Source organism: Mustela nivalis (genome assembly GCF_964662115.1).
Source record: "Mustela nivalis genome assembly, chromosome: 5".
Classification (NCBI taxonomy): Eukaryota; Metazoa; Chordata; class Mammalia; order Carnivora; family Mustelidae; genus Mustela; species Mustela nivalis.
In genome coordinates this window covers 53,146,776-53,290,954 of record NC_139024.1, presented here as the reverse complement: position 1 = coordinate 53,290,954, position 144,179 = coordinate 53,146,776, and the positions used below count along the sequence as shown (strand labels likewise).

General features: G+C 37.6%; 1 protein-coding gene and 1 long non-coding RNA gene across 10 annotated transcripts; one reads left to right on the top strand and one right to left on the bottom strand.

Moving 5' to 3' along the window:
* Nucleotides 1–43,081: 43,081 nt before the first annotated feature.
* TAB2 (TGF-beta activated kinase 1 (MAP3K7) binding protein 2) lies at nt 43,082–135,524 on the top strand. 9 transcript variants are annotated; one of them, XM_082730314.1, is made up of 9 exons: nt 43,165–43,224; nt 62,733–62,837; nt 69,300–69,448; nt 88,118–88,308; nt 98,956–100,456; nt 121,866–122,026; nt 122,231–122,324; nt 123,688–123,768; nt 133,504–135,524. In XM_082730314.1, the coding sequence occupies exons 4-9, from the start codon at nt 88,207–88,209 to the stop codon at nt 133,644–133,646; spliced, it is 2,082 nt and encodes a 693-aa protein (XP_082586440.1). In that variant the 5' UTR covers nt 43,165–43,224; nt 62,733–62,837; nt 69,300–69,448; nt 88,118–88,206; the 3' UTR covers nt 133,647–135,524. The 9 variants fall into 9 exon arrangements, with proteins under 9 accessions (XP_082586439.1, XP_082586440.1, XP_082586444.1 ...); XM_082730315.1 differs by lacking the exon at nt 43,165–43,224 and adding an exon at nt 56,959–57,117; XM_082730313.1 differs by lacking the exon at nt 62,733–62,837 and having other exon boundaries at nt 43,082–43,224.
* LOC309864643 lies at nt 65,924–68,685 on the bottom strand. Its single transcript, XR_014311660.1, has 2 exons — nt 67,479–68,685; nt 65,924–67,252 (listed from the first exon to the last, which is right to left on the bottom strand). It is a non-coding gene; the product is annotated as an uncharacterized lncRNA (long non-coding RNA).
* Nucleotides 135,525–144,179: the final 8,655 nt, after the last annotated feature.

Genomic DNA, 144,179 nt, shown 5'->3' with positions numbered 1-144,179 from the left:
AACCACAGGGCATGCATATCCCGTAATAAGCTTGGTATTAGTAAGAACTTAATGGTCATCAGGTTCTTACTCTGCACTTTGATCTCCTTTCAGTTTGCTTTACAAAGACCCACCACCAAGAACCTAACCAACTCAAGCCTCGCTGACAAAACAGAGTTTGTGAACGTCGCAAGCTAAGAGCCAAAGCATGAATGTGGTGATTCTTGGAGGCAACGCCTCTCGAAACCCTGTGTGGGAGGCCAGCCCGATTCCTTGGGACATCGCCCTACTATCTCTATAATTGCCACACAGTCTTGCCTCGCACTAGTCAGGGCTGTGTGAGAGGGAGAACCCACCCGCACCAGTTATTCTAATGCTGAAAACCTACTGTAAAGAACTGAGCACTAGGTACAGAAAAACCAAAAATACAAAAAAGGAACACAAGGTTTCATGGCTTTAACAATTGAAGGCCAAGTAGCTCCCACCCCTGGGACTAGGAAGCAAAGGAAAGAGGTTGGAATTATCAAAATTTAGAAGGTTGGAATAGCATTATGGTCTAAGTTGGGTCCCTGCCAAAATTCACAAGTTGAAGTCCTAACTCCCTGTACCTCAGAATGTGTATTTGTAAATTTGTAAAAAAAGAAGTAAAGTTAAAAGACCCTAGTCCAGTATGCCACTGTCTTTTAAAAAGAGGAGATCTGGGTACAGAGGGTACAGATGGGTCGGAAGGAAAACCATTGAGAGAAAACAGGCCACCTGCAAGCCAAGCCGAGAAGCCTCAGTAGAAACCAATCCTGACAAACACCTGAGTCTCAGGCTTCTAGACTCCACAACTGTGAGACAATAAATTTCTATTATTTCTGCCACCCAGTCTCTAGTCCTTTGATATGGAAGGCCTAGCAAATTAACATAATATGGAAGAGGGGATTCCTGCAAAGCCAGAGCACAGACAACTAGGAAGGAAGCACCTGCCAGTGGTACCGACACTTCTGGAGGAAAGCAAAGTGGCTGGCACTTCATGGCGAGCAAGAAACATGCATATGTCCCTTCTGCCTCTTCCGGCAGTCCAGATGCTCTCTGATGCCCCAAAAGGATCCAACAGGCGGGCGTCTGGGTGGCTCAGTGGGTTAAGCCGCTGCCTTCGGCTCAGGTCATGATCTTGGGGTCCCGGGATCGAGTCCCACATCGGGCTCTCTGCTCAGCAGGGAGCCTACTTCCTCCTCTCTCTTTCTCTGCCTGCCTCTCTGCCTGCTTGAGATCTCTGTCTATCAAATAAACAAATAAAATATTTAAAAAAAAGAAAGAAAGAAAGAAAGAAAGAAAGGAAGGAAGGAAGGAAGGAAGGAAGGAAGGAAGAAAGGAAGGAAGGAAGGAAGGATCCAACAGGCTAAGCAGAAGCATAATTCACTGAGTCTCAGCTCCAGCATTGTAAAGCAGAAGAAGGATAGTTTGGAACAGTGCTAGCTTAATAACTGGTACTATGTTGTGTATATAAATATTCATTCATTATCTCTCTCCTCCACTCAAAAGTAAGTTCCATGAGCGCAGGGATTTTGTTTTGCTCACTGCTGTGCCATCAATGTCTAGAATATTCTGTGATGAATACTAAGAACTCACCAAATTTATGTTGAATGAGTAAATGAGTTGCTATCATCCCCCAAAAAAGAAGGTGAAAACAAAGGCTATAATGAAATATGCTCTACAAAGCATATCATAATCAATGTATTCAAACTAAGCTGGCTTTAACTACCAGAAAAATCAAAATGGTAGTGGCTTAAATAAGAAGGCACTCACTCACACAAAGGTCATCAGTCCAGGGCTGATGTAGCCCCCCAGTGTTAAGGACTCAGGCTCCCTCTTTGTTATTGTTCTACCATCCCCAGGTCCATGTCATGGTTCAAGAGAGCTGCTCCAGCTCCAGCCATCATGTCAGTATCCCAGCCAGAAAGAAGAAAGGCAAGAAGTGCTAGCCTTTCTCTTTTAAGCACTTCTCAGAAATTGTTCATCCGGCTTTTTCTTACATTTAATCATGTTGCCACATATAAGTGGGGAAAATGATATGGTGGTCATGAACCCACCCAAAAATCATTTACTAATTATTTACTAAAGAAGATGAAAATGGATGTGGAAGATAACTGTCATTCTCTGCCACAGTGACACTGAGAAATTCCATCACATATATAAAAGGAGAAAAATTAGTCTGATTTGCTAAGCAGCGGTTCTCCATGCGTGCTATGACACCTTCATGTTCTTATTTTAGAATGTTATAGTAATTCCAGTTGCTCCCAGGATTTGCTCAATACAGGACATCTGGGAATCAACATAGACATCACCCTCTTATTTCACATCCAGTTGTTCTTTGAGTCTCTGTCTTGAATTTCCTCTGTAAATATAGTTGTTGAAAATGCTAGGAGTTTGCCTAGCACGGAATCAGAAGTCAGAAAACCTGGGTTCACTACTAGTCCCCAGCACTTGCTAACTCTATAACCTTGAGCAATTTACTTAACAGCTCTGCTTCCTCATTTGGATTTCTTAAATTATTTTTCAAATTCCAGTTAGTTAACATAGAGTGTAATATTAGTTTCAGGGATACAATATAATGATTCAACAATTCTGTACATTACTCAGTGCCCACGATAGGTATACTCTTAATCCCCAACACCTGCTTTACCCATCCCCCCACCCCTGCACTCACCTCCCCTCTGGTAACCACCAGTTTGTTCTCTGTAGTTAAGAGTCTGTTCCTTGGTGAGAATGTGGAGAAAGGGGAACCCTTTTACACTGTCAGGGGCAATGCAAACTTGTACAGCCTCTATGGAGTATACAGTAGTATGTAAGTATAAATGTACTTATATACTTATAAAATTCCTCAAAAAGGTGAAAATAGAACTACCCTATGATCCAGCCATTGCACTACTAGGTTTTTACAAGAACCCTTTATACAAGAACCCTTCAAAGAGATGTTTATCCTGATGTTTATACCAGCATTATCTACAATAGCCAAATTCTGGAAACAGCCCACGTGTCCATCGACTGATGAATGGATAAAGAAGCTGTGGAATATGTATACGGTGGAGCCATCAGAAGAATGAAATCTTGCCATTTGCAATGATGTGGATGGAGTAGAGTGTAGAATGCTAAGGGAAATAAGTCAGTCAGAGAAAGACAAATACCGTATGATTTCACCCATGGTGGAATTTAAGAAACAAAACAAATGAGCAAAGGGGAAAAGGGAAAGAAGGTTTCCTCATCTGTAAAATGGGACTAATGACAGGGCCTACCTGTAAGACTGTGGGGGAGATTGATGAACACTGCTAAGTGCTCAGTAAACGTTTCCTATTGTTGTTATAATTATTCCCTGACCATTCTAACCCCTGGACATCTCTCCTTCCCCTTCTTCACTCCCAGATGCACTGCCTTTCATTCGGGTCCTTATCAATTTTCAACTGGACCAATTCTCACATGTCTTTCTTACCGGTCTCCCTGCCTTCACGTTTATTCTCCTACAAGCTACCCTCCACATAAAGCCAGAAAGATCTTTATAATATACTTATCAAATTATGCCATGCAGTTCCTTAAAATCCTTCATGATGCCCCTGCTTGACCCGACCTTTCCGCCCTCAGTTGTTGTTAATTCCCCACTGAAAAAGCTCCCTACGCTCCCACGTTCTCAGAGTGCCCTCTTTCTGGTTGTTCATCTGCCTGGGATACATTTGCGTCACCTTCATCTCCAATAAGTGACTCCTCACCTTTTCACGATTCAACTCAAATGTCGCTTCCTCCAGGAAAGCTTCCTTGACTTCCCCAGGCACAAATGAATTAATACACTTCATGAGCTTGGAATAGCACCTGACCTGGTGACTTCTCAATTGGTGTAAATTGTTGTTACTGCCATTTTACCTCCACATTTAGAGAGTACCTTATATTTTGCTATTAAATTTCTGTAATTGTTTTCAACTGTCTGTTTTTTTGCACCAGGCTTTCTTTCTTTTACCATTTACCAGAAACTATTTATCCCAAGCACCTAGCACAATGGCTAGGACACAGTAACCACTGAACAGATGTACAGGTGATGGATAGATGGATGGAAGATGACTCTCTACCCTAAAAGGGCCCAACATGCATTTGAGAGGAATGAGGAAAAAAGATAGAAAAAACATTTCCCATGATGCCTTATCACTGAACAGGACTTCGAAATGAATTTAGAGGCACGAAATAAAGTGCCTGCCTCCCTCTATGATTAGGCAGCTAGAAAGATATCTGAAGTAAAGTTTATCTAATGATGGGAACTTTGGGTGATCTTTTTCTACTTAGTCTACTTTTTCTACTTAGTCTACCTCTGCATTATTTGAGTTATCTTATTGAAAGCATGTGATTTTTTTTTCAAAAATCCTAAAAAAACAAACACGGTACATGATTAATTCTGAGTGGTATAAATATGAATGATTCTTAACCTCTCCTTGTACTTTTTGTGGTTTTTAAGTTCCTGCTCCCACACCCCAAATTCTTGTTTAATGAATCCAAGAATTTTGTCTTTTCAGATAGTACTGCATTAAGGTTGCAGGCTCTGGAGTCTGACCGTCTGGGTTCAAATTCTGTCCATGTAATTCACTAGCTGTGGTTCCTTAGGCAAGTTACATAACCTCTCAAAATCCTCAGCGTCCTCATAAATAAAACAGAATAGTCCTTCCACTTAGTATTATTATAATAGCAAGTATCTGGCATACGGGCAGGCTGTCATTTATTCCCTAGCATACAGTACATTGAATCTTGAATACATGTGTTGAACTGAGTTGGCTCTTGTGGGGGTTTTTTGTTTTTGTTTTCAAACATAAAGTACATTTTTCATGGTACTTGCTCCAGGCCTCCTCTGGACTTGAGCCGGGGTTTTGCTTTATCTCCATGAAGAAGACATTGGAAAGCTCTTACACCGGAAGCATGTTGGCAGCCACTAGCAAAAGTGTGATTCTCCCTCTCTGAAGGGCCAACAAGGGAGCTGTAATGTGGGAAGAGGAGGAAAACGTTCACTTCTTCAACCCTCAAAAAAGAAGTTGCTGGTGTTGTTCCGAATATGGAGAGGCTGACCTGCCACAGTGATTAAAAAAACAAATCCTCCCTTTTGTATTTAAAATATCTCTGTCTGCAATTTTTTCTGCCTGGCTTGCCAAAATTTCTAATTTCTTTATAATGAACATGTATTGCTTGTGTAATAAAAACTTTAAAAAAAAAAAAAGCACAGTACAGTAGTTGTTTCCAATTCTCATGGTTACAGAATGAGTCAATCTTTTTAATGTCAAAAATTTTTTTTCAAAGAGTGACCTAGTAGACGGAGCATGAGTCTGGGAGCTAGAAACTTCCAAGTCCTTATCAAAGCACTGAGAATCCCTTGCTGTGTAGCCTTTGCAGTTTCTTTAACTTCTCTGAATCCTAGGTTCCTAGTGTAATAAATAAGGATACTCAGGGACATTGGAAAGTTTGATTTGTTAGCATTTCACTAGCTCTATGAAGACATAACACATTATTTTTGTTTAAGATAGGTCGAGAATTGAGCCAGAGGCATAACACCTAAATAAAAGCTGCTTTCATTAGTCTCTGTGCTATGAAAAATGGTACATCCTTTGAGTATATGGTAAACATCAGAGTTTCAGTAGGCCAAAGTCTCACAATTCAGGACCTGTTTTCATCGACACAGAGAGAGAAGATTGGAAACATTCCTGGGTTTACTTTACTCATTTGCCAAGCATTTACTAAGAGCAGTCTATGAACACAACTCATTTGTAGTAAAGGTACCAGTCATTGCTTTCCACACCCGTTCTTCAATATTCTGATGCATGCCCACAGCCCCAGGCTCTCAGTTCTTCATAACCCAATGCTCTCTGTCCACAGCTGCCTTCTCTGAAGTGAAGAGTTGACCCATGATTAGCTGAGCTGGTCAGGTTCTGTCTCTTGTGAATCGGGACTAGGTCAGATATCACTTATAACTTGGGATGGCTGCCATATTGGGCCATGAACAAGAAGAAGAATCCCAGATGCAGCCAGGGTAAAGGAGTATGATGGAAAGAACAGCAGAGGAGACAACTTGTAACAAAGGAAAGAGAAAATGGGGGGTGGAGGAGGGAAGAAGCTGCCCAAGGCTTTCTTGTTTCCACAGGCCAGGAAGAGGCCTTGCATCTGGGTTCCACAGAAGTCCTCTGTATCTCCCTAGTAAACACCTTCCTTGATATGATTTGAGTGGTTCCATTTTATTGCACTAATGATCCCTGATTCGATCTACAGAGTTTGGACTTCTAAGGCAGTGAATCCCAAGCTGAGATTACATCTACCAGGAAGATGTCTGCCAAAACTCTGGGATTCCAATATAAAGTTGCCAACTTTTTATCCTGCCAAATAAAAAATAAGAAATGTTATACTGTACTATCAAAACAGTGCCACAAATTATAATACATATAGCATCTTTAATTAGTTTGATTAAAAATTCATGGCATTATTCTTTTTTTCCATTTTTAATTATAGTTTACATATAGTACATTTCACCCTTTTAGTGTGCAGTGCCTCGAGTTTTGACAAATGCATAGAGTTGTGTAACCCTACCATGACAAAATGGTTCAATAGAATAGCTGCATTACCCTAAAAAAGTTCCTTTGTGCTCCTTTGCAATTCATCCCACCACCACCGCCAGCCCCTGGCAACCACTGACCCATTTTCTGTCATTGCAGTTTGGTCTTTGTAAGATTATCATACAAGTGAAATCATACAGTGGGTAGACTATTGAGTCTGACTTCTCTTACTTATCATAATATATTTGAGATTTAGACATATTGTCACATGTATCAATAGTTCATTCCATTTATTGCTGGTAGTATTCCATTATATGAATGTATCACATTCTGTTTACCTGTTACCTAGTTGAGAGACATTTGATTTGTTTCTAGTTTGGATCAAACATGGAGCCTGCTTAAGATTCTCTCTCCCTCTCCCTCTGCCCTTTCCCCCACCAAAGAAGAACTAAGGAGAACTTCAAATATAGACTGAAGCTTCTCCAACCTTAACACACTGTTTTGTTTCCAGTTTGGGGTGATAATGAATAAAGCCACTATAAATGTTTAAATACAGATTTTTGTATGAACATGGGTTTTTATTTCACTTGGGTAAACACCTAGGAGAGGAACTGCTAAATCATATAGTAAGTGTGTATTTTGACTTTACAAGGAACTGCCAAACTGTATTCCCAAGTGGCCATCCCATTTTGATTCACACCAGCAATAGATGAGGGCTCCTGTCTTAGCCTATGCTTAACAATGTTGATTTTTAGCTATTCTAATGTTTGGTGGTATTTGCAGCTTTTGATTTGTATTTCCCTAATGATTAATGATGTTAAACCTCTTTCTACATGCTTATTTGCCACCCATATATCTTGTTCAATGAAATGTCAGCTTAATTTTTTTCCCATTTTTTAATTGGCCTATTTGGTTTTCCTACTATTGATTCTTGAGAGTTCTTTATATATTATGGAAACAAGTCATTTATCAGATATATGCAAATATAATCTACCTGTCTATGGCTTTTCTTTTCATTTCCTTAACCACTACATTATTCTTATTTTTTCATTTAGACTTGGACAGTTGAGCATACTGTCAGAAACATCATCAGTATTACAGTATTTGGGAATCCCTACTATGTATAACACAGATATGGAAAGAATGTGAATAATTTTTTGATAGGTTTGTATATACACAATTTACTTAATTAAGGGTAGGTAGGTAGCTCTATGCCCTGGGGTCATCCAGTGACCCAGGTTCTTTCTATTTTGTGGCTCCATTATGCTCTGGCATATGGTCCTCATCTGGCTGAAGGTAATTCACCATCATTTTATCTGCATTTCTACCCTAGGAAAAAGGGGAAGCAGAGGGCAAGCTACTTCCTTTTTAGGACATGACCCAGAAGTTACTAACATCCTTTTGGCCAGATCTTAGTCCTTATCCACAGCCAGCTGATAGGAAGGCTTGAAAGTATACTCAGGCAAGCAGTCAAGTGCTTTCCTTAAAACTATGTTACTATGGAAGAACATATATTGGGAGACAAGTAAGTAGCCCACCAGAGGTAGGAAATGGAACTGTTGTACTTGAAATCAGATCTTCTTACTCATACTCATAGACAACCAGAAAGCAGAAGTTGCTTCTTATAAGCTACAAACGCTTTGCCCAAGGAACTTTTGAGGCTAATAGAAAGTTGAATGAGAGTTTTCTTTTGCCTTGGAATTAGCAAAAGGATTGGCAAAAGCTGGGAACAAAAAACCAACCATCAGATGTGTGTTGTGTCAGATGCTCCCACAAAACCAACACCATGCACATGCAGCCCCACACCCCAACTCCCAAAGACTGAGTTAGTAGAGTGGTAAGAGGAAGTTGTTGCACAATTTCCCTGTGGGGGATGTAATATTCTGTGGTAAGAGATAATTCCTTCCTCATCTTATGAGAAAGGAAAAGGAGACGTACATCTTTTCTCAAAGCTAAGTGAGCAAGGCTCAAGAAAAAGCACTTCTAAAACTAGAGCAGTGTGTCTCATCCAGGGGTAATCTTGTCCCCCATACAGGATGACCAACATTCCTGGTTTGGGTTAGGGCAGAGGAATTTTCAAGCATTTTAGTTTCTTATTGCTGCTATAATAAATAAGCATAAATACAGTGGCTTAAAAGCCGCAAGCTTATTATCTTACAGTTCTGGAGGTCGAAAGTCTCTCTAGAATAAAGTCAAGGGGTTGACAGGATTGCATTCCTTCCAGAGGCTCTCAGGGAGAATCTATTTCTTGCCTTTCCCAACTACTAGCTGCTGATTGCATTACTTGGCTCCCAGCCCCTTCCATCTTCAAAGCCAGCAACTGCATCGCTCTGATCTCAGTTCTTGTTGTCATATGTCCCTTATTACCAGGGGACATATAACAATACCTGGGAACATTTTTTTTTTTTACTGTAACAATTGTCATCTATTAGATACAGGCCAGGGACACTGCTAAACATCCTATAATACACGAGACAGACAGTCCTTCACCACAAAGAATTCTCCAGCCCTAAATGTCAGTAGTGCCAAGATTCAAAAATTGTGGATTAAGGGTACCTTAAAAAAGTCAAGAATGGCATCTTAAGGGGATAAAATTGATGATTTTCTCTCTACTTCCTTGAGCAGGGAAATGGTAGGTCTTAGAGAAGAGATGGCGGTGAGCAGCATGAGTGTCTCCTCTTGGCACAAAATGGATGCTTGAGTGTCTTGTGGGTGAGTGGCGCTTGCAGAAGGTGGTGAGAGGAATCTGCTCTGCAGAGCCACGCTCTGAAGCTCTGTCTCCCTGGTGGGTGAGCTCCACCAGCGATGGCGGACTGCTGGGGGCCGGTACTGAGGGAGGCTGGAAGAGGTCAGGTCAGAGCCAGACCTTCAAAAAAGGAAATTGTGTGGTGGGGAAGCCCCATGTGGTCTCTTAAGAACTGATGATATATTCCATGAGAGAATCAGACTCTGGGCACCTGGCACAAAGACAGCAACCACAATCCACCCAAGTTAGCAAAAAGGCATCAATAATCAACACGAGGAAATGGTAGTTGTGCTTTCACCCTCCCTCTCTGTCCCTATTTCCTCAAAATGAAATGAGGAAAGGGAACAGAAAGGCAAACCCCACAGCTTCCTTGCTGAAGTTCTTGTAAGCCAGAAGTCTGACCTGTGACAGGGGAGAAGGAAGGTTTTGAACGAGACCTGTGATTAGAATAGACAGTGGACAAAGTTCAATAAATTGGATGTGATTAGAAAGTAAGTGGACCAGTAGTAGAGCTCTTAAAAACCTGCTGCCTCTTAGAACAAGAAGAATAGACAGAAGGGAATCAAAGGCAGTGGTTGGAGAAAATAAAATTTTATGCTTGAATTTCACAGTTATATCTCCTTTAACAAATTAGTTTCATGTCTTCAAAGTGTAATATTTCTATTGGCCATTATCATTATTCAAATTGTAAGAAGGGCTCCGTCTAAAACTCAAAAGAGTGCCGGAATCTTGCACCCAGGACCCCAAACCAACCACTCTCCATCTGGCATAAATAGCAGTTCATTTCAATTGCTATGGGTGGGTTGTCTTGCCTTCAGTCATCCAGAGGTCTTATGGAATAAGTGACTTAATTAAGGGATTCCACTGCTGAAGAATTTTACCAGAGACTTTTTAAAAAGGCATTTCGTAATGACAAAGGTGTCAATTCATCAGGAGAACATAATAATCCTAAATGTATATATAGCTTATAACAAAGCTTCAAATTATAGGAAGCAAAAACTGACAGAATTGCAAGGAAAAATAGACAAATTCATAATTATATTTGAAGAATTCAATAACCCCTCTCAATAAGTGATTTAACAAGTAGAAAATCAGTAAGAATACAGAACACTCAAACAAACTATCCACTAACTTGACCTAATCGACATTGTTACCACAGTCCTTCTAACAAAAAAATAGACACTCTTTGAGGAACCTATGGAACATCTACCAAATTAAATTATAATCTGAGCCATTAAGCAAATCTCAAAAAAATTTAAAGGGCTCAAGTCATACAGGTCTATTCTCTGACTACAATGAATGAAGTTAGAAATTAAGGAAACGGGGCACAAAAAAGTGTTATTATTAAATATGAGATTTAAAATGTTAATGCATTTTCAGCTCGAATTTTAGGATAATAATCAAAACAGATACATATTCAGCAGGAATTGACTCTCTTTCCACAACAAAGCCCAAGACTGTGGCTGAGTCACGTGAATTAGTCACACACTGAAGGAGCTCTGGTTGCCACTGCCCTTAGAGGAATCAGCTTTTGCCATGCACAGACAAAAAAAAAAAAAAAATTATTATTGCCTGCATCTAAAAAAAAAAATCTCTTCCCACCCACATAAGGCCATAATACATCACCAAAAAAGCATTCTTGACTGTTGGTTCATAGTAAGTTATAACTGACTGGGACAGCATAGGGGATATGGGGAATGGAGAGGCAAAAGAGGAAAAAAAAAGGTATGTGAAGATTTTTGTTTTCTACCTTAATAAACAAAGTCTGACAAGTGGCCACATAGAGTGATCCAGCTCTTAATAAATTAAACATGTTGATAAATTAAACATTTCTCCAATGAATAGTCTTGAGTGGCTGTATTGTGGGAGGCCTCCTGGCTGGGTTGTTTTGCCAGCTCCCCTCTCCTCTCTTACTGGGATCTGTTTACTCCACTCAGTTGATGTTAAGTTGGTGTAGGTAGTAGAAGCCATGGATTTCAGTTCATGACCTTGCAAACGAATTGGTAGCCAATAGAGGAGCTAAAAACGTGCTACAAGTATAAATGTGAACTGGCAGGAGGGGAGATAGCATGTTATAACATTGTGTAATAGGATGAGAAGTTTACTGATGATATTTGGAGTTGATAAGTCACAGTGCAGGGACAGAAGAACCCATTCCGTGGTAAAGAAGTCACCACAAGGAGAAATAATTAGAAGACAAGTGGTGGATTTTGCACAAGAGAAACAGAGTTGAATAAGGAACAACAGGGGGCTGGCTAATAACTATGTGTCTCTTTGATTTTTAAAAACATATTCAAAGTATAACAAAAATCCTTAAAATTAATGGGGCAAATAATTCCTGATTTCAGAACACAAATAATAACAATCTTGTAGGTGCGTGGTCACTAGGATCTACAACAATTAACTGCAACTTCTTTCCCTCTCATTTGGCTTCCTCAAATTTAACCCTCATTTGCCAGATCATACATATGAAATGCAAATCAACCTATGTCATTTCTCACCTTAGAGCATTTAAAAACCTCCTATGGTCTACAGCAGAAAGGCAGTGCTCCTAAACAGTGTTTAAGAACTTCATACCTCTCCTGTGTAGTCTTTTTTTTACCACTTGCTGAATCCTCAGTTACCAATTACTTTATGCTGAAACAATACCAAAATGCTTTATCTCCCCACAAACCTAGGCTGGGTGCCTCTAGCCAAGTCCTCTGCTCTGACTTGTATCCATCCCTTCTTTAAGAATAAGCAACGGGTTACTTGCACCAGCTCTAACACTTCTCTGACTTCCTCCAAGCTGGCTTGGGTGTCTCTTTCCATAATTCTGTTCCACAGTTCTTTGGCAACATATCCATCACTCTTCCATCAACAATGCTTTATCTCTGGTTCCCCCACTAGACTGTTTCCTGAACTTGGTTTTTAAACCCCAATGTCAGGGGCGCCTGGGTGGCTCAGTGGGTTAAGCCACTGCCTTCGGCTCAGGTCATGATCCCAGGGTCATGGGATCTAGTCCCACGATGGGCTCTCTGCTCAGCAGGGAGCCTGCTTCCTCCTCTCTCTCTGCCTGCCTCTCCGCCTACTTTTGATCTCTCTCTGTCAAATAAATAAATAAAATCTTTAAAAAATAAAAATAAAAAATAAACCCCAATGTCTATCACTGAGTATATAGTAAATGTTCAACAAGTATTTTTTTAAGTTAGTTCTGAGAATGCTAATCTCACTAGACTAAGAAAAGGAACCACTGAACAAAAAATTAGGTCCAAGTTTTATTTTAGATTAATCTGCATCTGCCACAGAATGATCCCTTTACATATACATACATGCACGTGCGCACGTGCACACATACACACACACACACACACACACACACACACCCCAAAGCATATGTACATCTCTCCTTACTCATGATCAGAGTAGACAGCTGGCTGAAAAGCTTGATTTGGAAAGTTCTCTTTAAACTACTCCAAAATACCTTATCCATTAGCTATGTGCGGGGAGCAAAATTTGTCACTCTAAAATGTGTCTCGGGCATGTAGATTACTTTAAGATGATTTTTTTTAAGATTTTTATTTATTTACTTGACAGACAGAGATCACAAGTAGGCAGAGAGGCAGGCAGAGAGAGAGAGAGGAGGAAGCAGGCTCCCCGCTGAACAGAAAGCCCGATGCTGGCCTCGATCCCAGGACCCTGAGATCATGACCTGAGCCGAAGGCAGAGGCTTTAACCCACTGAGCCACCCAGGCACCCTAAGATGATTATTTTTAAGAACAGAAGGCTCAAGAAGAAACTAGGACCTTCTTCCTAACTGCCTTAAAGAATTTAGATAGAGGACCTACACCTGGAAGAGAGTTATCACCATAGATAACTACATTATGATATGAACCTTAGAGGTAGACAGGGAGGAACTTAGCAAAGTTTGTCTGTTAAAATTCCTCCCTGGAAAGATTTGTTTACTAAACATTTCCTCTTTCTACTCTTTCTGTGAATTACCTTCCTTCCCTTTGAAGCCCCCAACCTCTATTCCCTTCTTCAGAATGATATATATGCTTCATTTGACCTAATTGTCTTTGGAATCTCTCATGTTTATCTGGATTCCCCATATGTGTGTAATTAAATTATATTTTCTCCTGTTAATCTGTCTCATGCCAATTTAATTCTTAGACCAGCCAAAAGAACCTTAAGGGTAGAAGACCATTTTTCCCCCAACAGCTGCTATACTGCTAGAGTGGTCACCCCAAACTGTTAACATTGAAAAGGTTACTTCTCTGAGCATTCTCTTTTTAGACACAAACAATCCTGAAAGAGGTTGCTGAATTACGACTGCTACCCCATTTAGATAGCCACTTCCCCACACAACTGTCCCCACAGAGCTAGGAACATCCAAGATCACAATTTGAGTAAAGGGAGGAGGAAGGCACTGTTCTGGAATCTGGGGCTCTGCTCAGAGACACTGTCGCACAGAGATAAAAAGCATGACCTTTGGAAACAGGCAAGTCTAGTCTGAGTTTTCTCTGACTCTTCTATCTCTGATTTGGACAGATTATTTTACCTCTGTAGGTCTTGTTGTTTTTAAGAGGCCACATTCTTCTGGGATAGTTATGAAGTTAAGTGTTACAATGCTCATTGAGCTTTTCAAGAAGGTGCAAGAAAGGCTTTCAGTAAATGTGATTAGTCACCTACACAACCACAGTGGGTAAACCAAGAGAACAAGACCCCTGGGAGAGAAAGCCAGAAGGCACTGTTGACAACTTTCAAATATTTCTCAGTTGTGCCTGGAGTCTTGTCTTGTACAGTTCCCAGAATCTCTTTACAGAGGACTAGCTTCCCATGCCTCCCATGCGTAGCCTCAGCCTATGTCAAACAAAGTGATCCACCTTCTTTCCTTTCTTTTCTTTTTTAAGATGTTATTTATTTATTTGAGAGAGAGAGAGAAAGAGCACACATGGGAGAAGAGCAGAAGGAGATGGAGAAGCAGGTTCCCACTGAGCAGGGAGCCCCATGTGGGGCTTGATCCCGGGAACTGGGATCACGATCTGAGCTGAAGGTAGACGCCTAACTGACTGAGCCACTCTGGTGCCCCTACACTTCCTCTTCCTAACTTTTTCTGCATTTCCACCTGTTATTCCTATTAATCATATGAAATCCAGAAGGAACAAAGAATCTTTTCTTCCATAAGGTAAGAAATGGGGAAAAGTTTCTAAAACCAGTATTTTAATATATTTACATACCCTCTTAATCACACGCACTCATGTAATAGACATATTGCGTGACCTCTTCAAACATGTGTAGATAAAACACAATTTGTAAGGCGGAAATGTCCTTTATGCATGTCTAACTCACTGCTCTACAGCCTCACATGGAAGTGGTTGGGGAGGTGGGCAAACTGATTTGCTTTTAAATACTAAACAGTGACTCTCAAACTTGGGAATGAATCAGAATCATCTGAAGAACTTTTAAAACATACTGCCAACCCACCAAGCACAGGGCCGCTCAGCCTGTTACCAAACTTGTTTTCGTTGTGGTAGTATGTCTGGTTTTATTTTCTATATGGGTTAAAATAAAGATATTATGCTTGCTTGAACTGCCAGGTAACACTATTCCCTGTAGACAGAAATTCAGGTAAAGGTAGGTTAGTGCTGAGCACTTTATAAAGTGGGAGAATAAATAAAAGACCCAAAAACCTATGTATTGGGTATATTATTTACAGGGAGGTCATAAGCACTAATCACAATTGAACCAATCTCCATAAATTAGTTCCTTACTAGATAACGTTTGGAAGCTCGATGTGATCATAGAAGTGTGTGCCATGTTTAAGATCAATCATCAAATTATGTTAAGCCAAAGAATAAAATATAGTTATGATGAACTACATTAAATATTTGTGTTTGAACATGTAATCAACAAACCAAGAGTATAACAGTAATTTTTTTTAAGTCCTTACTATGTGCCTGGTACTGTGCAAAGTGCCTTGTGTGGATTATCTCACTTGTCCCAAACTCACTTCTTATGGTGGATACCTTTATCGCCAGATGAGGAACCTGAGGGATAAAGATTCCAACGAAGCGGTGCCTGTGTCATTTCCATCTCACACCAGTGGCCGCTCAGTAGAGTGGATATTTTTCTTATTCCCTCTTCTTTTTGTCCTACCTCTCAGCAAAATAGCAGAGAAGGGACCATCACAAATTCAGAAACTACTATGAGCTCCTCCGCCAGAGCCTACATTCTGCACACCTTAAGGTAAGCCCACAAACAAACACGAACCACATCCCTATCTGCATCAAAGCCCACCAATGCCTTTCCTCTGGTCCTGCTCCTCTGCAGAGCCCCTGAGACATGAGTCATGCGGGAGTGGGATGTGACACCATAACCAGAGAGAGAAAAGGGCCTTCTCCTCCGAGCCCAGCAAAACCTCTCTTGCCCAAACCATTGCAGAAAAGGCTAATTACACATGATTTCCAGCATTCTTTTAGAATGATGCAATTTTTATTATGCATGAAGGGACCCGCCATATAGGTTGTTTATTTGTACCAAGCGATCCTATCACAATGCTTGATAATGTTCCATTAGAGTATCTTGAACTCACCGCAGTTCTTTTTAAGACTGCACGCCAAATAGCTTTCCTTAAGTCAATTGTTTCCCTGTTTCTGCCCTTGCACCTCAACACAGGAACCAAAATGATTCTTCTAAGAAGATAGGTCATGCCATCTCACTCTAAATAAAAGCCAAAGATGGAAACAAGTGTCCCTCCAGGAATGAATGGTTAAAGAAAATACAGTGTGTGTGATATATAGAAATACTATTCAGTCACAGGAAAGAAGGAAACCCTGCTATTTGTGACAGCAGGAATGGACCTTGACAGGAATGTGCTAGGTGAAATGAGTCAGACAAAGAGAAATACTGTACCATCTCACTTGTATATAGAACTTTAGAAAACCGAACTCACAGGAACAGAACAGATTGGTATTGCCAGAGGAGGGGGTGAGCAGGAAGGGCAATGGGTGAAGGTGGCCACAAAGTTCAAACTCCCATTTATAAGATAAGATTGGGGATGTTAATGCACAGCATAGTAAGTATAGCTAACAATACTGTATTGTAGATTTCAAAGTTGGTACGACAGTAGATCTTAAAAGTTCTCATCACAAGAAAATAATGTATAACTATACGAGGTAGTGGATGTTAAGTAAATTTCTGTGATCATTTCACAATACGTACGTATATGAATCAAATCGTTATGCTGCACATCTTAAACCAGTGAGGTATTACATGTCAATTACATCTCAAGAAGACTGGGAAAAATTAAAAAAAAAAAAAAAAGCCAAAATCTTCACCGTGGTCTTCAGTGGATCGCCTGGCCAGCCTTTGAAAACCAGAGTCTTTGGGGTGGGGCTTAAGCTTGAATCTTTCAAATCCTGATTCATGTCCACGCTGCCAATCTGAGATTTTTCTAAGTAGCCAGTGTGGAGAAGCACAGTCCTACAGGATCTGACCTCATGTTCCACCACTCACCTCCTCACCCAGCCCGCTCCAGGCTATGGGGCTGCTCGCTGGTTCCTGCACGGGGCAGGTGCACACTTCACTGCCCGTTTGCCCAAGGCTCAGCCATCGCAGCTGGAAGTCGTTGTTCAAACATCACCTTCGCAGAGCGCCCTTACCTAACCACCCTCTCTATGCTTCCCTCTCATCTTCTCTATCCTCCCTCCTGGCTTGATTTTCCTGTATAGGAACTGGCACTACCCAATATGTCTACTAATTCTTTTAAAGATTTATTTCTTCATTTAAGAGAGAGACAGAGAGGGATGGGGAGAGGGGAAGAAGGAAAGAATCTTCAGGTAGACTCCTTACTGAGCATGGAGTTTAATGTGGGCCTCAGTCCCACAGTCCTGAGATCAAGACCTGTGCCAAAACCAAGGGTCAGACACTCAACTAACTGAGTCACCCAGACACCCCCATTTACTAACTTTTAATTGTGTTTCTGCTGTACTCCTCTCCACTAGAATGTGAACTCCATTTGAGCTGGAATACTTGCATATTTTGCTTTCTTATATATCCCAAGATCCTAGAAGAGTATATGGTACACAGTAGGTGCTAAGTAAACCTACTTTATGCAAATAATTTAGTAGATAAACCCCATTTTCATAGCTTCAGCCTGGGCCTTGTTTGATGATTTATCACAAAATCTAAAATAATGGGAAACAAACGTAAAAGATGTTCTTCTTTTGGGGGAGGTTCATTCCATTTTGTTAAAATCAAACACAATCCCTAAGTTCCTGCTCTATGCAGAACATCACATAGTAAACTTCCATTCACTTGGAATGATTGTGATAGTGTGCTCTGTGTGTTGAATGTTGACTGCATACATTCATCATTCAGACACTCTAATTTCAAAAAATCAGATACAGTGTGAAACTCAGTTTAAACTTTCCTTGATAATTCAGAGACCACTTCAGAATGTTAGTGTGACTTGAAATCATCATTAGGAATATTGTTTGAGCTTTCTAGGTGAATGAGGGCTTGTCTCAGAGATTTTCTGGTCATATGAGCAATGGAAGACAGTGTCTATCATCAAAGGTCCAACTATGAAGATAGACCATAAGAACTAAATCATCAGAAAACAAGTTATAAGGCAATATATCAATAAATGTTCCTTAAAAATCACATAAACTCAGAACATAAATGAGTAATCTTAGCAGAATTCCCAGAGGAAGTGATTAGTAATCGGATTTTTCAGATTCAAGAGTAGAGATGGGGGGCGCCTGGGTGGCTCAGTGGGTTAGGCGTCTGCCTTTGGCTCAGGTCATGATCTCAGAGTCCTAGGATCAAGCCTCACATCAGGCTTCCTCCTTAGTGGTGGGTCTGCTTAGCTCATTGCCCCTCCCCCCCAGCTCATGTGCCCACACATGCACTTTTTTTCTCTCACTCTCTCAAAGAAGTAAATAAAATCTTTGAAAAAATAAAAGGAGAGAGAGGAGATGGCAAATAGATTTATTCACTTGACAGAAGCATGGTGCTTCTCCATAAAACAATGTCCTGTAAAGAGGGAGGGTTTTAATAAATTTTTGACAGCACAGACAAATGAAGCTCATTTCCTAGTACCATATACTACAGATTAAACTCTATCAATGGTGGCATCAGGAACTTTCTTAACCAGAAGTCCATGAGTACTGGACAAGTCAAGATAAAGAGCAAAATTTTAGAATGAGTGATGTAATTAAAGTTATTAAGGGTTTGGCTATAAAGTAGCAAGTTTAAACAATGAGACTATGCCCAGTAGCATTTCTAGAATTTTTGCTTACTTTAAGAAAAAACATAAAATAAACCAAGTAGATTCCTTTTAAATAGAGGAAGAACGAATTATTAAATTTATTTTTGAAAGAACACTAAACTGTTACTGACAGTGTTCCAACAGGTAAATTAAGAAGGACAAAAGTTACATAGTAAGAAATCCAGCATATTTCTGATTTGGAACAAGAACTCTTCTGAAGTTTCTACAAATCAATATACCTTAATTAAGCAACAATGAGCTTATTCAAAAGTTAAAGTTAATTCAGAGCTAATCATATGACCTATTTCCTTAACATTCTTAACCTTAATTAAATTCCTTTGTTTTTCTTTAATAAAAATATTATTTAACTCGAGCTAATTACAAAAGTTTTCATTGTTACTCAATATATGAGAATTAAATTATAATTTTTGAGCAGATGAATAAATTAATTTTTCCAGGCACATATCTTTATTAGTTTCCCTGATTGAAAAGTTGGCATGTTGGGAGTTTCCAACCAAGTTTCCCAATGAAAACAACCATGCGAACTCTAGAAATTGCCTTCTCAGGCTAGGCTTCCTGACCACGGGGCCTTCTTTTGGGGGCTTACTAATGACAACACAGCATTAGAAAACTTCTGAATTGCCCTTCTTTCTCTTAGTTTAGAATTGGAGACATGAAGGAAGGTGGATGGGGAGGAAAAATTTGTAGTGAAAAGTAAATGGAATTGTTTTATTTAGAAAAAAATCATTGACTATAAAATGTTCTGAAACATTTTCTCATATGTAATGTAGAATAAATTTGTTTTGTATAAATCTACCATCTCATTCTGGATGAAGAGTTAACCCACCTCTTTTAATCCTAGAAGAAGTCTGGAAAATGCAATTGGATTTTTTTCTTTTTGAGTCATCTCCAGTAAGCTGTCATTAATTCACTTCTTATGTGTGTTGCTGTTGTTTATTTGCATGGGTTTTCTGGTGTTTCAAAATAAAACTTGTCTCAGATGCAGCTGTCCTGGCTTGTTGTCTGAATCTTTGCACATTCCAAGAGCATTTTCCACTGGAATGTTGAATTTAATGAATGAAAGACCAGATGTTCCAGGTACATTCAGCCTGAATTGAGAAAGGCATATGTGGCAAGACCCCAATACCTTCTCAGATAGTTAATAAATTAATATTCATGTCAACTCTTCAAAATTACCATCCTTTAAATATAAGTTTAACATGTTCTCTTTCAGAAAAATTTATGATATCTTTCAAAATGCTATCAGATCACTTCACAGACAATATGAGACTTCATTTATATCATTTAATAATAGAAAAAGACATCATAAGAGTATTCTACTGTAGAGGTGCCTGTATGGCTCCATTAGTTAAGTGTCTGACTCTTGGTTTTGGCTCAGATCATGACCTCGGGTTTGTGAGACCAAGTGGATTGCTTTATAGACAATTGTTAATAAAATGTATACCATAATAAAAATGCCTACAAACTGGAAATACTCTTAAAGAGTTGGTAGACTTGAGTTCTCATGCAGATTCTATTACCAACCAGCTTTGTGACCTGACCTCTTCGAACCTTAGCTTCCTCACAAAATTAGGATGATTAAATATGACCATTAATATAAGACAGCATTGAAAATCTTGAAGTGCTGTTCAAATACTGTATATGATATTTTTAACCTTTCAGATTAAACTGTAACATAGGGGCAGCTGGGTGACTCAGTGGTTTAAGCCTCTGTCTTCGGCTCTGGTCATGATCTCAGGGTCTTGGGATTGAGCCCCACATTGGGCTCTCCGCTCAACAGAAGCCTGCTTCCCCCTTTCTCTCTGCCTGCCTCTCTGCCTACTTCTGATTTCTCTCTGTCAGATAAATAAATAAAGTCTTAAGAAGAAAAAAAAATACTTTAAAAAATACTTTAGCTGCAACATAGATACACAACTGCATAATCATATTTTCTAAGTTTCAGTTTAGTTTCTTCCTTTCTAGTCATTATACTTTTGCTTTTCCTTCTCACTTTTTGTGCTGCCAAAACCTCCAGTACAATGTTGAATAGAATTTTCATCAGGAGTGAGTGTTGTGGTAGACTCTTAAAATAGACTCAAGATTCTCTAGATGAATTTATGAAAGACCTGATTTATCTCTTTCATAAATGTTTAGTAGAGCTGCCAGTCAAGCCATCTAAGACATTAGTTAACCCAACTATTTCTCCTTTGAAGATCATCTTTTTTTTTTTTTTTTCCTGTGCTTGCCTTTAAGACTTAGTTTATGTCACTGGCTCCCTGTTATTTCTCTATAATGACTTTAAGTGAAGGTTTGGTTTGGTTTGGCTTACCTGGCTAAGGAATCTATAATCTGTGGATTGTATCTTTCATCAGCTCTGGGAACTTCTAACCATTATTTCTTTAAATATTAGTCTTTCCTGACGTCTTTTCCCTCTCCTTCTGGAACTGCAATTAAATATAAGTTAGATCTTCTCTCAGTATCCTCTGTGTTTCTAGATCTCTTTCTTCTTATTTCTCCATGTTGGTCTCAGGATGAATTCTTTTGACCTGTTATATAGTTTACCCATTCTATCTTTAGCTGCTTTTGATTGAGTGTTAAAACCATCCACTATATTTAAATTTTCACTTATGTAATTCATCTACTTCTGGTGATTATATTTGATAGTTTCAGATCTGCCATCATTGCTCTTCTGTTATCTCTGTGCCTGGTTATCTTTGAACATGTACTGCACTTATATTTACAGAAATAATTTGGAGCTTAAAGTGAAGGCACTTTTCTCCAGCGAGGATCTGTGCTTGCTTCTAATAACAGTGACATGCTACCAACCCAAAACCACCTTATACCAAATTCAAGGTTTAACATTCTTAAAGATCATATGGAATTCAAGCCGACCAGAAGATTTCAACAGAGATGGTCATCTCACTTGGGGTTTGCTCCAAGTTTGAGATCTCAGCTTCTTGCGGGTACCATCACTGATCTGGCTGCCCATCTTGAGCAAGCTCTGGACCTTGACATTTGTCTTTCAGGTCCTCAAGTCTGTTAAAATAAGTCTGTTCTAATTTTCCAGGATCACGAAATGACTTCAGGCAAAATTGACATATTCCTTGCTTTCTTTTCATTGTCCTTTCATGTTTGACCTGACCAGTTCTTACTGTCCTGTCATCTCATCAGTGTTTCCAGTAGATTTTTAAATTATTGTATCCCCTTTTAATTGTTTTCAGCAAAGAGGTTGATGGTGGACATCTTGACAGTTCACACCTAACACCACCACATATCTCCTAAAAACAAAGACTTTCTTCCACACCCAGTGCAATTATCACTCTGAAGATGTTAATATTGATATAATACCATTATCAATAGAGAATCAATTTTAAATTCCTAATCATCCCAGTAACATCCTTTATAGCTTTTTAAAATAGATTTGTTATCCTTTTCTCGTATTCAGAATTGAATCAAGGATCATGCATTATATTTGGTTGTTATGTCTGTTCCTTTTTATTTTAAAAATCAATGACTGGGAAATGTATCTGGTCAGCTACAGACATACAAATAATGATTTGGAGTGTGTATACAAAAGTAAATTTTTCAGTTCGTATTCTGCTGCAGCATTGTTTTAATTTTTTTTCAATGAGCACATACACTTACATAATTTTTAAGCCAAGGTATTTTTTAACAAAGGACTACACTTTTAACTAATTAATGATGATCATGAAATTAATGATATTTATGCCTAACATTTTTCTTATTACACTACATATTCCCTATTTAGTTTAAAGTATGTGGCTTTTTATGACCATACACTGGACTATGGAAATTCTGAAAACAATTATTTTATCTTCACAGTATGATCATCAGTTTACTTTGTTTTGCCTAAAAACTAGGGAAAAAAAAATCCTGGAAGCACCCAAAGAAAACATTGTTACTAAATCACAATTTAGTTGAAAGACAAAATTAAAATAATTTTAGGGGGGCCTTAGGGGATTATGTTCATAACTACGCTAATATTTGGCACTAAAGTAGCTACTGTTCTAGATATCTCTGAGAATATGCATGTGATTCCTTGGAAATGTTTTTTTCTTTAGGGGTAAGACATGTAACTACATGTCTTAATCAAAAGACATCATTTTAAATCAAGATTCTACTACTTACTACATGTACAAACTTGAAACAGTTATTTAAGCTCTTTGGACTTCATTTTTCTCATGCATCAATTGGAGATTATGGTATTTACTCTTCAGGGTTATTTCAAGGAGGAATTCAAGTGTGGAAGACATTTTACAAAGTCTAGGACACACACAAACACACAGGAAAGTACTAATTTTTCTCATTTCAGGAGCAAATCCCATATAATAATATCATATTCTCCCTCCTGACAGAAACTGTTTGAGAATTTTGAAAATAATCTCAGCTAGAGGGATTAATTTCATAACTGGCTAAGTACATTCCTTCTACTTAATTTGTTTTGAATTTTTTTTAAAAAATGCTTAGCTCCTTTGTTACTAACAATCTTAACTTCTTAGGGATTTGCTTGAAGAATCTTTTTTCATGCTAAATGAATATAGGGATTTTATTTTTCCTTGACTGGAAAGCAAACTAAACATTTTTATGTACATCACACAAAACAGAAAATGGAAAGTATCACAATGGAAGGAAGAAACTATGTTAAGACTGTCTGATTTTAGTGGAAATTCTCATCTATGAATATAGCATTGATTTGAAATATTTAATTCTGGTCAAGAGGCTAGAGTAATCACACTGGTATCTATTCTTAGCTGCCAGTATAATTCACATCTGAAAGGAAGTTAATAAACCTGATGATGCAGTATAAATTAAGGATAAATTATTTCTCCTATACCCAGGTTTTTGCTAGATAAAAATGAAGCTGGATAAACTAGATAATGTTTTTGTTAGATAAAGATAAAACTTCTGGATGAAGACAGGAATTTTTTTTTTTTTACTGTTGAAAAATGTTGTTCTCTATATATTAACATTATAGGAATACTATCTTGTACAGAAATAGGAAGAGAATGAATTGAATATAGATCCTGTAATCGTGATAATTTGTGAGTGAATCAAGAAAGAAGAATCCATTCTAATATGTCTATGTGTTAATATATGTTTGATTTAAGAGAACTAAAGTGTCCTATTTCCATCACATGTTATGAAAAATCAGACAGACAGCTTTGATCAGTAAACCATGTTGGCTGAATCATGGACACAAGATTGACTAGTGTCAGATAATCTTGACTGTAGAACTGGTTTTACCAATAACTCTGATCTTGAGCAAATTGCTTAGTTTCCACACAGGTAAAATGAGGAAGTTGCATAAAATGGTTATTAAAATCCTTTCCAGTTATAAAATTTTGCAGTTCCGTGGATTATTCTAAAATTCAACACAGGACTGAATGTGACTCTTTTTAGGATCCTTTTTTTTCTTCAACCTTTTCCTGACTGAATGTTAGATCTTAAGAATAGTTTTGTGTTATACAACAGAACAGTTTGTCAGTCTCAAGTCTTAAACTATGTCTCTCCCAACTACCACATCCACCCCATGTCACCCCCCTCCCACTCCACACTCCAGTCACAATCCATCACAGTTCAAAGTCAGATCCAATGTCAGACCAGGGACTCTGGCAAGGAATTAGGGAGACAATGACAGGGAGAAGTTGGTGGAAGGCTGAAAGAGGGTGGAAGGAATCAAGATCCAGGATCCTTAGCTTCAAGGTCTACATCATTTGGTATGGACGTGGAATGTTCCAGACTTTGCAACCTTCTTCATGAAAAGGAAAGATCCTGCCTTAGTCACCCAAGTACACTGGATGCACCTTGGCAAAATTGAACCCAGGCTTGGGGAGTTTTGCTATGACCTAACCAAGGTAGAGACTGAATAAGGACAAGAGACCACCCTCCCCTCACTCCCGAATTCATCATGAACAGGGTTAATTGGCAAGGGTCCAGAGCACCTCTCTGTGGGACAATGGGGACTCTTGACAGGGTGGTCAGCAGCCATAGAAAATTACCAAAAACACCGGTGAAAAAAATCTCTGGCACTTGAGACAACCAAAACCGGAAGGCATGGCAAGAAGCCAGCAGTTACAGTTTAACTCCACAGGGCAACTGAGTTTTCTCTCTGCTAGTGGACAGTAACAGGGAAACTACAGTAATCTGGGGGTGGGGGGTGTGCAGTGGGAGAAGGCTGCTAATGGAGTTACAGGCTCTTAGGACCATTATAATTTAGAGTATTAAGGTAATTGTAATCTTACTTATACATTGAGGTCGTTGAAGTCTGCGCTATATAGATTATGTTTTTAGCTTTTGAAATATCTTATAATGAAGGCCAGCAGGAAGTTAATAAGAGGACAAAATGGTTATCTCTGCATATTACCCTTAAATATTTATCAAGAAAACATAGAAGAAATAAGAAGCCATGTTCTTATAAGAATCCTAACTCCGTGAACGCCAGTCCACACTTTAAATTTAATCTCCTTTTATTTATGTGCTTTACCACCTGAAATTTGTTCTGTGTCCTAAAAACTATATCTTTTTTTTTTTAAGATTTTATTTATTTATTTGAGAGAGAATGAGTGAGAAAGAGCATGAAAGAGGAGAAGGTCAGAGGGAGAAACAGACTCCCCAAGGAGCTGCGTGACCGATGTGAGACTGGATCCTGGAAGTCCGGGATCATGACCTGAGCTGAAGGCAGTCACTCAACCAACTGAGCCACCCAGGCGCCCCTAAGAACTCTATCTTTATCTGAATATTTCCAAGTAATATTCCATCTTCACTCATGCATATAGTGACTAAAAAGAGTCACTATTTGAGGGATACTTGTCAACAAACACTCTACTGAACATGTTAACATTCTTTAAAATCTTATTTTTACGATTTCAAACCAAATCACTTTTATAAAGCTATTATATGAAGTAGTCACTGAGTCACTTTTTGGAAAAATGGAAAGAAGTCTTCAAGGATTAAGGGGTATTTTCCCATTATATTTATATATAACTTAATACAAAGCTGTAAGTGCCAGTTGTAAAACAGTTTTGAGAGGTGTAAAAGGGAATTTTTTTTCAAATCCAAGAAGGAAATCATTCTGGCTAACGCCTCAATCAGTGTCTCTGAATTTGCAGACTATTCTATGTCACACAGCCGCTCAAAGATTTTCCCAAGACAGGCTCGGGAACAAATATCATCATTAATGCTAGAAAATTATGATCATATGTGTAAATGCATATTTTGTTGGTGTGTGTGTATATATATATATTATACACACAAACATATAAACACATATTATGTATATAAACATATAAACATGAACACAGATTTTTTAATCTGAAAAGACATATATCAAAATGCTCATAGTGGCTAATTCTAGGTTTAGAAGTATTTAGTAAATTTTAGGTTCTTTCAGCTTATTTTCCAGTTTTCCAAAAGAGCCAGGTACTACTTGTGAAATAGAAATATTTATTAAAGCACTCTAGATGAATATGTTGTGGTTTGGAAACATGTTCATAATAAAGAGTGACTGTTCTGACAGCCAACTTTCAACTTCAGGAAGTATAATTGATGAAGGGTCTCACCACCTGTGCTCTGAAAGAGCATAACATTTGTGCCAAGGCCACTCTCCCCATGTCTGTTCCCAGCCAACCTGACAGGGGCACTAAGACAGGCCCCATCCTGAGCAACGTGGGACTCCTCTGATGGCCAATTTTTATGCAAGGACTCCCCCAGATACTGGCTGAACTTTCCCTAGACTACATGACAGTCTGCATGACACTGTCCCTCTCTCCTTCACTGGGGCCAGACTCTGCTCATGGTCGGATGCCTTGCCCAGCTCCTCCCAGCTCTCTCCCCATTTCCTCTCAGAGGTGTTTTCCAATGAAATTCAGGTGTATTAAATCCTATCTTGGTGTCTGGGGTGCCGGGGTGACTCAGTGGGTTAAGCATCTGCCTTCAGGTCAGGTCATGATCTCAGGGTCCTGGGATCAAGTCCCACACTGGGCTCCCTGCTCAGCAGGGATTCTGCTTTTCCTTCTGCCTTTCCTCCTACTTATGCTTGCTCTCTCTCGCTCTCAAATAAATAAATAAAATCTTTTTTAAAAAATCCTATCTTGGTGTCTACTTCCAGAAGAACCTGAAATAACACAGGCTACAAAGGGATATAACACATTGTTATATTTTGGAGAAAAAAATACACATGTGCATATATGTTTATGTGCGTGCATATATGTTTATGTGCGTGCATATGTATATACACTACGTAGATACACATATATCTAGGTGTATTTACAAATAGAAAAAAGTAGGATGAGGGGCTATGTTGGAATAAAAAGGGTATATATAGGCCATTTTTTACTTATCTGGATATTCTTAAATTTCTACAATAAGTAGCTATTACTGTGTAATATAAAAAAGTAAACTGCTACATGTTAGTAATTTAGTTGAATCTGTGACAGAGTCATTTATATCTAATTTTACACTTTACCAGATTGCTTAAAGAATCTATCCATTCATTCATTTCTTCACAGAAACCTGCGCTAGGCTAGCTCTGTGCGAGAGAAATCCATGAGGAGCGTCTGGGTGGCACAGTGGGTTAAGGCCTCTGCCTTCGGCTCAGGTAATGGTCCCAGGGTCCTGGGACCCTGGATCGAGCCCTGCATTGGGCTCTCTGCTCAGCGGGGAGCCTGCTTCCTCCTCTCTCTTTGCCTGTCTGTCAAATAAATAAATAAAATCTTTAAAAAAAAAAAACAAAAACAAAAAAAGAGAGGAATCTGTGAAGTGCAGGAAGGGGGAATCTGAAAGCAGACAGGTGGATCTTGGGAAGTGCCTGGAGAGCGACACAAAGCAAGTGTTAGGAAGGTGAAAAAAGGACCCCTGTCCAGAGTACCAGATTGGTGTGAGGTGGCATTTCATCTTAGCCCTGGAGGGGAAAAAAAGATAACTTTTTTCCTTTTACTTCGGAATTTTATTAAAAGAGCCTCAAGCGTTGGGATCATGCTTCGGGAGTGCTTCAAAGTTTGAGTCCTAGTGTTTTACGTTCTCTCATATATCCTGGTGCAGGTAACATTGTTCATGGTGCTTCCCACCCCCATTTTCTTATCCACCAACTTTCTCCTCCTAGGGGGTCTCCTCGCCAGCCCAGGCCTGCCCCGGAATCAAAGAGTCATTATCCAAGGCTACTATACTCTTGGTTTTCTGGCCAGCTAGTATGGTTTCTTCAAATTCATCTCTCAGCTTAAAGAAGATCTTATTAATTTAATTTAATCTAATTTAATTTAATCTAATTTTTTTAAGTAGGCTCCACGCCCAGAGTGGAGCAAAACATGGGGCTTGAACTCATGACCCTGAGATCAAGACCCGAGCTGAGATCAAGAGTCAGATGCTTTACCCACTGAGCCATCCAGGTGCTCCAAGATCTCATTAATTCTAAAGCTGCTTTTGTTTTTTATAAAAAAGGGACCACTTTTCCATTTATACCAATGGGCCCAGTGGGTTTCACCAGACAGCCTAGTTTCTTGCCGGTTTCTCCTATTCCTTCAGTAACAGAAGTCGGGGCATCCAATCTTCAAGAGTCTGTTTCAGTTGGATGAACTCTCTTTTTGGAACTTCAGTAGTTAGTTGGGCATGTCCTCGCACACCAGAGGCAGATGGTATAAGACAGGTCACATTTGGTAAGTAAAGCTGGGGGGGAAATGATGGGCACAACAGTAAATGGCTAGGTCCCGATGCTCTGCCTTCAATTCATGGGAGCAGTCGACTTTACAAATTAATAACGCGCACCTGGTTTCTCTATGGAAAACTTTAATATGATCCGGAGCTCCGCAGACGTCTCAGCATTTCACGTAAAGCCCTAGACTCATTTGTTTAGAAGTGGCTTAGTACAGCAGTCTTTCCAGCTTCGGAAACATGCCTTAAAAATGTCAAAAATTATTTTGTCATGAACAGGACATCTTTCTTTCTGATCAAATGTAGCTCTGCAATGTTGATGATTAGTATAAGTGGGGTGGAGTTTGGGCAGGAATGTGCATTACTAACACCATCCAGCATCAACTTCTGCTACCTGAGCCTATAATGTCCCTTTGGCTCACCGCAAGTTTGCAATTCACATAGTGCAATCGCTTGTCCCTTTGAATGTGTTTCCTTTTTTTAAGGCTCGTATCCAAATCTCACTAGACTGTTCAGACTCGGAACCAGTAAACCCCATAAAAGCACCTCCTAATCACTTCCTTATCTCCAGTGTCCCGTCTGTTCTCTGTTGTTAATAGATGAGCTGTTAGGAACAAAGAATCCTGACACCATCATGTGGAAAGGAAAGTAGTTCGAAGAAAAAACAATAGAACACAAAGTTCTTCGGTGAAATGCTGACTTTGAGTGTAACATAGACAAAGCAGTTATTCATAAATCTGAGGTAACATTCTTTTAGATTTTATTTAAAGAACTGCTGTAGTAGCTGAAACTGAAGTCTACAAGTATTTCCTTAACATGTCATTTTTTCCTCCAATTCCGATATATAGGCTTATTATTATAAAAGTTCTTCAGCATTCATAAGGTTTTCCATTTTATAATAGCAAGCATTTCAACGTTTATTTTGGAAAAAAAAAATGCTTAGAAAATGTCATGGATTTTTCTAGTAAGTAAACCAACCCTTAGGTCTAGGAACAGGCAGCGTTCCCCTTTAGTGCCTCCCCTTGTCCAACCCCCCTCCGAAATGTCCAAGTTAGTTTTCTTTCTTCTTCTGAATTTATATAGGCATTTTGCTCAATGAGAAGGTAAGCGGAAGGGAAAGAAGAGGGGGTACTCTTCTATAGGTCTATAAAATCTGGACGAAATCATCTTACTGAAAACTTACTGTGTGCTCAGTATCACGTTTCTGCCGGGCTCACCAGGACAAGGAAGCAGAAAGGAAATGTCCACCCTGCACGTACACGGACGTAGGAAGCCTGGAGAGACCACACCAAGTTTATGATCTGAATTTTTTCATTTCTAAACTTTTTGAGAATAGGAACTCCTTTTTAATCAAAGTGTCTTAAAAGGTGGCTCCCTACACAGTAGCAATTACAGTTTTGTCTGTCTTGTTTTCAGACTACTTGGGACCTGTGTGAAATCACTGACTGTACCATCACCCCACAGTCCCCAGAGGCAGGAGGTCCCTCCTCCTGCTCCAAGCTCTGAAGCCCAGACAGAGTTCTTTTCTGTTCCTTGATGAAAAGCATTGTGAGTCACAGTGCAATTCTGTTGCAAATACGGTAAGCATTAGGGCCCTGAGTCTCCCAAAAGTTAAAGTCTCCTTTAACTTTAAAAGGGTTAAATTAAGGATTTTCAGTCACCTTCGTGCAAGAATGGCAGCAAAGTGGAGAGGACTTAATGTCCAGACATTAGGGCAAATAAGATCAGGTTCAGCAAGGATGGGAGGAGTGACAGGGGCAAGGAAGGAACTCTATGGCACCCTAACGCCTGGTTGACGTAAAAATTTACACACAGTTGGGCAAGATTGAGGCAGGAGGGCAAACGCAGGAGGAGGCAACTCCCCACCTCTCTCCTATTCCACTACCACCCCAGGCCAGCCAAAGAACCTACTGGAAACGGCAGGCCATTGCTGCTCAGACTTTTTGTCTGATGCCCTGTCAAGGTTCCTTTTTCTTCAATTCTTTTTCACCATCGTGGAATGAGGTCAGTACTCTGCGATCGTCATTTTGTTCCAAATTCTTGAAATATTTTATTATTTACAAAAGATTTCCCTACTGACTTAGGACAGGAAAAAATATGAATGTGCAAACCCTGAGAGTCCCATCATAAAAACTTCAATTGTCACGGCTTTAGTTAAACAAAGATTATTCCTGAAGGACTTTTGAAAGAAAATACTTAAGAAACAAAGTTTAATTTGTTTATTTTTATTGAAAAGCTTTGTTTTGTTTGTATGTATATAAGTAACATATTCATTGTTAAAAATTCAGAAAAATACCACCAAAAAATGTGAAGAATAAAATGAAGATTATGTCTAATATCACCACCCAATGTTACTTTTGAAGTCTATCTTTCCAGATTTTTTTCTACATTCTACATTTTCTACATCTACATTATCCTTTTTAATCATCCCATTATATTCGATTGTATCAAAGCACCATAATTTAGCTCCTTACTTATTAACATGTACTTGGGTTGTTTTCCATTTTTTTATTATCATAAGGAAGGTTGAAGTAAATATCTTTGAACACACACTTTCAAATATATGTCCAATTATTTCTTCCTATGAGCAGAATTGCTAGGTCAAACAGTTTGCATATTTAAAATTCCAATACACGTTGTTAAACAGAGTTGGGAAACGCTTACACTGATTCAACTCATACTCCCAGTATATAAGAATTCCTCTGTCTCTACTGTGCCAAGGCTGAGGTGCCTCTTTCTCTAAACTTCAGGATTAGTTCACAAAAAAAAGAAATAAATCTCATGGGTTTTGAGTGAAATTGACTCTTGAGAATGAATTTATTTTCTTGCACTTATCGACTATTAGCAATACTTCTAAAAGTAATCTGTTTATGACCTTTGTCCATTTCCTGTGGGGTTTTAACCTTACAATTTTTAATAACCTTCTATATGTTAGAGGTAGTAATATTAGTCTGTAGAAACTGAACTCTGTTCAGTTCAGAGGGCCAAGACCATCTTCTTCAGGACCACACAGCCAGCCTGTAGTGTGACCCCTGACATAGGACAGACCCTGCCCATCGTATATGTTGTAAGTAAATTCTCCCGCTTTATGTTTCTTGTCATATTTTCTTTAAAAATGTCTCTTCTACCCAAAAGTCTTTAAGCTTCATATAGTAAAAATCTATTGATATATTCCTTATGATAGATAAACATTGAGTCCTATATTTCTCATATGAAGATTATAAAAATAACAACAAACATTATTATACACACTACATGTGTCAACAACTGTTGCAAGTATTTTACATATACTCATTCATTTAATCCTTAGAACAAGTCTTTTGTCAGGAAAGTATGTCCCAGTCTGCCCCCCAATTACTCCTCCTTGCAAAAACTATTCTAGCTATTCTTCTCAATTGATCTCATTAATCTTAACAAGCAATGCTTTCACATTTTCTAAATCAAAAGAAGGAGGAGGGACAAAAGTAGATTTCTTACTCTCTCCCCTTTACCTCAGCTGCCCTCATTCTCCTTCCCATTGTGTGTGTGTGACTTTCTCTTTCCTTTACACAAATTGTAGCATGATACACACACCATTCTGCATCCTGGTTATTTGATTCCTAAAACAAATAAATTAATAATAATTTAATAAAATTAACAAATTCATTAATTTGTTCAAATATTCAAATTCATTAATAAAATGTCAAAATGCTCTTTAAAGTCATTTTGTCAGGGCGCCTGGGTGGCTCAGTGGGTTAAGCCTCTGCCTTCAGCTCAGGTCATGATCTCAGGGTCCTGGATCAAGCCCCACATTGGGCTTTCTGCTCAGTAGGGAGCCTGCTTCCCCCTCTCTCTCTACCTACCTCTCTGCCTACTTGTGATCTTTGTCAAGTAAGTAAATAAAATCTTTTATAAATAAATAAATAAATAAATAAAATCACTTTGTCAGGCACCTGACTGGCTGTGTCGGAAGAACATGGAACTCTTGATCTTGGGGTCATGAGTTTGAGCCCCATGTTGGGTATAGAGATTACTAAAAATGATAAATAAAAAAAGTAAAATAAAACCACTTTTTCAACTTTCGATTGTGATTGAGTTAAATTTATGAGCTTAGGGACAATTTTCATCTTTAAAATATTGTTTTCTGGGGCGCCTGGGTGGCTCAGTGGGTTAGGCCTCTGCCTTCGGCTCAGGTCATGATCTCAGGGTCCTGGGATCAAGCCCCGCATCGGGCTCTCTTCTCAGCAGAGAGCCTGCTTCCTCCTCTCTCTCTGCTTGCCTCTCTGCCTACTTGTGATCTCTCTCTCTCTGTCAATAAATAAAATTAAAAAAAAATATATATATATATATTGTTTTCTCCCTCAAGAATTTATTATTTGTTTTTTTCTTTCTTTTGTGTCCTTCAGTATTTTTAAATTTTCTTATAAATCCTATATATTTCTTAAGTTTGTTTCTGAATAGTTGGTCTTTTCAATTTTTATCTGCTAGGCTAGGAAAAAGGTGTCTCCTTTGTTTCTTTAACTTGTGCTTATATTATTACCAATGAAGTAATACATTTTCATACATTTATTGATCATTATAGTCCCTGTAAATTGCACTTCTCATCCTTATCCATCTGAATGATGGAGAAGGCTTGAGAGGGTCTCCAGGACAAATAAGATCATTGTTCAACACATTAAAATTTTAATGCACCATTCCCACAAGAGCAATTTCTCCACCTTTCTTTTGTTTCTGTTAGTATGGGGATAACAATTCTGTTAGAAGGGAAAACAATTCCCCATTACTCGGGCTCAGAATCACATTGCCTTCTTTGATAACTTTGTTTCCTTCACCCCCTACTTTATCTCATTTGCCTAAAGTGATTTTTAATAATCTTCTATTGCAATTTCTCTTGTTCTGACTCTGCCTTTTCATCACAAGTTTGTTCAGGCTGTCCATCCCTTTGCCCAGAAATAGTCAGTTTTCTGGTCTCCCCACCTCTGTCTCTTCCTTCTGCACCTGAGAGAGGAGAGATGGACGGCAGACCCATTTATATTACATTCTTCATAAAATTTAAACGGTACACCACTGCCTCCTAAGTTTGTCTCCTACCACTATCTTACTTTTTTCCTACAGCTTAGCAAAACCAAACTAGGTTATAGTCCCAAAATATTCTCTATGATTATCTGACTTTATTTATTCTTCCTCTATCATATGTCATATGTGTCTGGAAAGCTCTCCTTTTCCTTCTTTCTTTCTTTTTTTTTTTTTTTTTTTGGTTTTGTTGTTGTTGTTTATTTGTTTGTTTCCTTTTGCAAACCTGTGGTTTCCTCAAGGCTCATCTGAAGCATCATCTCCAAGAAAACTTTCCTGTGATCTCCAGCTCTTCTGAACTCCCAGAGTAACTTTGTTTCTCTTAAACCTCTCACCCTATTATTATCACCACTATAAATTGCTTAAGTAAAGAGAATATGTCTTATATGATGGTATGATGAAAAAATTCTGGGATATGTGGTCAGAGGATCTGTTGAAAGCCCCACTGCTCACTTACTAATTGTTTTAGACTGGGTATGTCATTTAACCTCTTACCTTAAGATCTTTAGTAGTGAGTTGTTAAGGATAGTAATAATATGTATAACAAAAGAAGCTGTGGAGAACAAAGAAGATAATAACATATGTGAAAAAAAAACTGAGAATTGTAAAGCACTGTATAATAAATATTGGCTTAGAATTGATACATTTAGTGCACCTTGAGTTCCTACCTGTTTGTTTGCACATTCACCATTGTATTAAGGTGCCATATTCCATATAAGGCAGTAGCAATCATTTTTAATAAGATTTTGCATCACAGGGCTGCTGGGTGGCTCAGTCGTCAAAGGTCTGCCTTCAGCTCGGTGATAATCCTGAGACCTTGGGATAGAGCCCCACATTGGGCTCCCTGCTCAGCAGGAATCCTGCTTCTTCCTCTCCCTCTCTCCCTGCTTCTGTTTCCTCTCTCTCTATGTCTCTCTCTGTCAAATAAATAAATAAAATCTTTTTTAAAAAACAAGATTTTGCATCACAATCTATTCTCAGAAATGGAATCTGTCATTAGTTGGTTGAGAAAATAGCAGGTTTTTAAAAAACTTTTTTATTAGGGGCACCTGGGTGGCTCAGTGGGTTAAAGCCTCTGCCTTCAGCTCAGGTCATGATCTCGGGGTCTTGGGATCGAGCCCCACATCGGGCTCTCTGCTCAGCAGGGAATCTGCTTCCTCCTCTCTCTCTGCCTGCCTCTCTGCCTACTTGTCATCTCTGTTTGTCAAATGAATAGGTAAAATCTTAAAAAAAAAAAAAAAAACTTTTTTATTAAAGGCAAAGAAGAGCCTTAAAAATACTGAACACCCATGCCCATGTTAAAAACAGGTGACGTTGTTACAGACTGTAGACAATTGTTAATCATGCTTACAGAAATCGTTCTGAATGAAACACATTTCTATTGAAGAGTCTATGATATATGGTGACAGGGAGAGATAAAGATGAGATTAGCTGCTCTAACTCCTGTTTTCACGTCTAGTTCTGAGGCAAAGGGTAGCTGAGCAAATGAAGAAGACTATTGATATCCCATGAACTTCATTGTTATTATTGTCCTGAAAGAAGTTTTTAAATTATTCATAATAACAACGTCTGGTGCTTCTCCTCACAATGGCATCACACAACACATACACGCCACATTTCCTACACCTAAGAGCATGTGCACGTAAACCACCTTCCCTATCCTAAAAGAGACAAGACAAAAATGGATGAGTGACTCTCTCCCTTCATATCACTATCTTCTTTCCATGAATTTGTAATCCCTTATCCAACATCCTTATTCTGAGTAAAAGACCTTGCTTTCCACATATCTGAAAGGTTGGAGGACCCCACAACCTTTCTACCATCCCTCTCTCTCTCTCTTTTTAAGATTTATTTATTTATTTTAGAAAGAGAGAGACTGTGAATGGGAGGGGTAGAGGGAAAAGGAATCCAAAGTGAACTTCACACTGAGCATAGAGGCCAACATAGGGCTTGATCTCAGGCCCCTGAGAGCATGATCTGAGCAGAAAACAAGAATCGGACACTTAACCAACTGCACCACCCAGGCGCCTCTGTCTCTCTCTCTGAGCTTAAGTTCTCTACATTGTCATCCATATATCTTCATTTTTGTAAATCTTTTAATTGAAGTAAAAAACATTTTCAGTAAAGTGACAAACTCATACTTAATTTTAGTTGTATAGCTCAATAGATTTTTACATATTTTTGAATCCAAACAACCATCACCTAGATCAAGATGTGGAACATTTCTTATATCCCGATAGGCTTCTTCATGACTCTCCATAATCAAATTCCTTACCCAATATTCTCTAGAGGTAACCACTGTTCTGATTTATATTGCCATCAGTTACTTTCGCCTTTTCTTAAACTTCACGTGTACAGAATCATACAATGTATACTCTTTTTTTTAATAGTTTTTTTTAAAGATTTTATTTATTTATTTGACAGACAGAGATCACAAGTAGGCAGAGAGTAAGGCAGAGAGAGAGGAGGAAGCAGGCTCCCTGCTGAGCAGAGAGCCTGATGTGGGGCTCGATCCCAGGACCCTGGGATCACGACCTGAGCCGAAGGCAGAGGCTTTAACCCACTGAGCCACCCAGGCGCCCCCTACAATGTATACTCTTGTGTCTAGCTCTTTTCTCTTCTCAGAATATCTATGATATTCATCTATTTTGTTAATCAGTAATTCATTCTTTTTACAGCTCTGTAACAGCTCTATTAAATATAATTCATATGCCATAAAATTCACCCTTTCAAAGTACAAAATCCAGTGGGTTTTGGCATATTCACAATTATGAGACCTTCACAATATATAATTTTAGAACATCTTTATCATCCCCAAAAGAAATCTTATACCAATTAAGTCACTCCAGATTCCTCCACTTTCTCTAGCCCCAGGCAACCATTAATCTGCTTTCTATGTATTTGCCTATAGTGGACTATTCATATAAACAGGATCGTACGGTATAGAATCTTTTGTGAATGGCTTCTGTCAGTTAGCATAACACATTCAAGGTTAATCCACACAGCAGCATGTATCAGTACTTCATCCCTTTTCATTGCCAAATGCTATTCCACTGACAGAAATACCACATCTTTTTTATCCATTTACAGACTTTAGAGTTGTTTCCACTTTTTGGCTATTATAAATAATCCTGCTATAAATATTTATGTACATGTTTTTGTGTGGACATAAGTTTTCATTTCTCTTGAATATAATCTTAAGTTTCTGTTTTTTACGAAGCCCAATTTACCTGTTGTTTATAAGTGACAAAAGAAATAACAGTGACTATGAGGGCTGTCAAGTTCAAAATCTATAGGATGAGCTGGCAGGCTGAAGACCCAGGAAGAGCCAATGCCACAGTTTCAGTTCAAACGCCATTAGGCTGGAGAACCAGGAAGAGCGGATGTTCCAGTTCAAGTCAGAAAGCCATCTGCTGGAGGATTTCTCCCACTTGGCAGGGGTGAGTATGTTGGTCTTTCATTCTGTTCAGGAGTTAGTGATTGAATGAGGCCCATCCACATAATGTAGGACAATCTGAGAAACACTCAGAATAATGTTTGACTCAAGACAAGTTGACACAAAAAGTACACTAACCAAGTTGGGTCATAGAGTGGGCATATGCTTAGCGTTAGCAGTTCCTGCCAAATAATTTTCTGACAAGGATAAACCAATTTACACTCTCATCTGTAGCACATGAGAGTTCAGGCTGCTCTCTGTCTTTCTTGGTCAACATTTGGGCACTGACAGTTTTTTAAATGCTAGCCATTCTGGTAGGTAGGTAATGATTTGTCATTGTGTTTATAATTTGCATTTCCCCAATAAGAAATTATGTAAAACACTTCCCTATGAACCTCTTGGCCATTTGGAGGTCATTTTTATAGTATACTCCTTCAAGAGATTTTCCTCCTTTAAAAAACAGTATTGTTTGGTTTTTCTTAATGATTTACAGAAGATTTTGTTTTTCTTTTACACAGTCTAAATGTGAATCCTTTGTCAATATATGAACTGAAATATATTCTCTCTTCCTTACCACACTCTTGATAGTTTCCTTTGATTAACAGATGCTTTTTGTTTGTTTGTTTTTATTTCTCATTTAGGTCTGTGATCCATCTTGAATTAATTTTTATATATGGTGTGAGGTAGGACTTGAGTCGCCAGTTGCTCCAGCACCATTTGTTGAAAACATTACCCTTTCCTCACTGAATTGCAGCAGTGCCTTTGTCATAAATCAAGTTCTATTTCTGGATTTTCTATTATGTTCCTTTGGTGTATTCATGTATCCTGGTGCCAATACCACACTGTCTTAATTACTGAGTCTTTTAATAAGTCTTTAAATTTGGTAGTATAAGTCTTTTAACTTTGTTCCTCCTTGAAATTTATCTTGGTTATTCAAGGCCCTTATATTTCTATATAAATATTAGAATTAACTCAATTTGCATGCACATGCACATACACACACACTTTGGGGGAAATTTTCTTCCCTTCTTATTTATCTTTGTCTCAGAAAATATCCCTTCTCCTAAAAAGTTCAAACTCTCCTCTTGTGCCTTCAGTGTTAATCCCCGAGGCTTCTCTTGCATGCTCAAGCATCATCACCTCATTCTTGCACCTTTCGTCTTTTACTGTCCTTTGACTTGTTCCCCTCAGCAGATAAACACAGCTAAATGTCTCTTATTTCCTGCTAAAGCAAACAAACAAGCAAAAACAAATGTTTTTCAGCCTTACCTTTCCCCCAGTTATGTACTCTGTCCTTTATTTTTTAAATACATACATATACATTTTTAATTATAAAGTTGTTATAACATTACACAAAATTTGGAAAACTCATTGTTCAGCCACTCCAAGACAATTATGGTTATTCCATAGTATCTTTGTATACACATGCATGTATACTTTTTGGTGTTGTAATCTATGTGTGTTTTTTAAAAGTTTTCTATCTTCTTCCTCCACTTAATATATTACAAAATTTTTTTCCATACTGCTCCATAATCTTAATAATTATTTTAAATAACTGTGTCACACACAATTGATTACACAAATCCTAATTCTTAAAATAGCAGTATGTTCAGAAATCTTTGTTCCTTCCAATTTTTAGTCATGGAAGTAAATATTGCTATAAACATCCTCATTCATGTAGTTTTCCCTTTCATGACTACCAAACCTTTGGAAAGAATAGTCTGTATTTCATACTTCTTCCTACCCTACCTATCTGCTCATTCCTTAACTCCTAAAATTTACCTGATCCTACATTACTATTAAAAAACAAACAAACAAAAAACAAAACAAAAAAATTCTATTAAAGGTCACAATGACCTTCCAGTCAGCAACCCAATGCCTCTAAGGCTACATCATCCTGAATCTCTTCATAGCACTAAACACTGTTTGCCTTTTTGAAACTCCATCCCTTCTCCTTCATTTCTGTCCTATATATAGCCCAACTTTGCCTACTTCTCTTGCTTTCCCTATTTCTACTTCATCCTCCAGGGTTGTGTTATAGGTCCTCTCTACTCCTCTTTTCCTTTGACAATCACATGGTTTCATTTATTCTCTCTCTGCAGATGACATCCAGTGTATATCCCCAACTTTGATCTTCTTTCTGGACTCCAGTCTCATGTTTTCAGATGCTAATCATCTCCATCTAGATATCTCTTTGACATCTCAAATTAGAAGGACTATTACAACAATCATCCTCTTTCCTTCCACAACTTTTCCTCTTCCTATGTACTGTAGTCATTTAGGCTTAAACCCTGAGTCGTCTTTGACTCGCATCTCTCTGTCTTTGACTCCTCAATGCTTGTTCCATGATATAAATCAGGAACTGTTTCATTAATGGGCATGTGATTCAATTATGGCCTAGAAGATGGGGTCTGGGTTCTGGGATGGGGAAGTGGTTGTGGGAAACATTTTCCCTCTTTTAAGAAGACCCTTCTACTTCCTCTGGACATTATGACTTGGAGATACAATCATTGGAACCACCATTACCATCTTGCTATTAGCCAGACAATGATGCCTACACCTAAGACATCAGAACAGAGAAGGAAAGAACTTGGTGCTTGATGATATTATCAGCCTTCAGGATCTTTTAAATCTGAAGTCCACTGTAGTTTACAATATCCAAATTTATGACATCAAAATTTCATTATTGCTTAATCTATTTGAAATTGAGGTTTGTTACATGCCTGTGAGAACATCCTTACTGAAAGACTACTTTATATCAGTTCTTCATGATCTCTCATTTGGGCAATTGCAGGGCTATGTGATCTGTATGCCTTCAAACCTAATCTATTTCATATACTTGCTGCTGGATTATCCTTCCTATGAACTATTTGATCATGTCTTTGGTTTCATCCAAAGATCTTTGGTAACTTCCTATTGCCTAGAGAATAGTTCAGACTCAGCCACTCAGCATTTGTGGGTTTTATGCTTTTCATACCTCATGTAACAGTTACACAAAGTTAAGTGCTATCCCTCAAATGCACCTCTCCCTTTCCTGATTTTTTTCAGGTTTTCTCTCCCGAGAGTATTCTTGCTCTACCTACTCCTGTCCATATACAATTTTCTTCTTGAAGCTATCCCTTCCCTACTGCCACACCCTGCAAAGTAAACTCTTCTACCAAGTCAACTCTTCCCCTAAACGTCTTTGGTCTTTATTACTACCCTGAATAAATAATAATAATAAAATATATTATTTATATAGCATGATCTCTTCTACTACCAGTGCTATGCCATGGAATTTTCTGTGAAGATGGTTAATGAGCACTTGAAATGTGGTTAGTGCAACTGGTGGCCTGAATTTTTCATTTTGTTTCAGTTAATTAATTTGAATATAAATAACGACAAGTAGGTAGTGGCCACTGTATCAGACAGCACAGTCCTAGACTAAAAGGCTCTTGAATGTAGCAGAGGGATTTTATCTCTTTTATGTCTGTAATCACTACAAAGAGCACTGGAAAGGCACGGTATGTTTTATTCTCTCTTATTTTCTCCACAGAGTCTTGTGGCCAATAGACACTGAATATTTATTAGATCATTAAATTTGGAAATCACATTTACCAAATACAGTGTATAAGTAAGGGCTCCAAGATATTTTTGTTCCAAATTCAAGTAGATTAAATGGGGGAGAAGGGTAAGCTGAATGGACAAAACTCCCCTGTTACTGAGACACAATGGCTAGTCCATATTAAAAGGATCTTTCTATTGACCTGTCTACCTTACAACTATATTCTCTTAGTCAAGCAGAATTCTGCAGTTTAAAATTCTTTGTTTTTTAAAACTTCTAATTTTGCAATAATTTCAAACTTACTGAGAAATTGTAAGAACAGCACAGAAATTTCCATGTTTATCAGGTTTTTAAAATACTTAAACATATCTTAGAATTTAAAAATAATACTGTAGTTGCCAAGGATTGGGGGAGGGGAGAGGGAATTAGTGTTGAGCTGGGTATAGAGTTTCAATGTTGCAAGGCAAAAAAGTTTACAACTCTATTTTACAATAATGTGAATATACTTAACACTATTGAACTGCACACTTAAAAATGGTTAAGATGGTAAGTTTTATGTTACTTTTTTTTAACACACACACACAAAATGCATACCACCTTCCAGCACCAGAACAGTTAAACCATTTTTGAAAAACAAGTTATAATTCTATTATAGACTCCAAAAAAGAAAATATCTTTTCTTTTATCCTCTGAATTATTCTTCCAGAAATCAATCTGTTCTTGTATTTGCAAATCCTTGCATTTTAAAAGTTCTTCCTTATGGCTAATTTTAAATTCCATATTTTAAAAGGGAACCCCTTTTTCATCCATATTCCACCCTCAATAGAAATAAAATTGGTTCTTTAATAAAAATAATAATAACTTAGATTCACCAATTTTTAAATTTTATCAATCACTGTCTACATGTGTATGAGAGACATGAGAGATGTGTATGTGTGCATGTATATGTTTGTGTGTGTATGCAATTTATTTTTTCTGAACCATCTGGGAGAAAATCCCATACTTAATGTCCACTTACCCTTTAATATTTCAGTGTTGTTTTCTTATGAATAAGGATATTCTTGGACATATCCTATTCAGGAAATTTAACATTGATAACAGTAGTTTTATCTACTCAGCAGTCCATATTCCAATTGCATCAGTTATCCTCATAATGTCCTTGATAGCGATTTTCTGCTCCAGTAAAAGATTCAGTTCAGGGTCACATTTTGCATTTAATTGTCATGTTTATTTAGTTTCATTTAATCTGTGACTTTGTTTTGTCTTTTATGATACTGTTTTAAGAATACAGGTCAGTGGGGCACCTGGGCTGGTGAAAGCCTCCACCTTAGGCTCAGGCCATGCATGATCTCAGGGTTCTGGGATCAAGCCCCACATTGGGGCTCTCTGCTCAGTGGGGAGCCTGCTTCCCTTTCTCTCTCTCTGCCTGCCTCTCTGCCTACTTGTGATCTCTGTCAAATAAATAAAATCTTTTAAAAAAAGAAAAAAAAAGAATACAGGTCAGTTATTTTATAAAACTTTTCTTCTTTTTGGGTTTGTCTGATTCTTCTTCATAATTAGATCCAGGTTAAAGCTCTTCAATGTATGTTCGCACCTATCATACTCATAAGTTTATAAGGATTCTGTTTCTATTAAAATACACATTTATTTCATTAAATAAGTTTCTAAAAATATTTTTGTATAAAATAGACACTTCTACCATTTCAAGACATTGTTGGTTTTGTGCTTTTTAGTGGTTTCAAAGACCAGTTGCAATTTACTTAATAATAGATCCAATTCCTCTAAACTCATTTATTCAATTATTTGAAGTATGGAAATAATTCATCAAACAGAGCTACTAAAAGTATCAAGGTTTTTTATTGATTTTTTATTACTCACCAGTGAAGAAATTAAGACTATAACATTTCCATTTTTTAACTTATGTCTACATCTGTTAATGATATCAGTAGGAGAGAAAATACTTAAATTCTGATGTTGTAAATAACAAGTACTTTTGGCTTTTGAAATGGTAAAGGTTTTGAGTTGGTTCTTTATTCCAAGATTACAGCTATTTTTAAATGATGAGTGCGGAAAAAGGAACTGCGAAAAGTCCCTTAACTGTATAGAAACCTGTAATTCTTAAAAGATATTTTTTTAAAAATTCAGTATAGCTATAGCGCTCATTCTGGGAACAAATATAAAAATGGTCCTTCAGGATTTTTCTGGGGAATAAGAATGGTTTCAAGGAAGAAACTGGCAGCGATGTGGACATTTTGGACGGGGACAGAAAAATGCCGGAGTGTTTTGGACACCATAAAAGCACTAGAATCTTTACATAAATATTTTACATTGTGAGAAATGTCTGAGTGTTAAACTCGTATTCCTCCCCCCCAGGGGAAATTAAACAAATATTTCTTTAAGATGATAGAAACAAGTCTCCCCTTCTCCCCCCCCCCCCAAGTTAAAGTGTCTTTGGCTCTGCTTCTAGGACTTCTAGGAACGTGCAATTAAAATAAAATCGGAACAACAAAACTCTTGAAGCATTTAATTTTTTTTCTTTTTTCTCCCAAGCAACTAGAAAACTCAAAGTCCGATTCTTTTCAAGTCTCATCGGTGGGAGCGTGGTGGCTTCCAGGACTTCTCCCACATACATTCTTGAGACTCCGGGCTTCGGCCCCGTCGCTCCGGGCTCCAAGGGGGTGTGTCCCGGCCCCACCGCTGCCAGACACAGCCTCCGCCGCGTGCCCACCTGCTGCCCCCTGCGGCCCCGGCCCGCGGCGGGGCCGCCCCCAGCCCCGAGCACTAGGCCCCCACCCGCGGGCTCGGTCGATCCGGGGCAGGTCCCGCCGCCCGCTTCCGGACAGATTTCAGCGCGAACTGCTACCGGCCCCCGTGGGGTGGGGGAACTTGCACTTTCTCCGCACACACCCGCGCACGCGCGCGCGCGCACACACACACACACACACACACACACACAGCCCTCCAAAGTATGAGAGGTCGGGATTTGAAAACGTAGACTCCCGGGCCCTCCCCGAGCTCTTTGCGCCGGCTGCCCCTCTGGCACGGCCCCGGCGGCGGCCAGCGCCAGTTCGCGTCGCGGAGCCGGGCTCTCGCTCCGGCTTTCGCTAAGCGGGCGTGGAGGCTGCGAGTGTCGGGGGAGGGGTGCAGGGCGGAGAAAGAGCATCCCCACGCCGCCGCTGCAGCCGCCGCCGCCGCCGGCCGGCTGGGGGAGGCCTCGTCACAGCCGCCGCCTCAGCAGCGGCCGCAGATCTCGCGGTGTTTGCCGGCGGCGCAGCCGCCATATTGTGTGACAGTATTTTGATTTGCACTGGGCTGGCGGAGCCGCGGCGAGAGCTAGCGAGAGCTGGGGGGGTGGGGGGAGGGCAGGCGAGCGCGAGGGGGGTGGGGGCAGAGGGAGGTGGGGAGGCCGAGCGAGCCGGAGCCGAGGAGCGGGGAGCGGCGACGCCACCCAGCCAGCGTTTTTGATCTGCAGCAGCCGCCGGCGGGGCGACCCAGCCCGACCCCCTCTCCTCCCCTCCCCCTCAGCCACGAGCAGCGGCGGCAGCGGCCGGAGGGAGTTGGCGGCGGCGGCCGATCGGAGGGGCTGAGCGGGGAGGGAGGGAGGGCTGAGGTGTCCCCCCTGCCGGGTGGAATCGGAGGCGGCGGCGGCGGCGGCGCTGGCGGCAGCCGTGGTGGTGGAGGCGGCAGCGGCGACGGTGGAGACGGCTGCCCTAGTGGGAGAGGCGGCGGCGGCGGCCGAGGAGGAGGAGGGGGAAGCGGCGGCGGCGAAGGGTAAACGGACAGCACTGCCGGGCCTCGGCGGGATCCCCAGTCCCGGCTCTCCCCTCAACTCCCCGCACCCCCCCTTCGTTTGGAAGGGGCTCTGCTGACTCGCTGGGCCCTTGCGGGGCGCCCGCTTCTTCCTCTCACTCTTCCTCCCTCCGCCTCCTTCCTCCCCCAGTGGCGAGGCAGAGTGGGAGGCCCCCCAAAGTCCTCCCGACCGAGTGGGGGTGGGGAGCCTCGGGCCGGGCCTGGGCTCCGGGGAGTATGTGTGTAGGGGGAGGGGGGCATTCATTGGAGTCGGGAGCGGGGGAGAGTCCCGGGTAGGGGAGGGTGCCAGGGGGTGGGGAGGGCCCCTGCCTGCACCGCTGCCCCCGGCCCGCCCCTCAGGCATGTGTGAGATGGGGGTGGGGGAAAGGAAAACTCCTTTTTGGGGAGCCATGGTCCGGATAAAGATGACTTAGCGAGGGTGGTGGGGGGAGAGAGTGAAAGAGATGTGTGGGGACGGGGGTGGGGGAGAACTTCGCTCCCTTTGCAGCGTTGGTTTTCTGCAGCCTTCTTGAAGTGGGGAGCAAGCCCCGCTGTGAATATGTGGCCCCCTGATTTCACTGGGTAATTCTAGTGTTCTGTCCATACGAACTCCAACCCTAAGATTGTGGTTGTAGCTGGGAGGCTGAAAGGACCTGGGTATTGCTGAACAGGTGACAGGTGTATCTTTCTGTTGGTGATGCTGTCGAATTGCTCCGGCAGAGTTGTATATCAAGGTTTCAGAGAACGTGTGTTTGTATTTATGTGTTTGGCTACGTTTCATTCCATATATAGTATATTTGAGATGTTAGGTTTCCATTCTTCAAGTCCGCTTAATTGTTGTGGAGAAATTCTTCAAATGTTTCTGATAAGAGGGGTTTCCAGGAGAGCGGAGGGAGTTTGCAGCTTCACAGGGGTTTCTCAGTAGTTCATGAAATTCAGGTCCCCAGTTCGAGGCTGTTTTCAAGAGCATTTTATTCACTGGAAAGTTCTTGAACACTAAGGCAGTATAATTTTGCATCCATTTTGTCTGTTTTAGGTAAGATTTCAAAGTGTCAAATTTTAGGGTCAGGTTGATTCACTTTTTTATAAAAGGAACTGGTCTGTGCTTTAGCTCACTCAGAAAATCTTGCTCATTATGCAATATCAGAGTTGGCTGGGAATTTTGGTGGGCATGGAATAGAATTTTTGCTTTCAGTTTTTACACTGTTAACTGGTTGCCACACTTAACTGGTTGCCACAAGTAGCAAAGTATTGGCCCCCTTTTTGCGTGACAGTGAAATCGTGATTGGTTTTAATAAACCCTGCAGTTTGGAACTTTAGTTTTGAAACCATTGCATTTTCTAATAAAAGAGGGCATGCTTTTCATCTTAGTGTATGTTTTGGCTGAGCACTTAAATTAGAAACAATGGAAGGAATTGTCAGATAAATGAGCTACAAATTAAATTAGGGCCAAGTTAGTTTAAAAGGGATCCTTAAGCATTTAAAAACATATATGGAACAAATATATTGAGTGATGGTACCATCAGTGTGTTAACAGGAAATAGAACAAAAATTCCAGTGATTCAGAACTTCTGTTGGGGTTTTTTTGGTTTTTTCTTTTGTTTTGGGTTTTTTTTTCCCTCCTTTTTATCTAATCAGTTTCTAATATAAGGTCTTACGATTTAAATCTTTAAAGGATCAACTGAAAGTTGAATGTGTTAATTAGATAAGTCATCCACTGAATATACTCCATTATTTCATTTTTTTCTTTTGGGTACGTGGTAATGACTTTCTGAGTTTAAAAGTATTCTCACAGGACACTGATGAACTGTAGTTATTCACCCCTCTTTGGTGAACTGATTAAATAGTAGAGCCTGTGCTCTTTTAACTCATTAAGAACTCGGTAAATGATGGGCATCTCATCTGATACCAGTTTCCTGAAAAATATATTTTGACTTAAACCAGTCCTGTTTGATTGAAATAACATCTATATTTGGTCCTCTCTTTAGTGGGAAGAAGTACTTGGCTTCAACTAAGGATTGTTTTAAGACTTGCATACAGTTATTATATCTAATGAAATGAGGTTTTTAAACTTCAGTTCGGTAGACACTACCCAGATCCCCAATTATGTTAATGAGTATTCCTTCTTTAGTATTAGTAACGTGGGTAATTATCTTAATATTATACAAGTAAAAGTTTATTCTATTTCTGTCATTTTCTCTGTAAGGAAAATTCTTTTCTCAATACTGTTCAGGATGAAATGTACACATATATCTGAACACACCACATTTTGAAAAATAGGTGTAATGTAGATCATTTACATGAAACTATACATTTCATGCCACAAATTCCTTGAGGGATGTCTGAATTTTCTGAACATTTTTTAAGAAACATGAATTGATGAAGACTAAAAGTTTATTTTTTTTTAACAATCATCAACATACTTGAAGTGGGAATTTTTGTCGTTTAGAAAAAAGTGTCTGATAATCTTTCCAACATGTAAAGTTTGTAAATTAAACTGTAAATCAGAAAGGCTTCAATTCCATTATATCTCTACCTGGCCAGGCTCCTATGACCCAGAGAACAGTAGTAGCACTTTTCCTTTGTTTCACTTATGCCATCTTTATTTGATCCATCTGAATTGGGACTGTCTGTAATAGAAAGCTTATGAGGTAATTACAGAAGCAAATGCGAAGACTGGGGCAAAATAGTAATGAGGAGAAGATAAGGGATTATTAGATGAACAGTTTTGGGTAGCTATAAATATGTAGATGTGGGTGGTGGTGGCTACCAAGCATAGGAAAATGATCATGCTGAACTGTACTAAGGATATTTGCTCTGAATCTTTTGATAGACTCTGACCATATGTATGTCATCTTATTTTAAACCTTCAGTTGATTAAGCTTATGCCTTCAGCTCGGGTAGCAATCCCAGGGTGCTGGGATCAAATCTGTTTTGGACTCCTTGCTCAGGTTGTAGCCTGCTTCTCCCTCTGCCTGCCACTCCCCCTGCTTGTACTCTTCTCTGACAAATAAATAAATAAAATCTTTATAAAAAATGAAATAAAACTGTATCAAAGTGGTAAGAATTTGGAGACATTTAAATTATGGGAATTTATTTATATTACTTACCTCTGGCTCATATTTTGAAAACACAGTAGTTTGACATTTCATTTCTTGTGATTCTGGTCCTATAAAATCAAGGACACTTGATTAATCAGAAAGTTAAAAAACCTGAGGAAGTACTCTTATGTGGTAGCTAGTATTGTACTTTCAGCATTCTCTTTTGTTGACCACTAAACCTGACTGTGATCTTGATAAAGTCATAGATAAGAATGGCTTTTTCTTTGTTTTCTAAGTATTCATTCCATCCCTAAAAACACAATGTTTAGTACCAGGTAACCTTCTGGCATTAAAGTTAAGCATTTCATTTAGCCTTTCACTCTGATTTCTATATAGTCACTTTATAGAATATGCTTAGTTTCTCATTTCTTAATCCTCAGAAGAGGAATGAGCTACTGTTAAAAGCACAGTAAAAAGTGTCAGGTGACAAGTTGGTATTTTAGGAGATCCAAGCCAGAATTGCCACAAACTAAAATCATAGATACTAATGTCACAAAACATACCTATGAAAATCAATTAAAGTTTGGCACTTAAAAGAGCATTTTTTCAAAATACAATTTATGTAGACTCCCCCTTCTCTCTTAATGTGTGGTAAATTGCTGAATGTCTTTTTGATTTGCTTTGTAATATTTTTAATGTTAAATTTTAATAAATCTGTTGCATTTCTAATCTGTTCCAGTTCAAAATTTGGTTATCAAGGGAATCATGAAATTTTTTTGACCTTTAAAAATTTAATATCTTTTTAGTGTTTCTTTCATAGTAAAGGAAAGAAAAAGACAGTAATATTTACTAAATGCCTACTGGGTGCCAAACTTTCATTTGCTTCACAAATATTTATTGAGCACTTACTATGTGCCAGGAACCTTTGCGATGTTGGAGGTAGCAGCAGTGACTGACATAGAATTTCTGTTCTCACATAGTTTACATTTTGGTAGTGAAAAACAAATGAGTAAAATTAATATGTCTTGGGTGAAAAAGTCCTGTGGAGAAAATAAAACAGAAAAATTTGTTGAGAATGGGCATTGTTTATTGGCTGTTTTCAGAACTGTATGCTCAATTATTATCCTTGATTTCAAAAACAAAAACTCGCAGTTTTTTTCTTTAGGAATATACTTTATAACTTTTGAAACACAATTATGTCTGTACTTTATAGTTTCCATTGATAGCAGTTTCCTATTGTTCATACTTCAGAAAACTGCTTTGTTGCTCAATAGAAAATCTAGAGTCTGCTGTCCTCGTTTTGCCACTGATTAGCTTTGTGATTCAGAGAGGATTACAATTTTGTAGCCTCTCTGAACTTGTTCTCTTCTGTCTAAAAGTAGTGTATATCACTAAGGTTGATGTGATTATAAATTATACATTTTGTGTCAATTATCTGCTATATAGAAGGGGCTAGGTAAGTTGTAACATTTTTGTTTGCTGCTTAACAGAAAGTTCTGTCAAACAAATATAGTTGAAGTTGGTGACCCTTCCAAGAAGCTCTGGTAACACTGTGGGGCACTGTTTAATATATATTTCATTTGAGCAACTAAAGCATTCTTGTCTGATAGCAAAGATTAATTAAAATGCACCTATAACTTACAGTCACTAGCACTGTCTGGGAAATTGGTACAGTTGCCTAGTCAATGTGATATAAGGTATACAGTGTTTTTCTGGTGACAGAACATTGTGACATAGCTTATTAAGATTGACAAGCTGGATCTCAGCATTTTGACAAATACAAATAGTGTGTTAAGGTTCCAATTTATGCAATAGTTTTGAAACATTTAGTATAGCGTGGCATATAGTAAAGCATTTGATAAATGTTTGCTCTTTTCATTATTTATTACTTCTTTATTGTGTGAAGGGGTTAATCCAAAGAATTCACAAAATATTAAGGAAAACTTTTACAGAGATAAAAAAAGTACGAATTATTGATGAGTTTTTTTGAGGGGAAAGTGGAATAGCCAGTTAAATTGAAGTATTTGTTTTTCATTTTTATTCTGGAAGATCACTAACTGAGCTTCTTAGGGACAGACCATGGTTTATTTTCATTTCAGTTTTGACTTCACCTTATCTTCAGTGGTTGGCCTCTGCTTAAGAGCTCAAGAAATACTATGTGTTAAATGTTGAATGGTTCTTAGTTTTTCTGTGTATCACAACTCATTTTGGTGGTAAGCCACTTTTGAGTTTGAAAAGTGACTACTTTGAATCTCTAGTTTAAGCACAGACTGAGGTGTCAGGCAAGGTCTCCTGAAAGTCATTTTTTAAAAATCTAGCCGAAAATTTGAAATATACCACAGAAATTGAAAGGAAGAAATCAGTAATTTGCAGCTAGATTGGCATTTATTAACCTATTCCTATGAAGTTGTTGACATTCAAGTGAAAAAGTGAATAGCAGTGTTTATAAGAATAGAAAAAATAGTTCACACATACTTACATGCTCTTAACTGTTAAAAGATAAGTTTATCTTTCTTTTTAAAGAACTTTCAATGAAACTATAGATTTATACTGGCTTTATGAATTAACTGGGTTCAGTCACGTTGTTACAATCTTATGTGGGGAATATTCGTGTTTTCACAGAAAATCATCCCACCCCACCCTACTTCAACAGTAACCGTTTTTCTTGTGTTTAAATCTTAACATCAGCCAACTTTTTCCTGTTCTGTGGCAAGTTATCCTCTGCCTAATGTATAGTAATTTTAGTTTTCTTTCTTTTTTTAAGATTTTATTTATTTGACAGAGAGAAAGTAGGCAGAGAGGCAAGCAGAGAGAGAGGGGGAAGCAGGCTCCCTGCTGAGCAGAGAGCCCAATGCGGGGGCTCGATCTCAGGACCCTGGAATCATGACTTGAGCTGAAGGCAGAGGCTTTAACCCACTGAGCCACCCAGGCACCCGTAATTTTAGCTTTCTTAAAACCCAAGATTTCCTCAACTTCTAAGATATTTAGTCGTTTATACAAAATATTTCTTAGGTTTTAAGAAAATGTTCTTCAAAGGTATATAGGAGCAAATTGTTTTATATTCAAATTTGATGTATTCCCATACTGTTTTAGAAATGAGATAGGAATACAATTTAATATTTCGATATTCTTACGGTCTTTTGTTGACTTGTTTTGAACTGTAACAACCTACCACTAAAAAGGAATATTCCCACAGTTTGGCTTCAGAAGGAAAGTCTGATTTATCCACAAACAGGTAGGACATAGATGAGAGCATGGTAAGAATTTGTAATATTTTAATTGCATTGTTAAAGAAAATGGCATTCTTGTTTCACTTAAGAAAAACAAAAACAGTCCTAGCAAAAGTCAAAGAAGTCAAATAATAGAAGTTGGGAAGGTCCTGCAGAGAAAGAGACAGGAGAGAAGCAAGAGTAGTGTAAAATTTAACGAAGATTTTGGTGGAAATAAATGAATGTTGGTTGTTACTAAAATATTATTCAAAAGAATTAATTTATCAAACCGTGTGATCCCTGCATCCGATCCCTCCACCCAACCTTGCCAAAACAGTAAGTCAAAGCAATGCCACATTCCTAGATATATTAGAGAGATTAGTGCTACCAGCAAAGTTGTGAACATTTCTGGGGGGTAATTCTGACCGTTTAACTTGCCTGTTTGGCTGGTGCAGAAGACGTGTTCTGGGAGAATGACAGCAAATTATTGCCCCTTCCCAAAAAGTGTGTAAAAGAGTCCTTTTAATTACTAAAATCTACTTACTCCCTGGTTTATTAACCATACTTCTATTTGAATTAATAGATAATACTATTATTTTGAGTTTTAGTTTGAAGTTTTACTCTTAACATTTATATTAAGGAAAATTTCTTTGGGCCTATCTTAATGTTAACTGTTTTGGTGTCAGCAAAACTGAGCACATCACAGGTTTGCTGCTTGTCATCTTGCCAGCTGGGCAGGCTTGTTTCATCAATATAGAGCCAATGACTGTTCAGTGGAATGATTTTCCATTCCCTATCAATGAGAGAAAATACTTGCCAATACAAACGAAAACTTGAAATCAACAACTTGACCTTGTAGAAGAGGATTCTCACACCAGGCAAGTTTTGCTTAGTTAGACAAATCAACAAAAACAGTAATTCTGATATAAACTGGAGAGATAAGAGATGAGGGGAGTTTACTGAGTTTTGGTTCTGTCAACAACTGAAGAGAATATTACTTTTGATTTTGAGTTGGTCTCTCTTGTCAACTTGTCAGTCTCTACCCCTTTAACTAAATATCTTAAGTTTATCATGGGGGGTTCACTCAGGGTTAATAAGAAAAGACCTGGGCTTTGAAGTCAATGAGCACAAGTTCAACTCCTGGGTTGTATTGCTGGCTCTAAGTATGTGACCTTAGATTGACCACTCAAACTCTTTGAGCCTAGGACTTCTCTTCAGAAAAATAATGCATACTAATACTTACCTTGAATGGTAGTTTTAACTACATTATCTGTATTTCTTATGTTACTTAGTACTGTACTGACTTTGAACCTAATAGGCATCAATAAATAGTCAAAATGCAGAATATATCCTATGATAATCTTGTGCTTTTCAAGGCATCTTTTCTTCCCTGTAACTTTTTCATGTCAGCTTCATATTGAGTGCCTTCTATTTAGTCAAGTTTAATTTTTTAAAGTATTAATCTTTCAAATAGAACAAGGCAAATTCTTGTAGTTACATAAGACATATAGCTTAAATAATTAGAAGTAATTTTACATTTGGAATTTTGTTAGGTTTTTCCTTCAGGGTACCTTATTTTTCCTCAAAAAATAGAATGAAAAGAAAATAATTTCTCTACTAATTTACTCTTACTCTTTGGACCAAGGATGAAATAAACAAAGCATCATGATTATTTTTTAATCAACAAAATAAACGTGTGACTTCTTTGTATTTTCCTTACCCTTTCCTGTGAAGAAGCCTTTATTTTCAATTTGAAAGTAGTCCATGCTCATAATTAAGTTCTTTCTAATTAGAAAATTGCCACGGATCATATTTGAAAACACCTTAAATATGAGGTTAAATATAATACCATAAAACTTGTGCTACTTTATATAAAATGATTTGTACCTTTTCTGTTTTAAGTTCCTAGTTAATATTTTGTAAGTTATTTCAGTAATACTCTTCTGTGTCTATTTCACATTTAAAAGGAATATAGTGCTGATTTTCCCAATGTTTATTACTGGATTAACTATGATTTTGTGCTTTGATCTTTCCTAAGTTTTTTAATCTTAATCTATTGAGTGAATTAATGTGATTGTTGTAGGATATTTTACTCTACTAATTAGTATAAGTGCTATCTGCATAAATAGTATTTTAATATATTAACAGATACCATTAGTTTATCATCCAGTAAATTTCAGAACTTTCCCTGCATTATAAGTAATACAAGTAATTTATTACTAAAATATAAATCCAATTACTGTGGTTACTGCTAAACAGTATAAATGAATGAATGAATGAATAAAAAGTATGTTTAGAACATTTTGTAGTGTGTATATGAAATCTCTAACCCTAGAGGTAATAAATACACTTTACTCTTAACACGTGTGGTTTGTGTACAGTCTGTAAAATAAAGCCATGAGGCATTGGAAGTTTAGTCATTAATCATTAGATAAATAATAATATTACAGAGAGGATTATGAAATCTACATTGGTCTTTTCAGTGTTGTTTCTATAGCTGAATAGTTTTTCTTTTAGCAAAGTCAGTATGTAGTTTGTAGGATTATTTATGTAATTTTTGTTTTCCTCAAATGCCATTATTTTAAAAACTTAACGTATTTTCAGAACCTTTCAGATGGGTCACTTAATGCCAATAATAATTAAGTCAGCAAATTTTTGCTTTTTTGTCCTTTGCAGCAGAGTTCATCTTATATGTAACAGATCAGTAATCAATTACATAAGGATTTAAATTGAGGAAGTCTGCTTTAAAAATTAATTACATTCAGGTGCACCTGGGTGGCTCAGAGGGTTAATGCCTCTGCCTTCCGCTCAGGTCATGATCCTGGGGTCCTAGGATTGAGCCCCGCATCGGGCACTCTGCTCAGTGGAGAGCCTGCTTCCCCCTCTCTCTCTGCCTGCTTCTCTGCCTACTTGTGATCGCTCTCTCTTTCTCTGTATCAGATAAATTTAAAAAAATAAAAAATTAATTACATTCAAATCTATGGTATAAAAATAAGATAGATACTTGCTTCCATATTCTTAACTTTCTGTAGGCTGTCCTGTCTTTTATACTAGCATTTCCTGATCATAGGTTTTTATTGGTGCTAAGTCATCCCTAGAAAATAGTTCTAGTGAAGATAGTAATATAGGCAGAAGCAAACAAAAAAACCTCGGTGGTTTTTTGAAAGGAATTCGACATACAATGTATGTTCCATTTTAATCTATTAAGCACAGCTTGTATAGTTGCAATTAGTGACCTCATAAACATGGACATTTACTCTTTGGAACTGAAGCAGTTGTATGTAGGCATCACAGTTAAGTAGCTGCTAGAATTGAAAAGAAAAAGTACTTAACAGATATCTAAGATACCATTGTCAAACAAAAGTTGGTGGAGATACAGGTACTGTGTATTTGCATTGAGAGCAACTTGCTATTTACCTTGTAGCTAACATTTACCTGAATGGTACTTAAGTAAGTACTGTTTGCCATTTATGATGATTTTCTAAGGAAATGGAAAAATAAATTTCCATTTCCACATGGACAGTTCTGCTTCTTTACATAGGAAAATGTATTGACCTGTGTGGTTGAGCTTGCCAGCCTGCCTTTTTTTTCCTTCCTCCCTTCCTCCCTTCCTCCCTTCCTTCCTTCCTTACTTGGAGGTTTCGTTTTTTTGTTTTTCGTTTTCTTTTTCAGGGCTTTTGTAGATGAAGTAGTTGGTCAGCCTGAGTGAGACATCTTCATTCTCTTCAGGAGATTTTCCCCTTGTGAACAATGGCATGAATTTACAGGATTACTGTTCAGAGCCATTCCCATATATCAGCAAATGGAACAGGAAGTACTTTGGGGGGAAGGTAGCTGGTTCATGGGAAAATTGAACTGGTGATCTTAGCCAAACCAAGCTACAGGATTAGTACTTCAACTTTCATGGACTGTCACGTGATCAAAAGAGTAGACAGAAACTCCACAGAATTTGTTTCAGATGCCTTCTGTGACACACCTGTGTGAAATAGTTGGCTAACCCAGGGAATCTTGCCTGACTCAATCTTCCACTGTGTCTTATTTCTACATTCTTTATTAGTCAACCTAATTCACTTACCTAATAGTTTTGAGTTGTTTTTGAGTTTTTGCTGTGTGCTAGGTACTTTGCTGGTGACAGAGATGGAAAGATGAATAAGATCTAGGTCTTGCCTTCAGCAGACATGTATAAAAACTGGTGTGCTATTCTGTAACAAATGCTGTGGTAGTGGTAAAACGTAAAACCCTTAAGGACTCTATAGAAGGAGTGTCTGACTCAGTGAGGGATGAAGGGATACGACAGAAATCTTCATAGGAGAGATGATGCTTAATCTGAGCGTATGTCAGACCAGGAGTACAAGCTGGGAGAAGAGAGGCCATTTCTGTCCGAGAAAACAATATGTGTGAAGGATGGAAAAAGGAAAGTCCACACACCTTAAGTAACTGTAGTTTCATCATGCATAGGCACTAGTGAGGGGTTAGTAGGAAATGAGGTGGAAAATTAGAAGACAGAGCATGAAAATACCTCTATGCTCTGTAAGGTAGATTTGCCTTAGTCTATAAATGATGAAAGGCAAGTGCTTAAATTAACATTCTAAAAAGATTTCTGGGGGCACCTGGGTGGCTCAGTGGGTTAAAGCCTCTGCCTTTGGCTCAGGTCGTGATCTCAGTGTTCTGGGATGGAACCACACATCAAGCTCTCTGCTCACCGGAGAGCCTGCTTCCTCTTCCCCCTCTGCTTGCCTCTCTGCCTACTTATGATATCTTGGTCTGTCAAATAAATAAATTAAGGTCTTAAAAAAAAAAAAGATCTTTCTGGCTGTAGTGTACAGAATATTTAGAAAAGAGCCAGGGTTGGAAGGAATGGGCAGGCCTTACAGCCATGTATTTGGATAAGGAACTGGATTAATGAATTAAGGCAATGATTAAAGAGAAGAGTACGTAATGAATTTGAGAAGAGAATACTGAGTGTGAAATAAAACAAGGTAATGGTCCACATGCCCTGGCTTGAGTACCAGAGTGCCTAGTGTAATGCCTGCCATTTACCAGCATAAGAACATACCAGGGCAATAACGTGTGAGGAATATATTTGAGTTCTTTCTGTTCATTTCAAGGTTCCTAAAGAGAGAGTAGGAAGATACCGCTTTATTGGGGAAAGACTGGGAAGCCTTCTCTGATTAGATGACATTTGAATACGTACCTGATGAAGTGATAAAGGAAACGAGCTTTCCAAATAGAGGCAATAACACGTCCAGAGGCCTTTAGGTGGGAGTCTGCTAGCCATGTTCTAAGAGCAAGAAGGCCACTGTAGTTGGAGCTGAGAGAGGGGGGAAAGGTGATGAGATCCAAGTATGTATTTCATGTAGTGTCTTTAGATCGTAGTAAAGACTTTAGATTTTATTCAGGATGTGATAAGAAGCCCTGAAGGGTTTTAAGACATGATCTATTTGCCTTTTTTCCCCTCGTTTTTTAGAACATGTTTGTTCACTTTATGTGTGTATGGCTATATATCATTCATCATACATATATAAGATTCTTGTAACCATCACAGTCAGGATATAGAACTAGAACTGTTTCATCACCACAAAGAAACTCCTTTGTGTTTTTTCCCCAACCTTAACCCCTGACAACCACAGATCTGTTCTCTGTCACTATAATTTTGGTGCTTCAAGAGTATTGTCTGAATGGAATCACCCATTATGTTACTTTTTGAGATTGGTTTATTTTACTCAGCATTATGCTCTTGATTCATCCAAGTTAATGCCTCTATCAGTAGTTGATTCTATTTTAATGTCAAAGAAGTATACCATTGTATGGATCTACCACAGTTTGTTTAACCATTGACTGACAGAAGGACTTTTGAGTTTCTAGTCTTCTATAAAAATAAAACTCTACAGGTTTTTGTGAAAATACATTTTCATTTCTACAGTAAGTCCCCAGGAGTACATTTGCTGTGTTGTATGATAAATACATGTTTATAAAAATTACCACTTTTCCACAGTGGCTATACCATTTTACATTCCCACCAGCAATATATGAAAGATCCAGTTTCTCCACATCCTTAACCAGCCTTTGGTGTTGTCAGTATTTTTTATTTCAGAAATTCTGCTAGGTTTGTAGTGGCATCTTATCAAAGTATCCATTTGCATCTCCTTAATGGTTAATGATTTTGAGTATATTTTCATGTGCTTTGCTCTCTGTATATCCTATATAGTAAAGTGTCTGTTAAGTCTTTTGCTCATATTTTAATGGGATTTTTTTTTTCTTCTTGTTTAGTCTAGTGAGTTCTTTAAATATACTGGATACAAATGCTTTGTCAAGTATGTGATTTGTAAATATTTTCTCCTGGTCTGTGGCTTATCTGTCTCTTTTTTTGATTGTCCTTTGCAGAGCAAAAAAATTTAATCTTGATGAAGTTGAACTTACCCATTTTTCCTTTTGTGGATTGTGCCTTTGTTGTCAAGTCTAAGAACTCACTATATAACCTTAGATCCCAAATTTTCTTCTGTAAGTTTTCCGAAACCTTTACATTTTGGATATATAGAGATATGATCCTTTTGACTTAATTTTTATTTAAGATGTGGTTTGTTTCTTTAAGATTTTATTTTATTTTTTTAAGTTGGGTGTTTTGTTTTTTTTTTTAAGATTTAAAAAAAATAAATTTTAAATAAATTTTATTTATTTACCTGACAGAGATCACAAGCAGGCAGAGAGGCAGGCAGAGAGAGAGAGAGGAGGAAGCAGGCTCCCTGCTGTGCAGAGGGCCCGATGTGGAACTCCATCCCAGGCTCCTGGGATCATGACCTGAGCCGAAGGCAGAGGCCTCAACCCACTGAGCCACCCAGGCGCCCGTAAGATTTTATTTTTTAAAAAAGATTTTATTAGCGAGAGCTCACACAAGCTGGGGGAGAGGTAAGGGCAGAGGGAGAAGCAGACTTCCTGCTAAGCAGGAAGCCCATTGTGGTACTTGATCCCAGGACCCAGGATCATGACCTGAGCCAAAGACAGACACTTAACCAACTGTGCCTTCCAGGCACCCCTGAGATGTAAAGTTTAGATTCAGGATCATTTTTGTCTGTGGATGTCTAGATTGTTTGAACACAATTTGTTGAAAATTATATCCTTCCTCCATTGAATTGCTTTTGTACCTGTGTCACAGATCAAATGGTTGTATTTGTAAGGGTCTGTTTCTGGGTTCTCTGTTAAGTTCCACTGATCTTTGTGTCTTTCCCTCCATTAGTAACTGTCTTGATTATTGTCACTATATATAGTTAAGTCTTAAAACCAGATGGTAAAATTCCTCCAGTTTAATTTGCCTTTTTTCAGATTTTTTTCTTAGCTATTCCAGTTCTTTTCCATGTAAAATTTATAAAATTTTATAAAAATCATGGATTTTGGTAGGAACTCCATTAAATCTATAGATCAATTTGAAGAAAATCTGTATTTTTACCTTGCTGAGTCTTTCAGTCTGTGAACACTGTATCTCTTCTTACATCTAGGTGGTCTTTGATTTCTTTCATCAGCATTGTTTAGTTTCCAGTATACAAACCTTGTACATGTTTTGTTAGACTTATACCAAACACTTGTAAATGATACTGTGTTTTAAATTTTGGTTTCTAGTTGTTCATTGCTAGTTTAGGATTGATTTCTGTTAACTGACCTTGTTTCCTTAGTCCTTGGTAAGCTGAACAATTTTTAGGAGTTTTTTTGTAGATCCTGTGAGTTTTCTAATATGTCTGTGAATAGAGATAGTTTTGTTTCTTCTTTCCAATCTGTGTGCCTTTTATTTGTTTTTCTTGTCTTACTGCACTGGCTAGTACTTCCAGTACTGTGTTTAATAGGAGTGGTGAGATCAAACAAGCTTGTCTTGTGCCTGATCTTAGGAGTAAGCATTCAGTCTTTCAGCATTAAGTATATGTTAGCTGTAGGTTTTTTGTAGATGCTGTTTATCAGATTAAGAAAGTTCCCTTTCAATTTCAAGAATTTTTATCATGATTAAATTTTATAAAGTACTCTTTCTACATCAATTAATAGGATCATATTTTTCTTCATTAAACTGTTAAACTGACGGTAACTTTTCTTTTTAAGATTCACTGAGGCTGCTATGTGGAATAAACTGTGGGAGTGGGGCAAAGTTATAAGCAGGAAAATCATATTGGAAATTATTACAGTAGTCCAAATGAAAGATGATAGTGGCTTGGACCAGGGTAGTAACAGGAAAGGGTGAGAAGAGGTCAGATTTTGGATATGTGTCAAACCTTGTGTGGGCAGGAATTGCTGATGAATTGGATCTGAGGCATAAAAGAGAAGTCGTAGATGACTCCTAAGATTTTTGGCCCAAGCAGTTGGAACTGTGGAGTCGCTGTTTACTGAATTGGAGGAGACATTGAAGTAGCAGGCTTCGGCTGGGCAGTCAAGATTTGTTTTTGGACATGTTAACTTTGAAAGGCCCATTAGATTTATAAATATCAAGTAGGTGATTTGGTATACAAAATAGAATTCCAGCAAGAGATCCAGGCTAGAAATGGAAATTTGAGAGTTAACAATTGAGTTGATATATGAGAAATTTATAGTCTAGCAATATTTATTAAAAACTATACCCTGTAACCTTTTTCTTTTTACTGTATCTTATCTAAGGTTTATTAGCAAAATGCCATATTTTCCTACCACATAAAGAACTTTACCAAGTTCCAGTTTGGATTGGTTCTATTTATCAACCTACTGTTGTGTATCTGATGTTAAAAGTGCACCAGAGGGGCGCCTGGGTGGCTCAGTGGATTAAGCCGCTGCCTTCGGCTCAGGTCATGATCTCAGTGTCCTGGGATCGAGCCCCACATCGGGCTCTCTGCTCAGCAGGGAGCCTGTTTCCCAGTCTGTCTCTGCCTGCCTCTCTACCTACTTGTGATCTCTCTCTCTGTCAAATAAAATAAATAAAATCTTTAAAAAAAATAAAATAAAAGTGCACCAGAAATTATGTGATTGGGGGATATGTATTTCCTGTAATAATGTATTTAACCATGCTAATTTGACAGGAAGATGACTATAATAGTAGTATAGACACATGTGTCTATATTTTCAGAGGTTTCTCCTGAACCTTTATTAAAAGGAAGTACTTCTATGTGTATTGTGAAAAAGGTTTGGCACTATTATTTAAATGCCTTATAGGCTTTCTGTGGCAATATTTCTCTTGTAGGAAAAAACAGAACAGCCAGAGAGACAGATCAAAAACAAAAATTGAAAATACGTATGCAAAATATCTAGCAAGGAAGAGACCTCAATTTCTGACTTAGACCCCAAAATAAATTGGTGAAGGGAGAGGGTGAGCCTCAATTTACAGAACTGGTAAAAAGACAGATCTTCTGAGTTCCATTAAGATATGTTTACTTCATATAAAGGTATTTCAGAAAATACTTTTTAAATACCACAGTCTTTTCTGTTGTAACTAATTAACTCTAGTAATATTTTCTGATTGATAATTTCTATATTTCTAGCACTTTGTTTTAGTTCTTCTGTTGTAGGATTTACTTTATTGTGTTATAATAGTCTGTTTACTTTGCAGTTTCTCCCATTAAATGTAAGTTTTCACAGCATTTGTACTATGCCTTGGCACTTAAGCTCTCTGTAAGTATTTGTGAGTAAATGAGTGAACACACATATATACACTGCTAAAGTTTAAAGCTAGTAACCTTGCTTGCTTTTGAAAGTAAATGAATTTTTGAGATTCCAGAGTATGGGTTATGGCCATATGTCTCTTCTGAGTACCACATTTTGAGTTGATGCTTTCAGACAAACATTATATTCCTACAGAATGCACATAGCAACAATACTAACCAAAGTTAGTGAGGCACACATTTTGCCTATTGTTATTTGTTCTTTTTTTCCTTGTGGTAATGGATTTATGCAAAAATCATCACAACTTTAGCCCAGACTCTTGTAGTGAAAGGGGCATACATTGCAAATAGTAGGCTGAGCTTAGAATTTAGCCCGTAGTAGCATGTCTCATAAGAAATTTCCTGCGCACATTTTAAAAATCTTTTACTCGTCCTTCCCATATCCAGGTAGATGGTAGAGTTATAGGCCAACTTTCTCTTTCGTAATAATTATACTTTCAAAAGCATTTTCATAAACCTTTATTCCTTTGAGCTTTACAAAACAAAAATACCCTGAGCCTTTATTGTTCCAGTGCAGATTTAAGTACCTGAGAACATTTATTTTTGCAGCCATGTATTTTATTTCCAGATCCATATAGTTTGTTTGTACACGTATGTGTATATGTGTGTGTATGTATATATCTGTATACACATATTTATGTCATGTGATTCTATAACAGATTAATAAGGTTTATTGGAAGAAGCTTTCTCTGATATTGTTGATGCAGTAATAAAATCTTAAAAATGTTAGTTTATAGAAAATTATTATATTCTAAATTAGCTATAAAATTATTACCAAAATAATAAAACTCTATAATCATTATTGTTATGCTTATTTTCATTTGGCTTTCTTGACCCCACTCCTTCCTGAATTTTATCTAATTCTTCTGACTCTTTTGCTCTAAGTTCTTGGTCTTCAAGTCTCTTTTCCTGCTTAGCACCTTTTCCATAATTCCCTAGATGAGTGTTACTACCTTCTACGGATACTCAGTACTGTATAATTCTACAAAACCTGTTAACCTCTGTTGGGGAGGAATGTGAGTGATCCAGTTACGTTTTAAGAGCTAGGAGGTTCGGGGCACCTGGGTGGCTCTGTGGGTTAAAACCTCTGCCTTCAGCTCAGGTCATGATCCCATGGTCCTGGGATCAAGCCCCACATCAGGCTCTCTGCTCAGCAGGAAGCCTGCTTCCTCCTCTCTGCCTGCCTCTCTGCCTACTTGTGATCTCTGTCTGTCAAATAAATAAATAAAATCTTTAAAAAAAAAAAAAAAAAGGAGCTAAGAGGTTTGTTACCACTCCAAAATACAGCTTAGGAAGGTCTAAGGTTAGAATAAACCATCAGATAAGAGACTTGTGTTACTGTGTTTGTCCAGGTATCAGATACCTGATCAAGGACATTGTGGATATAAAGAGGGGGGTGAATGCAAGAAATATTGGTGGGGAATAATCAGTGGAACTTTGCTGTTGATTGTGTGTAGCAAGGAAAACAGTTGAAGACCCTGAAATTGCCAGCTTCAGAATCATGCTGTTATTAATAATTGACATAGAGGTACATTTTTGGGTGGGAGGTAGTGAGATAAGTTTTGGACAGGGTAACTTTGGGTCCCTAGCATGGCATTGTCAGGCTATTAGTTTTACTCGTCCCTCCACACCTGGCCCTTGCCTCCCTCACTCACTGTATTCCATTACTATTGGTCTAAGAACTTCCTTTTAGGAAAATTAATTTCTTTGTGGTTATGATCAACAGTAGAAATTGTAATATGTGAAAAGCAATTCCTTGTTTCCTACCCACATTCCCATTATCCTCATCTTTTGACCCTTCCCTCCAACAAGAAAGATTACTTAGAAAAAAAAAAAAAAGAAAGACAGATTACTTAGAATGGTATTTACCACCATCACTCTTACCACCTCATGCCACACCCACCCAACCTCTGAGATATGGTACGTAAGTTTTTTGTATTTTTTGAAATAAGTGAGTCAACTGGATAGAGATCTTTGAAGAAAAAACTTTATGAAGTGTTTGTGATTAAAACATCAGTCAATGAATAGAGTAACCCCTCATTCATCTGGTTTCATTAGGTAATAAATAATGCTGCATAAGATAATTGAAACTTATCCCAAAATCGTTTTTTTAATAGATTTTATGTATAGAGGTTTTTATATGATGTTTAATAATAACACTATGTAGGTTTTACTTAATGTGTATATGTGTATATATACCTTTAATAGCTCCAAATAGTTTTTTTATAATGTTTTATATGATTTACTACCTTCTAGTAAATAGTAATAAGTAGTCGGGAACATTCCCCTTGCTCCACACTTAACCCGTCCTGAAGGATAGAAATAGCTTTTTGTTTCAGAGCTTCAGAATGAGCGTCAGGAGCCCTAGGTTCTAGTCCAAGGTCTAACAGTAAATTCCTATGTGAGATACTTTGGTTTTTTTTAATCATTGAATCTGTGGAATCTAGTATAGTGCCTGGCATGTAGTAGGTGCTTAGCAAATATTTTTTGAAACAAATCATTGTTTTATGCCTACTTTACCACTCCTTTCCTGATTTATTACTTGGACTTCATTACTACCTAGTAAATAAGCTTCTGAATTTTTAATATAATAGGAATATCTAGGTTTTAATTGAAGTGAACTGTTAAAATTTATGCTGCCTTTTAGGTGCTTTGTGGAATTTTTGGCCTTCTTGATGTTTTATTGTTTTTAAAGTTGTCAAAAAAATGATCTTCTAATTTATTGAGAGTAGTTTGCTTACTGTGAGTATATTCTGTATGCCTTTATTATATGTAAGCAGTGTCTTATTTACAAGGATGCAGCCCATGTCCTCAAGGATTTTATAACCTAGATGAAGAGACACAGAAGTGGAACTAGAAGAGAAAAATTAAATGTTGGATCTTGAAGCATTGACCCACAGGTACAGTGGGAGTTTTGGGAATAGATCCATGTGGACTGAAGCAGTAAGAAAAGAATTCAAGAAGGAGATGAATCTTGAATTGGTTTGGGGGAGTAGTTAAGATTTTGATAAGCATCAAGATGGAGAAATGACATTTTAAGTCCGGGCAGTAGCGTACAGGAAAGAAAGCTGGGTTAAACATGTTCAGACAAGCCTGACTGGATTCCTATGGGTAAAAGGACTAGTGTGAAATGAAAGTAGGTGGACTTAGTGTGAGTTTTACTCTAGCTCCATTAACCGGAAGGGGTCTGAGGATAGACTTTAGAGGAATCCCTGTGTTTAGATGAGGAAAAAACCCTACATCTTTATGTTTTCACTAATAGGAACCTATAAATGAAATTCAGTATTTCCTTCTATGGACAGTCCCCATTTACAGTGGTTCAACTTAAAATTTTTCAACTTTCTGATGATGCAAACGAGATATGTGTTCAGCAGAAATGATACTTCAAATTTTGAATTTCCATCTTTTCCTTGGCTAGCAGTATGTACTGCCGGATTCTTTTGTGTGCTGGGCAGCACAGCAACCCACAGCCTCCAGTCAGCCATGAAACTGTGAGGGTGAACAACCAATGTTTGCTTACAGAACCTTTCTGCTCCCAAACAGCCATTGTGTTTTTCACATTCAGTACACTGTTCAATAAATTACATGAGATAGTTAACACTTTATTATAAAATCGGCTTTGTTTAGATGATTTTGCCCTTATGTAAGTGTTCTGAGCACATTTAAGGTAGCTAAGCTAACCTGTGATGTTCTGTAGGTTAGGTGTATCCAATGCATTTTTGACTTACAGTGTTTTCAGGTTACAATGGGGTTATGATGGGTGGAACCCCATCATAACTCAAGAAAGATCTGTATTAGGATTTTAAACAGTAAAGCACAGTAGTATTAGCAGTGGCCATGACTTTATTACTAATGGTAAAGCACAGATATTTCCATATTACTTTATAATTATTGATATTTCTTAATATAATTTATGCAGATTACTTCAAAATTATGGTTATTAGACTTCTGCTAGATTTTATTTTATTGAGTATTAGTAAAGAAGCATATATATTAACATATCACAAATACAGGTTTAAAAGAAACTTGGTAACTTTCAGTATTTTTTTTAATTTCTTTGTAATCATTTTGCATTTGTATTCATTATACATTCTTTGTAATCATTTATGCATTTAAATCCATTTTTTTAAATTATATTTTTAGTAAAACTGACTCTTTGTAATCCTACATACTGTATTTAATGCATTTAAAAATATTATGAGAGGATATCTGTAGCCTTCAGACTGCCGAAGGGGTCAGTGACACCAGATATAGTGAAACCAGGTGGGAAAAGGCCTTGAAAGCCATACCAAAGAGTTCTAGTTGAAATGATAAGTAGAGGAGGAGTCTAATAAATTTTTTGTTTCTTTTAATTATAGAATAAATGAAAGTTAACTTAGAAAACATTTTTAATTTCGTTAAGTTTAAAAAAGAGGGAGTTCTTTATTTCACAGCTATAAAGTTTACAAGGTAACAAAAACTTGTCTGTCATCCCACATTCATTATCCTTATACTCTTCATGTATCTGTTCCAGTTTATTAAATTCTTCTGCAAAGGAGTGAAATATTTATTAAAGTGATTATATAGGAGCATTTTTAATCTGCTGTACTGGGCTTCATAGGTCAAATAGGAAAACTTTGGTGGCAGGGAGGTAAGCTGTGGGTCTGGTCATTGAAATGTGGGATGACTGGGGTAGTGTGGTGGCGGTAGGGGTGGAGTAGAATTGGCGATTCTAACTAAGAGCTATTAAGAACTTAAAGGGCTTGGTGGTAAACATGGGAGCTAAAATGCATGGAGTGGCGTAAGGGAAAAGAATAGTCCCTAATTGGGATTCCTGGAATAATACTGTACAGGTTCATAGTACTTTATCTGTAACCCAAGGCCAACTGTTTCGGAATTCAAATGTTTTTGAATTTTAGAAAGAAAACATGGTATTTTTATTGTATACTATGTAATATCCCCAGTAAGGTCTGAGGCATCGCCCAGAGGGAACTCTGAACCAGGAGTTAGAAAGCCACAAATACATTTCTGGCCCTCAATCTACCACGGATTGAAGTTTTTGATAATTAATATATTACTTAATTTTCTGAATCTTGCAAAATGAGAGTAATGACTTCCAAGCCTTCTCAGTGGTTTTTCATGAAGATCAAATGATATGATGAATTAGAAAGTAGCCAGTAAAAGCCTCTGCCTTCGGCTCAGGTCATGATCCCAAGGTCCTAGGATCGAGCCCCGCATGGGGCTCTCTGCTTCTCGGGGAGCCTGCTTCCTCCTCTCTCTCTGCCTTCTCTCTCTGCCTGCCTCTCTGCCTACTTGTGATCTCTGTCTGTCAAATAAATAAATAAAATCTTAAAAAAAAAAAAGAAATTAACCAGTAAAACTCAAAATATTCTAAGAAGTTTAGTTATTGCAATATGGTAGATGAGGATCCTGAAAAGGTTATTGTATTTGATCTGAATAAAACTCTTACCAAGGGGGGAAATTTCGAGGTCGGTTAAGACAAAATCAAAGCCACAGTATTACTACTCAATAGAGAAGTTTGGCACGGCATGAATGGTAAGAGACAGATGGCCTAGCATAGCATATCCATTCCTTACATTGCTATGGCAGGTTTTTTTTTAATGTTTGTGTTTCTCACGTGATGAGGAGGAGGCAAAGGGCAGGAACTACGCCCATTCTCTTTGCTTAGTGCCTTGAATAAAGTAGCTATTTTCATAAATAGTTTTATGAATAAATACTTGCTGGACAAGACTTAACTGATAAGGAAATACTTTCTGGTATGAGTATATACATGGATTATGTTTAAGATGATTAAGACTTAAACATGTTCAAAGGTTGAAGGGAAAGATGAGAAGAAAGGTAGGTGGCTGGTTTCCTCAAGATGGGGGTGGGGGATAGCATCTGGAGCCATGGATGAAAATGCTGGTCTTCCTAGTAAGAGACTGTTTGCTGCAAAATGCACCAAACCCAGGAGGTTGTACTATTAAATTCTTAAAACTTCAAGCCCTTTTTTTTTTTTTAAAAGCTTTTATTTATTAATTTGACAGAGAGAAATCACAAGTAGACGGAGAGGCAGCCAGAGAGAGAGAGATAGGGAAGCAGGCTCCCTGCTGAGCAGAGAGCCTGATGTGGGACTCAGTCTCAGGACCCTGAGATCATGACCTGAGCCGAAGGCAGCGGCTTAACCCACTGAACCACGCAGGCGCCCCAAAACTTCAAGCCCTTGATAACAATTACAGAGTGTAGAAGGAAAAAGGTAAACTCCCCAGTTCTTTTTACAAAGCCAGTGTAACATGATAATAAAATATGAGCGTAAAAGATTGCACACCAATCTCACAACAGTTGGTGCAAAAAATGATTAATAAAACTATCAAATGGAAACTACCATTATGTTAACAGAATAATACTGTAATGAAGTAGAATGCAATGTAGAATGTAGAAATGATACATTCATTCATATGTTAGTAGGTGAGAGAGGGTTATGAATATCTTGAAGCGTAAAAAAAAGGGAGATCAACATTTATTTCTAATATTCCTTCATAAAACAGGAATAAATGAGTATACCTAAGATTTGACATATCTCAGACCAGAAGTCTGCATTTTGTTATTAGAAATAAATATTAAATTCCTTTTTAAAAGTCATGAATCAAGAAAAGTCTGGCCAGCATTAACTATTCTATAATATTGTCTTTGGAATACTGCCCAATGTAATCAGACTAAAAAACAAAAAAATTATTGAAAGGGAGAAGGCAAATTTATCTATAGATGACATTGTATGTCTGGAAAAGACGAAAAGAATCTACTTTACTGTGAGTAATGAGATTTCATTATAGCTAGTTATAAAATTTTAAAAATCATTTAAAGTATTTTTTTTTGATCTTTGGAAGTCCATCTATATGGATTAATAAATGGGAATCTTCCTTCTTAAATACTTTTTTTTTTTTTTTTTTTTTGCCTTCTAGGGAATACACAGACTGACTTTAATCTTATCATCTCTAAGTAAATTGCGTGTGTTTTGAATGAGACACTTTCCACGTTAACTTTTTTTTTTTAAGATTTTATTTATTTGAAACAGACAGAACAAGCAGGGAGGAGGGACAGAGGGAGAGAGAGAGAGACACAGACTTCCCCCACTGAGCAGGGAGCCCAATGTGGGGCTCAATCCCAGGACCCAGAGATCGTGACCTGGCTGAAGGCAGATGCTTAACCGCTGAAGGCAGATGCTTAACCGCCTGGGCCACTCAGATGCTCCTCTGTGTTAACTTTTAAACACTGTTTTGAAATAAATTTGTAGCAGTGGATAGTTATTTTTAAGATCTTTTTAAAATTCTTGTTACTTTTGGGGCGCCTGGGTGGCTCAGTGGGTTAAGCCGCTGCCTTCGGCTCAGGTCATGATCTCAGGGTCCTGGGATCGAGTCCCACATCGGGCTCTCTGCTCAGCAGGGAGTCTGCTTCCTCCTCTCTCTCTCTCTGCCTGCCTCTCTGCCTACTTGTGATCTCTCTCTGTCAAATAAATAAATAAAATCTTTAAATAAAAAAAAATAAAATAAAATTCTTGTTACTTTTGATACTTGCTGTGTTACTTGGTAATGCTAGGGAAGGTGTAATCTGATCTTTGAGCCATATTTGGTAAATAATAATTTTGTATAGAACCCACAGTTCTATCAGTGAGAGGAAAATTATTGCCCAAATGTAAGGCTTTTCTTTTCCCTTAAAGCATTTCCTGACTCAAAGACCAAGTTATATCTTGCATGGAAATAGTTTTGTTTTTTAAAAGTATAGCATCTTCCAGATCTATAACTTTTTAACAAAAGTATATGGACAAAGGTATTTTCTCCTTTATTTGTAGGGAAAAGAATTCATGTCTCCTTCTTTACCACTGATTTTGTTTATATCCTTAAAGTAAATTGTTTTATTTTTATTCATCATTAGCTCCTGACTTAGGCTCTCACACATTCCCTTTATAGCTAGCTGTTCTGAAATCAGTTTGATAAGTCAGTTATATCTCTTTTGATGTGATGCGGTTGAGATATTTAAACCTAAAGCTTATCATATAGCTGTTGCTTTAGCTTATATAAAAATGAAACTTAAGTATACCCATATGTTTAGAATAAAAAAATGTTTCATTCTGTAGTAATACAGAAAAATGTATTGAATACTCACTGTATGCCATGTTCTTCTACACTTCAGTTAATCCTCTTGACAGCCCAGTGAGGTAGGGTGTGGTATCCCACTTAATAGAAAAGAAACTTGTTCAGAGTTTTAGTGTGATTCCATCCTGAAACCAGATTTGAACCTGGATCTGTCTCTATAGAATTTTTTCACCAACAACATACCGTCACAAAAGATGGGAAATTTACATTTTCTTAAAAACTGCTTTGATTCTGTTTCACTTTGCTGTGTTGCTGGTCACAAGAAATGCAAGGAGTTCTTTGAATCTTCCTCTTCACTGTGTGTGTGTGTGTGTGTGTGTGTGTGTGTGTGTGTGTGTTTTGTTGTTGTTGGTTTTTTTGCTGTTACAGTTCTCACAGTCTGCCATCATTTGACAGTTGCAGAGCATTCAGTTTATTTTGACTGCTATGACATTTGTTCCTTAGAGAAACTCCTGCAGGTGCCAATTCATCAAGCATAAGGACATTGTTTCCAGGCCCTTGTACAACAGTCTACCATTTTTAGTATCCTACATTTCTGTAACCTTTGTAGTTACAGGGTTTGTTTTTTTTTTCCTATGGACCTAACAAATTTATACCAAAAAAAAAAAAAAAAAAATCAGTCTATTTTGGTAATGGAAAAAAGAGTTTCCAGTGTGGTTACGAACCACATCTTATGAGCTGTTCTTTGCCTCCTACTTTAAGGATTACCAAGTATTTTTAAAAAATTGGAACCTGAAATTCAGTTCATTGCTTGGATGCATTTCTTAAGAAACCTCTGAGAATTGATTGTAGGAAATTAGGGGAGAAGTTAGAAGATGACTGGAAATGAGATAGTGAGAGAAGAGCAAAATGACTGGAAGATGAGGACTTTACGATTTTAATTCTACCACTGAAAGTAGATTTGTTGTTTTTCTCTTTCTGCTATACTCTGTGGTCCCATATTGGACAGTCTGTTGCAAAAAGCCTGTATAGATTTCATATAGGCCACTGTTTGAATATCTGGAACTGGGAGTCTGTAGAGTAGAATTGGGTAAAGTAAGACAATGACTTAACTAATGTAAATAGCATCTTTTGGTAACTTGGAACTTAAGAGATCCTTTTTCCATCTCAGTATTTTATGTGAGACTCACTGGGGACTAACTCACTGCTTTTAGATCTCATAATGTTATCTGGTCACGTTTCTTATTCTGCCTACCCCTAGTTTACTCCAGTTTCTCTTCTGCTTTCAAGGCTCCAGACCCAGTTCCTGGACCTGCCCTGGAAAAGAAGTATCCAGTAGAGATGAGCTCACTGCAGTTACTTAATTAAAAATTTGTAAGCTACAAAAATGGCAATGGGCCAATCAAGAACAGCTACAATTTGAATTTTTCTATTTCCAGGTATGCTAAAGTCCATGGCACCAGTTAAGCTTAGCTTGCGTAACTGCCTTACTATGACAATTATAATAACCAAAACTTTACTTTCAACATCTGTAGTCCTCTTGCTTTCAAGTTTAGTAACATTCCTAACATCTAGATAACATGCAGCTACTCTTGACTTTAACATACCCTTTGCCTGAAGATTTCTAATTTAACTTGTTTGCTAGTAGTAGCAAACTAATACAAAAACAGTTAAAAATAAATTAGAAATGCTATTGAGTTAGGCCCTGTACATGTACAAAAGATACTCTGGTCTTCATTGAAAAGTAAACACAACAAAACTCTTCCATTAAGAGGTTCACATATAGTATAAGTAGCACAGGGAATTAAATAAGTGATCTTAGTTCTCACAACTATTCTATACTACAAACGTCTTCACATAGAATTAATATATTCTTCAGTAATTGGAAATCATAGGATTTCTGAATTGAACCAGATAATGTATTATATAGTACTTTTTAACCTGAAGAATTTTAAATGTAAGTATATAATATTGCTATATTTTTACTTAGTTGTTCAAAATAAATCAGATAAGAAAGTCATAGTAGTTGGAATTGTCCTGGAATATAACAACACAACCAAAAACTGAGGTTTCCTGTTGCCTTAGATATTAATGGAGTAAAAACTACTTATGGTTGGTTAGAGGGCAGAGGGCAATTAGCTTTTTAGGACTTTTATTACTTTTACCCATTTGTATAGATTTAGAAACAGGATTAATCCATAAAAGGTAACTTTATTTACTAAGTGGGCAGATAGCCATACATATCTTTTGTTTTATTTCTTTATTTTTTTCTAAAGATTTATTGGAGGTGGGGAGCCGAAGGACAGAATCTCCAAGCAGACTCCCCACCATGCGTGGACCCAAACAGGGGCTCAGTCCTATGACATTTGAGATTATGACCTAGCCAAAACCAAGAGTTGGACACTTAACCAACTGAGCCACCCAGGCGACCCTCCATATCTTTTGCTTTTAAAGTTCAAGTCAGAGGAATTGAACAGAGGAATTTTATATCCCAACTGTGATTTTGCAAGATGATTCTAATATCCTTAACTTGTGCTTTAAAAATTCTCTCCTCCATTGTTAATGTATAATGAATTTAATGTCAGCCGGTGTATTCAGCATTGGGTCACTGATTATGTCCCACATGATTTGTTTGGTATTGAAAGGATTGTATCTCATGGAATGTTAGGACATTATAAAATTAGGACTGGAAAGGGATCTGCTGTCAGAGTTACTATAGGATCATTACTGCTGTCAGAGGAATTGGAGGGGAGAAAGTGCATTTGAATTTCAAGTCTTACTAGTTATCACTGGGGCTATTGGTAATGATGAGATTTTTCTACATTACCTAAAATGCAATTTTTGTATAAAACACTGTAATAGGCACAGTAGGTATGTGGAAATGAATAAACCTTGCTTTCAGTGATCTTACAGACAAGTAATACCAAAAAATAGGGGTGTGAATTGTGTACTGGAGAGTACCAGAAAGAATCAGCTTTGTGGGGAAGGTAACATTTCTACTGCGCCTTGAAGAACAGATAAAATTCTTTTGAGAGAATGGCAAGAATATTTCTAAGTTGTGGAAATGAAAGTATATAACATGTCCTAGAAATTGTGAGCATTCCAGTGTGCCTAGACAACAGTGTATGGGATAAGATAGAAGATGGATCTATGTCGTGCGTGCTTTCAAATGTCATGTGAAAGAGTTGGGACTTCAGTAGTAGGTAATGGGAATTATTGGAGATTTCTTAGCATTGGCGTACTTAAGTAGGTGAGTCTTTTGAAAAGCTGACTGAGGTAGAATAAGGGTTGACTTGATGAAGTCGGAGTAGGTGGTAGTAATACCTAATTAAAGACAACATTTATTGTTGTATGTACCACACGCTATGTGTGAAGAGTTTTACCTGAAATTTCTCATTTAATCCTCAACACGGGAATGTGAGAGGTAACTGAAATAATACATACTAGGCATTTAGCACAGGACCTGGCCCAAAGTAATGATGAATCATTAATGCTGAATCATGGCGATTATACTGTAAACTCAGAGAAAAGTGTTCTTGTCCACCTTTATGTGTGATAACTTTCTATAAGAATATTGTGTTTATTGAAGAAGTAACATAAACCTCTTTTTCTAATACCCCTTGCCTCTTTCTTTTAAGTTAAACTATCCCATTAGTGAATGAATACTTCAGTTGGACAGCTGCACATTAGTTCACACTGAGTTAGCCTTTCGTTGAAAAAAAGGCGGGTGGGGGGGTACCTGGCTTTTTGTTTTAACAGGACTGAGCATAGAGATAGTCATGCACCTAAACATAAAGCCCATACATAAGATTTAAATCAAAATGTGACTGTAGATCTCCACTGTCAAGCATCCGGAAAAGTGGTAATTGTTGCAGCTTAACTATAGCAGTAACATTTTTAATATAGATAAATTAGCTTTAAGTTATTTGGAAGTATATATAGTTGGCTAAATACAGGTACTTTGAAATTATTCTACTCTTACTCTCCCATCCATGTTCCAGAATGTATTCTGATGGGTCGTCTTCCATCCATGTGTCCCTTTACCTAGCTCCCTCTCCAAAATCATTAGCATGTGTTCTTTTTCTTTTTTAATTAGTTAATTTATTTGGGAAGGCAAGAGAAAGCATGAGTGGGGAGAAGGGGCAGAGGGAGATGGAGAAGCAGGCTCCCTGATGAGCAGGGAGCCTGAGGTTTCGGGACTTAATCCCAGGACCCTGGCATCAGGACCTGAGCCGAAGGCAGACGCTGAATCGACTGAGCCATCAGGCGCCCCAGTTAGTGTGTGTTCTTTCAGAACCTTTCCTATGCATTCATATAACAATAATTTTTAAAATCTATTTTTATGTCTTTTTTTTTCTAACAACAAAGTATACTCTTATAATAGATTCTTTTTTCATTCATTAAAGTCATAAAGGTCTTTCCATTTAATTGTTTGGATGTCTTATTCCACTTTAAAAAAAAACACAAACAGCTGCAGGGTATTATTCCCTCATATTACTATATAATGTACTTATTCATGCCTCGATAGAGGTTGTTTTTAGTAGTACACACTGAGGTGCCTTCCCTCTTGAAATACCTGTGTTTCTCTCTAGATTAGGCGCTTTAATTTATGTAGACAAAGAGCTAGACCACTCATGCTTTATTATTCATGACAGATTGCATTCAGCCCACCTCACAGCTGACGGCAGTAGCACTGGGTGGCGACACCACCATTGGGAGCCGCTGGCACAGAACACTGTTCTGTGTGTCTGTCCATGATTCTCTTCCATTCAGAGGAGCGGTATTAGCAGTTGTCCTCTCTGCTTCATAAGTGGGGAGGATAAAGAGAGGTCATGGATATGTGCTTGTAGAAGTCCAGTATAAATCTGAATTCTACTGGATTGTAATCTTCGCAAAAGCAGGAGCTGTATTTTATTCACCTTTAAATGGTTAGAGCGCATTGTCTGGCATATGGTGGGCAGTATTTGTAGAGTGGGTCCCACACAGGAAGGTGACCAGAAGGTGGTTCAGGCCTATAGAATTTTCTTAGATGTATTTTCTACATTATTAGGAATCTATACAGTTTTCACTGCCACCTTTTCAACCTTATCTTACTTCTCTGCCCCACTCAGCCATAATTCTTAAAATTTATCATGTTTTTTTATGGCCTTTCCCCCAATACAAACAGTTGTCAGGGATATCCCATAAGACCTTTATTATTCCTAATGACTAAATTGAAGCACAGCATTCTTTGTGACGTTTCACCTGCCTTTTCCTTAGTTTCTACATTTTAGGTACTTTTTCCTCTTAACCTTCACTACAGTTTATACACCTGTAAATGGCACAGTGTTTGCTGCTGTCTGAAGGCATGCCCACCACTGGGGCATGGCAGGGCCTGGAACTTCAGAGAGAAATCCTCTGTATTGCGAAAATGAGAGGCCTGTTGTTTTTGCTGACTTGTGGGATGCAGCTCGTATGATGCAGAGGAGGACCCTTCACATCTTGCGTAGTGTGCCTTGCCCTGCTGCTTCAGCCTCATCTTTCATCACACGGTCTCCCTGTGAATCTTTCTCCCTGCACCTCAGTGTTAGTTAGCGACTCTGGCTTCCTGAACTCACCACACTGTTTCACTCCTTTTAACTCTTTCCCTAGGCGACTACCCATGCCTGAAATACTCTTTCCTTCTCACTTACCTGGTGAACACGTCTGATCTTCCAAGGCCCGGCTTAGGTATCCCCTTGTTTAATGAATCCTTTCCTTAAATCCTCCCCTTCCCTCAAAACTGACTGGCCCCTCTTTTGTCTCCCCTGTTCACTGCACTTTATATCTGTAACAACTCAGTTATTACATTTATTTATTGAATGTTTATCTTCCCCTACTAAAATGTGAATTTCTTGAACCTAGGCAAATGTGCTTTTATTAATTTTAATATTTTTGGCACCTACTATAGTGTAGAGTAGTAGCAGGCACTCAACAAAGTTTGAGTAAGCAATATATAGAGAGAGTACATGTGAAAAAATATAAAAATAGATTAGAAAATGGGTTATCATAAATAAAAATATTAGGTAGATATAGTCACTTCTATGTATTTTTACAGTTCAGATTTCCTGTTAGGAAAGTCTGTAGGTTTATGGGTACTTGTAGGATGAGATTTCTGGTTCTTTATTCAATTACATTATACAATTAAAAATATTGAATATTTTCTAAGAGTATTTAAATTGGAGAATTGTGGAATAGATTTATATATAATAAATGTGCTGTTGAAAGTTTCCATACAGTTCTGAGATTTTTTTTGTTTTGTTTTTTTAAAGATTTTATTTATTTGAGAGAGAGAGGCATGAGGGGCTGGGAGAGGAGAGGGGGAAGCAGGCTTCCCACTGAGCAGGGGACCCAATGCAGGACTTGATCCCAGGACCCTGAGACTATGACCTGAGCCAAATGCAGATGCTCAACCGACTGACCCCTGTAGGCACCCCCTGAGATTATTCTTGACCATCTAATAAAAAAATTCATTCACCATAACTATAACAAGACTAATAGCCAACTATATACAACAGTTTCACACTATAATATTTGAAAGATGGGCACATACTAAACAAAATTATTGCATTGTGTTGTATTTTAGAGACTTGATTCAATTTAATATGTTTTACAAATTTCACCTTTGCTCATTTTGAATTCTCTGTAATTTCTTTTTAAGGTTCTGAGTGCTATTACAGTAATGACATGTTTTATTTAAATGCTGTTCTTTACAAATAATTTTTTATATGGTTTCTTCATTAGCAGGCATAGCTGTCTCCATTCACCACAGTTGTATTACCAATCAAGTATAGGTGTATAATTTTAAAATTGCCAGTTTAATTTTTTGTTAGTTATTAAAGCTTTTTGTTAATAAGAGAGCAATAACACCTACCTATTTAAACTATGTGTAACTCATGAACATAATTAACACACAGTCAGTGCTGTAACACACATATACACACACACTCACACACTACATCTAGCATGTGGCCAGAAGTCCACTCTGGGGAAAAGTCAGTTGAGGACCATGACATTTGAAGGAATATGGACAAAGTTATGTGAGATGTACCATAAAAACATGGGACCAAGTAAGTGTTTGGAACTGCGTGGGGATTAGTTGATGAAGCTTCTCCTAACTTTATGTGCGCCTTCATATTAAGATGCCATTTTAGATTAATATTTTAACCAGATTGTTACAATTTTCACATGCCATTGAGTTCATTGGTTCATTACAAATGTTTGTGGTTGATAGAAGATGCTAACTCGTCCTTCCGAGTGCTCTCATTTTCTTTTATCCTCTCTTTTTCCCCTCCTATCCATAATAGGAACTTACTGTCATATCATTTATTTATATCATGTTTTCTTTTAAGGATATTTATACACAGGATGGATTATCCAAAAAGTACAGTAAAAGGGGGCACTGAAAGATAACTTTGTGTATCCCATCTTAGAGCCCTAATATATTGGAAAAAAAATAGTGAGATACGAATTGGAAAATACACCCAAGGTAGTTAGTTATATAATATGTTTTGATGAATTATAACCATTCTGTCTTAGATTTGTTGCGCTTTTCTTGATCCTTAGAAAATGGTAGCACTCACCACAAAACCACAGTACATAAATTGCTAAGTGTGGCTGACTTGCACATTCCTTTAGAAAAGCTTCTAACTGGTAAGCCTTTTAACCATAAGAAATGGCCAGTATTCATGGACTTGAGGCAATGTGTTAAGTGAAAAAATTGGGACATTTTCTTTTTAGGAGGAGGTAGTATGGATCATTACATACTTCAGCCTTTGATGTTTATTTTTTTCCTTTACAAAGTAAATTATTGCAGGGTTATAAAGTTGAGGAATTGATTTTCTGCTAACATAATCCTTTGCTCCTTTCAAGCTTTTAAAATGCTTGAACATGATAGCTAATTTAAAATAGTAACATTTAGATGACTGATTTGGTATGTTTCCGTTACTTTATTTTTGTAAATAACTGGTTGTGTAAAGTGATTCAATATTACAACTGTTTCATGCTAAAATTTATGCTAAAGTTGAATTATAATTATCTTGTTTTGAGGCTTCACTGGTGATAGTATTTGAATTTTAGATTTTCTAATTACATAGCTATAATTCCCACATTTTAACTCTTAGGAAAATGACTTGATATTGTAAATTTGGTGGGGGTAGGGTTTGTTTTGCCTTAGTAAAGTTGTAACATCATGTTCCAAGAATTAAAATTCTAATAATTTGCTGTTAAAATTTTTTTAAATTTTTCATGTTCAGTTAGTGGCATTTGCAAATTCTTTTGAGGTTAAGCAGATGTTAAGTGCACCAACTATTACCTAATTAGCATTTGATGAGATGCTTAGATAATGTATCAGTAAAGTAAAAGGTATTTAAAACAGTGTATGTAATTAGACAGGGAATATATTTCTTTTTTTTTTTTAAGGTTTAATTCTGAAATCATACTGAGGCTGAAAGGTTTCAAAGTTTGCTTTAATTTTAAAAATTATAGCATCTTAAGCAAAATAAGTCAATCAGAGAAAGACAATTATCTGATCTCTCTGATACAAAGAATTTGAGAGACAGGGTCGGGGTCGTTGGTGGGTAGAGAGGGAAAAAATTAAACAAGATGGGGTCGGAAGGGAGACAAACCATAAGAGCCTCTTAATCTCAGGAAACAAACAGGGTTGCTCGGGGGTGGCAAGGGATAGGGTGAGTGGGTTATGGACATTGGGGAGGGTATGTGCTATGGTGAGTGCTGTGAATTGTGTAAGACTGATGATTCACAGACCTATACCCCTGAAACAAATAATACATTATATGTTAATAAAATTAAAAACAATTATAGCATTTTTCAGCTATTCTTCCTGCATATCAATGCTTCTTTCTCTGATGAGGATACTCTTTAAGAATAACTCACTGCATGGTCTGATAATGTCAGCCAATTCACAGAAGACACATAAATTGTAATTAGTTATGAGAAACTACTAACATGATTTTGACAACAAAGAGATAAGTTGAAACATTCTGTCTTCCTAGTAGTCACCCTGGGGAAGTTAGTATTCACAGTTGCTGACGTCAGAGGGGCTTTGCAGCACAGATAGTTCCGTTAAAATTTAACATAGTGTTTCTAAAAATCAAGCAAAAAAATCGTGCTATGCAAATCATGAAAAAAAGCCACAGGGCTTATGGAAAAAGCAGAATTTGGGATGAAACACTCAAAAACTTTATCAGAGAACAATAAAAAAAGATAGGAACCTTAAAAAATGACAGTATAGTTTTACACATGTTAAATGATTATATGTACTCATACACAATATACAAGCAAATATTGTACTTTGAAAAAGTTCTGAAGTTTGCTTGTGGAAGTGAGCATAGATGCGGCAGCTTGTTAATGAAGTGGTCCAAAGAAGGGTTTTCTGAAATCAGAACGAAAGTTGTAACACAAGATGTAGAAAGGTGGGACCATGCGCAGATATGGTGAACTGAGGTGGCTAGCAGATGTTTGAGGTGTGTTCATATTTACATTTTGTGTATTCATACAACTTGTTTCAGCTGAGTGTGGTTTTGTGTTCAGCTAGTGTTTCCTGCTGGCAAAATCACAGCAAAATTCACTTAATGCTCAAATTGTTCCCTGTTGTGTCAGTTGCATTAGAACAAACTTAACAGTTTCAAAACAAGTACTCTAGCAGCACTGACTTAACAGCTCAGGGTAAGGGAAACACTTGTTTGGATAGATAGATTCCACTTTTTATAGTAGTCTTCAGAATCTAGGCATTTTCTGATGCATGGAGTTTACTGGAGCACATATTTACTGAGCGTCTAATATTTGGCATACTCTGTTTAAGTATTTAGATACTCTGTTTAAGTATTTAGGATACAGCAGTGATCAAGATAGTCTTTACATTTGGGACTAAGAGGACTTGCATAAAGAATTTTGTTTGTCATCAGGGGGTGGTTTTATGAAATAAAATCAGATAGATGGAAGAGAAGTCTCACAATGGAGTATACTGGGCAACAGGCTTTTCTCTAACCTTTTAAATTATATACTTTCACAAGATAATTACCTAGGATCCTGTCCCACTCAAGATTCCATTGTTTACAGGAAAAAAAAATCATCTCTTGAGGTTATTAGCCGGAATTAAATTTTGGGATGACGGGACACTAGGATAGTTCATTCACTTAAGTGTCTGCCTTCAGCTCAGATCATGATCCCAGGGTTCTGGGATCAAGTCCCATGTCAGGCTCTCTGCTCAGTGGGGAATCTGCTTCTCCCTCTGCCTGCTGCTCCCCCTGCTTGTACTCTCTCTGTCTGTCTCTTGGAAATTAATTAATGTATTTATTAATTTAATTTTGAGATGGTATATATGTTAAAATGGGAAGATTTCACCTTCTGGTCCATAAGCTAAAGGAGAACCCTAGTGCTAATTGAGAAGTGAATTATAGTTGTATATATTTCATTGTTTCTTTTTGATATTCAACTTGAACTGTATATTCCTTTGTTAGAATAATTACATTTATTCCAATAAAAATCATGTAAGAATGGGGCAAAGATAAAATATGTATATAGTTTTACATAATAATATTAAAACTTTATAGTGTTATTGTATCTCAAGGAAGGTTTTCTGTAATAATGGCCTTTCTCATCTTCTCCTGTAACTACTCCCCACCCCAAACTCCTGCTTCATAATCCCCTTCCTTCCTTCTGTCCCTCCTTTTTTCTAGCCAGACAGATGACTGATTCACTGTCTCCAGAATCTGCCTCTTATTTGGTCGTCTTGCCTCATACTTAAACCTTTATTTTTAATGTGAGTTTAAGTTTAGTTAATATTACAGTTGCATTGGTTTCAGGTGTACAATGTAGTGATTGAGCAGTTCTGTACATTACTCAGTGCTCATCACAGTGCACTCGCTCCCTTCACCTATTTCACCCCACCCCAGCCACTGCCCTTCTGGTAATTACCAGTTTGTTCTGTATCGGTAAGTCTGTTTTTTGGTTTCTCTCCTTTTTTTCTTTGTTCTTTTGTTTCTTAATGAACACATACGAGAGAAATCATTTGGTTTGTCTTTCTCTGACTGACTTATTTCACTTAGTATTATACCGTCCAGATCCGTCCATGTTGTTGCCAATGGCAAGATTTCATTCTTTTTTATATTCTTAAACTTGCTAAGTACCCATGATTCAGAGCCTCCCAGTCTCTCCCTCAGCCCAGAGGGCCCTTTAAACACATACAGCACAGTTTATACCACTCATCTGGCCCTCACGGATGGCCTGGGACTGACTGACTGCTTTCACAGGGAGCCCGAGTTTCCTCGTTACTTGGGTTATTTGTCCATATACCTGGAAAGCAAAGGCTACAGAATTTCAGTCAGCTGTCTCTGTATTCTACAGTTAGGGTAGCCTGCAGCCCTGTTTTCTGCTAAGGTTTTGCTCCTTTGTACTTTGTGAGAATTCATGGTATTTAGAATAAATAATATTACTACCAGTGTATATGTTTTGCTACAGGGCAGGCAGACGCAATGCAATTCACTTTTACTATGTTATCACTAATCCTTGAAGTTCCTTGAGCTCTTCTCTCCATTTTACAACGAATGGTAGTTTAGTGACTTGCACTTACATAAGCTACCTTATTTGTGTACTTACTCTGTGCTCTTTTTAAATATTTTGTATGTATTACTCATTTAATTTCATAATAATATATGAGATAGCTATTCCATCATCACCATTTTATAGACTGAGGCACAGAGAAGTTAAATGATTTGCCCAAGAAGATACTGCAAGTAAGAGGCAGAGTCAATTTCATAAGTAAGTGAGAAAATTATAGAATCCTGGAATTTATACTTAAGCAGCCACCACTATGTGTCAAATACTGTATACTTTATATACATTATCTCATTTATTTATCTCATTAAATGAGACAATGCCCACTAATACAGAATTGAGGTTGAAATATTTAGCAGTGTTATCTCTGCTTTTAACCATTGACATGCTCTTTCACCAGAAAACTTTAGAAACAAATGGCTAAAGCGTAGATTGCTGTTTCTTGAAATTCTGTTCTTTGGGAAATTTTTAAGCCTATCTCAGAGTGGCATTTAATTTATTCACTGATTTCTTTTTTTGGTAAGACTTTAATAGTAAAAGCCAATACTTTGATTGTCAAGCTTAAATTATACAAAGTACATAACTAGCTACTCCTTTTATTTTAAAAGTTGGATCTTGCCATTTTTTCCTTTCATATTAAAAGTTTGCTCCTTGGGCGCCTGGGTGGCTCAGTGGGTTAAGCCGCTGCCTTCGACTCAGGTCATGATCTCAGGGTCCTGGGATCGAGTCCCACATCGGGCTCTCTGCTCAGCAGGGAGCCTGCTTCCCTCTCTCTCTCTCTCTCTCTCTGCCTGCCTCTCCATCTACTTGTGATTTCTCTCTGTCAATAAATAAATAAAATCTTAAAAAAAAAAAAAAGTTTGCTCCTTCATTTACTTTGTATGGTACCTTCTGGTCAGCAGCAGTCTTTGATATACTTTTACATATCTCCATACTCATTGTTTTAGGGTTTTTTTGTTTTGTTTTGTTTTTTATCTTATCTAGGCAGTTTGCTTGCGAAAGTAACATGTCTCATCTAAATCTGTAACTTAGTAGAATGGTAGTGTCTCCCCTTTACAACCCTTCACGTATTTCATGCCTCTTTTCCTCATGTCCTGTAGAGTGAGAATTGCAAAGGCTTTGTTCATTGTACTTGATGGAAAACTAGCTTTTGATCAGATATGATTAATATTCTACAGTTTTTTAATTAAGAACATTCAAACTTTTCTTCCCCAAATGCTAGTATAGGAAAGCACTTTGGAGATAGATCTCATCCCCCATAACAGACCAAGTGACTAGGCTAACAGTATTTACCAAAAAAAAAAAAAAAAAAAAAAAAAAAGGAAATATAAGCACTGAATACAGGTTTAAGCAAAAATTCTGAAATGAGTAATTGGGCCGATGGGCATAGGAATTGAGAAGCATGGTGTATGTGTATATTCGGGAACTGAATTACAATGCTAAATCTTCATTTTCCACAGTAGGAAATCCATAGATAATGTGTGAAGTTGGGAAAATCAAGAAATAACCCCATAATCACTTTGTGTAAGAATGTGGAGAAAAAGCCCAGTGTTGACAGTGGTTACTCGATAGAATAAGAGTAGAAAGACATGAGGTAGGGAAGTTGCTGGTTTCCCTGGTAAGTTTTGTAGTACTCTTTTGGCTCTTAAACTGTGTACATGGTTTTGTTTTTACAATTTTATTTAAAATTTTCAATATAAGATATGTCTTATATATATATATATGTTAAAATATTTCCTGGACAAATAAATAGTAAGATTTTTTAAAATCATTTTTTTGTATCTACTGTTCAGGTTTTTATGCTGGAAGGAATGTTGGCCTTTAAGGAAAAATTAATAATGATTGTATAATGTTTTATACATAATATAACCAAGAATCTTTTTCTTCAGGTGTTCTTAAGTTATATGTTAGGATTATCTACACTCAGGTTTTAATTTAATGCCAGCACCGGAGATACCTCTCTCGTGTTTCTCTGTAGCCCAGACTTGCTCTCTGAGCCCTAGACCCATCGATCTCTACTCGTTCTGTGTTATATCTCTTTGGGTATTTTAAGTTGCCCGAGACTTAACATGTTCAACACCAAACCTGTAATCTACCCTTTGTTTTCTTGGTCCTCTTCTATCATTCATAGATCAGAAACTGACCTTGACACCTACTTCTTCACCCCAATGTTTAATTCATCAACAAGTTCTATTAATTTTATTTCCTAAATATCCCTTCAGTTTTTCCTTCTCAGCCTCCACTGCTGTTTCTGCAGGGACAAGCTATTAGCATTTCCTGGCTAGCCTCCAGCAGTGGTTTGCCAATGGGGCTTCTATATTTTACCCTTTTCTCTATTCTATAGCCATTCTTCATACATACATGATTTCTTGATCAGGTCTCCCTCCCTGTCTCTGAGCTTAAATCTTCAGTGGCTTCCCATTACTCTGAAGATAATAAGACTTCCAAATTTTAATGGCCTCTAAGGCACATCAGGACTAGGGCCATACATTTTTCTTGCTCTCCGCTCTCTGTAGTTTTTCCTCATGTACATTGCTCCTTTTCAGTCTCTTTTTGAATATGAAAGAGGTGGAACAAATATGGTAGCAACAACCTAGACTGATAACAGGAGGCAGATAGAAGGTAAAATAGTGCACCAGTTCAAATAACTATCTGAATTATAAACCTGTGTCTGTGTGCCTATAATCCAGGAATTTCTTTGACCTGGAGAGCCAGGGCACAGACTACTACTTGTATCTTCAGCACAGTATCTGCTTCATTCTGGGCACTCCTTAAGTGTAATTAAGATAATTAGAGAATGATTGCCCAGTTTTAAACATTCTTTGGATCTCATTCCCTCATAAATGCCCGAATTTTGATCAGATCTGTAAGTCCTGTTGCTTTTCTCTTTGTTGTTTTTTTAATTGGGGACCATGGTCTCTTCTTGTGGGTACAGTTAAAAAGTTAGCCATGCTGCCTACTCTTAGAGTCCTGGAAAAAATCACTGTGACAAGTGATGGTGAATGTGAAGACTTGCTAACTATCATGGCTTGAGGTGTCGGTGAGCCCTGTTCTCATACTTGGCTCTCTGCACACTCGTGATAATAATTGAGGGGTCAGAAATAAATTGTTCACATATTCTTTAAGAAAGGAAAGAATAAGGCACATTTTATAAGGCTTTCCAGTATATTTACTGTTAGATTCTGTAGTACTGTATATTTTCTGTTACAATATAGAATCCTTAAGAAATTAATCATCCTAGATCATTTGAGGTGGTGACAGTTTGGTGCCAAATTTTTGCACTAGAAACATTTCTAGAAAGTATGGTTTCTTTATTTTCTCAAAAGACAGTCATGTTGCATCTTAACCATGGAAAATATATTTCCATTTATTATTAGAAATAATTTTCCAGATTGTTATATTGCATGACTTTCCTTTTAAAATTAAATACCACCTGTTGTTTGTTTCAGTAATGAATTTAGTTTTTAAATTTATTTACTCACCACAAAGACTACATTAAAAACCGTTAATCTTGCCTTGTCCTTAAAGTTTACTCTTGCTGGATATAGAATGTGGGTTGGTGTTTTTTCTTTCAGCACTTATATGACGTCATTTGACTGTCTCCTGGCCTCCAAGTTTCTGATGACAAGTCGACATCACCGGAATTACTCTTCCCCTCTCTGTCATTTCTTTTGCCGCTTTCAACATTTTTCCTTGATTTTCAGCAGTTGGACAGTTATGCCTTTGTGTGGTTTTTTTGGGCTTTTCCTGTTTAAGGTTTGAGTCTAACCTGTTCAGGCTTTGATATTCTTGAGTAGGATCTTCTTTTTGTTTGTTTTTGTGTTGTTGTTGTTGTTGATTCAAACAGGCTCTGGTCGGTTTTATAAAACATTTTGCATGATTTACTTTTCACCAGTGTGTTCTAACATGCTTCTAGTGATATCAGAATCCCCTGGATCAGTGGTAACCAGTCCATACTTGGCAAAATTTTCCAAATGCTAGGCCCAATACAGTACTGTTTCCACTGTAGTGACAGACACCGTTTTTGGCCTGTGTGGCATAATACTGTTTCAGATTTCCTCAAAGCTGGGCAGTTGTTGGAGAGGGTGACCAGTTTTTCTTGGCCTTGTCTGATCATCTTTACAGTCTGCTCCTGCCCCCGCAAGCACTTTCCACTTTTCATGAGGAGTTAGAGCCTAGAGTTGATCTGGAGCCTAGAATTGATGGACTCCGGCAACTTTTTTTTGTTGTCTTTGTAGCCACCATCTTCTGCCTTATGTGTGAGATGACCCCCCAACCAAAAACAGCCACCAGGGTGTCTGGGGAGGTGATTAAGATCTTCCTGATCTGTAAGTTTATATCTTTTACTAACTTGGGGAAATTTTTAGCCAGTATTTCTTCAAATAGTTCTTTTCTACCCCATTATCTCTCCCCTATCCTTCTGGATATCCGGTTACATGTACCTTACACTTTGTGATGTTTTCCCATAGGTCCCTGAGATTCTCTTCTTCCCCTACCCACCCTACCGCCAGCCCTTTTTTTCCCCCCACAATCCTTCAGTTTGGGACAATTTCTTTTGCTTTGTCTTGAAGTTCACTGACTATTCTGTCATTTCCAGTATGTGGTTAAATCCATCCAGTGAATTTTTTATCTCAGACATTGAGTTTGGTTCTCTCTCTCTCTCTCTTTTTTTTTTTTTAAATACAGTTTCTGATTTGGGGGTTGTGTTTTTGTGTGTGTGTGTGTGTTTTTTTTTCCTTTAACTGAGATCCAAGCATATTTGCCCTCATATCTTTAAGCATAGTAAGAGCAGCTGCTTTAGAATCCTTATGTGCTAATAATTCTAGTGTCTTGGTTGTTTTGGGCTTGGTCTCCCTGGGTTGCCTACTTTCTTAAGTATGGGTCAGTTTTTCCTGTTCTTTACGTGTTTTTATGAAAATGATGTATAAAGACGCTAGGTTCTATTGTGTTCGTCCAGTTGTGAGTATTGATGTTTGGTTGGTTTGCTTGCTTGCTTGCATTAGTAGGCAATTAACTTTGCTGAACTCCCAACTAGAGACTCTGAAATCTCAGTTATTTTAGCTTTGGCCAGGCTGCTTGGATCCCACATGTGTGTAGTTTGTGGATCAGAGATGTGTGCAGAATTTATACACAGGATTGGGTGCTCCTCTCTTTCTGTGATTTACTTACTAGGTTTTCAGCTGTTGTGGTTATGCCAGAGTCTATCCTTTGGTTCATTAAACAAGTAGGCCTGTAGGTTTTCTGTCTAGGTTTCAGCTACCCAAACAAGCTGGGACCAGTTCTCTGGCTCAATTCCTTTAAAAAAGGGAAAATCACCCCATGCTGTTACCTTCAAAATACTGACTTCCTTCTCCCCACCATCCTTCTATAGTTATTGATGCTTTTTGCCTTCAAGTAGTAGTTTTTATACTTTGTTTAGTGTTTATAGTTGTTTATGAAAGAGTTGATCTAGTAGGAGCTACTGACCATTACAGGAAGTGGAATCACTAAAATACAGTTGTACATTTGAACAATTTTCCTGTTTGTGCACTTGATGGTTTTTATAAGAAAAGCAGGTTTGATTAAGAGTTTTTCAAAGAATCTTGGAAATGTATATTTTAATAATGGAATCAGTCAAAAGTTATATTCATGATTCATCCTCTTTTAATAAAGGTGGTCTAACTCAATTAGAATAAAAATTTATTTGCCTCTCCTCAAATTGTGTAAAAATTTCCAAATCTAGATCATTTTAAATGTGTTTAATCTTTTAAATGTGTTTTAAAAGAAGTAAAATAATATGAAAAAACTATACAGTAAAACCTTCTTTCATTCAACGAATGTTGCATTTGATCTGCATCCTGAGGATGTAGCAGTGAACTTGAAAGTTCTTAATCCTGTGGAGTTAACGTTGTGGGAACAGATAGGTAATGAATAAATACATATCAGGTATTGACAAATGCTATGAAGAAAAGCAGGGTGTGAGGATGTGATGGGGCAGGGTGGGAGACAGTTGTGGCATTATTTTGGAGAGGTGGGTCAAAGAAACGGTTTCTGAGAAAAGTGACATTTGATCAGAGATGGTAATGAAGTAGTAGAGGGACCGTGCTAGTGTCTCTGAGGGTAAAATGTTCCAGGTAGAGGGCGCAGCAAGTACAAAATTCCTGAGGGAAGAAAGAATGGCTTTTTTGAGAACTAACCAGAATTGAGGGAACCGGGAGATTGATAGAAGTGAAGTCTGAGTGGTGGGAGTTAGCTGGGGGCCTTGTGTTGGAGGATCTCGAGCAAGGGATTTTGCCCTGATTTACTTTTCACAGAGATCACTTCGCTCAATAGAGTGAGGGGCAGGGGTAGAGCAGAAAGTGAAGGCAGGGAGGAAACCAGTTAAGGGACCTTTGCTGTGGCAGTCTAGGCGGTCTCGGTGACTTATAGGGGGCTCAGACGAGAGCAGACGGAAAGTGGTCCCATTCGAAATACTGTTTACAGATAAAACCAACAAGACTTGATACGAGATTAGATATGGGATATGAAAGAAGGATCACCTGGATATATTATGGCACCATTTACTGGGATGAAAAAGACTGGAAGGATTGGTTGGATGGGGAGAGTTAAGAGTTTAGTTTTGGGCTTACTCAGAAAAGTGAGTTTTAGATGTCCAGTAAGAGACATGAGGCAGGTATCTAACTGGCTCTATTAGTGTGGAACTCAAGGGAGAGCAAAAATAAATAAATTTTTTAATTTATTATTTATTTATTTATTAAATCAGAAATAAATTAGCTAAGCCTCTGTGTAAAGCAGTGTATTTGGATGAGATTACCCTGCAGAGGAATATCAGTATCGTTGAAAAGAAACCCTAGATCTGAATTCCATTGTCTGCCAACATTAGATGTCCAGAAAAGGAAGAAGATCTGACAAAACTGAGAAGGAGCTGGCAGTGGGTAGGAGAAACACCAGAAGAGTATAACTCTCGCAAGCCAAGTGAAGCCCTTGTTTAAAGAGGGATTGGTTGACTGAGTCCTAAGCTGGATGAGGAGGACTGCTGGTTCGGTCTGATAGCTGAAGTTCTCCCCCAGCTTTGATAAGTATAGTTTTGGTGGCGAAAAAACTGGGAAAGCCTGTTTGGGGTTCAAAGGTTTCAAAGAGATTAGAAGGGAGGAAAGGAAGATACACGTATAAACATTCCTTTCAAGTAGTTTTCCCCTAGAAGAAGGAAAGGGCAGAGAAATGAGCTGATAGCTGAAGGGAAGTCCAGGATGGCCTTTTCAGGTTGAGCAATACTGTTCATCACACTTTAATTTACTTCTAAGTATCATTTACTAATTTTCAGTATTTCTCTTTTCTTCTGTAACCCACTATAGCTTTTACTTATGAAACGTCACATAGACAAAAGAATTAAGGAATTTAATTAAATAATAAAAAGCTGAAAGGCTTTTTACTATGTATATCTAAATGAGCTTATATTCTATTGAGGACTCAGGAGTTCTTCCATAACTAAATTTAATAAAAAATACTTTAATATCTACTGTTCCACTGAACGCTGAACACCTACACAGTGCTAGCTACGCAAAAAGGGACAAAAGAGACCTGATGCCTATATTCGTGGGGCTTAAGGGTCTGTATTTTTTTTTAAGCTTATGTTAAAAGAGAAAATTAAAAGAGAAATACTACAGATAAGAAATCTGTTTTAGAGAGATGGTCTTGTTTGTTAAGTTTATCATAAACTGAAATGATTAAGAAAATAGCATGATATTTAAATATTTTAATATGTTATTTAGGTTAAATATACTTACATATTATTTATATCCCAAAGAGTTTTTCAAGATTAAGCATGATTTGCATTAAGAATAAAAACAAGGTAGGTAGGTCTTGGCTTTGGCCACACATGAGAATTACTTGGGGAAGTTTTAAAAATCCCTATGCCCAGGCTACTCCCCACCAGTTAAATCAGGACCTTTGGGGTTGAGGCTCAAGCATTAGTATTTTTTAAATACTAATTTTATTAGAAATGGAGTAAAATTCTACTAACTCATTGCACATTTAAGGATTAAATATATCTGAAAATTAAGATATCAAACATACTGGGTTATAGATCATTTTTAGACAAAGCATGCAAAGTCGTTTGTAGAATCAGACTTTATCAGGATCCAAACTTTAAAAATAATAGGTAGAGTAAATAAGATTATGCACCTTAGGCTGTCCTCAGATTATTAAGAAAAATGCTAGGGAAGTTACTCATTTTCCCCTTTTAGAAGAATGAGGGAAGACATCCTTGACAATAGTTTCTTAAAAGCTTTTGGAACAGCCATCATAAAGCATACAAATAGATAGGAATTAGTCTAAAAGTTTTCCAGCAAGAGTTACAAATTGAAAAGACAATACAACTATATGGAAAGCATTATAGGACTGAATAATATTTTGATAACTTATATTAAATGTTCGGTACTAAAGCACGTACCCTATGTATCGAAATTTTAAATCCACAACAGTATTCATTCTCTAATCAGTTGTCATTAAAATTTTTTTTCTTTCTTTCACAGAAAATGCTTGGACAGAAGAGATGAGTACTATTTCCACTAAGGCCTAGAATTGCCTACTGTACAAATAGTCCTGATCAGGCAATATACGAATGGCCCAAGGAAGCCACCAAATTGATTTTCAGGTTTTAAATGACCTGCGACAAAAATTCCCTGAAGTACCTGAAGTTGTTGTATCCAGGTGCATGTTACAGGTCAGTGTGCATTGATTTCTGAACTCATTCATACAAACCTGGGTGGTTGTTTTTTTAACATTAGAAGAAAGCTCTTACCTCTTGTTGGCATTAGTGTGCTGTGATGAAAAGAAACAAACTTTGGTATCTGATCGTCAGGTGGTCTTTAATAGGTGTTTCAGCTCTGGCATACAGATGATACCTACCTTGTAAAGTAGGCGTGAGGACTAAACTGGAGCCCCGTAGAAAGCATTGGTATGTGGTCCGTACTTACTGTGAGCTTGCTTCACTCTCCCCCTGCCCCCAACACCCCACCTGTTTTGGCAAATGTTTTTAATTCCACATCTCCATATAAAAGTGAGAAAGTCATTAAATAAGGAGTCAGGAAACATGGGTTCTAATCCCAGATGAGCACCCCAAGCCAATCTTGTAAGTAATATGCCTTCTTTATCCTCTAGTTTGCTTGTCTGTAAAGCAAAGGAATTGGACTTCAACAATGCCTCAGGTCAAAAATATATAAAAACAAAACAAGCTTTTATATATTTTTAATTTGAACTGTAGGCTTTCTAATTAATATCACTAACCATGTAATAAATTTTACATTTTTCTTGTATGTACAATTTTAGAAATCCATAATTCTAAATATTTAGTGATAGTTGTGTCTTCTCATTTGATAAACTAGAAATCTTTCAGCTTGTTAAAAATAGAGCTATAAAAAATAATTTTGGCTCAGATGTATTTACTTGACAAATTATTTTTAAAGGTTGATGTTGCATGAAATTTTTAAAGGCTCAACATCTGTATTTGATGCCAAGTGACTACATTTTGTTCATACCCTCATCAGCTTTTATCTGTACATTTAATTATTTGCCTTTAGTCTGATCCAGTTTTGGTCTCTCCAGTCCATCCACCTCACTTCTGACAAAGTGTCTTTCTAAATGCAGGTTTTGTCATGTATTTATCTGCTTAAAAACCTCATGATTGTTTCCCATACCTTTCAGAATAAAGTTCATATGTCGTGACTAGGGTGTACTAGGTCTGTGATCTGGAATCCTACCTTTTTCTGCAGCCTGCTGTCTTGCCTCGTCCTTCCTCTTCACACCCCATGCTGCAGACATCTTCAACTGATTGGAATTCTCTGAACACGCCTGGCTTTTTCTATAGTATAGTGTTTAAGAGCATATGTTTTGATAATATATAATAATACTGTATTGTGTCCTTGAAATTCACAAAAAGTGGATCTTAAGTATTCTCACCATCACTGAAAAAACACATGGGGGTGGGGGAAGACTGAAGTGGTGGGTGCTTTGAGTAACTTGATTGTGGTGATCATTTCACACTGTAGAAGTATATTAAATCATATTATATTTACTTGTAAAAAAATCACATGTACAGCCTAAATATGTACCATTTTTATTTCTCAATCATACCTAGTAAAATTGGGGAGAAATAAATAAGTAAAAATAAAATTTAAAAGTAAATAGTAAGTAAATAGTGTATGTTTTGGTGATAAGCAGACTTGTGTTCAAGTTTTAACAGTTACTAACAGTAATTTAATTACCCTCTCTACCCTCATTTTCCTCACCTGTGTAGTTGGAATAAAAAAACTCCATAGTGAATTAAATATGATGATGGCAGGTAAAACAACTGGTAGGATACCTGATTCATGAGTGCTCAATAAATGTTAGCAGCCATTACTAGTAATAATAATAGTAGTAGAAGACCTATAGTAATATTTGGTGAATGAATCAGTAGTCCACATTAGTTGATATAGTTAGTATGTAAAAGAAAAAAATGAAAAGTTTGGGAAAAAAAGTAGTAAGAGTAGAGTCAGAAGTTAAAGTATGCAGAGGAGCAGAGATGATGTGGGAGGAGGGTTGGGGGAAGAGGTGTTTCCCTGTAGAACCCAGGTACCTCTTTCTAACCTTTCTAACTTTTAATGTTATAATAAAATAACATTATACCGAGAGAGTTCAGTGAGTCATTGAAAAATAGAAAAATAATATAGGTTCTTCAATAAAATGTTATGACTTGATACGAAAGAACTGCCCAGAACACAGCTGTAGAGATTTTGAAGAACCTTAACTGGGAGCATTTTGTAGAATTATTGAAAATATTTTCAAAAAAATAGAGAATGCTACGGTATGGCTTTCAGGGTGTATTAAAACAGAATGCAGGATAGTATAAAGGAGGATGGGGTGTGCCTGGGTGACTCAGTCAGTTAAGGGTCTACGTTCGCCTCAGGTCCCGATCCCAGGGTCCTGGGATCAAGACTCACAAGGGGCTCCCTGCTCAGTGAGGAGTCTGCTTCTCCCTCTCCCTCTGCACAGCCCCTTGCGTGTGCACACGCACACAGGCTCTCTCTCTCTCTCTTTGAAATAAAATCTTTTAAAAATAAAAATAAATGAGAATAGGGGAATATATAGACACACATATATTTGCCCTTGTTTCCATAAAGAAATACTGGAAGGATTAAAAACAGAATTAATAAAAGATAGTCACCCATAGTGAGCAAGAGGGAACAGGCCAGATGGGGATGGAAGTAGAAGTGAGACATCTCAACATATATCTCTCTCTATTGTTTTGATCTGTATACATGAATTACCTGTTTTTTTAAATGTAATAAGTAAGTATGTATTCAATTTTACCAAAAAAGAAAAGAAATGATTTTTTATTTCTTTTGGTCACCCGGTAATAACACTTTTACTGTGTTTAGCTGGTTTTACAAGGACAAACTTCCTTAGGGCATGCTTCCCAGTATCTAATGATAACCAAAATGAAATCTGTTTTGCAAATTACCTGTGAGACCACATTCTTTTAAATTGAGTTGGTAATCATTCTGGGCATCCAAGTAATGTGGGTTTCAGCTGATATAACAAGAAATGTTAAAGAAAGGAATGGGGAACATGGCTAGGACATACACCTTTCCAAATTTGGGGAGATATTTTTAAAGTAAAGGTACATTTAGGTACCTGTAAATGTATTTCTAAACATCTCTTATTTGGTGACAGCCTTTTCTTTTGGGAGCTGCTATCCCTTTCTCAATTGGGTGGGCTTCTGTCTTTTTTCTTGGGAGAGCCGCCCTATAAATACTGGTTCAGAACTTAACTAGATGAAAAAAACATGGTGAAGAAGATATAAGAAATTAGTCATCAAAGGATCATGCTATGCTGCCACTTTGTATATTTGCGCTTAAATACTTGCTTCTTAAGAGAACAGAAGTGTCTATCCTCTTTTCTCTTCTTGACTTTATTTACTGCTCAGATCCGTCTGTTTGGAGCTACTTATAGCATTTCCTTGTGCTGTGGATTCTCTAAGATGGCAATAATATTAGCAGGTGTTACTCATATCTTTAAATGTTGTTTCTATTTGATAATTAAATCTTAGAGTAGTGTAAAAATATTGCATAGTTGACACTGATTTTTTTCCTTTTTTTAACTGAATTTTTCAATTCTTTTAAAGTGACAATTGAATTTATAAGTTTAAAATATGCTGTTTCTCTTCAAAGCAATGCAATAGTTGTGTTCATTCAGTATTTGTAATACTTAGTATTTAAGTACCATATCCTTAGTTGAAGACTTTTCAGATGACCTCCACCCATAGTCCTTATACAAATTCTTATTAAAATACTTGTCATTCTATATTATATTTATTTGTGAACACATTAATATCCTCTACTAGACCATGATATCCTCCGCAGTCGTCGTATTCCTTTCTACTCGCCTAATGGAAGTTAGGTAAATTGGTTGAAGGAGTGAATGAATCAGAGTTAGAGAAGGACGTTCATAGATATCTTGATACTATCTGTAATCTTCGTCTCTGTTCAAGAAGCTTAGGGAAAATGAAAGAGGAACTGGAAATAATGAGTCAGACCTTTTGTAGCTTTGAAGAAAATAAATGCAGGTTTGCATATATACAAAAGAGCAATGATTTTCAGCCTTTGGAAACTCATCCCATGCCTTTTGTTATGCTTAAAGGAAGTCTCACTGAAAGTAACTGGGGTGTATACAAGATGATTTTGGACTTCTTGTCATATCAGAAAGAAGCTATGAAAGACTAGTAGGTTCATGCCGTATACACATGAGCCAACATGATATCATTCCCACTAGCCTAAAGGTAGGATACAATGACCGCAATCAGTTGATATACATCGGAGCACCTGGATGTCTGACTCGGTTAAGTATCTGCCTGTGACTCAGTTCACCGAGCCGCACATCAGGCTCCTTGCTCAGTGGGCAATCTGCTTCTCCTTCTGCCCCTCTCCCTACTTGTGTGTGCTCTCTCTCACTCACTCCCTCAAATAAATAAAATCGTAAAAAAAATTGATGCACATCAGAACATTAAACATACTGAAGTTTTTTTGTTTCTTTTAAAAATATACTGAAGTTTATGACAATACTGAAAATAAATCTTAGTAACCTTCAGACGTTGCTGAGGATATCAATTCATTATTCTAAAAACCAGTAGACAGAGAATTTACTTATCCTGTTTCTTCTGTGCAAAGAGTACTAAATAGTTGAAGAGAACAAGTTCTCTGAGGAAGAACTGCAGCTAATACATAAAGAACAATCTTATAATTGGCATATCACCAGTATCACCATTTTGCAACCCTGAATGAGATAAAGATTCTAAACAGGGATTGTCAGTAACTGCTAGAAATCATTAGCTGGATTAGGCTAATAAAATCCGTATCTGCCAGGCAGCTTTAAGATCACAAAAGGACAGATGGACATTATTTTATCTCTGTGTGATGCAGTAAGAAACAGACCCAATAAAGAGTCTTGCCAAAAATTTGCACATGCACCTGCTTATACATGGAGTTACAACTACTAGTTCACAATGAAATATAGGTTTTGACACCATAGAGTGCACCCATTCAGTCTAGATGGAAAATTCTCCTGCAGAAATGATCAAGTTTTTCAACAAACAAATGACTGGAAAGTTTTTAGAAGAGAAGAAAATTAATTATTAGAAATTTAGGAAGCATATCAGCCAAATTAAATATGTGGATCTCCCTTAGATCCTCATTCAGACTAACTAAAAAGACGTTTATGACACAAATCGGGATTTTGACACTATTTAGATATTAAGTTTTTTAAATGATATTAAGTATTGAATATTTTATGATATTGTCATTGTGGTTTTGTTTTTATAGGTCCCTATTTTTAAAAGATACATACTGGGGACGCCTGGGTTGCTCAGTCATTAAGCGTCTGCCTTCATCTCAGGTCATGATCCCCGGGGTCTAGGATCGAGACCTGCATTGGGCTCCCTGCTCAGCAGGAAGGTTGCTTCTCCCTCTCCCACTGCCCTGCTTGTGTTCCCTTTCGCTGTCTCTCTCTCTCTCTCTTTCTCTCTGTCAAATAAATAAAATCTTAAAAAAAAAAAAAAGATACTGAAGTATTTACAGATAAAAGTGAAATAATGTCAGAGACTTGATCTAGCTTGGTCGGGGGAGAAGCTGGAGCACATCTATTAGATGAAAAAATATTTGCCATATGTTGATATTGTTAAAGCTGGATGAATATAGATGAGTTTATCATATTTACCCTTTATTTTTTAATATGTTTTAAATTTTTAAAATGAATTTAGTTAAAAGTACATTTTCTTTTATCCTATTGTGGCTTTATAAAATCCCTGTACGTATACTACTTACCAGTATTATGCTAATAAGAAAGTGATGTCTTTCTTAAGAAACCTAAGGGTGTCTGAGTTACTGGCATATTACTGGGACTAGAACATGTTGAATAATCAGATTTAATAAAGGATTGAAGGGATTTTTGAGAACTCAAGAGAATTAAGGAGGAAGACTTTGTAAATAATGAGTATCCACTTTCAAAAAGGAAGTGTGGGATTGGATTAAGTAGACAATACTCATTTTACTTTGGGGATGTAGGTAGAGAAGAGATGAGAAGATGGGGTCTTTGTAAGCTTTGGTTTAGTGGGGAGAATTTACAGGAATAGCAATAAAGTTAGCTTGAAGCAAAAAGCACCAATTAGGTTTGGCAAAAGATGCGATCTAACTATAATGACAGTAATTGGTTGATAAAGATGAAGTTTTAAATTTTATTTGAAAAACTAATGTCTATCTACTCAGAGTTAGGAATAGGGTAAAAGAATTTTTGTAGAATGAGAGATTTGAACTGTTAAGTTGGGAGGAAAAAAAGTCAAACCTTGCTCACTAACTTTGTTTTGGCATTACCCATTCAAACTGTGGACCATCCTTTCTTAACAGTACCTCAGGATGCCTTTTGTAGTTCAGTTTCCTTTCATTAGATTTTATCTTCTATCAAACCACCTATAGACATTTTAACTTGGTTATTCATCTTTTTTATGTCTAAAACTGACCTCTTTCTGTCAGGCTTCTAATCTTCCAATCCTCTTTGAAGTCATTTTCTCTCTTATAGCCAAATTGTTATTGACTGCTTATTTGTAGTCTTTCATAATTTGTGTCCACTGTCAAACAGTCATTATTTCACATCTTCCAGTAGTGGTCTTGTCGAGAAATTTTTCCTCTCCTATTCATGTCGATTATCAACAGACTACCTACCCAAACTACTCTTGTGTCTTTACTTCTCCATTCATTCATATTCAGTGGCTCTCCCCATTACCTATATCAGAGTCCAGACTTTAGTGTCTTTAGACTCATTTTTCAAAATTCTTAATTATAGCATACCTTGAAAATATTGTGGGTTTGGTTCCAGACCACCACAACAAAGCAAATGTCGTAACAAAGCAAGTCAAGCAAATTTTTTGTTGGTTTCCTGATACATACAAAAATTATATTTACACTAAACTATAGTCTGTTTACTGTGCAGTAGCATTATGTCTAAAAAGACAGTGAACATACCTTAATTAAAACAGACTTTATTGTTAAAAAATGCTAACCATCATGGAGCTTTCAATGAGTAGCACTCTTCTTGCTGGTGGAGGGTCTTGCCTCCTTGTTGATGGCTGCTGACTGATGAGGGTGATAGTTGCTGTCGGGGTGGCTGTGGCAGTTTCTTAAGACAACAATGAAATTTGCTAAATCAATTGCCTCTTTCACAAACAGTTCTCTATAGCATGCTGTGCTGTTTGATGGCATTTTACCCATAGGAGAAAGAACTTCTTTCTAGATGGGAATCAGTCAAATCCTGCCACTGCTTTCTCAACTAAGTTTATGTAATATTCTGAATCCTTTGTTGTCATGCCAACAATCTTCACAGCATCTTCAGAAGTAGATTCCATCTCCAAAGGACCACTTTTTTTCATTCATTATAAGTAACTCCTCACTTGTTGAACTTTTATCATAAGATTATACAACTCAGTCCTGTCTTAAGGCTCCACTTCTAATTCTCTTGCTCTTTCCACCACATCTGCAGTTACTTCCTGCACTAAAGTCTTGAACCCCTCAAAGTGATGCATGAGGGTTGGGATCAGCTTCTTCCTCACTTCTGTTAATGTTGCTACTTTGACCTCTTCCCATGAATCAAATGCTCTCAAGGTTTTCAGTTTACTTTGCTTGGATCTATCACAGGAATCACTGTCCATGGCAGCTATAATCTTACAAAGGTATAGTTCTTAAATAATAAAGCCTGAAAGCCTAATTACCCCTTGATCCATGGACTGTAGAATGGAAATTGTGTTAGCAGGCGTAAAAATGACATAAATCTCATAGTACATCTCCATCAGAGCTCCTTGGGTAACCAGGTGCATTGTCAGTAAGCAATAATATTTTGAAAGGAATCTTTTTTCTGAGTAGTAGTTCTTAACAGTGGGCTTAAAATATTCAGTGGATCATGTTGCAAACAGATGTGCTGTCATCCAGCCTTTGTTGTTCCCTTTATAGAGCAAAAACAGTGGATTCAGCATTATCGTTAAGGGCCCTATGGTCTTTGGAATAGTAAATGAGCATTGGCTTCAACTTAGTCTCCAGCTGCATTACCTTCTAGCAAGAGAGTGAGCCTGTCCTTTGAAGCCAGGCATTGACTTCTCCTCTATAGTTAAGAAAGTCATAGAATCTTCTTCCAGTATAAGGCTGTTTCATCTATATTGAAGATTTGTTGTTTAGTGTAGCCCCTGTCATTAATTCTCTTAGCTGGATCTCATGGAGAACTTGCTGCTGCTTCCATATCAGCCCCCGCTGCTTCACCCTGCACTTGATGTTATGGAAACAGCTTCTCTCTTTAAACCTCATGAACCAACCTCTGCTAGCTTTAGCCTTCTCTTCTGCAGCTCCCTCACCTATCTCAGCCTTCACAGCATTGAAGAGAGGTTAGAGCCTTTCTCTGGATTAGGTTCTGGCTCAAGGGAATGGGGAAACTATTTTGCTGTCCTATCCAGACCACTAAAACTTTCTCATATCAGTGATAAGACAGTTTTGGTTTCTTATCATTAATGTGCTCACTGGAGTAGCACTTTTAATTTCTTTCAAGAACTTAAAATCCTTTGCATTTACAACTTTGCTGTTTGGCACCATGCTTACTAAGCTTAGTCCTAGCGTTTGATTGAAAATTGAGATATATGCAGCTCTTCCTTTTCACTTGAACACTTAGAAGCCATTGTAGGGTTATTATTACTATTAATTAGGGTAATTTCAGTATTGTTGTGTCACAGAGAATAGGGAAATCCAAGGAGAGGGAAAGAGGGAAACAGTCAGTGGAATAGTCAGAACACACACACATTTATCAGTGAACTTCACCATGTCACATGGGTATGATTCATAGCACTCCAAAACAATTAGAGTAGTAACATCAAAAATCACTGGATTCAACGCCTAGATTCCTCAGTCTGTTGAGCATCCAGCTTTTCGGTTTCAGCTCAGATTATGATCCCAGGAGTTGTGGGATCAAGTCCTGGGTGGAGCTCTGCGCTCAGCACAGAGCCTGCTTGAGATTCTCTTTCTCACCCTCTGCCCCTCCCCCACTCCACATGCTCCCACATGCACTCTCTCTCTCTAATATAAACAAGTAAATCTTAAAAAAAAAAAAAAAATCAGTGGATCAGGGATTGCCCTAACAAATATAATAGTAATGATAGTTTGAAATATTCTAACAGTTACTAAAATGTGGCAGAGACATGAAGTTAGCAAATGCTCTTGAAAAAATGGTGCCGATAAATTCGCTTAATACAGGGTTGTCACAGATTTTAAATTTGTAAAAAACAACAGTATCTGCAAAGCACAATAAAAGGACGTATGCCTGCATTTAATCCCAATCTGTTTTTCTTAATATTTGTTCCACCAAATCTCCAGTACAAATCTTTAACTCTAAGTCTCTTGTAGTTAACCTTGTTTAGAATATGCTTTTAGTTATTATCACACTAATGTCTGTCTTCACTCATGCCTTTTCCTTCCCCAGGAATTCGTTTTTTCCTATGCAAGTCCTGCATATACTACATATGAAGCCCATCAGACTAAGCGTCCGTTACTAACACATTTCTCTGTACAGTTGTCTACAATACCAATTCTCTGTTGAACTTAAAAACCACTTACTGTTGGCACATTGTCTTGTTTTAATAATGTTACTTTTTCATAAATCCATGGTTTGTCTCTCTAATTGAGTTGCAAGCTTCTAGGGAAAATTTTGGTTTTGTATGTCATTATTGAGTTTTCTACGGTCTCGGAGTACTGTGTATATTTTAGGTGTTCAGTAAATATTTTTATGGATGAGTTATGAGTAGTGATTGGTCAGTCTCTTGAGGATTCTTTAGAAATAATCTGGTTGCTTTTTTGGTTTTGTTTTCATTTCTGTGGAGTAGATTTGTATAGTGATCTCTAGAGCTCAGTTGCTCTAGGTGCTACCTTGAGTTTCTATTTCATAGGTGTGGGAGATTTTTTTACACAAGTTAAAAGGAAGCGTATAAGGAATTGAGATGACTTTGTTGTGTTATTTTAGGACTTTTTCTATTGAAATACTGCATAATATAATTTTTGAAAGAGCTTATTTATTCATTTGGAGAGAGCGTTTGCAAACAGGTGGAAGAGCAGGAGAGGGAGAGAGAATCCTAAGCAGATGCTGTGCTGAGCATGGAGCCTGACACAGGGCCTGATCTCATGATCCTGAGATTATGACCTGAGGTGAAATCAAGAGTCAGAGGCTTAACTGACTGAGCCACCCAGGCACCATGTATAATTTTTTAGACAGTCATTAGTTTAGAACAACTCCATGTATAATTTTTTAGACAGTCATTAGTTTAGAACAACTCATATAGCACTTGAATGTGCAAAACATTTAATTATATAGTATTATATGCCTAATGAATATGATACTTGAATGGTTTTATTTTGTTCAGCATTCAAATCGTGTTTTTAATTATGTTATAATTTTACTATATTTGCATGAATCCATTTTACTGTAAAAAAGCTCCTAAAACATTAGGAACAATGACTTGGTTTGCTGTCAGCTATTGCTAGTTAGAGCTTTTCCATCATGTTAGTAGTGAGGATTTGTAATTCAAGCATTTACACAGAAAAATAGTTCTTCTCAAATAAAAGGTTCAAAGGTCTGTTAGAATTGTATTAACTAATCACTTGTTAATCACAGTATTTTAGTAGTGGTGAGAGTGTAAGGTCTGTTAGAATTGTATTAACTAATCACTTGTTAATCACGTAATATTTTAGTAGTGGTGAGCGTGTAGGCATTATCTTCTGGTTCTTAACGTAAAACTTTTTATTTTGTTTTATAGAATAATAATAACCTGGATGCTTGCTGTGCCGTTCTCTCTCAGGAGAGTACAAGGTATCTTTATGGTGAAGGAGACTTGAATTTCTCGGATGACTCTGGAATTTCTGGCCTACGAAATCACATGACTTCTCTCAACTTGGACTTGCAGTCACAGAATGTTTACCACCATGGAAGAGAAGGAACTAGAATGAATGGAAGCAGGACTCTAACGCACAGCATTAGTGATGGACAACTTCAAGGTGGTCAGTCCAATAATGAACTCTTTCAACAGGAGCCACAGACAGCACCAGCTCAAGTTCCGCAAGGCTTTAATGTTTTTGGAATGTCTAGTACATCTGGTGCTTCAAATTCAGCACCACATCTTGGATTTCAGTTAGGCAGCAAAGGAACATCTAACCTTTCTCAACAAACTCCCAGATTTAATCCCATTATGGTAACTTTAGCCCCAAATATCCAGACTGGTCGTAACACTCCCACATCTTTGCACATACATGGTGTACCTCCACCTGTACTTAACAGTCCACAGGGAAATTCTATCTATATTAGGCCTTATATTACAACTCCTAGTGGTACAACTCGACAGACGCAACAGCATTCTGGCTGGGTATCTCAGTTTAATCCTCTGAACCCTCAACAAGCCTATCAGCCTTCACAACCTGGTCCCTGGACTACTTACCCTGCATCGAATCCTATGTCACATACCTCAGCCCAGCAGCCAAACCAGCAAGGCCACCAGACCTCTCATGTCTACATGCCTATCAGCTCACCTACTACTCCACAGCCACCAACAATTCATTCATCTGGTACCTCCCAGTCTTCTGCCCATAGCCAATATAACATTCAGAATATTTCAACAGGACCTCGAAAAAACCAGATTGAAATCAAACTTGAACCCCCACAAAGAAACAGCTCTTCAAAATTGCGTTCTTCTGGACCTCGAACCTCCAGCAGTTCGTCTTCAGTCAACAGCCAGACCTTAAATAGAAATCAGCCCACTGTTTACATAGCTGCCAGTCCCCCAAATACTGATGAGGTGATGTCCCGTAGTCAACCCAAGGTCTATATTTCAGCTAATGCTGCCCCAGGAGATGAACAGATCATGCGGAATCAGCCCACTCTCTTCATATCCACAAACTCTGGAGCATCTGCTGCCTCCAGGAATATGTCTGGGCAAGTGAGCATGGGTCCTGCCTTTATTCATCACCACCCTCCCAAAAGTCGAGCAATAGGCAGTAACTCTGCAACTTCTCCTCGAGTCGTGGTCACTCAACCCAATACAAAATATACTTTCAAAATTACAGTTTCTCCTAATAAACCCCCTGCAGTTTCACCGGGGGTGGTGTCCCCTACCTTTGAACTTACAAATCTTCTAAACCATCCTGATCATTATGTAGAAACAGAGAATATGCAGCACCTCACGGACCCTGCATTAGCACATGTGGATAGAATAAATGAAGCACGGAAGTTGAGTATGGGATCTGATGATGCTGCCTACACTCAAGGTAATGACACTGAAGGTGGGGTCACGTTCCATGCTGGGCTTTTTGGTATCCATTTGATTTCACATGTAGAAATGACTATCAGTGTTATTAGTTGATCTTTTGTAAGTGTCAAATCATACTACTTATAAAACCTCTGAAAGTATTCGGACCAATTGTGAATTTCATTTTTACTGCCATATAACTTAAAGTTTGAAGGATAAGGTTGCTTACTTTCTTAATATCTTAAGACTTGCTTTTCAGTGAATTCTCTTCTCTGTGGTGTTGTTGACTTGCCTTGAAAATTTCTACAGATAAAAATACATAAAAACACATTTAGTAAGAGATTTAGGGGCCTTGGATAGTCAGTAAATCTGCCTGCTTTGACCAGGCAATTTCTCTGTTATTCCAGTATTTTCATTTTTCTAATATAACATTGTTAGTCTTATTTTATATCAAAATCTAACTTCTTGAAAGTCCTAGAATAATTTACCTTTAAGAGAGATTTTGAATTCTGTTTGCAGTATGTGTTTCTTTCAGCCTCCCTTAAACATCAACTAAAGCAGCCTTTCTTTTTATTTGGAACCATGGATAAAAACATGGGTTAGTCTATCTCACTTGATAATCCTTTTCTGAAATAAGCTAGTTGATATTGGCATAATACTAAATTATATCACTTAATTCAAGTAGAGACAATTTTTGTCATATATTTTATATGACTCTAAGTTACTTCATCTTCGGTAGGAAACCATTAAACTCCTTCAGATAAGAAAGTGGTGGTTCATTGTGTGTTTTCTTGACTATTGATGCGGTTTTGTAGATTAGCTGGGAGTCCTTTAGAGCAACAACATATCGTGGTCATTTTTGGATCCCAAAATATAAGAAAAAGTATTGTAGGTTGGAAAATACTAGGTTATCACCCCTTTGCAACATGCAGCCCCATACGACCACTAGTATCACTTGTCCTTTTAAAATCTTTTGAAAATAGTGGTTTTACTGCTGAGCTTCTCAGAGGAGCCTAATTGTTTGGCCTTATTTTGTGTTTTAAACTACTATATTCTTGTGATTCTCAACTCAAGCTGGGCTGTGATGCTTTCAGATTTCATAAACACCTGTGGAGCTTTTCAATAAGGATGCCCAAGGCTCATCCCAGACTTGCTCAGTTAGAATCTCTGAAAAATGAAGTCTAGGTGTGCAGGTGTGTTTTAAAGGTCCATGGGTGATTCTTCTTTTTTTTTTTTTTAAAGAATTTATTTATTTGACAGAGAGAGAGATAACAAGTAGGCAGAGAGAGGAAGGGAAGTAGGCTCCCTGCCTAGCAGAGAGCCCGATGTGGGGCTCGATCCGAGGACCCTGGGATCATGACCTGAGCTGAAAGCAGAGGCTTCCACTGAGCCACCTAGGTGCCCCTCCATGGGTGATTCTGATTGCACTAGAAATAGTGCTAAAACTGGACGCATTTTTGTTTAGTTTCAGTCAGTACATGAATTTTAATACACCATTATTAATTTTCCTGATATTTAATTCCTGTTCTCCCACAGTACTCTTCTCTTTCTCTCCTTCCATCAAAATAGCAGCTTTCCTGTATTTAGATACTTGCTGTTTCTTAAATGGAGAATAAATTGGTGTGTGAAGAGAACTTGATAAAAGGAATTTTCCACTGAAATGGACATAATCACATTTAACTAGAGTGTGAATATAAAGTGTTGCTTAAACTTGTTACCTCCAGTTTCTCTCATTGTCTTTTGAATCTACTCCAGGCAGGATTTTACCCACTATAGTCACCCAGAATGCTGTCAAGGTCATGAGTGACAGCATTGTTACAAAACCCATGGTCTCCTTTGAGCCCTCAACTTCCTTGATGTATGTATCAGCAGCATTTACCAGTCAAGCACCCTCTTCACTGTGAAACATTTTGTTCATTCAGCTTCCAGGATACTACTCTAGAATTTCCTCCGCTCTTTTTATTCTTCGATGATTCTCCCTCCCTCATCTCTTATCTCTCCTTCCACTTCTCAAAGAAACGAGATCAAAACCTCAAAGCTTAATCCTTAGGCCTCTTTTCTGTCTGTACCATTCCCTAGGTGATCTCATTCAGTATCATGATTCTAAATATTATGTGCTAATGCTGGAGCGCCCGGGTGGCTCAGTTAAGCGTCCCACTCTTGATTTCTGCTCGGGTTGTGATCTCAAGGTCATGGGGTCAAACCCCACATTGGACTCCGTGCTCAGCCCAGTCTACCTAGGATTCTCTTTCTTCCTCTATCCCTCCCCTGTTGGCATGTGCACACACTCCCTCTCTCTCCAGATAAATAAAATCTTTTTAAAATAATAAAAATAAATAAATATCATGTGCTAGTGATTCCCAAATTTGTAACTCTAACCTGAACTTATTCCCCGAATTTCAAGCCAGTTGATTGAACTAGTTATTTAGTGTCTCCATTTGAATGTTTACTAGGCATCTCAAAATTTCTGTATCTGCAATACCTTCTGACATTTCCCCCAGCGTACTCTTCCTGTGATCAGTCCTCCCATCTCAGTTAGTGGCAACTTAAATTTTTTAGTGCTTAGGCCAGATACTTCAAAAACACCCTTGACTCCTTCTTTCTTTCGTATTTCACATTTAATTTGACAGTAAAATATGTCAACTCTAACCTTTAAAGTGTATCAGAAGTTTTCTCTCTGCTTACTACCCCATGTCACCATTATGATCTGAGCTACCATCATCTCTCAAGTGGATTATTGCAGTAGCCTACCTGCTTTCACTCTTGCTTCCTTGTGGTCTTTTTTCAGCTCAGCAGCCAGAGAGACTCTGTTAAAAAACATGAATGAGATTATCTCACTCCTCTGCAGATGATGGCTGTTTCATTCAGAGTAAAAGCTATGAAGCCTCACATGATCCACTACCCATCCCTCATCTCTTTTCCTTCTGCTTACCACTTCACTCACTGTTCCAGCCCTGTTGGCATTCCTTAAGCATGGTAGGCATGCCTTAGGCTCTTCATATTTGTCTGTTTTCTCTGTCTCAGATTCTCTTCTCTCAGAATCCATGCTTATCTCCCTTCATATCTTTACTCAAATGTCACCTTCACCCTTTCCATGAGATTATCTTTGATCTTCCTATCTTAATCTCCACCCAGCATTTCCTGTCTCCTTCCTTGCTTATATTTACTTGGGGGGGCGGGGTGAATGAAGAATATTAAGACACAATAGCTAATACCTGCTGAAAGTTTACTATGTGCTAGGCAGTTTTCTGAATGCCCATTCATTTCTCACAACCAAGTATAAAGTAGACACTAGTACTATTCCTATTTTCAGATTAAAACACTTAGGAACAGGGGCCACCTGCATGACTCAGTCAGTTAAGCGTCCAGATTTTGATTTTGACTCCGGTCATGATCTCAGGGTCACAAGATCGAGCCCCACATTGACCTCCATACTGAACATGGAGCCCACTCTGAATTATCTTCTCTCTTATTTATTTAATTTATGAACATACTGGATAAGTAAGAACCTTGCCAAAGGACAAGTAACAGAATCAATGGCATTGTAATATCTTTCCACATTTTCAAAATAAACCCTTTGGAAAGATGCTTCAAGTTTGTCTTGTAGCATCACGTAACCCCTGGTACGTCATTGTGGGGACCACATGTGCCCCGGTTTAAGAAGTGTGAAGCTAAAAGATCACTCAATGAGAAGTAAAACAAAAACAGGCAGCTGTAGGGAAAGAAATCACAACATACAGTTGTAATTAGGAAAACAATTTGAAAAATAAATACCCTGGAGTTGTATAGGGAACACCTTCAAAAGGCACCTAAAGGTTTAAAAAAAAAAAAAGATTTAAAAAATTGCTGATGAGTGCAGGCTCTGGTCTGAGAGCTCAAAATCTACCCAAGTAGCAAATAGCAGGGTTCCTTAGACTCTGCCACTCAGATTACTTCTCTTCACTAACAGCCTTCAGAACATTTAAACAACCATGCTCACTTTCTTTAAACATATCTACATGTGAAATTCTGAATTTCATAACATCTGTGTGGCCACGCACCCTTGTATTTTCTCTGTGCGTGCACACCGTATTGGGGAGATACTGTTCTGCAGCCTTCCATCTCGTTTCCTTTTGTTTCATATGGAACTGCTGTTCTTGACCCAGATTTATGCATATCCACTGACAAAGTTTTGATTGAGTGTTTTTTTTCTGACTCTGTTCTATTAGTATCAAAGGATTGTTCTTTTCTGAAAATACATCTTTTTTTTTTTTTTAAAGATTTTATTTATTTGCTAACAAGAGAGATCACAAGTAGACAGAGGCAGACGGCTGGGGGGGGGGGGGACCAGGCTCCCCACTGAGCAGAGAGCTCGATATGGGGCTCAATCCCAGGACCCTGAGATCACGACCCGAGCCAAAGGCAGAGGCTTCACCCACTCAGCCACCCAGGTGCCCCAAAAATGCATCTTTTATGATGGTACCTTACATGTGCATGATGCTCTGCCGTTCCTGCAGCGCTCACTACCATACTACCAGATAATACTGATCTTAAGCAAGCATCTTCCCTCAACTCTGATTTTTGTGGGGTTGGCAATACAGAGAAAAGCAATCTCTCTCCCTCCTGCAGTGAAATTGATCTTTCTATAGTTCCTGGAACATGACTGTTTCCAAGTAGGAAAAGAAGCTGAGCCAGGTACTAGAGTCATAGGAAAATATTTTTCTCAGACTGAGGAGGGAATGTACACATAAATATATTTGGTAAACAAAATGCATTATTTTTTTCATTTGTATTTCATATAACGTTTTAAATCTACAATAAAACATTTCAAAAAAGAGAATTTATGTTTTAAAAAGATACTTTGTTGGATATGCCCTCTGCTATAGAATGAGCAGAAGAAAAAGATGTAAATTAATGAAACTTCTATCACAATCCTACTTATTTCTCCACCAAATCTCCCACTGCTACTGCTAAAGGAAATAAATTGCACTGGAGTCTTTAAACTACCACAGGAACCAGGGACACAAATGACTGCCCAATAGTAAAGACAAATTCAGGTTTGAGAGAAGTTCCATTTCATAGTCTATGGATGTGAAGAAGACTCTTATTTTACCTGCTAAGAAGAACAAAGATTGCAGCGAAAATTGCTCAGCAGCAGTAAGATTACTGTGTGGCCAAATGGTTACATTTACCCCCCTTCAGTTATACTACCTGACTCTACCTGACTTCTGAAAGTACCAGAAATACCTGATTATTCACTGTATTCTGAGGCTTTCTCGTGTTTTCTGTTCATAGAAGTATGCTCTTAGTAACACTGGCAACTGCTATGATGTGGAGAACAAATGCTTCACTCATTCAAGCCAGTTTTCATGGCCAGGGGAAGAAGGGCTGCTTTCTATGCTAGAAGCTCTTACAAACTACCACTGCTGCCAAAAAATAATTTCTTCTCTGTTATTTCTACAGAAATCCATCTGTGCGGTGTTAAAAGTTACATATATAAGGTCATAAACATTTTTAATGATACTTCAGTACTTTCCTTCCAGTTATATTTATAGTCCTGTCATATTGTTAAGCAGTAGCCTTGACTTTGAACCTAAAATAGAAAAACAAATAAGAAAACTTACAACATGAAAATGAGCTTCTTGGACTTTGTATTTCTTATTCCTTGTCATTTTCTTTTTTATCAATGCTTCTCTCCAAATCACAACACCTTTCTGTTTAATAAGATTTCATAAAAATACTTAATCATGACAAAAATTGAGAGAGCTAAGTATTCTTTCCAAGAGGAGATATAACTTCAATTAGTTCAGATTTTTTTATTTTGCCTTTTGCCTTTATTTTATGCACCTACCGATTAGAAATGCCTTTTTTGACTTACTATGTTGACCTTGAGATTATGTTAGGTAATTAAATCAAAGTGAAGCTTAATTGACATCAACCTGTACAGAATTTTCATAGTTTCTTCCCAATCTTGAGACTAAGTACCTTTTTAAATTTGAAATAAATCTCAGGGTTGGAAGAGACTTTAAAATTCATCTCACATTCTTCAAAGGTTATCTAATCCATTTGCTTATCCAACACCTTAATCCTACAAAGTCCCCAGTAAGTATGAATCCATTCTGTACATGCTTGCATAGCTAAAGAACACTGCACTCTTCTAGCAAGCTATTTCCTATATTAAACTGATCTTTTTAAAAAGTATTATGCAACGTACACATATGATAAAAGAAATTTCAACCCCCCAAAAAAGAAAGGTAGAATAAAAATGGGTCTTCTTTCAGCCCCTGCCTTAATCCTTCCACCAGCCCTCCCAGCACTTAACTCTCAGAGGTAACCTCCGTTAGCCATCTTTATCCTCCTTGGCTTCATAATCACAGGTGCACACACACCCCATCTGTAATGGGGATACACTATCCATATGGGGTGTGTATACATGAATACACATATGCAGGATTTTATCATCTGTACATACCCTATGGTATATATAACAAACATTGTAGAGAGAGACAACACGGTTTTTGCTTAACACCTTAAGATCATTGCATTTTGGCATGTACAAATTTATCTCATTCTTCCTTAAAATCAGTCCTGGGGCACCTCGGCAGCTCAGTCAGTTAAAAGGTTTAGTTATTATTTTAATAGCTTTATTAAAATAGAGTTAATCCCATGAAGTTCACTTACTTACAGTGTACAAATCAATGATTTTTGGTATAGTCACTTATATGCCACCAGAAACAACAACCAATGTTAAACATTCTTCTCCCCTCTGGAAGAAACTCCACACCCTTTAGCCATCACCCGCCTGTCCCATTACCTCCAGCCCTAGTCCTAAGCAACCAGTCATCTACTTCTAGATTTACATCTTCTGGATACTTCATATAAATGAAATTATATAATACATAGTTTTCTGTGACTGGCTTTTTTCACCTAGCATAATGTTTTAGAAGTTCATCCATGCTGTAGCATGTGTTAGTACTTCATTCCTTTTTATAGCCAAATAATGCACTAGTGTAGAGAGATACACTACACTTTTGTTTGTTCGTTCATCAGTTGATGGACATTTGGTTGTTTCCATCTTTCAGCTATTACAAATAATGCTGCTGTAAACATTCATGTACACTTTTTTGTGGACATTTGTTTTTATATCTCTTGGACATATACTGGGAGTGGAATTCCTCATCCACATGGTAATTCTCTGTTTAACCACTGAGGAACTGCCAGACTGCTTTCCAAAGTGACTGCACCATTTGGCAGATTCCACCAGCTGATTAAGAGGATTTTGATTTCTCTACATCGTCAACAATATTTGCCATTGTTTGACTTTGAAGCTTGCCATCCCAATAACTGTAAAGTCGTATCTCCTTGTGGTTTTGAGTTGCATTTCTCTGATGGCTAATGACATTGAAGGTTACTACAGGTGTTTATTGGCCATTTGTCTATTTTCTTTGGAGAAATGCCTATTTATATCCTGTGTCCCCATTTAAATTGGGTAATTTGTCTTTTTCTACTGAGTTATGTGAATTCTTTGTGCTTTCTAAATGTAAGTCTCTTACATGATTTGTAATTATTTTTTCCTATTCTGTGAATTTTCTTTTTTCCTTTTTTTTAAGTAAGCTCTACACCCAACATGGGGCTTGAACTTATGACCCCCGCAATCAAGAGTTGCATGCTCTGGGGCACCTGGGTGGCTCAGTGTGTTAAAGCCTCTGCCTTCTGCTCAGGTCATGACTCCCAGAGTTCTGGGATCGAGCCCCATATTGGGCTCTTTGCTCAGTGGGGAGCCTGCTTCCCTCTATCTCTCTGCCTACTTGTGATCTCTGTCTGTCAAATAAATAAAATCTTTAAAAAAAAAAAAAAAAGAATTGCATGCTCTACCAACTAAGCCAGCCAGGCATCCCGTCTTTCTATTTTTCTCTGCAGCACAGAAGTTTTTAATTTAGCTACAATCCAACTTATTTATTTTGCTGTTTCTCCTTTCATTGCACATGTTTTTGGTGTCATATCTAAGAATCAGTTGCCAAATCAGAGGTCATGAGAATTACTCCTATGTTTTCTCCCAACAGTTTTATAGTTTTAATGCTCATATTTTGATCTTTAATGTATTTTGAGTTAATTTCTATATACTAGTATGAGGTAAGGGCCTAACTTCATTCTTTCACATGGGGCTTATCCAGATATCCCTGCACCCATCTGTTGAAAAGACTTTTCTTTCCTCACTGAATGGTCTTGGCACCCTCATAGAAAATCAGTTGACCTTAAGCACATGGGTTTTATTTCTAGACTCTTAATTATTTTTTATTGATCTATCTGTCTATCTTTATGTCAGTACTATACTGATTAATTATTGTTACTTTGTGGTAAGTTTTGAAATTGAGACATGTAAATTCTGCATTGTTCTTTTTCTGGATTATTTTGGTTATTTGTGGCCTCTTGTTCCATATAAATTTTAGAATCAACTTGTCAATTTCTACAGATAAGTCAGCTGGGATTCTTATAGGAATTGCACTGAAATATTTTTCTACATATACTTGATTTAAAAATAAATACAATCAAAATAAAAGGGTATGTACTGAAAAGTTCCCCTCACCAGAGACAACCAATTCACAAATATTTCATTTTGTATTTTTCTAAAAATTGAAACTGTCTACCAAGCATATATATGTATATAAACATATTTATATACATATATACACACATATTTACACCTCTTTTGTACAAATACAGCATGTTGCTTTTTGTCTTTGTCATTTTTTTGTCTCTGTCTCTTTGAAATTATTCCATGTCAGCAGGTGCAGATCTCTTTTCTTAAAAAACGGCTGCGTAGTATTTTGTACCATAATCCATAACCAGGCCTTTCTTGATAGATAGACCTTAAGGTCTTGTTTTTACAAACTGCTGCAGTAAAAATCCTGTACATACATATTTATGCCCGTGTCCAAGTATGTTGGCAGAAGAGATTAGATTACCAGGAGTGGAACTGCTGTGTCAAAGGATATGTGTATTTTTAATTTTGATAGATATATCATTTAGCCTTGGTTATGCTTCAGTAACAAACTGGCTTTAACAACCAAGGTTTATCTCTAGCTCACTTGCCACCATAGATTAGCTGGTGGGCTCTGTTCTGTATCATCCTCACTTAAGGACCCAGGTTGAGGGAAGCTCCATTCCATGCCTCCATGAGTGGTCAGGCAAGACAAAAGGAATACAACAAATCGGTACTGATTCCTTAAGCTTCTACCCAGACATATTACTCTTTAGTAAAGCAAGTTACTGAGCCACATCTAATCACATCTGATTGCTAGAGAATGGAGAGGCATAATTCTACTATACATACCCAGAAGGCAGAGAGCCAGAAATACTTGGTGAAGGACACCAATGACTACCACAGAACATGTTGCCAATTTCAAGACTCTATCTACCAATTTATACTCTCATATTTGTAATTATGGCAACAATTTTTGGGGGGCAACTTTTTTTTTAAATTTTTATTTATTTATTTGACAGATCACAAGAAGGCAGAGAGGCAGGCAGAGAGAAAGAAAAGGAAGCAGGCTCCCTGCTGAGCAGAGAGCCTGATGCGGGGCTCAATCCCAGGACCCTGGGATCATGACCTGAGCCGAAGGCAGAGCCTTTAACCCACTGAGCCACCCAGGTGCCCCTTTTGGCAACATTTATAAGGATGTTCCTTTCTTCCCTCCCCTACCCATCACTATGTAGGTGATTGAAAAGTATGTATATATCTTTGTCAATCTAGCAAGCTAAAATGTATTGTTTGGGATTTTTAAAAATTGCATCTTTTAAATATGAGTGAGTTTGAGCATCTTTTCCTGTATTAATTTTTAAGCCATTTATATTTTGTGAACTTGCCTGTTTTTGTTGGATACCTGGTCTGTTTTTTTCTAATACATGATTACTTTTAACTTGATCAATAAATTCTTTTGTTTTATAATTTTCTTTAATTTTGTATGTTCAAATTTGCCAATCTTTTTTTCCTTTCTGGTTTCTGGGGTTTATGTCTTATTTAGAAACTAGCCCTTCGGGGCACCTGGGTGGCTCAGTGGGTTAAAGCCTCTGCCTTCAGCTCAGGTCATGGTCTCAGGGTCCTGGGATCGGGCCATGGGGCTCTCTGCTCAGCAGGGAGTCTGCTTCCTCCCTCTCTCTCTGCCTGCCTCTCTCTCTGCCTACTTGTGATCTCTGTCAAATAAATAAATAAAATCTTGAAAAAAAAAAAAAAGAAAGAAACTAGCCCTTCACAACATTCCAGTATTTCAAAAGATCAGAAATCTTGCACATACCTTCTCATAAATTATAGTGATAGTCTTTGAAACTATATAGAATTGGCCTCATTTCTCTTACCTGTGGCAACCTTTCAAAAACTTGAAAATAGTTATTTTCATATTTCATATTCCCCTTTAAAAGGGTAAGCCTTTTTAAACTATAAATGTCCCCAGTTTCTTTAATGGTTCATCCATTTGTATTTCTTGGAGGCTCTTTTGGCTTCTCTAAGGCCTGGTTTTATTTTTCTCTAAAACAAAAATTTTAGATAGTATCTGTATCTTAATGCTGTAAGATTGCATTAGAATCTTACTTATGTACAAATTAGGCCAAAAAAGTGTTATCAAGCAGAAATCTCATACTCCTCTATTATTAATATGAAGTATAAGTAATTTAAGATTCTTAAAAATAATTACAGGAGTTAAGCATCATTCCTCATAGTTTTGTTATTTCTGTTACCCAGATTACAGGCCTAGTTGCAGCACTGTTGAAAGATCTGATTTCAGAGTCTCCTTAAAAATGGGAAAGTAGATGAAAACATCAAGATGTTTATTTTAATGAGTAATTGCCATCTTTGAATCCTTTGTGACTCCATCACTAAACAAGTGATAATAATTACACATTAGCATATAAAACGAATACCCCTGCTGTCAACAGTTAGAGTCTAGAAAAGTCTTGATTTATTTTAGAAGCTGACATCATTGTACCTTGCTTGGTACAGTCACTTAGGCATGTACCTGATTTAGGCATATAAAATCATTATGACAGACAAAAGTATAAAAGACATTAGGAATAAATATCTATTGTAAATATCTATTGTGTTTCCAATGGCAAATTTCTCTCTCTCCTCTCTCTCTCTCTTTTATAATAAGCCCAAGATCTTTGTATCCATAAATACCTGTTATATTTTCCAGTGGCAAAGGTATTCTTTTAATATGTGCACTGTATACCCCCCCTTTTTTTTTTACTTTTGGAGAAATTATGTTATTTACAATATTAAATACCTAAAATTAGTAAAGCTAACATCATCTGAAACTTGAGGTGTGTTTTTCTAATTACAAATAAAGTTGAGTAAGAAATTGTTTCCATCGCTCCCTGAAAGTTGACAAAAGCTGGGTAAAGACTAAGCTTTCTAAAACTGCTGCTTAAAAGAGACGCCTAGAGGGGTGGCTTACGGGCCCTAGTATTTGAATTAACTAATAGTTATTTTAACAACCACAAGAGGGAGTTGCATACTTAAATTACCTTTATCTATTAAAATGTAATTTTGACTGAAAGAGGATTTCAAAAGGTACTGAATTTTTTTTCTCTGTTACTTATCTTCCCCTTTTTTTGTGTTTCAAATAGTTATACATATATAACTATATATATATATCAGATTATAGGTTTAGAAAACAAAGCCAATGTGTGATCAAGATGTTAAATACATAAGTTATTTTATTTTCTTGGTAGAACTAGCATATAAAAAAAGCTACCTTTCTGCATTGTGAGCAACCTAGAAGTCTTGCCATATTTCAAAATGTATTCAGTTGCACTGTGATAAATACTAAAGGTAAACATTCAAGGAAACTCTAAAATAAATTTCATGTTTTTATTTTATTAATATTTCTATCTCTTAGACCAAAAATTAGTATTTTACTCTGTCATTCATTGAAAGTCAAATTGTCATTATTTTACAGTTAACAGATATTTATCAAGTGCCTACAGTTGTCAAGGTTTAATATAGATACCCCGTGGTACAAAACTGAATTCAGTGTTTACTCTCAAGGAGCTTGAGGTTTAGTTGAGACATGTACTTAATAATGAAAACTCAAAAATGCTGCATTTTTTCCAAGTGTAAAATGAACTAACACAAAAAGCAAGTTTCTCCTATAGTGGGATATTGATTTATAAATACAAAGTAATAATATATAAGCTCTTGAAATAGTTCAACTTTGTTTCCTTCCTTGACATTTTACTCATGGTAATGTCCTTTGAACAGGGAGTATAGAAATTGACTTAAATTCCTTAACTATTAAAATTATCTTGGGGGTGCCTGGGTGGCTCGGTTGGTTAAGCATCTGACTCTTCAGTCCAGGTCTTCAGCTCAGGGTTATAAATTCAAGCCCTGCACTGGGCTCCACATCCAATCCAGAAAATCTCAGATTCCAGAATAGTAAAAATGTAATTAATGTGTTTTTGGCTGAATGAAATACTGTTACAATGCAAACATCACAGATAAAACTAAAGCACAGTCTTTACCAATGCCTTATTATAGTAACTACTCATGTATGACTGGATATTATTTTACCAAGGTATGCATGCTTATATACATTTATATATATATTTTATAGTATCTTATAAATATAGTATAGTTATAGTATCTGTATACCTATAGTATACTATAGTATCTTATAAATATAGTTATAAAATATAAATATGTATCTAATATATATAGACACAATTATGTATCTGGGTTTAGGTTTATCTTTAAATTATCCTTGTTCCACATTCAGTGAACTCCTTCAGTTTGAAGGCTAGTGTTTTCTTTCAGTTCTGAAAATCCCCTCCTGATTCCTGTTTCCACTGTTTCTTTCTAGAACTTCTCTTATACAACTATTTGACTTCCTAGACCAGCCTTATCTTTCTCATCGTTAATCCTCAAATATTCTACCTCCTTATCTTTCCTGTTCTGTAATTGAGTATACTTCCTTAATTTTTGTTCCAACCCAGATAGGACATTTTCATTTCGGCAAATGCTGTTTTTAATTTCTAAGAGCTAGTTATCTAATTCTTTTCTCACAGCAGATTGTTTTATGGGCATGTGACTATCACAGATCACTTAATGATGCTAATTAGGATTTAAGTTTTTGTCTAGCTCCTGAATTATCTCTGCTTAATCTGGGTTTAATCTTTCTCTTTATCTAGGTCTTTTACATGTTAAATGTTACTGAAATATGTGGTGATCCATGGCTGTTGGTTTATATATAAGAATGAAGGACTGTGAAAGCTAACTTCCTTAGGTAGAGCCTGATTCAGACCAAAAGGGTCTTATTTATAAAAATACTGTAATTGGGGCGCCCAGGTGACTCAGTTGGTTAAGCATCTGCCTTCAGATCAGGTGACTATCTCAAGGTCCTGGGATCCAGCCCCATATCAAGCTCCCTGGTCTGCTTATCCCTCTCCCTCTCCTCTGCCCAACCTGGCTCCCCTGCTCCCCAACTCATGCTTTCTCTCACTCAGTCTTTCAAATAATTTTTTTTAAATGACTGTAATTAATTTTCTTCATTACGAGTCTGATAACGGTTCTTAATGTGTATGTACTGTATAATGGTTTATATGGTAGAAGTTAAAATTAGGAGACAGACCACAACTAGAGAACAAGAGTTCATTGGCTTTAGCTGAATTTTCATGATTTACCTTGACACCCCTCTTTTCTTTGTCATTCATCTTTCCCAGATTTCTTTTTTTTTTTTTTTAAAGATTTTATTTATTTATTTGATAGAGAGAGATCAGAAGTAGATGGAGAGGCAGGCAGAGAGAGAGAGAGAGGGAAGCAGGCTCCCTGCCGAACAGAGAGCCCGATGCGGGACTCGATCCCAGGACCCTGAGATCATGACCCGAGCCAAAGGCAGCGGCTTAACCCACTGAGCCACCCTGGCGCCCCTTTTTTTTTTTTTTTTTAAAGATTTTATTTATTTATTTGATAGAGAGAGATCAGAAGTAGATGGAGAGGCAGGCAGAGAGAGAGAGAGAGGGACTTTCCCAGATTTCTATCTAAAAATCCCAAGCCACAAATGAAAGTGAACTAGACACATAAAAATCCAGGCCCTTAGAAGAAAGAATTGCTAAGAAAGAGAGAGTCATATATCTCTCCTGCTATCTTCAGAGCACTTTTTATTTTGTTTATAATTGACAGACATACTTAAGAAATCCCGAATAGTCTATAAACTACATTTGTCACTTCTAAGTAATATAGTCATTATAACTCTGCTCTAAGTTTTTGTTTTCACTGGAAAGAAATCTCTCATAAATTCTCAGACTGTGGATTCACAATATTTTACTTTAGGGCTTCAGGCTAATCATAGGATATATCTTGCCATTTTCCCCAAAGGCAAGCCATGTCATTAGCCATTGTAAAAACGTCTCTCTTTATGAATGTAATATTTTTTTCTATTTCAGAAACATTCTGAAGAATTTACTCTTTACCTTCAAAATACCCCCACAACCTTCAGCAGCTCTGGCTCCTTCATTTTTCTAAATCTTTTTTGAATCATATTTCTGGCTGTTGTTAAAGGGTATCTCCTGCTAACATTGGTCTTCTGTCTAGCTCTCAACTCTGTGGTTTACTTTCGTACTTTGATAGAAACAAAAACTATCATATTGGGGATTACTAATGGAGCTCTCTCTGACTGGAAGAGTGTTCAGCCCCTGTCCTGGAATGTATGTTCTGAGATACACTGGTTGGAAAATAAATTTGAATGTTCTTCTATAAGTTTTCGAAACAAAGTTGGATGCTAGCTACCCCCCTCCCCAAATTTTATCATTAAGAAGCCTCTTTATCTCATAACATACTTTGCCCTAAAGTCAATTTTTTTTTTTCTGAAGTGGGTATTACTACACTTGGTTTATTTTGATTTTATACTCATCTGGTCACTTTCAAAACTTCTCTAGTGGGGGCACCTGCCCAACCAAGGGCAACTAGCTTTCGATTTTGGCCTACTTCATGATCTTGGATCTTGGCACCCTTCCTGATCTTGGATCTTGGTACCCGGGGATCGAGCTCCCTGTCAGGCTTTGCGCTCAGCAGGGAGTCTGCTCGAGAATTCTCTCCCTCTGCTGCTCCCCCAACCTCCACTCCCATACATGCCCTGTCTTTCCGAAGTAAATAAATAAATCTCTTAAGGGGGAAAAAAAAAAAAAACACTTCTCTACTGGCCAAGATTTTCTCTGTATCTTTGGTTTTCAGTAGTTTGACTATGGTATGTCTGGTTTGTTTTGTTTTAATACTGCTTGGAGATCTCTGGGCTTCTTTAATCTGTGATTTGTTGTCTTTCCTTAATTTAAGAAGATATTTTCCCATCATCTCTTCAAATATTTCTTCAGACTTGTTTTTCACTGATTACATGTGTATTATTAGACTGTTTGATATTTCCTGCATCTCTTGGATGCTTTGTTCTTTTTTTCAATTTTTTCTTTGTGTTTGGGTAATTTCTGTCTCTCAAGTTCACTGATTCTTCTGTGTCCAGTGTGCTGGTAAGTCTGTTGAAGGAATCTTTTTTTTAAGATTTTATTTATTTGACAGAGAGCTGGAGGGGGAACCCAACAAAGGGGAGAGACAGCAGGAGAGGGGAGAGCAGGCTTCCCACTGAGGAAGGAGCCCGAGGCGGGGCTTGGTCCCAGAACCTTGGGATCATGACTGGAGCCTAACACAGACGCTTAATGACTGAGCCACCCAGGTGCCCCTGTTGAAGGAATCCGTTTTCTCTGATGCCATATTTAATTTCCAGCATTTGCCCTTTTTTTATAGTTTACATTTCTTAGATTATCTCTTCGTTCCTGCCTTTGTCCACCTTTTTAACTAGATCCTTTAACATATTAATCACAGTTATTTTTAAATTCCATCAGGTAGTTCTAGCATCTGGGTCATCTTTTAGTGTGGTTCTGTTGATTGCCTTATCTCTTGGTGATGTTGGGTTTTTCTCTTGCTTTCTGTGTGTCTCATAATTTCTTGTTAAATGCCAAATGTTGTGTGTAAAAAAAAAAAAAGAGAAGAGACTAGATAAGTAGTATTTACACCCAGAAACAAGAACACCTCTCTTTTCTGTGGGTTATTAAAGGGCTGAGTCAGTTCAATGAGGTGCGGAGCTGGGTTCGGGTGTTGATGTTGCCTTTAGCGTACCACAGACTTTGAATATCCCCAGCAATTGACTCCTTTTATTTTGTGTCTCTTGGAGTGGTACCCAAAGCACAAAATATTTATTTTACTTTAGTCCTTTTACTCCTGACCTTTCTGTGCTATGATGAGTCCCCTTCTACTCAAACTTCCTAATATGATCAAGTCTCCACATGATCTGATAAAGGGCCAAATAGTAAATAAACTGTGTATGATTTTGCAAGCCGTGCAATTTCTGTCATAGCTCTTCACTTCTGCTGTTGTAACACAAAAACAGCTACAGACAGTAAGTAAACAAGTAAGTGTGGCTGTACTCTGGTAAAACTTTTTTTCTGTAGAACAGGCAGTGGGCCGTTTTTGTCCATTGGTCCAGTTTGTTGACCACTTCTTTAGGGCCTTGTTCTTGCACACACACCACACACACACACACACACACATCTCTCCTACCTCTATAGTGTAAGCTCCACAAGGGCAGGAATTTTTCCTGTTCATTTATTTCATAAGTAGACTCTCAATATATTAAATGTGTGAATGAATTGTTTTAAATGTATTCTTATGAACAGCATATACCCAAATTTTAAAGAATCTAATGTGCAGATCTCTTGTATCTAAACAAATACACTTAATTAAATTACAGTTGTGATTACTGATATATTTGGAATTATTCTTGTCATGATTTTTTTATTTTTTTTTCTTTTTTCCTTCTTTCCTGCCATCTAAGTTTAACCAGATAATAATAATAATTTCTCCTTTTATTTGGTCTTTTAATTTAGAAACTGCATTCTATTTAGCTTTCTCTAGTAGTGATCCTTAAATAGTTAACATGTGTGTATTTTTTTTTAAGTAGGCTTCACACCCAATATGGGGCTTAAGGTCAATGACCCCAAGATCAAGAATCACATGCTCTACTTACTGAGCCAGCCAGGTGCCCCAACATGTGTATTTGGTTTAGCAACATTTGAGAGTATTCCTAAATACTTTTAAGACTTTAGAATGCTTGTCTGGTCTTCACATTTCCAATTTCTTGTTATTTTCTAATGTTCTAGTTTTATTTTTTTCTAAGCAATTTATGCTACCCCACCCACTGCCATGGTCCTTCTCCATTGTTTTAGAGTTAGAACTTTATTTGAATTTATTCATCTGTTCTTTCCTTTTGTATTAATTTCCGTCTTATCAAAAAACATTAGTAGTTCTTTCAGCCGCAATCTGTGGTTGGTAAATTCCCCGAAACTTTATCTAAAAATGTATTTATTCATCCATGCTCTGATAATCTAGAGGATCAAATTATTGCATTATCTTCTAGATTGTGTTATTTCTTTAGTTTTGGAACATTTTCAGCAAGCATCTCTTCAAATTTTGCCTCTCCTCCATTCTTTCTGTTATCTTCTTCTGGAAGATGAGACTTACATGAGATTTTTTAACCCCTTTAATGTTTGCTGTCGCTTTATCTCTGTGTCTGGGTAATGATCTTAGATTTATCTTCCAGGTCACTAACTGTCTTTTACTTTGTCTAATCTGCTGTTTCATTTGTTTGATTTTTTCATTTCACTGACTATATTTCTCATTTCTAGAGTAGTTTATGGTACTTTTCCTTTTTTTTTTTTCTTTCCAGATTTTTATTTAAATTCTGTTAGTTTAACACATAGTGTAATATTGGTTTCAGGAGTAGAATTTAGTGGTTCATCATTTACATAGAACACCCAGTGCTCATCCCAAGTGCCCTCCTTAATGCCCATCACCCACTTAGCCCATCCCCCACCTACCTCCCTCCATTAAGCCTGTTTGTTCTCTGTTTAAGTGTCTCTGACCCTCTGTTTAAGGGTCTCTTATGGTTTGCCACCCTCTTTCTTTTTTTGCTATCCACTTCTTTCTCTCATAAGTTCATCTATTTGTTTCCTATATCCCACATTTAAGTAAAATAAGATACTGGTCTTTCTCTGACTGACTTATTTTATTTAGCATATGTACCCTAGCTCTATCCAAATTGTTGTAAAAGCAAGATTTCATTCTTTTTTATGGCTGAGTAATATTCCATTGTGTGTGGGGTGTGTGTGTGTGTGTGTGTGTTTGTGTGCGTGTACGTGTGTACCACAGCTTCTTTATCCATTCATTAGTTGATGGACACTTGGGCTCTTTCCATAGTTTGACTATTCTTGATAAGGCTGCTTTAAACATCAGGGTGCACATACCCCCTTTGAATCTGTATTTTTGTATCCTTTGGGTAAATACCTAGTAGTGCAGTCTCCCCTTTTAAGGAACTTCCACACTGTCTTCCAAAGTGGCTACACCAGTTTGCATTTCCACCAGAGTGTAAGAGGGTTCCCCTTTCTTTGCATCCTCCCCAACATCTGTTTCCCTTGTTAACTTTAGCCATTCTGACATGTGTGGGGTGATATCTCATTGTGGTGATTTGTATTTCCCTGATGGTGAGTGACGTTGAGCATCTTTTCGTGTATCTGTTACCCATTGGATGTCTTTGGAAGAATGTCTATTCATGTTTTCTGCCCATTTCTTAACTGGATAGATTATTTGGTTTGGGGATGGTGAGTTTTATAAGTTCTTTGTAGTTTTCGGACGCTAACCCTTTATCAGACACATCATTTGTAAATATCTTTTCCTATTCTTTAACCTCTTTTGAGTGTGGGGGCTCTTTCTGGGCCATTGATTCTCATGGTAGATCATTTTCTTGTTTGGTCATAGTTTTCTATTGAGAGCTTCTCTTCAGTTTTTCCGTATGGATCCCTTAGTAATAGCTCACTGGTAGTAGAAGTGGATTGCTGACAATCAGTTTGCATTTGCTTCTGGCAGACACTCCAAAGAAATCACTAGCCTGGGGATAATTGTCATAATAATTTCTCACTGTGGTTCACTCTCTGCCCTTACAATATAAATTTTGATCACTCAAATGTGTTATAAGTTGGGTTTCAGTTTCTTAGGAAATCTGTTCTCATCCCTTGCTCATAATATAATATTGAAGAGTACCACAAATATATATCTTGTTTTATAATTTCAACGTAAATATAAACCATCATTTAGTCATTAGAGAAATTGAAGGGTTTAGTCATTAGGGAAAAATTTTTGAGTATTAATTTTAAGAAATGCTACTTATAAATAATGACAAATTTGAACAAATTTCTAAATAATGCCACTTGAGACACACTGTCGGTAGATGGTTGGAGTTCAGAAATGAAGGAAAGTATATTATTCCTCATCTTCCTTTGCCTTGTCCTTCATTCTCACTATAGTCCTGCTTCCAGCTTTTCTTCTCTTTGTGTCCCAGTCAAAAAATAACAGCCTACACCCTCGTCTTCTTTTAGGAGAATGAACAAACCCTTATTTAGAATTATATTTTGGATATAGATAGATAAAACTGCAGTTCACATAAATAAGCCAATTTGAATAAAAGTCTGACAAAACAAGCTTGATAGGAAAGTAACAAAGACACAGCAAGTTTTCAACCAAGAACATGTTTATCTCCAAAAACACCTCCCTGAAGTCACAAAATATGTATTAAAATGGGAGGAAGGTTAACAGTGTTTTAGTATTTATCAAAAAAGAAACAGCCATGGTTTTTAAAACATGAAACATTATGCCCAAGTATTTATTTCTTCCAATAAATAAGAAAGGAGAATTACAGACAAAGCATCTATGGATTAGAACAGTGTCAGATTTTGGCGGGGGTGGGGAGGGCGGGATTACCTACCATTTAAGGTTAATTTTGAAGTACTTGAGCCTAATACAGAAATAGTTTACTTTGTGACTTGAATAATTTAATACTAATGTTTCTCAATTTGTAGCTTAGTTGGTTAAGTGTCCAACTCTTGATTTCCCCCCTTCCATACCCCAATTCTGGCTCTAGAATACACTGCTAGATTGAATAGCCCAAATGTGCCATAGTCTTTTTCTTACTTTTTAGATTCATAAAATTTGAGATTAATTGAAGATGACTATTCAGCATTAATCTAATCTTCTGTTTAATCTACTTGAGTTTTTCATTTTAATAGTTTTCCTTTTTAAAGGTTGTTAACTGTACTTTTCTAAATCCACCTGTTTTCTCATGATAGAATCATCCCAAGCTGACTTTTTACAAAAGTGGCCACAGTTTATCTTTACTTCCAGTCCAGTACCCTAAAAAGGAGGCTTACATTGTCCAAGGATTATTCATAAGAACATACACTGATTTTTATGACTTAAGAAAGTTTCCCATGCAGTTTATCATTCATGCTACAAGTCTGATTTACATAATTTCTTTCTTTAAAAATCTTAGGAAAATAAAGGAACGTGGGTGTCAGTTAAGTATCCAACTCTTGATTTCAGCTTGGATCATGATCCTCAGGGTCATGAGATCGAGCCCCTTGTCATGCTCTGTGTAGAGCATGGAGCCTGCTTAAGATTCTCTCTCCCCCTCTGCCCCCTCCCTAACCTGTGCCTGCACGCACACTCTCTCTCTCAAAAAAAAAAAACAAACCTTAGGAAAATATTTTCACAAAATATGAGTGATTTCTCTATGTGGTATCATTTTTACTTTGTGACTTGAATAATTTAATACTAATGTTTCTCAATTTGGAGCTGCCTAGGTAGCTTAGTTGGTTAAGTGTCCAACTCTTGATTTCAGCTAGGGTCATAGTCTTGGGGTCTTGAGATTGAGTCCTGTATCAGGCTCTGCACTGAATGTGGAACCTACTTAGATTATCTGTCTCCCTTTGTCCCCTATCCCCCACCCTTGCTCACATGGTTGCACTCTCTCTTTAAAAAAAAAAAAAAACAATTTAATGATAACATTTATATGTATTGAAATTGCTTTGTTTTATTTATTGCATACATCAAAATGGATTTAGCTTAACCCACATTCCCTTTTAAAATGTCTGCAAAGTGTTCATATTAGAATACCTTAGCAGAGTCCCAACACATCAGGCTTCTTAGAGTTGAAGGTCTTAACCTTTCAGGGGGTCAGATGTTAATTAAATAGTAGTTACTAAGTAGTTGACTAGACTGGAGCATTTAGAGAAGTAATAGCTACTAAAAGTACTGTCCTTAGCCAGAAAGGGGGTTTATCCAAACACTTTTTTAAAAAAATTTTAAACAAGTAGTAATGTTTGTCTGCTTAAATAATTAAAAATAATTTGCGGGTTAAAAATTTTGAAATTTTAAACATTTAAACTCAGAATGGTTTTTTTAAGGTATCTTGGCATACTCTTGTTTGTTGCAGAAATATTTAATTGTTTTGTTTTCCCAAGGCAGCTTAAAGGTTAACTGACTAAAGTGGGTGGGTCCTCATGTTTACTAATATGTGTTGCAGCTCTGTTGGTACACCAGAAGGCCAGAATGGAACGACTTCAAAGAGAACTTGAGATTCAAAAGAAAAAGCTGGATAAACTAAAATCTGAGGTCAATGAAATGGAAAATAATCTAACTAGAAGGCGCCTGAAAAGATCAAATTCCATATCCCAAATACCTTCAGTAAGTCTGTAACTCTTGTGACCTCTGTGCTTGAACATGAGAATCAGCGATCTGTCGTAGGTGTAAAAAGCTGATCTGGTTTTTTTAGAAGTGCTCTCAATTCATACTTGTTTCTTTGCCCTCGCCCTCCCCTGCCAAACTCCACTCTTAACTAATGACAAGAGAATTCAATGCAGATCCTTCTCACATGGACTTATTTTTCAGCTCGAAGAAATGCAGCAGTTGAGAAGTTGTAATAGACAACTCCAGATTGACATTGACTGCTTAACCAAAGAAATTGATCTTTTTCAAGCCCGAGGTAAAGTTCAGTGAATATTCAACTGAAATTCATTGTATTAATTTGCCAACTCTTTTCCTGTGGCTGAATACAAACTTAGCAGTTATAATCTTCAGTTGTCTCAGGTTTGACTTTGGAGCCAGATAGTATTAAAAACTATTGTGTTTTTCTTCCAGAATAAATTATGTATTTGGCTTATGAATAATTTGATAAGATTTGTATTATTCAAACCTGCTCTATTCTCATGTTAAGGGAAGACAGTGATTATGGCTATGTTGTCAAAAGTATTGCTATTAAATATTAGTAGAATGTATAATATTTATAATATTTTTATAATATTTAATAAGGTTAAAATATAGGTACTCGTGTCTTTTTCCTATTTCCTTTTTTCCTTTTATCTTTTGAGAATCATGCTTTATCATGTTTTTTTTAGAATCGTGCTTTTAAGAACATAGTTAAAAAGGCATCCCCACCCTAATGGCACTTTCTTAATTGACAAAACAGAAAAGGGAATAAAAATGTGGCTTACACATTTTTAGAACAAAGATAGCTTATTATGAAAGCTTATTATGAAAACTTGAGCTATTCCTGATAAGCAATAGTTGGTTATTATAGCAAAAAATCTTGACAATTTAAGTCAGTTCCTTAGGCAACTAACAGGAAATTTTATAACTTAAACCTAAAGCTGAAGTTAGGGAAATAATAGAAATATATGAAATGGAAAAGACAGGATAAGAAAAGGAAACCAACAAAAAAGAAGTCCTTAGTTGCTCTTTTTAAATGTGTGCTGAAAATCCATCAAGTTGAAAGATGATAATGTTGTATTTTCTTTTAAAACCTCCATAAGTCATGTATCTTGAAATACTCTATGAAGATGCCGTAGTTTAAAAAGCGAGAAAAAGGAATTTAGTGCTGATCTAGCAACCATAGTTCTTAACTTACTCCTTTTGTCATCTGAACCATTATATTTAATTAGTGCAAGGTTTTTAATACTTATTTGGGGCCAAGCTATTTATTTAGTTGCTTAAGATCATGTTTGATCATTTGAAATTATATTTTAAATTGTTAAATTGTAAGTTATTTTAACTTGGCACATAAAACAGTGGTCTAGTTGTAATTCTATTACTGTCTTACTAACAGTTAAGTTTTGACTTATTCCCCCATTTACCACTTAAACATCTGTTGTGAGTACTGTATTATACCTTCCTTGGCTGTTTTGACATCCTTACATGTAATTTGAGATTAGAGGTGCAAAATAAATGAAAGCATTTCTTCTGTTTATACTGTGACGTTTTTTAGAAAGAAAATACTTGCTTTTTTGGAAAATAAAATTAAATATTTTTGAGCTATAAACATTGATACATTTACTTTTTATATATTTCAGGACCACATTTTAATCCCAGCGCTATTCATAACTTTTATGACAATATTGGATTTGTAGGTCCTGTGCCACCAAAACCCAAAGGTTAGTGTATTCATTATGTGTGAAAACCATTACATTTTGAAATCCAAGATTATAGAAAATTTTGTTCTTAGCAGCCTTCCATTCTATAAGTGCTTCAAACTGTGGCATTCGTGGATGAATTCATTAGGAAGATACTTGCTTATTTTCATTTACATGTTGGGGATAGGGGAGCATGCAGAAATGTAATGTACTTAGCTCTTTAAAAGTAATATTCATGTCCTTAGGATTCATTATATACTCCTAAAATAACAAGTCTTGGGAAAAAAAAAATCAGTAAAATTTGTACTCTTTAAAATTTTAGATAACTGATGAGAACAATACTTTAGGGAATTTTTTTTTCATGAGTATTTTGTTTATGCATAATTCTGTATAATCACAATACTCTGAATTTCAAATGAATGATTATTGAAAATTATCACCTACTATCATTTTACATCATTGGTAATCAGATTTGTATACACATGTATTGAAGGTATGTCAAAATATGTGTGTGGATTTTTTTACTCTAGGAATTAAAATAGAGAAATGAGAAAGAATAGGCATGTTACTAACTCTTTGGTTTGTTACAAGACTTTTCGCAGTCTCATTCAATATCCTGTTCTCTCCACTCCCTCATTTTTGTTTAAATATAATTCGATTAGGATTAGCCGTATCTTCATGGTGTGTTTGTTTGTTTAGTATTTCTAAACATAGATAGGTGGAATGCAATGAACTATTATTACAGAAGAGCGAAAGTAAGATTATTTTGTCACAGTAAGCAGTGGTTAAAATACTAAATGCCAGTTGGACTTTAATTGAAGAAAGGGTTAAAGAGAACAGTGGCATAACCTAGCTCCTTAAAATAGGCAAAGTGGGTATTTCCAGACTCTGAATGAGAGTTACTTTAATATGATCTTTTCACTCCCTCAAAAATTAACTAAATTTTTTCTTATGAAAAGATTTCCTGTTTTGCTTCAGCATAAACGTGTTGAGTGTAGGAAAAAGTATATGGAGGTTGCGGTGGAAAATAGATGAAATAAGATTGGTCTTGACAATTGAAGCAGGATAAGAACATGAGGGTTTATTTCACTATGCTCTATTTATTTATAAGTGTGAAGTTTTTCATGGTGATAAAAAGTAAGGAAAGCTAGAACAGTAGAAAGCACAGATGGAAGCCTTTCCTTAAATTTATAATATGTCAAGGGGAGGGATCCAAGATGGTGTCATATGAAAGAACCTAAACCCATCTCTTCCCATGGACATACCATATCTACATCTCCATATAGAACAGTTCCTCCTGAAGAACTAAGGCTGATTAAAAGCTTCTGCATAATAAAGGGTGGAAGGACCACATAGCCATTGGAAGAAGAGATGGAATCACAGTAACCATGGGAACCCCAACCCCTACACTGTGAACTGCAGACAGAGAGAGAGCACTGAGGGATCCATGCACAGATCTGCCCACCTTGCCCCCCCCCACCAACAAAAAAGCTGTGATTTAAAGGGCAACTAGAGGGGCACCTGGGTGGCACAGTCGGTTAAGTGTCTTCCTTTAGTTCAGTCATGGTCCTGGGGTCTTAGGATCCCACATCAGGCTCCCTGCTCAGTGGGGAGTCTTCTCCCTCTCCCCCACCTCCACTTGTGCTCTTTCTCTCAAATAAATAAGTAAATAAAAATATTTTTAAAAAAATAAAATAAAGGGAGACGTATTAGCGAAGAAAACCCATATACCAACTCTAGAGCTTCTACCAAATGGTAGAGAACTGCTGGAACTTACTCTGGAGTCAGAAGTGCAAGCAAGCACCATGTTTGCCTTCTCCCACCTCCTTGATAACATAAATGGGAGCAGAGTCTAGTCACTGTAGCCAGCCTACCCTCTCAGCAGGACTTATGCCTCTTCCCCAGCCTATACCCAGTGCAGCTCCAGCCATTCTACCAGGGCATCCCTTCATGGAGTACCATCAGACTCAGCTCACACTTCCTACAGCTACCACCAGCCAGCCAAAACTTCCAGGCACATGCAGTCTATACAGGGACCTTCCTACACAGAGCCTCTCCTTCCTGACTGGGAGAGGTAGCTCCATTGCCTCATTCATAGAAACAAACACAGAAAGTCAAACAAAATGAGACAGAGGAATGTCCTACAAACAAATTCAGAAAAGGAGCTAAATGAAACAAATCTACTTGATAAAGAATTTATAAGTAATGATTATAAAGATGCTCATCAAACTTGAGAGAAGAGTGGTTGAGTTCACTGAGAACTTCAACAAAGAGATAAAAAAATATAAAAAGAATCAGATTTGAAGAATACAAGTAGTGAAATAAAAAATACACTGGAGGGAATCAGCTGCAGATTAGAGGATGCGGAGGAACCGATCAATTATCTAGAGCCAGGGTAATATAAAGCACCCAAGCTGAACAGCAAAAAGAAAAAAGAATGTCAACAAACGAGGACAGGTTAAGAGACTCTGGGGCATCAAGAATAATATTCACATTACTGAGGTCCCAGAAGGAGGAGAGAGAGAGAGAGGAAGGGGCAGAAAAGTTATTTTAAGAGATGATAGTTGAAAACTTCCCTAACCTGGGGAAGGAAACATAAATCCAGGTTCAGGAAGCACAGAGAGTCTCAAAAAAGATGAGCCCAAAGAAGTTCACACCAAGACACAGACTTAAAATGTCAAAGAGAACAGGAACTAGTTTTAAATAAAGAAAAACCCCACAAGACTATCAGCTGATTTTGCAACAGAAGCTGCAGCCAGAGGGGGGTGGCATGATATACTCAAAGTTCTGAAAGGAAAAAAACCTACAACCAAGATACTATTCAGCAAGGTTATCATTTAGAATTAGAAAGCTAGAGTTTCCCAGATAAACAAAAGTTAGAGTCCATCACCACTAATCCAGCCTCATAAGAAATGTTAAAGGGACAAGAAAAGGCCATAACTAGAAATAAGAAAATAATGAAATGAAAAAATTTTCCAGGTGAGACCAAACATATAGTAAAGATAGTTGATCAATTGCTTATAAAGCTTAGTATGAAGACAAAAGTGGTAAACTCAACTATATCTTTAAAAAAATTAAGGGACTCACAAAATAAAAAGACAGAAATAGGACATTTACATAAAACACAGAGGAGAAAGTAAAAATGTAGTACTTTTAGAGTGTGTTTGAACTGCAGTGATCATCTGCTTCATAGGGACTGCTATATACTTTGGATGTTACATACAAACTTCATGGTAACCACCAACCAAAAGCCTACAATAGATACACAAAAAATAAATAGAAAGGAATCCAAACATAACGTTAAAGAAAGCCATCAACACAAGAAAGGAACATAGAAGAACTACAGAAACAACCAGAAAACAACAAAATGGCAATAAGTACATACCTATCAGTAATTACTTTAAATGTAAATGGTCTGAATCCTCCAGTCAAAGAGATAGTCATTTACTGGACGGTAAAATAACAAGGCTTATCTATATGCTCCCTACAAGAGACTCAATTCAGACCTAAAGATACTGAAAAGAAAGGGATGGAAAAAGATACTCCATGCAGATTGAAGCAAACAAACTGGGGTAGCAGCACTTACATCAGACAAAGTAGACTTTAAAACAAAGACTGTAATGAAACAAAAGAGGGCATTATGTAATGATAAGGAAGGAGATCAGCAAAAGGATATGACAATTGTAAATCTCTATGCACCCAGCAAAGGAGCACCTACATATATGAAGCAAATATTAACAGACATAAAGAGAAAAATTGATAGTGATACAATAATAGTAGGGAACTTGAACTGTACACTCATTGATGAATGAAGAGGTTTTCCAAACAGAAATAAGGAAACAGTGTCTTATGAACAACCCATTAGAACACATGGACTTAACAGATAGATAAAGAGCATTTCATCCAAAAACAACAGAATATATAATGTCAAGTACACATGGAACATTCTCCAGGAGAGTTCACATGTTAGGCCACAAAACAGGTCTTGATGAACTTAAGAAGACTGAAATCATGTCAAGCATCTTTCCAATCACAGTGCTATAAAACTAGAAGTCAATTACAAGGGAACAATTAGGGGGAAAAATATGTGGAGGCTGAACAACATATTTAACAATCAGTACATCAGTGAAGAAATCACAGAGGATATCAAAAAATACCTGGAGACAAATGAAAATGGAAGCACAGGTTCACATTCTCTGGAATGTAGCAAAACCAGTTCTAAGAAGGAGGTTTATGGTGATAGAGGCATACCTCAAGAAACAAGAAAAGTCTCCGACAATCTAACTTTATAGCTACAGGAACTAGAAAAAGAACAAGCAAAGCCCAAAGTTAGTAGAAGAACGGAAATAATAAAGATCAGAGTAGAAATAAACAAAAATAGAGCTAAGAAGAATAGAAAAGAGCACTGAAACCATAAACATAAAACAGAAACATAAACAGAATTGATAAACCTTTAACCAGACACATCAGGAAAAAAGAGAGGGCTCAAATAAATAAAAAAAAGATGAAACAGGAAAAATAATAACCAATACTACAGAAATACAAAGGATTATAAGGGGTAACTATAAAAAGTTTTATGCCAAGATTTTAACAACCTAGAAGAAATGGATAAATTCCTAGAAATAAACACTGTTCCAGGACCAAATCAGGAAAAAATAGAAAATCTGAACAGACTGATTACTAGTAACAAAATTGAATCCAGAATCAAAAAAAATCAAACAAAAGTCCAGATGGCTCCACAGGTGAATTCTGCCAACATTTAAAGAAGAGTTAGTATCTATCCTTCTCAAGCTATTACAAAAAATAAAAGAGGAAGGAAGACTTCCATATTTATTCTGCGAGGCCAGCATTGTCCTGATAAACAAAACCGACAAAGATACTACCAAAAAAAGAGAATTATAGGCCAGAATCCCAGATGGACATAGATGCAAAAAATCTTCAACAAAATATTACCAAATGCATTTCAACAAAATAGGGAAAGGATCATCTGCCACAATCAAGTGGGACTCATTTCAGGGACGCGAGGATGGTTTAATATCTCCAAATCAGTCAGCATGATACAGGGGGTATAACTCAGGGGTAGAGCATTTGACTGCAATCAGCATGATACACCACCACATTAACAAAGTGATGCAGAAAAAGTATTTGACAAAACTCTACATTACTTCATGATAAAAACTCAACAAAGTGGGTTTGTAGGGAACATACCTCAACAAAATAAAGACCATATGTGGTAAACCTGTGGCTAACATGATAATCACTGGTGAAAAACTGCAAGCTTTTCCTCTAAAATCAGGAAGCAGACAAGGATCCCCACTTTTGCCATTTTTATTCAACATTTATTCAACTGTAAGTTCCTAGCTGCAGCAATCAGAAAAGAAAAAGTAAAGTATCCAAGTTGATAAGGAAGGAGTAAAATTGTCACTATTTGCAGATGACATGATACTATATATAGAAGACCCTGAAGACTCCACCAAAAAAACTATTAGAACTAATAAATAAATTTAGTAAAGTTGCAGGACATAAAAATTAATATGCAGAAATCTGTTGCATTTCTATACACTAACAACAATGTAGCAGAAGAGAAATTAAGAGAACAATCCCATTCATAGTTGCATCAAAGAAAACTAAAATACCTATAAATAAATTTAACCAATGAGGAAAAAATACCTGTACTCCGAAAACTGTAAGACATTGACGACAGAAATTGAAGACAACACAAACAAATGGAAAGATATACCATGCTAATGAATTGGAAGAACTGACCCTGTTAAATGCCTTTTCTACCAAAGCAATCTACACCAAGAGTCAGTGTAGTCTCTACCAAAATACCAATGATATTTTTCACAGAGGTAGAGCAAATAAGCCTAAAATTTGTATGGAACCCAAAAGACCCCAAATAGCCAAAGCAACCTGGAGAAAGAACAAAGCTGGAAGTATCACAATCCCAGATTTCAAGATATGGTGCTAGCACAAAAATAGACACATAGACCAATGAAACAGAATAGAGTGCCCAGGAGTAAACCCACACTTAAATCATCAGTTAATCTACAACAAAGTAAGTCGGGGGGGGTGGGGGGACAATCTCTTCAATTAATTGAGATTATTAGACTGCTTTGTGCAAAAGAATGAAACTGGACCACATATATCATATATAAAAATAAGCTCAAAATGGATTAAAGACCTATAGGTAAGACCTGAAATCATAAACTCTTAAAACATAGGCAGTAATATCTTGAATATTGGCCTTAGCAACATTTTTCTAGATATGTCTCCTCAGGCAAGGAAAACAAAAGCAGTTGTCAAACTAAAAAGGTTTTGCATAGCTAGAAAATCACCCGCAAAACAAACAGGCAACTACTAAATGGGAGAAGATATTCACAAATGATATATCTGATAAGAGAATAATATTTAAAATATATAAAGAACTACTACAACTCAACACCAAAAAACCCCCCAAATAATCCAATTTTAAAATGGGCAGAGGACTTAAATAGACATTTTTCCAACAAAGACATGCAGATGGCCAACAGACACATGAAAAGATGCTCGTATCACCCATCATAAAGGGAAATGCCAATCAAAAGTACACTGAGATAACACCTCACATCAGTCAGGAACGGCTAACATCAGAAAGACAAAAAAAAATTTAAAACAATTAAAAAAAAAGACAAGAAATAACAAAGTACTGATGAGGATGTAGAGAAAAGGGAGCCCTTGTGCAGTGTTGCTGGGAACTTAAATTTGTGTAGCTACTGTGGAAAACAGTATGGAAGTTCCTCAAAAATTAGAAATCCCATGCAGTGCAGTAATTCCATTGCTGGATATTTACCCAAAGAAAATGAAAACAGTAGCTTGAAAAGATACATGCATGCCTATGTTTTTTGCAGCATTATTTATAATAACCAAAATACGGAAGGAACCTAAGTGTCCATTGATAGATGAATGAATAAAGAAGATGGTGTGTGTGTGTGTGTGTGTGTGTGCACGCATGCTCACGTGTGCACGTGAATATTATTCAGCCATAAAGAAGAATGAAATCTTCCCATTCACAACAGCATGAATGAACCTAGACAGTATTATGCTAAGTGAAATAAAACAGAGATAATATACCATATAAGTTCACTTATATGTGGAATCCAGAAAATCAACAGCAACAACACAACATCTGTTTTAGATTCAGACTCAGAAATACAGAGAACAATCTAATGGTCACTGGGGTGGGGAGGGATGAGCAAAGTAGGTGAAAGGGATTAAATAGTACACACTTCCAGTTATAAAATAGATTAATTCACAGGGATTAAAAAGTACAGCATAGAGAAAGAATATAGTCAATAAAATTGTAATAACTCTGTACAGTGACAGATGGTAACTACATCATGGTGAGCATCGTATAGTGTATAAAATTGTTGGATCACTCTGCTGTACCCCTGAAACTAATATAACATTGTATGTCAACTATACTTAAGAAGTTTATAACATGTCAAATTTGAAATATAGTAATTACCCAAAAAAGGAAAACAAGAAAAAAATATATTAAAAGCTTTTCCACAAAAGATAGACGCTTTTGTGTGCTTCTATCTATTTATGCTATTTTGGAGAAATATAGAATCAAACATTTTGCCTTCAACTAAAATAAAGAATTACTAGTTTCATTTATAGAGATTTATTTAATTAGAACTGATTGTGCATTTCTGCTTTACACTGCAGTGTTTTGTATTTTTAAAATAGCTAAAATTACTGCGGAAATCACAAGCCAACCTTTGCAGTCTAACTTCCTCTTAAATTCTGGTTTCCGGATACCTCTAATAAAAAGATTTGTAAGTTTAACCAGCAAATGAGATTGTGCAGGTATAAGAAAACCATTGGAGATTTCTCATTTAAAAAAAAAGTATATGTTCCCTATTGATTGCCCTGGATATTACTTCAATAATGAAGAAGGTGCTGATATTTAATAATAGATTAAAGTATTAATAGAAATAGTCCACCTTCCTAAAAACCTTTGTAGTTGAGTAGAAAAGGTAGACAGTTTTTTAAATGTGCCAGGTAGGAATATTTTCTAACACTTAAGTGAGACCAAAATTCTAGGAAGTAGGATGGAGCCCCAAATTAAAACAGTCGGTCCATAAAATGTTTCCCAGGTATGAAGTGTAAAATCATTTTATATGGTAAAAAGTCAAAACAAAATTTTAACTATTTTAATATGGTTTAAGAAATATTAACTAGTATTGTGAGAGTCTCGGTTTTTCCAATATTTTTACTTAGATATGCCTTAGATATTTTTTTATTACTCAATTATATTACTCAAAAAAATAATTATTTTATAAATAGCATTCTCAAGTTGCTCTTGAATGTGGCAAAAAGTGTCATGATCCCTAAAAATTGTGAACAGTGCCTAAAGTTGAAAGTTTTGCAATGAAGTGTTCCTTAAGACTAATCAGTAAATAAGATGCTGCAAAAGGGGGGCAGAAGGGTGCCTGGGTGGCTCAGTCAGTTAAGCATCCGCCTTCATTTCGGGTCATTGATTTCTAGGTCCTGGGATTAGGTCCTGGGATTGAGCCCTACGTTGGGCTTCCTACTCAGCAGGGAGTCTACCTTCTCTCGTTTTCCAATAATTTTAAAATATATATTTTTTTAAAAAAATAATGGGACAGAATACCAAACATCTCTTAATTATTTTACATTTGTTATAAAAGCTTGACTTCCTCTATTTTGCCTGCTAGATACAGTGAGTTTCTTTTAAATTATCAGAAAAGATATAATTTAGTTACCAACTCAGTAGAGTAGGTGGAATTTGCAAATTAGTATACAGTGTCTTAACATAGTTTGAGTCTTTACTTGTAAACCTTGAGAGCTCCAACAGTGCATGTTCCTTTTACTTTAAACCTCCCCAAACTAATTTGTAGGAATAATATCCTGAATTTCTAATGGGATCCTCCCTCCAAAAAAGTAGTTTCATAAATGTAATTTCATTTGAGATACAACCTTGGAGGAATGTAATCATTCCTTAAATTTAAGATACATTAATCCTTTCAAACACTCTGGAACTTCAGCGTCTTAAAGCTGCAGTAGCTTTACTTCCTGGGAAATAATTAGACCTGAAGGGTGTGTGGTTTATCTAAGATCACAGAAGAGAAAAGTGTGAAAGTGAGTAGCAGAGTCAGGAGCAGAACTCCATTCTCACAAACCTCAATCTAGGGTTCTTTCTAACTGTTCTGTAATGAATATGATTTTAAAATAAAATGAGAAACAAAGGTAGAATTTTTACACTGATAAACTTCTCCAAATCTATTGTTGAGATAGAGTTAAAATTTCAGAAATTAGCTCATCTTTCTATTTTTATTGGTGTTGTTCTCAGCTTACATTTTTAGCAAATAGAGAATATTTAACAAAAATGTCCACTCCTGGTAGAAAGCAGAAATAATATGTTCTTCATCAGTGGGGAATGAAAATCTAACTTTAATGAGACACAGACTTACTGTCAGTATGGTGGTAGGACACCTTTTCACAGTCCTAAGGTGACATTATGGGAATCTTTGCTGTTGGTTCCCATGAGTTGATTTCCCTTTTCTCCTGCTTGAGAAGCACCAGCTTGCTGGGGGCGGGTGCGGATCAGGTGTGGGTGTCAGTGACCGACTAGACTCATTGGTCAACAGGCTGCTTATTGCTGTGCAGTCCAAATGGTGCTTCAAGTTGCCAGTAATTTACAATTTTGCAGTTGTTTGCTTCTAAGACAATTCTTTTGCCTCCGTACAGATCAAAGGTCCACCATCAAAACACCAAAGACTCAAGACACAGAAGATGATGAGGGGGCTCAGTGGAATTGTACTGCCTGTACTTTTTTAAACCATCCAGCCTTAATCCGCTGTGAACAGTGTGAGATGCCAAGGCATTTCTGAGCCAAAAGGCCCTTTAGCTCTAAAACCACATCAGAAGTTCCAGAAACTAGTCTGTCATCAGGGGAAAAGTTTCACTGCTACGTAGGATTTTTGTCAAATTGAAGGTGTGACGAGATGGTGTTGTGCTAATGTTAAATGTCAACCCACAGAGCTAATAATACCTCAGTCTAATGTCATGGGCAGTTGAAATTCATCACATGAAAGGGGATCTGCTGAGAGACTCGGTTGCCCGCTGCCTAACCATGTACAGTGTTACCAGTAGCCCATTGAGGATGATTCTCAGTATATTCATGCCCAGGTGTGCCCAGTACCTTTTCCCCTCATGTCACTACTGAATTTTGACAGGAGGAAGGAATAGAACGATGGCTTTTTTTTTAAAGCTTTCGGTGAAACACTACAAACATGAAGAAAAGGAACAAGGTTTAACTATTTAAAAACTGTTTGCTGCCGCACGGTGCCAACGGATAGGGGAAGAACTTCGTTGATCTGTGGTACTCTTGGCCTCGTCCTTGTCTTCCCTGAAAACGTCTCCACTCTGTGAAGCCAGCATCTGGGGTCTAAAGATGAAAAGGAAAGCAGCCTGCATTGTCTGTACAAACATGCAGTGAAATGTCCCAAAGCTTTTCCTACTGTACAGATCTCTCGAGTCTGCTTTAAGTGATTTCTTTTCTTATTATTTTCTTATATTTCTATATGTATAGCGTAATAGTCTTTTGTTAACTAATTTTCTTTTCTCCTGTTAGTGATTAAGCACGATCATGTCCCTTTTTAAGCCTTACCTGAGAGAAGCAGTGCCTTAAAATAAAAAAGCATTAATGAAACTGTGCCCAAAATAACTCTCCTCCGCTCCCTCTGTACTTCGCCCTCCTGGGTGCCCATGTTCTGTGAAGACGTGCAGACGCTGCACGCTGACCGGCAGCAAGTGCTACGGGCCGTAGGTCTCTCCGTCCCGCTCCGTTGCCGGCTTCAGCAGTGGGGGGCGCAGCACACTGACCTTCCACAGGGAAGCTTGACACAAAAGGCATTTTTAACCCACTGACAGAGCACCGAGGTTAAGCTTGCTTCGTCTGCCTGGTGTCCCACAGAGCCTCCGCAAGAGATCACTATGGGGAAAGTACGGTTCTCAAAAACTGCCAACAGCCGCGGTACCTACCGCCCTGATGCCGGGAGAAGTTGAAGCGCTTTCCCGTCGGGGCAGTCCGTCTCTAAACCTGACTTGGTGGCAGTATCATGTGTATTTATGAAATGAGGCTAGTCGTATTTAGGACAACTGAAGGAAAGCTGGAAAAAAGAAAAACAAGCAAACTTGAACACTGAAGCAACCTCAAGCATCTCTTTATTTTGATGATATATTTTTATAAGGAAAATAAATATTCAGATGATCGGGAATGTATATGAAATCGAGAAAAAGAAAGAACAGTATGCCTTTTAAAAACAGAATTATATATGTCAGTGCTTAGAATGGGGCTAAGGGAAGTGCTGAAACGTAGCAAAAGGGAGGAGATAATGTTGACTGTCACCCATTGTAAATGTCTGCAAATGGATATTTTTTTCAATAAGCAGGATTATTACAGGTGATCTATACAGAGCCTTGACTTCCAGGCTTTGCATCTTGTATATGGGAAGAAATACGACAATCCTAGTTAATTAGACCATAGACCCAAAGCCCTTACATTTGATGCATTTTGTTTTAAAACTAGGCCTTGTTTTTCAGCTTCATCTGCAGTTCTATGTGAAGATTGATAAATCAGTTTTTACTTGTTTTATTAATAAAACGTAATTTGGATATCTTGAGTTGATGGTTTTGTGATTTAGCTGGGTAAACTATCTTTGTAACAGATAAGTTATTTATAAAAATTAAAAAAACTTATATTCTAATGTGGATTTTGTGACTTGTTTTTAAAAGTTTGTGGGCTAGAAGACAAGTTATACCCCAGCAGAACACTTGATAGCTATTGAAATCAGAGAAAACTCATCCTCTAGAGTCTTCTTGTGACATCCTAGCATTCAGCTGCATTTCTTGGATTGTTGTTCTCAGTTCCCCCAAGCTTTTTAACTAATGAAAGAGAGTGACCATGTTTCAACTGAGCCAAAAAACAAAAACAAAAAAACAACGAATATTGCTTTTTCATAGTTATTGCTTTTCCTTTAGTTTCTTTTTGAATTTTTTAAGTTTATCTTATTGAAACCGGGACACCTTGGGCCATTTGGCCTGAGGAGTCATTCAGTTAAGATCTGATTTATTCCATAATGTGTAGGTGCTGTGGATCCCAGTGGTGCTCCTCTTGGAGAGAACCTTTATATTAAGAGTTTTCAAAAACATCACTTGGCTTTTCTGAGCTTGAAAAAGGCCAAGTAGCATTCACTGACCTCTCTCTGTCGTAACTGTAGAAAGCCCTCCTTTGCCTCCATTGGTCTTCTAAATTTGGTGGAACAGAAATATTATTTGCCAAGGAGTTTGAGGCTGGTGGTCTGGAAACCACCTTCCAGAATCATTGCACTAAAATAGAATTTCAGGGTCCAAGAACCTCAGATCGAAGGATGGACTTCTGTTTCTTATCACTAAAAATCCTTGGGTGCGGATATTCGCTCTATTTAAGGGGATGGGAAATTAGTTCATGTAACCTGAACGTCTCAGGAAACTTTTATATTAACCGAACAGGGGCCAATATGTGCTATCACAGTGACACGTCATGCAAAGATGCATGTTAAATTGCGGATTTTGGTGAGAGATAACGAAATCTAATTTTTCTGTTATAATTTCCAGTTACTTTTTTTTTTTCAAGATTTAATTTATTTGACAGATCACACGTAGGCAGAGAGAGAGAAGGAAGCAGGCTCCCTGCCAAGCCGAGAGCCTGACTCGAGGCCGGATCCCAGGACCCTGGGACCATGACCTGAGCTGAAGGCAGAGGCTTTAACCCACTGAGCCATCCAGGCACCCCATAATTTCCAGTTACTTTTTTAAATGACTGATCTAGGTCAATCTGCAACCTAATATTAATTGACCTTATATTGGAGAATTGAAGTTGTGCAGAAAATCAAATCCATGGACAGTTGAAACTATAGGCTGTTAACTTCAAGCATATTTCAGTCAAAGCATTATAAAAAGACTTCACCAACATTTCATCAGTTACCTCTATCCCAGCTGAATGGTGATGGGCAGTTCAGTGAGCAGTGATGGGTTTAAGAAGCGAATGGTGTAAGATATAATAATGTCCGGTAATGAGGAATTGAAGTTGGCTGTATTGCCTTAGAAATACTGTTCGATCTGTACTGGCACCAAGGGCCATCCCAGATTTAATATCTTCATGCTGGGTGTTAGCATAGTTTCCCTCATAATGTTACAAAATACTTATATTTCTCTGTGACAAATGAACATATTTTTGGCTCGTTTTTAGAAACCACAATTATTATAGCCATATTATTTGAAGATGAAATGGTTTAGGGCTGCAGTTTAATCTATTATTACTTCCATCTGAAAATAAGGCAACTTGAAAGAAAAGACTTTTAAAGAAAACAGAATTTGGTAGCTTTATGTTTGTTAAAGGGGGATTTCTACCCCCACCCCCACCCCAGTATGTTTTGGTGGTTTTGGTTTTTAAGGGAGTGTAATCATGCAAAAATGCTTGGAAATGCGTTGTCTTTGCAACTATAAATTTTTTCCTATATTACACGTTCAAAAATAGAACTGCCATGTTACATTGTAATAGTTCACCAACTTGCCTAGTTATTTAGAAAGTTTATGAAAGCATTAGCATTCTTTTATTAATTTTTTAAATTCTGGTGGCATTAACATACGGTGTTCCATGAGTTTCAGATGTATAATACAGTGATTCATCAGTTCTATATTCAGTGTGTTTGCCTTTCTAACACCGTGGCACCTGGTTCCCTAGAGAGACCACTCAATTCTTAAGAATCAGGACAATTTGGGCATCTCCCTAGATAGGCCCTGTAACCCTAAGATAGTTCTTTGCTTTTATTTCTCAGCCCTGTTAAATGAAGATAACTATATGAATTATGTTCAACCCGCCTCACTGGGGCGCTGAATGTGAAACTAGCTGAGCCAACCCCTTCTCACTGGCAAGTTCATTGTCCTCAAACCGAGCCATGTTTTTGAATGAATGGGATTTGATGCAGTTTTCTCAACAGTATCAGTGAATGAAACGGTAAATTTGCTCTTATTTCTCTAACTTGGTCTAGGGACATCTCGATGGACCAGAATTTGGTATTTCCGTCACTATGATTAAATTCTTGCCTTTTAACGTCAAAAGGTACGTTGCTTGGCGAAGATTATAAAGTTATCCAGGGGCTGGCCTGAAGATCAGACGTGTTTATCTTTCTGTTGTATGTCTAGCTATCTAAAGAATGTATGTTTTATGATGGAGTACAACAAATTATTTCTCCAGGAAAATAATTTCTTCAAAGGACTTATTCCAGTGTTTGCACATTTGCATATTTGTTTTAAGCCTAAAATTGGCTCAAGGTGAACTTCATTCGAGCCTCTCTACCAATCCCTTTCTTTTAACTTCCCTTTTCCCCCCTTAGGGCAGGAATACATCCTTCCTCTGACCCCCAACTACATGCGACAAAAGTTTATTGATCCCCATAGCACAATGAACAAATACTGTAGTATTTTCACCATGGAAATGCTTTCCAGAGACTTCTAATGGGAAAAACGGACTTTCACGCCCACCTGTGAGTCCACCCATCATTTCTTGGTGCTTAGCGCCTTTCTCACACTGCTCTAATTGGTTTTCCCGCCTCGGCTTCTTCCCTGTCCTGGCATGGGGCAGCCGGGATTAGAGAGAACCCCATGCCCATGCTCTCCTGTTGAGAGATCCCATCATCTCCCCTTTGCTGACCAGGCCTTACTTGTAAGATTCTGTAGCCCGTGTCGCCTAGGTCTTCAGGATGGTTTGTTGCTTTCCAACAGAACACTCTTCCAACTAAATCGGCCTAGTCTCTTCCCTTAAACCTGCACATCCCCACCACTGTGTACCTTTGTCCATCCCTCTTCCTCTGTCTGCTTAAATTTAAACGTTCAAGGACCAGGACACGGGTCCAGGTTAGGAGGCATTCCCAAACTGTGCCTTCCTGCAGCACTTGCTAGACCTTGTGCCCACATGGCATTTACTGCTGCTCTGACCTGTCCATTCATACACTGACGGGGAAGGTGTTAATACTCACCTCTCTGTGTCTCCACAGTAGATAACCCTATGCAGAGTAAAAAGTCAGTCATTGTTGATGGTGATGATGATTCTTGAGGGCCATTTCTAACATTGAACTCCCAAGTTAATGGATGGCCATGGCCCTCTTGAACTTTTTACGTATTTTCCCATTGGAACAACATCATAATTTGAAGAATCCCAGCCCAGCCCAGTAACTAACAGGAATGCTTTGCATTTGAAATGCTGGGATATAGCACAATACTACTGGGATGTGTACATGTAACTAATGAATAGGATGTTTCAATTATCTTCTATGTGGCTCTGCAAGAGTGTGGAGAAGTAGGGACCGTTGTAGATATTCTGGGAAATACAGAATTGACATTTGAAATGGAGGCTCCTGGTTCCAGTATATCCAATTTTACTTCAAAGCTTAAATTTTTTCTTTTCTTGGATCCAGATCTGTGAGTGGCTTCATGTTTTTAGACATGAAGATTTAAAAAAAAAAAAAAAAAAAGACCTTATTTATTTGAGAGAGAGAGAGCATGAGTGGGAGAGAGGGGCTGAGGGAGAAGCAGACTCCCCGCTGAGCAGGAAACCCTTTGCAGGGCTTGATCCCAGGACCTGAGCTGAAGGCAGACGCTTAACTGACTGAGCCACCCAGGCACCTCTGAAATTTTTTTAATATCACAGCTGAAGCAGAGGGACATGGAAGAGTATTTTTTCCTTAGAAAACTGGTCAAGAAGAAAAGGAATAAAGACGATTGAATGAACACGATGTAATAACCTTCTCCCCTTTCCCAAGAAAGGGGAGAAGGCAGCATTCTGACTAAAGGAATACTAGCAGAGAGTGTATTTGTGAATTGGGTATGTGGCACCAAGACTGCCTGTATCATGCACACCATGAGACTAGCGCACATTTTACACAAATTGGCTTGGAGCTTACTGATGAGTACCTTTTCAGCTTTTAATAGAATTATTTCACAAACCCATATGCTGAAGAACCAGCTCCTTATCATAGAACAGTCTACACATCTTAGAAGGCTACTTAGAAGCAAGACGTGCAACCTCATTGCAGTGAATGATAATAGGTGTTTTCTGTTAAGATTGTGAAGCATCCCAAAGTATATTGAATATCAAATGGCAGGAACATATAGCAAAGTTTCTGAACTTTGCCGCTTTTATTTCTCCCTCCACCACAACCTCTCTCCTACCATTCATAACCATCAATAACCTACAGTTAAATGCAATGGGTTCACATTACATGAAACAAATGGCCCCCACATTCTAAGGCAAGTGAAATAAAGAATAAGCAGGAATCACTGAAAACTTTAGACCAACTGTCATTTTTTTTTCCCTCTGAGCATCTGTGCTGTGGAATGTACATTTGCCGCAGTGCAGAGATCTTGAGACCCCCTTGGAATTGTACAAGGCTCTCATTTTCATAGCATTTTGACAGACTCATCCATCCACAAGGAAATGGATTTTGTTACTGTAATGACTCTCACTGATTCCAGCTTCTCAGTTTTCTACAGGCATGATACCGAGAAAGAAACTCTTCCCGTCATTGCCAGAAAGTGCAATTTAGTAGCATTTCGGCTTTGTCTTCTCTAGACAGAATAACTACCTCCCGCCGTTCCTCAGACATGTCCAGGTAGGGGCGACCTTCCTCTAACCATGTTTTAAGAATTAGGGTGGACGTGGGCCCCTTGGCATCCTGATTCACATACAGAATGGGCTTCATGTATGTATGTGAATACACATACAGGAAAGTATGTGCGCTTTCCTGTATGTGTTGGGGGGGCATGTGGGAAGTTTCCCACTGTGGTACTCAGCACAGCACCCTGCCTGCGCGTTTCAGACTGATTCCATGGAACCTCGCTGACCTTGGGAGGGTCCTCTCCAGTCATTCCCCCTGCTCTCTGCTCTTGTCCATTTCCAATCATTCAGTGGTTGTATCCCCTGACTGTTGACTTTATGTTGTTTTTATAGAACCATTTTTTCTAATAGTTCTATAAAAACCTAAATAAACTTAAACTTTTATTAACTTTAATTTCTCTTTCAGCAGTAACAATCCATCCTAAACCAACTCTTCTCTTCATTTCTGGACAATTTTTTTCCAGTAGGTTCGTATGCCACTCAGCAGGGGCTGAGCAGGATGGCCATGCTGATTCTCAGCCTCGGGACCAACCACGGTTCAGTCTTGTAGGGTCAGAACATCTCTTCTCGGCACATCCTTGAGTGGCCAAACTGCGCTTTCCTAGCCACATAGCAGTAACTACCTCACGTTCCACTTCTCCACTTCTCTCACAAACATAATCAAGTTGATCTGACAGGATCTACTTCTTCAGCAAATAAATTAGATGCCATGCATCTTTTTAGATACTACCCACACGCACTTACCACAGGGGACACACTCCCAAGGGTGACCCTCCGAAGAGCCCAGATGGTAGATGTTCTGGTATCCCCGTTTCACAAGCGAGGACCTGAAGCACAGAGAGAGTAAGCAGCTTGCCCAGGGTCACACAGCGGGTAAGAATTCGGGACCAGAATTCCACATCAGGCACTCTCACTCCAGTCTTGCTTTTAGCCAAACTGATGTTTATTCCTACTTATTCCAAGGTGGCTACAGTGAGCGATCAGCTCTCGGGCTCCGGAATCATCTTCCTATTTCAAGAAACACTTTACATTTCTCCCTCATTTGCCAATCTTCCTAATCTCTTCCTGATGTGTGAGGCCAAGGTCTCGTTCCGTGTTCATCATCGTGCACCCTGCCCCCAATGTGGACGTGGCACATGGCATGTGGCAGACACGCAGTAAGTTTCAAGTTCGCCTTATAAGTTCGGTAACCCAGTGTAACTGTATCTTTCTGTTATTTCCCTGAAATGCTTCTCGGTAGTGCATTCCAGCCGTCGGCCGGCCACATGTTACCTAACCCGGGAGGGAAACTGGCCACCTTGGGGCTTACAAAGGGGACACAGGTGTGCATGCATAGTCAATCCTCACTATTCTTAGAGTCCGGTGCTTGGGAATTTGCCTGCTCACTACAGCCCTAACTGGACGTGTGCCAAGCAGTGCCACATCCGAGTCCCCCCCCACTCACACTCCTGGCCAAGGTCAGACCAAGTGCCAATGCTCTGCCTTCTTGCTTCAGCTTTTCCTGCTGTAAACAATGGTGCATATTGACGGTCTGGTCAGAGCCACGTTTTTCACACTGGAGCGCTTTTTGTTGGTGATTTAGCTGTTGTAAAGGATCCCCGAGCAAGTGTGTCTTCCAGAGAAAACGTACTTTGCTCAGGTAAAATCCTAGTGCTGTGCCAGTGAGTTCAGTGTTGGTGAACCAATAATATGTATTAAACAGAAACACATATAAAGCAAGGTCATGTATGGATCTGTTGGAAACATGACCAGAGGCTGTGGGAACCTCACCCTGTCTTTGCCCAAGGAGCAATGGCTTAGAACTTGGTAATTTGGTTTTTCTAGAACCATTTTTTCTGTTTGAGATTAAGCATTAATTTCCCTCTCAGTGTTAACAATCCATCCTAAATTAATCCTTCTCTATGCATCTGGGCATTTTTCACTGTGATGACTTTATAGGACTTCATGGGACTTACAGAACATTAAGGCAAGGGATAAACACAGAGCGTCCAAACTCCGTGGAGTGAGAGATGACTTCTAATGGTGGAGTCCCAGACAATTTATGAAAGGGAGGCATCTGAGAGGGGTTTCAGATGATAGGGGAGAATCGAGAGCAGGGGAAGATGTTCCACAGTGCAGAAAACAGAGTGAACCCAGGCAGAGCCAGAAACCACAGGGGTTCCAAGGAGATCTGCAGGTAATCTCACTTGGCTGTGAGGGGAGCACAGGAGCAAAAGGTTATTTGAACCAGTCCGTGAAACAAGGTCGAGACTGTACTTGATTTGATAGGTAAAAAGAGCCATGAAAATAATCTGGGTAACAGGCCCAAGAGAAATGAAAATGTAAATCCATGAATGTTGATAGCAGCTGAATTCACAGCAGCCAAATGGTGGAGACAACCCACATACCCACTAACAAGTGAAGGGACGAGCAGATTACGGCCTCTCTATTGGAAATACTCAGCATTAAAAAGCAACAAGTACTGTGCGATGATATCAGTGAATCTCAATGCCTTATGCTGAGTGAAAGAAGCCAGACACAGGAGTACATCTGCATGATTTCATTTATATAACATTATAGAAAGAGTGAAGATATAGGGCCAGCAGAAGCAGTGGGCCAGGATTCCCTGAAAAGGGGCACAAGGGAACTTTCTTGGGGTGATACGTACATTCCACATCCTGACGACGGCAAGCCTCCATGGGTGTATGCGTTTGTCAGAGCATTTAAAAATGGGTGATTTTGAGGGTGCCTGGGTGGCTCAGTCAGTTAAGCATCCCACTCTTGATTTCAGCTCAGATCATGATCTCAGGGTCGTGAGATCGAACCCTGTGTCAGGCTCTGCGCTGAGTGTGAAACCTACTTGGGATTTTCCTCCCTCTCCTCCTACCCCCCTGCCCCGCCCACTCTCATGTGCTCTTGCTGTCCCTAAAAATTAATTAATTAATTAATTAATTAATTTTTCAAAGTGGATGCATTTTGCCACTCTCGAGCACAGCCTGGAGGTTCAATAGAGCTACCCTATGATCCAGCAATTGCACTACTGGGTATTTACCCAAAGGACATAAAAATACAGATTCAAAGGGGTACATGCACCCCGATGTTTATAGCAGCATTGTCAACAATAGCTGAACTATGGAAAGAGCCCAGAGGTCCATAGACTGAAGAATGTATAAAGAAGACGTGGGGTGTGTGTGTGTGTGTGTGTGTGTGTGTGTGTGTGTACTGGAATATTACTCAGCCATCAAAAAGAATGACATCTTGCCGTTTGCAATGACATGGGTGGAGCTAGAAGGTATTAGGCTAAGTGAAATAAGACAGTCAGGGAAAGACAAATACCATCTGATCTCACTTGTATGTGGAATTTAAGAAAGAAAACATGGGGTTTCTGGGTGCCTCAGTCAGGTAAGCATCCAACTCTTGGTTTGGGCTCAGCTCATGATCTCTGGATTTTCCAGTCAAGCCTGCAGTTCCACACGCAGTGGGGGGGTCTGCCTTCCCTCTCCCTCTGCCCCTCCCCCTACTTGTGTACTCGCTCTCTCTGAAATGAATGGATAAATCTTTTTTTAAAAAAGGAAAGGAAGAAAAAAAGGAGATGAACATATAGAAAGGGAGAAAAGAAAAAAAAGGAAAGAGGGAAACAAGCTGTAAGTGACTCTTACGATAGAGAGCACACTGAGGGTCGATAGAGGGAAGTGGTTGGGGATGGACTAGATGGGGGACGGGGATT

Coding starts and splice junctions, on each gene's coding strand:
- TAB2 (XM_082730313.1), top strand. CDS start 88,207: ATGGCCCAAGGAAGCCACCAAATTGATTTTCAGGTTTTAAATGACCTG. Junction 88,309..98,955: donor TATCCAGGTGCATGTTACAG/GTCAGTGTGCAT, acceptor TTTGTTTTATAG/AATAATAATAACCTGGATGC. Junction 100,457..121,865: donor TGATGCTGCCTACACTCAAG/GTAATGACACTG, acceptor TATGTGTTGCAG/CTCTGTTGGTACACCAGAAG.